General features: G+C 41.5%; 8 protein-coding genes across 8 annotated transcripts; 2 read left to right on the plus strand and 6 right to left on the minus strand.

Annotated features, from left to right (window-relative positions):
* Positions 1 to 44,751: 44,751 nt before the first annotated feature.
* LOC131293630 (lachesin-like) lies at positions 44,752 to 57,287 on the minus strand. Its single transcript, XM_058321707.1, has 11 exons — positions 57,167 to 57,287; positions 51,434 to 51,475; positions 49,036 to 49,133; positions 48,693 to 48,900; positions 48,386 to 48,532; positions 48,050 to 48,178; positions 46,708 to 46,842; positions 45,366 to 45,518; positions 45,194 to 45,280; positions 44,998 to 45,111; positions 44,752 to 44,930 (listed from the first exon to the last, which is right to left on the minus strand). The coding sequence occupies exons 1-11, from the start codon at positions 57,285 to 57,287 to the stop codon at positions 44,752 to 44,754; spliced, it is 1,413 nt and encodes a 470-aa protein (XP_058177690.1).
* A 20,800-nt stretch (positions 57,288 to 78,087) lies between these two features.
* Positions 78,088 to 81,232, minus strand: LOC131293531 (serine/threonine-protein kinase PLK4). Its single transcript, XM_058321610.1, has 5 exons — positions 81,203 to 81,232; positions 81,005 to 81,100; positions 79,718 to 80,938; positions 79,126 to 79,582; positions 78,088 to 79,055 (listed from the first exon to the last, which is right to left on the minus strand). The coding sequence occupies exons 1-5, from the start codon at positions 81,230 to 81,232 to the stop codon at positions 78,286 to 78,288; spliced, it is 2,574 nt and encodes an 857-aa protein (XP_058177593.1). The 3' UTR covers positions 78,088 to 78,285.
* Positions 81,233 to 87,440: 6,208 nt separating this feature from the next.
* Positions 87,441 to 108,480, minus strand: LOC131293631 (WD repeat and FYVE domain-containing protein 3). The gene is made up of 29 exons (XM_058321708.1): positions 108,098 to 108,480; positions 107,883 to 108,039; positions 107,650 to 107,802; positions 107,373 to 107,565; positions 107,119 to 107,305; positions 106,479 to 107,036; positions 106,267 to 106,412; positions 105,464 to 105,634; positions 105,110 to 105,288; positions 104,844 to 105,020; positions 99,908 to 100,104; positions 99,467 to 99,572; positions 98,251 to 99,310; positions 97,879 to 98,177; positions 97,147 to 97,800; positions 96,926 to 97,060; positions 94,682 to 94,834; positions 91,832 to 94,611; positions 91,648 to 91,753; positions 91,374 to 91,570; positions 90,910 to 91,213; positions 90,216 to 90,845; positions 90,042 to 90,145; positions 89,713 to 89,963; positions 89,160 to 89,644; positions 88,874 to 89,065; positions 88,661 to 88,802; positions 88,444 to 88,581; positions 87,441 to 88,279 (listed from the first exon to the last, which is right to left on the minus strand). The coding sequence occupies exons 1-29, from the start codon at positions 108,478 to 108,480 to the stop codon at positions 87,984 to 87,986; spliced, it is 10,533 nt and encodes a 3,510-aa protein (XP_058177691.1). The 3' UTR covers positions 87,441 to 87,983.
* A 930-nt stretch (positions 108,481 to 109,410) lies between these two features.
* On the minus strand, positions 109,411 to 110,833 carry LOC131290174 (DDB1- and CUL4-associated factor 13). Its single transcript, XM_058319481.1, has one exon. It carries the CDS (start codon positions 110,749 to 110,751, stop codon positions 109,411 to 109,413), a length of 1,341 nt encoding a protein of 446 aa, XP_058175464.1. The 5' UTR covers positions 110,752 to 110,833.
* Positions 110,834 to 111,867: 1,034 nt separating this feature from the next.
* Positions 111,868 to 115,560, minus strand: LOC131282640 (vacuole membrane protein 1-like). Its single transcript, XM_058312164.1, has 5 exons — positions 115,424 to 115,560; positions 113,993 to 114,249; positions 113,327 to 113,608; positions 112,938 to 113,253; positions 111,868 to 112,861 (listed from the first exon to the last, which is right to left on the minus strand). Exons 2-5 carry the CDS (start codon positions 114,214 to 114,216, stop codon positions 112,409 to 112,411), a joined length of 1,275 nt encoding a protein of 424 aa, XP_058168147.1. The 5' UTR covers positions 114,217 to 114,249; positions 115,424 to 115,560; the 3' UTR covers positions 111,868 to 112,408.
* A 421-nt stretch (positions 115,561 to 115,981) lies between these two features.
* LOC131293632 (ubiquitin-like modifier-activating enzyme ATG7) lies at positions 115,982 to 118,867 on the plus strand. Its single transcript, XM_058321709.1, has 11 exons — positions 115,982 to 116,184; positions 116,253 to 116,451; positions 116,518 to 116,861; positions 116,930 to 117,136; positions 117,201 to 117,345; positions 117,419 to 117,577; positions 117,647 to 117,838; positions 117,906 to 118,094; positions 118,172 to 118,287; positions 118,464 to 118,761; positions 118,826 to 118,867. The coding sequence occupies exons 1-11, from the start codon at positions 115,982 to 115,984 to the stop codon at positions 118,865 to 118,867; spliced, it is 2,094 nt and encodes a 697-aa protein (XP_058177692.1).
* Positions 118,868 to 121,457: 2,590 nt separating this feature from the next.
* Positions 121,458 to 132,163, plus strand: LOC131293633 (uncharacterized). Its single transcript, XM_058321710.1, has 3 exons — positions 121,458 to 121,527; positions 127,103 to 127,398; positions 128,558 to 132,163. Exons 1-3 carry the CDS (start codon positions 121,458 to 121,460, stop codon positions 132,161 to 132,163), a joined length of 3,972 nt encoding a protein of 1,323 aa, XP_058177693.1.
* Positions 132,164 to 133,419: 1,256 nt separating this feature from the next.
* Positions 133,420 to 140,903, minus strand: LOC131293634 (uncharacterized transmembrane protein DDB_G0289901-like). Its single transcript, XM_058321711.1, is given in 5 exon segments — positions 133,420 to 133,596; positions 134,727 to 135,907; positions 136,007 to 137,726; positions 139,807 to 140,353; positions 140,807 to 140,903. Coding segments are annotated over 5 exon segments (3,627 nt in total). The 3' UTR covers positions 133,420 to 133,514.
* Positions 140,904 to 144,179: the final 3,276 nt, after the last annotated feature.

The following is a 144,179-nucleotide window of genomic DNA, read 5'->3' on the forward strand; positions in this document are numbered from 1 at the left end:
TTTTCCCATTAATTTTACTATTTTATCGTCAAACAATTGTCCTTCTCATTGTTGATGCTCATCTGGCAGTTTTTTTTTGTTTTTAAATATTTGGATGCACCCTGTGCAATGTTTAATTTCCGCGATGTGTATTTAACGCTTCGTGGTTCATTGCGTGCCTCTTGTGTGTGCACTCAAACAATGCAAAAGGCGTGAGGTCTGCTTCCGGCCCAGCGTATAACCACGACCGTTTTTTCCCCAACGTACCCCCACCAAATGGGCCTGCAGGCCGCCTCCACGTTGGTGAAGCCCTCCGTTGGCAATAACGCTACCGAATTGGCTAACGGATGATTATGATGGTAGAATTCCATTAGAGTCGATGCATAAATAAGCATCAATATGCTACTGAATCTATTTACACGTGGTATCGTTTTGTGCCATTGAAATGTTGTGGTTGTCTTCCCAAGTGGATTTTAGGTGGTATTGTACTGTACCTGCTAGAGCTGGACATGGGCACGGTCCAACCGGGGCTCGGTGACAGATTCCAGCAGGTTTTACGGAATGTGGCACCGAGCCCGGCCAGGGACAGATTCGTCGAAGACATGCAGATTTTCATTTAATTTTACAGGATTACACGATTTGCTGGGTGCCAGGCGATGCTGTAGCTCTGATTAATCCTGGTCGTTCTTCGGAACGGCCCTGCCGAGTGGCCCAACGCGGGATGGAGCTCTGGACCTCTGTGGGCTCCGCTTCGTGGTGATGCGGTCAGAACATTGGCGACGTTCCTTTCCGCCACAAGTGGTACACCAGCGGAAGTGCTGAACGTGTAGTTGGGCAGTCAGTCGGAGTCATCGTCGCCGTCGACGCAGATTGGTTAGTTCATTAAACATGTACGATGCGTAGTTACACATGGTTGCCTTTTTCCCGAACATCGACCAAACAGACCCTCTACCTGTACCATGGAGCAAGGGCGTGGTGGAACTGTGATGATATTCTCGAAAGGGAAGGTAAAATTGAGCAGAAATGCTACTTGCTACTGCCAAGGGACTTTGCCAAGAGTTTTAACTGTGGTCATGTCTCTATAAGAGCCTCTCGAAATGTCAATTCTCTGGACTCGGACGGTTCTGTCCAGGTTCCGGCCTGCCCGAAGCAACGACGATTGGCATTGCATTTATGCATTCGAAAGTGAAGAAACGACACAGAAATGAATGACAAATTCAGCCTACACACATATGTATGCATGTTCAAGTCAATTCTAGACCCGTCTAGTTGACGACGAGGTAGCAAGCCTAACCGTCATGAAAATGACCTCTTAGAAGAACCTTTTACCATTCACCACTATCTCTCTCTGTATGACACTCTCTGTCTCGCTTTTTAGTTGAAGGCAGGAGTATAGTTGGAAACTTCACTAGCGAATGAATCGTTCATATTTACGCGTGTTCAAAACTTTGGTGATTAAAGTTGTTTGTTTTCAATGGTCGTGCGAGAAAGCATAGCTGCGCAGAAAGTGTATAAGTGAAAGTCGTTGAATGATGTTTAATTCAAATATTATGCGAGAACTTTACGAGTTCAAAATAGTACGACATATCTTTGAAGTAGTTTTGAAACATCAAGTTTACAATCAATTGTGATTACCTTTTGAAGCTATATTAACAATCGATTCGGAATTATGTTCTCATGTCTCAAGTTCTAAAATGGAAGAGAAGAAATTGTAATAATAATAGTTAGCAAATTCAGGAGCAAGATTGTTGCATTCTGCAGGGAATATAAACTAGTTTCAGTTGGAAATTTCATTTACATATCCTTGCAATACTCTCTCCATATTGGCACTGATTCATTCTTCCTTTTACAAAAGTCAACAGACACTCAACATGTTTGTCCTGTACCCCTCAAGGCAATACTCTAATGCCACAGAACATCGCACAGGCCAATCAAGTAAGAGTCGAATTATCCTACTTGGCAAGCTTTGCGTCAAAAGTTCAAGAGTAACCTTTTACTTCCCATCCTTCCCTCGAGAACAAGGACTCCGTGGTGGAACAATGTGGGAACTAGAAATGAAGCTCAGACCTAGAACCATGGTTGCTTCTTTTGACACCATTGTGACATGCAGCTAATTATTGGCTTTCGACCGTTGCGTTTTCCGTTTCCTTTCCCTGCCCATTTGGTACTTCTGCACTCCAGCTGGGCTCAACATAAGCCGTCCTTATGATCCGATATTCTTCCAATTTATTTTTTATTCACTTGGCATTGGCGGGATTTTCCAGCAAAATGTGGATAAGGGAAAGGGAACTCACTCATTCCCGGTGCCATGCTACAACAATGATGCAGAGGTATAGGAAAAAGTTGCAAATACGAATGGGAATGAGCGAAAGACAAACGGAATGGACGAGGATAACGAATCCTCGGTTCGAACCTTCGCATCGCTGGAATGTAGCGATAACTGCTAGGGTAAGTAATGAAAAATGAATCGAAAATTGTCAGAAATAATGACACGTTCTTCGCTCTTGTTCAGTTGTCAATTTGCTAGTGATTTCTCCGTTCTTTTGTTCGATTTCCTTCGTCGATTTCGCCGGTACCACCAACGACTGACAAGCATTTGGAGACCATATTCGGCCCGGAGTTCGGCTGGCGGCAAACTGAGAGGGAACAGTTTTCTTTTTTGTTGTGTTTGGCCCCGAGTACTTTGCACGTATTAGCTTTCCGTGCAGCACCTGCTGCCAGCTGTCTTCGTGTGGCGAGACCAAAAAATTCTGAATCGAAGATGCCGAAGGAACGTAATGGCTCGGGGCAATCAGGACGTGGTGGATAGCAACCGATGGCACCATCGTTGGGGTATCGAGAGTGTAAGTAATTTTATCAATTATTATTTCGCTTCAATGCATGAAAATAAAAGGGCAGTCGAATCTCGCATTCGAACCACCGGTAGTTCCACTGACACACGTTGAACACAGCCTCTGCGAGCAGACAGCGGCAAGACACTCATTGGTGCAAATAATAAAGACAGCGACACGTGATCAAACGAAGAGCTCCGATGGCCGTGTGCTGTTTTCCCACGTAGTACACCTTCGCCGGTGACGTCTGGAAACATGTTACACATAGATTCAACGGGACAGGCGATGTGTGAAACAGGACGAACGTTGGAATGTAGGAAAGACAGTGGTTGGTGTAGGGTTACCTTCGGCGAGAAAAAAACGTCCTTCTCACTTTTCTTTTCTGACAGGGGGACTTTTTAACCAACCTCGTCGAAGTTGCTAGCAGAATGTCACAAACATCGAAATTTTCATTTTAGTATTTAAAAAAACGTCTGAGGTATGGGTTTTCACTTGTGAGTGTTAATAATTTTAATTTGAATATAATATATTCAAATCAAATATAACCTGGCACCAACAAGTTTAATTGTGTATTTAAAAAAGGTGAACCGAACGCCAGATAATTTGCCTTTAATTACATTTCTGAGACATTTATTACTTTTATTAGGTCTTATGGTCTGCCTTAAGGATTTAACAATGGTAGATTATATACTAATTTTATATAACCAAATAAACGACATACCTTTTGTTTTTCACATTTTATTAGTTTTGGGTCAAGTAACACTTTTTGATGTGTCGTTTGTGGTACCACATACAGTTTATTGTACTGTGCTTTTGTGGTAGCACAGTAAACTGTCATACAACATTTGTGCAGTAACACCTTTCGATTTTAGGCGATTTTATTTCACGTGTGGTTGTATTGTATAACTTCAACTTAAAAATTCAGTGTTTGATGGTTATTAAAAATATTGTGCACAAAGTTTATGTGAATCTATTACACATTTTTTATGGTCCTCTCAAAACAAACATATAACTTATACTCAGTGTATTAAAATTCACTCGAATTCTTCATCTTACGTTAGTCAATTCTTATTTTTTGTTTCAACATCGCCGACTTTTTTAAATACTCGTTCCCAACATTAACCAGTCAATAAGAGTAATACATTTTATTTTTATGTCACTATGACACTTTGTTGCGTTTTAAATTTGTTTTTAAAGTGCGCGTGTAGTGTACACTTTAATGTGCTGTGTGTGTTGGGTACCATATATATAACACGACCCAACACTTGCATGCCTACAATCGTGTTTTTATTAGAACTGAATGAAGGGATCATAAAATGAAGTCTACATAAATCGAAAATACATTTTGCAACAGAAAAAGCACACATGTAACAGGTGCAAATTAACTTTTCTCTTGCTTATCATTTTTCGGTCGCGTTTTCATCTTTTTTGTAGAAATCATCGGTGCGGTCATCTTTGTTTGTTTTAAGATTTAAATTAAAAATGTATAAACAATTTATCTTTAAAATAGCAAATAAAGTAAGAAGGAAAAAGTTGAGAAATGTGTTTTACGATGACTAAAACTTAATCAATCATTTGTATTGAAAAAGTACATCATTGAAGATTCCATTATTGTGCCACCCCTATTTGATTTATAGAAAATTATCAACAAAAACACCCTTCTGTTTGTTACCGGTGTTCCACTGTGCAAACCGTACGCCGAGGGGCGTACCATTTACGAGGTGCCCAAAGAAAACAAGATGTTTATCGCACCTTGTTCAATTTTTCCTGATTGAAAAATCAAATTTGTTACTCGATTCTTCCACTAGAGCAGGCATGTACACACTTACGCATCGCTCGAACCGTCGTGTATCTCGGAAGGAGCAACTTTGCTTGGCATTGACATGGGTACTGAGGACAAGCGGAGGACCAACGATGTATCGCTTTGACAATGCGTTCACCTCAGAGAAGAAACTTTCGTAGTTGAAGTGGAAGGACAGCAAGGAAAAAGAGAACAATGTGTTGGAGTCGTTCAAGGAAATATACAAATTAGTGCATACCAACGAACCTGATTTGAAAAGAATGCGTAAACATGGAGTATAAAAGATAAAAGAGAGGTTTTAAAATAGACTTAAGTTCAAAATAACAATCGATAAAAATTCACACCACAAACATACTTTTAGCACGCGTTCGTGTTTTCGGTTAACACAACATTGAAAATGAAATGTAAAGATGAACAGATTTCCTCAAACAAGAAATGTACTCGTGTGTGCACTTATTTATCGACGATAGGAAATCACGATTTTCATCATATATATTGCCGTGCTGACAGTTGCTGTCAGTACGATGCAAGACGTACCCTTCGGCAGAGTTTGGAACAAAGTTTCGCACAGGGAATCGCTCAGTGGAGCGGAAAACCGTACCCAGAAGCATGATTATGCGTATGGGTGCGCTTGTTAAGTGCATTTACAGGATATCAAGGCCCGAACCAGCATTTCACCGCTATGCCACTTCCGTCGGGGCGAATTGTTCCTGCAAAAATGTTCTTGCTCTTATCACGGCGCGGTTGTCAAAAACTTCTTCCGCCCTGATTTCGCTAATTTCTTTAATTTTACGAGCCAAGAAAGCAATACCTATTTCAAACGGGACGATAAAAAGGATGGATTAAAAAATATTCATAGCTATAGGTTTTCATTTTTGCCGAACGGTGGAAGTGTGGAGTTTCATCCTTCAGCATTTTCCTCTCGTGGTTATGCCTTACTCGTTGCTCTAGTACAATTGTGCGGGAGTACCTTAAGCTTTCTTCTCTCTTTCTTTCCTGATTTTTTCTGCACAACGTAGGATGAAGTGATTTATCAGGTCAAGCGGAACAATTTAATGAGCTCTTTTCCGTTCGCCAGCCATATAAATATCTGCCGCACTACGTGTGATAAAGGTTGGAAAACATTGACTATCATGCGCTCTTTAGCTTGGGCAAAGGTGGCAAGACATTTTACTGGCGATTCGTGGGTAGGCAATTGATTTCTTTTACAAAAGTTATAGATTATTTACGTAACCAAGTGCTAGAACTGACTATAATGATTTATCACGCACTTTCACAGCCAAGCTTATCGGGGTTTACATGTTAATGGGCGATGGTTGATGTATTGCCCAACCCAAGTTATGACGATTTATTTATGCTCACTTTTAATTGGATGGAGGCTCGTTAGCGACTTTCATTGGATTTCAATTTATGTTAAAACGTTAACGCGTTGCGCTAGGAAGTCAAGTTTTTTTTCGGTCGAACGTAATTGGGATGAAAAAACACCCTAGAGAAAGCAATTGCACTCGGGAATGTGTGCATTCATGACAAAAAAGATGTCAAATACTCTTGCAAAGTTTTCGTGTTTCTACTTCACTAAGGTATTTCATCATACAGATAAAATTAATCACATGTGTTAGATTGACAGAGAAAATAACTGAACTGATGAGAAAAACAACTTTTTTTTACTAAATAAAAATTATGATAGCGCAAATATTTGACAATCATTAAACCCATGGAGAAACCAGATAATCGCCTGAAATGAATGAGACAATTTATTCCAAATTATACTGCAAGAATGAATCAAATTAGGATTGACATCTATTAAAGTGAATTTTAGGATGAAAAATTTACTCTAAATAAACATACTCAAATAGGCTTTAGCAAATAAATTGGCTGCTAACAAATGTAGCATGAATTTAACGCTGCGGGTTTCTCATTTTAGGCAAGCCATTTTGTAGACCCAACATATGATTCAGTTTATAATCCAGTGAATGAAATTTGAAAACTGTGGCATTGTTTTAATGTGGGTACAAATCAAAATTTAATTCATAATCATTGTCGAGTTTACTGAGCATAAAACATATAAGACGTGTACTTTTATTGATACAAATGTTACTACTTTCTAACCTAACACGCTCAAATCTACGACTATCACTTAAAGATAGTCGACTAACGGCTGTTTTGCTTTGGTTTGAACCTCATAAAATCGGTGCCTCGGTTAAACTATCCTTCTGAATAAAACCTTCAATTTACCTTCATAAAATATCCCGTTACATATTCATTTAGGTAATTCACTCCCGTCTCAAATCAGCTTGGGATCACCATAAAAGCAGGTGGGGTTTAACATATGAATGTGCATCCATTTACCGCGGATTAAGCTATAAAGCGGTTGAAATATTGATTCTGGCCAAACTTTTCAATTCACCTCGACCTGTTGACTTACAGAACGATTATAGTTTGCATCCGCTAATGTTTTGCTGAAACTGTTGATCCCATCACCCAGTGGGCCCACGACCCCAAAATCAATGCGCAAACATACGCCCAAGTAGCAAGCATGGTGCTGTCTATATAGAGCTCCAGAAGAGTGACCGATATAGAGCGTGTATAAACAACAGCCCCGGTAGATAAACATGGGATCAAAACATATGAAGGTGGGTTATGCTGAGCTTACGCCCTAGTCCGAGGATGGCATCGGAGCCCCAATCGGCCACCCCATCGGGAACGGCCTTTCAGACACCTTGACCGAGGCTTTGTATTTCATAATTTTTCTCGTTTAATAATTTTATGCTCAGCTTAGCATTGTTTACCCCTTTTGGGAACGGCCCATAGGGCATAAGTTTTCTTTGGCTTCGTCCGCCCGAGCCCTAACCCTTGAGTGGCTCCAAAACCCGGAAGCTAGTGGAGCTATAGCTTCTACTACTAAGAATCACATGCAACCGATTCTTACCGGTAGGTGGCGATGCTCTGGCCGGAGCGGACGGGTCGAAGAGGGTTCAACCAATGCAAACATGTTTATGATTATCCCTCGTTTCGTAGCGTATTATGGCGTAGGCGCAAAGGCGGAACTAAAAAGGTGTCATAACGAAGGCGGGAATTTGGTTAATACATATTTTTCCTACCGAGAGTATTCAAGGCAGACGAGCACACGCACATCCTGGTGAGCAAACAATGCTGGTAAGTAAACACAGGCGAGTCTATAAACAGTGGCGGTGTATAAAGCGAAGCGAGCTACCGTCGGACCGTTTTCTTTAAGACGGCTGTAGGGGGCGTCTAATGGCAACATTGAGGATTATGATATTTTCAATTTTAAGTACTTTATTAAGGTACTTTTCCTGGGCTGTTTGTGGCTCGGCCTTTTCAGGGTGTGTATGGTTGGGAAGGTTCGAACCTGCTCTCAGTTAAAGAATTTTCTCCGCTTTGCTAAGAATATAGCGCAACTTTTTAGTTGCATTCGGGAAATGTGAAACAGAAAAGAATCTGCATAGAGCGAGTTTGTAGTGAAAATTATCGTCCGCAACAGGGAACTGCTCGTTATTCGTTAGGATTTGCTTGAACTTAGTTTCAGGCAAAGCGGCTTGCGAATGTTAGTGGTCTTCACTCTTATGTCCAAGCCATGCCAAGCGTCCCTGGTTTCCGAGACGTTTTGGATGACCTTCTCCTCTCGGCACAAGCACCTCAACGGTCTCGAGGGAATGGTGACGACGCGAGAGTTCGTGAAAATAAGCTGACATTAATCAGCGCAAGTGTGCACCTGTCTTCACCGCATCCCTCCCGACACGTGGGTACGATGAAAATAGCGCCGGCTATGTTGAAAGACGCGTAAAAGCACGTCAGCTGGAATGTTCCTGCATTCGAGCCCCCTCGACGACTGCACACCCCTTCCGACGAGCCGTGGACGACCAAAAGTTCGCCAACGGGCTTATGCCGTTTTATAGTTGACGGGGAAAACTAGCCTTTCATCGTGCGAGGGAAGGACGGGAACGGATTTCGCGCCCTGGCGGCGATATTTATACTTTTCTTTCATGTCACTGGCTCATTCGGTGCAGACATTTTAGCGTTCCCCTAACGGCTAAACGATGGAAATGATGGTGTCGGGAAACTCGGAGTCCCCGGAGTGATGGTCTATCGTTTCGGTTCGGTTTCCCAGAACCAATGTGCCTCGGCCTTTCAAGGCGGACTTACGATAAACGGGAACTTCCCGGTCGGGGTCAGGCCTCTGTGCCTCTGTTGCGTTCATTTCTGCATGTTTTTATTTTAGGTAGGTAGTTTTTTTTTTTAGACCAATCTTGATGTCCTGCTAATAGGTGGACGGTCGGCGACAGGTTGACGAGTGTTTGGCGTTCCCGGTGCAAGAGCCAGACATTTTTGGCAAATTTGATTATGATACTGATAGCGCAGTCGACATCTTGAAAGGGGGAGTTTTCCTTGTTTTAGAGCCCAATGTTAGTGCGCCTGAAGGGTGCATCAAGGTTGGGCCTGACGATGTCAAGCAAAAACAAGTCAGTGAATGCCGTGCCGCTTTGTTCGGTGTCCGAGAGCGCAGGGGGAACCTTTTCCGAGCAATGCTAGTTCACACCTCACATGTTCAAACGAAATCTCTTCGATGTGTGATAGCATCGTTGAGGAAATGAAAGAACTGTTTTCCGGAGTTCGTGGAAACGTGAATGTATCAATGTTACATACTAGCAGAGAAGGGATATAACTAACGGCCGATTGTAAATGAATGAGTCGGCGTGATAAAAGCCATGCCCAAGAATATTCCCCTTTCGAGGTGTGATAGTAATGCTAAAATGACGTGTCGTTTGGATTTAGGAACTCTTTAGGAAGGTCTTATCCACACGACGGTTAGCAAACGAACGACGCGGAATAAGGAATCTTCCAAAAAATCACGATAAAGGATACCGTTTTCTAAACCAGTCACCATGGTACTTTTCAGAGAGCGTTAGCTTTGTAATTAATTACAGTTGTACGTCACCATGTCTGATGCATTGAGAGTAACACAGGGCGTGTAATGCATTTATTTAAAACAGCCTAAAACTACTAAAAACACACATTTGTTAAGGTATATTTTTTTGTATGAATACTCGTTAGTCGAAAATAGTTAGTAACACTCGGGAACAAAGCAATGGCTATCCATGTACACAAAAAGAAAAAGTCTGGTAAGCCCATAAAGTATGGCATGTCCGAAGATGGTCGTGCCACCAAAGAAGAAGTAGAACATGAAGTAAGCTGCAATTTTGAGGTTTTAAATATCCTCACAAAACCAATTAAATTAATACAACGTTTGCATTTAGAAAATAGACAAATTTTCATCGGTGATAAGAAAAAAGTTAACCAAGCTAATTGAATGAACTAAATTTTATTGAACTAAAGTTACATCTTTTAAATACTTTCAAAAAATATTCCAACGGCCAGTAAGCCTTACGGTCCTTGGCCGAAACTTAGCCATAGCCGACAAAACCAATCGTGTGAAAATGTTTTTCAGTTGTTGTGAGGCGTTCATTACCAAATGCGACTTCGTTTGAACTTCCAAATGTTGGAATAGGTCCAACCTTTAAGTGTAGCAAATATTTTTTTAAATTGGTTGCAGTTGAGAGGCTTAAGGAGGATTAGTAGTGTGGGGTATTTCAATTATATTTTACCCGTTCAATTCCACCGACGCTCTTTGGGAATGAGGAAATTATTTTGCTTTTAACAAAAAGTTGCTAGCGTTTTCCGTTTTTGCATGAAAAATCCTTGAAATTTGTCTATTTTTTTTCAATGCAAACGTTATCATTCATAGAGCGAACGCAGCTAGTAATGGAAATATTTCTTTTAACAACCGAGCAATACTATTTAGTTGTTATGGAACTAACATTAAAATGAAAATAGGCGTTTTCATGCATAATAATAAGATTTTTAACAGTTTACGTGTGTTACTATAAATGAAGTGTATATGTAAAATTCCGCATTTAATTCAGTTTAAACGATAAAAGCATAGTTTTGATAGCCCAGTGTATGGGTCTTCAATACACGTTCTAGAAGAGCGCATGCAATATACTATGCAACAATAAAAGTAAGATTTTTCCAACAATACAGCACATTACGTGTTCATGAGTATAACAAGCCATGTTTGTCAAACATTCTAACTAATGATGATGGTAATGCATCATCTTTGATCGATGGAGTCACTAACGCATTGAACATATCTTGATGCAGATGCAACAGCAGTACGGAGAGCAAACAGAAAGTTCACCATGCGGCCCTGCATGAAATATTTGAATCCATATTGAACGCAACATTTAATACCACAAAATTGATCAATCACTATCGCCGGCTGGTTCTGGGGGAAAACCGACACACTAGTACACTGTGACTGCACAACGAAAGTTTCGAGCCCTTACTGCATCGAAACGACGACACAATGTGAAGAGGCGCTAAGAGGTTGGAAGGCGCTGGCGGAAACTGCTCCGCCATATCCGGAGCGAAATGGGTAAAGAAAGAAGTCAGGTAGATAGACGTACCGGGGAAATCTATCACCGGCAAAGGATAAAGACAACGTGGCAGTCGCATTTGTTGTGTCTCGTTTAGGACGAGAGGACTCGTAGAGCCGATTCCAGGCCGCGGTACAAGTGTTCCGCAAATCGCCCATTCGTTCTTTGCGCTCGTTTCGATATCGTCTGATTCACGGGCTGTGGGTTTTCCATTAAAACGAAAGTCATTATTTCAATCAATCGAGTGTAGACGGGTACGAACAGGTGCAGCAGGCAGGCCGCAGCAGCAGTTGCAGCCGAGTGTTCGGAGTTGCATATCCCGAGTTTCCTCGACTGCATCGGCGAGCTCACCCCAAAGGGTTCCCGAAGGCTTTGGAAGGGAGTACAGTCGATTTTTGAACTCTGCAGCCATCCCAAGGGTTGGGACAACTTAAAGCCAACTTCGACGAACGCCACACAAGGGGGCCAGGCTCAGGTGTTTCCGGGGATCGCCCAAGAGTGGCGGACAGGGAAACCAGTCAACCAGCCAGCCAGCTGGTGAAATGATGATGGAGTTGATCGGTTTTATTGATATTCGATCGTGATTGCACCCGTAGCCATTGGGTTGATTGATGGTGACGGCAAAGCGAGTCCCCATATTGCGCCATGCAGCATTCCGTGGGCTCCCGTCAGGCATCGTTGGCAATGATGGATTCAGTTAAATTCACAACGAATCAATTCTCCGTAGGTTTTTGAGCTGCTGTTGTTGCTGCGGTGTTGGCCTTGGTTGCGGTTCTGATGGTCCCATCCTCTCGTCGTAAACAGACTCATAAGTCGAAGGAACCCTTCGTGAAATGGGTAAAATGTGTTTATTTCCGGTTTTGCAGCCCGTAGGGACATCTACTACGCAATCTTGTCGGGTTGGAAAATGTTAACCCTCAGTCCGAACCGTTTCGGTTGAACTTGTTCGGCGAAATGAGTTGGGGGACATTTTAATTAGCCATTGTTCAAAGATGGAGTCACACTTCCGTTACAAAAGCGAAAGTGGAATGAATGATTTCGGGTCATTTGAATTTAAGTCACCTATTTGGTCAGCCATTGCCGAGTTCTCGCTCGCGAGCAAACAACAGCGGGTAGCGTGTAGCGAACAATGGAACAGCACCATCAACAACCGAAACAGGAGCACCCGACCCGGCAACACTTGCACCTGGGAAGCACAGTTGATTAGATAGGTGAATTTAACATAAGACCACGGTTTGAGCACACCTATTTGCATATAGATGAAGATGGGCGCTTATCGAGTGACGTGAATAGTGTGATGTGTTCCGGTTCCGCCGGCGCGTTCTACTGTTCTACAGCACGCCTCGCTCCTCCCCCGCCGCAGGGAACAGACACAACAACGCACGCGGGTTGAAGGCATGCATAATTTACTCTCAAAGGGATCCCGCAGTGTTTTCTGTCAAACGGAGCCACCGGGTGGGACTTCGACGGCCCCGCGGAGGCACAGTTGGCTTTACTCCGACAACAATGCCGGCTTAGCGATACTCCGAAGATTCGTCGAAGATGGGTTGAGCTCGATCACCCGGGACCGACCGCGCGAATAGAGAACGGGTTAGTTCGACGTTTGGGGACGATCATTTGCCGGTTTTAAGGAAAATGCTGCCTGTCACTTGGTGGAGGTGATAAGAATGATGTTCGCCGAGCAAAGGTCGACTCCTGTCTTTGTCTTTTTGTGAAAATATTGGATAATTAATTTTTGATACCACTAAACAAAGCTCAGATGTGTTTAAAATACAGCACAGCATAAAATATACAAGGTGATTTAAAAATTACTTTCATTTGAAATGAAAGGCATACAAAAAGTCTTATGCGTGTTAAATTTTAGATTTCCGATTTCAACTCAGATCGTTAGAAAATTACATGTATTCTATAGATTAAATTACTAAATAAATTAATTCATTAAACAAACACGCTTTGATCCGCCTCCAAGCAATAATCCCAAAACTATATGTTTATTTCTGATAAATAAAAGTCTTTGGTGTTGTTATATTGTTACCAAATTTTGTATAACTAAGGTTTCAATGTAACGAAATAGGTTTATAAAAATTATCCGTTGTTTCAGTTTCTTTGCATTTTTTCACATAAACTAACAGGCTTTTAAATTCCTAATAATATAGTTATTGTAAATAGATTTATATTTTTTATTTTTTATATTTTAAGAATATCGTCATACAATAATTATAAGTTGCCGTGGTCCGCTTGACGACTACCCAGTTAAAATGTCAGAAAATGGAATGATTTGCCTGATCCTTTTTATGAAGTAATACTCATACAATTTTCTTACCTTGAAAATAAATGTATTAAATTGAATCAAATGAATGTATGTAGGCCCAAATATAAAAAAGTATGTCAATCCTTTAATAACCCAAGACTGGAAATTGAAAATAAAATAGTTAAATAGAGTGATAGTGTAAAATACTGGAAGAATGTTCTTTGTTTATTAAGTTAATTTAAATTATGTGTGAAACGTTTAAAAACTTTATGATATTTGCAATTTAGGAAACAGAAGTAAGTTTGAAATACTGAATTGAATATTGAAAGCAAAATGATGTACACTGCATTCTTAGCTTACTGACAAAAAATTAAACACTTGAAATCAACTTGCAGCACAATCTGCTATGTGTTTATAACAATCCTTACAATCCTTCAGGCATCAAAACATTAGGTTAATTTGAAATGGTTCAGTAGCAGGTTGCTAAAACTGTAAATATGTATAAAATTGTTCCTATTATTGCAGGAAGCAACCCTGTTTCGTTGCATTGATCCCATTTTGCTTGTGTTTGGAAGAATCAGGAAATTCTTAAGATGAATATGAATCCAATAGCAGAAAAACAGTAGGTTGGAAGTGAATAACGAACTTTCCAGGAGTGTTACCACCCCCGCCAGGGAGTAAAATTAAGAGCCCTAATGAATTAACCATCAGATTTATGGGTGTTTATATTTAACTAATTTTCGTTCCTATTTGGGAAATTGCTTTGAAAATTACGGTGCCCATAAAGAAGGATAATGAAATATTATCAAACTTATTCGCCTATCTTCACCTTTACCTTGCCTTTTCGAAATGATGGAGATGTCTCACTGGATGAAGCATTTGGCTAGATGATAAAAGTAAGATACCTTCCAATAAGCTCCGAGACAGAAGTTCGCCTTTGGCAAGCGTAGAGCGAATGGCAGAGGCAGACTCCTTCTCTTCCAACGCCACTGGATATCTTTTATGGTTAGTAACATTTTCTCACGGAAGAATGTTTTCGAGAGCTCTCTTACCTGCCAGTGGGTGGGAGGGGTGGGTGAAATTGGAGCTCCCTAATGTTTAGGTGGAATTTGTTGTAATTATAATAGGCTTATCCGGAAAGTTGCCCACATTGCCACATTGGATTAGATTGCAAGTTTAAGTATGTTGCCAGTACCTTCGGTCGATGGCACCTTAGAAGAATACCCCATCCGGACGGAGGTAAAAGAGGTTCTCCATATTGAGACTCACACTTTTTTCGGATAGGCATCATTCTCCTCATTTCCTGCTGAGATGACAGTATTCCGTTCCGGCACGAGGCAGACGACGTACGGTGTTGAAAAGTTACAGTACGGCTAAGAATACCTCAGAGACAGGAATGTTCCCATCGGCAGGGCAAAAGATGGGAAGTTTCGATAGCTATTTTTCTACCATTCGATGAAGGTATGCTGTGTCCGTTACCGGATAAAGTATGGATTGGTCCTCCACTTGGTCCACTTGTCCTTCCGCTGCATGCCGAGAGAAAACAGATTTTTGTTAATCTCCAAAAAAATGGCCCTGTCATCCTATCGCAACGCAGTCGGGCACAGAGCAGAAGAGCACTGAGGGAGTTGGTCAACGTTTTGTCACCTCCGTGAGGGAAGCAAAAGTTAAAGGAAAAGAAAAAAAACCGCTGCATCGACAAGGACACAGCTTCGTGGGAATCGATATTTATGGAAGAGTTGTAAACGGAACTCGCCAGCAGAGGGAAGCCTGTCGGCGGAGTCGAGCATTCGACCCTGAGCCGGGATTCGAGGACCATGCTGACCAGAGTGAGTATTTGGTTCCGCCCCACGTTGTTCGTTGTTGTTCGTGTGTGTATATGTGTGGTTCACCGTGTGTGCGCGTTCTATTTTTCCTCGATTATCCTATTCCCGTAGTTCGACGTTCAGTTTGTTCTGCCGGGCCGTGTGTACTTCAGGCAGATGCGGTCACTTTTACCTTTTTCGGTGCGAGCCTGGTATTGCTTTTGCATAATGTAGACTGGTTCCCGATCCGACGACGGATACAATCCGGATGCGAAACCCAAGCAGGATTCCATTGGGAATTAGCCATTTTCGCCATCGGTCTCGATGGATTACCCATCGTGTTACGTGGAACGGGCCAGCAGTGTTTGACACTTGTAGTGAAGATTGGCGCTTCCTACGCTTGGGACGTACGATGTGTTCAAAGGCTGACCAAATGGCCATGGGGGTGTATTTGTACCGAAGCATTCATTGCCTTTCTCTAATGGCTACCGATCGATTTCGGTGGCCTGTTCAAAGCTGTAAAAACTTTCGTATATAAACTGACAATTTGTAAGCTTCAGAAAATTTATGAATTTTGCAAATGTTTTGAGTAACGTATCAATTGGTAAGTAAAATCTTCGATTTAGAGTTCGAAATTCTATGTTGTGCTACATAATTGAATACTTTAATTGTACAAAAAGCATGATTAAACAACAGTTGGACGGTAAACTGAAAGATCTTGCCGGATCCTGGCAGCAAAGCCACATGCACACATCCAATGTTGCGTGTTCCGGGTTGCACATGAACCCTATGTTTCGTCAAAATCAACCACCAGAACCGGCGCAGTGAGGGAATGACGGAAACTAGATGAAACCCGGCAAAGAGCAATGTACCCCCGGATGGATGAACTCCGGAAAAGTGCGGGAATTGCACGGACACCCGAGGAGTGGCCATGGAGGCGGTTTCCGAAAAATTCAATCGATAAATCCACCCCGGGAGGGAATGTGTTTCCCCCTGTTTTGTTTTCGCCGGTCGTTGGAGCCAACCGATGCCAGGCGACAACAAACGAAGTCCCTGCCCGGAAGCCTGAAATCTGAGTAACACCCGTTCGGAAAACTATAAAAAAAACTGAGAACTTCCATCGGCCCAAAAAAGCACGTGCACGAAAGCGCGGCCAAGCGGGTGCGGGAAAGAAAGTATTTGCATCTCCACCCTCCGAAGCACCCAATAGACCCACCATTGGCAGGGCGAGGGCTAAGGTCCGCCGTATTTCTGGGTCGATTTAGCGTGCTCTGACCCTGCAAACGGGTTCTTGTTGACGTGTCGTTGTTTAGGTTGCCTTTTTCTATTTTTCCTGCAGCTGATTCCGAGCTCATTGGCTTTATGTTTTATTTTGCATCGCACCACTTTCAAGGCAAGTCATATTTTATGCTCCGTTCTGCCAGTTTCAATTCCCATCGGGTTGAAATAGAAATCAAACGTCGATCGATCACGACGCCGATGCGCGATTGCAATGTATGTATGTTGCTGGTAGTAAAAACCGACACCTTGGAGAGCCCACAAGACAGGTATACTTTCGGCGATAAACACCCGAAACAAACTAATTCCAACTATGGTTCGGGAATTGACAAGATAATCAGCCTTCTACATAAATCACCATATGACGAGAGGGGTGTCCGGAGGTGTTTTGGAAGTTACTCGTGGCTTCGAAGAGAAATAAAATATAAATAGAAACCTCTAACGAGCCTCGCATATTCGCAAGCATGCAGCCTCGCACTTTCAATTTGCTTTTGTTAATATTCAGGGGGTGGATAAATTTAATGAGTAGCAGCGCAGTTCCTATATGCCTCGCTTCACTTCGAATGTACCGCTTGTTATTCACCCTGGTACATTCGCCGGCCATGGTTACCCTCAGCCAAGATGCAAGAAACACTTCTTGCGCAAGAATCACCGTTCAGGGGATGTGGACCGGAAGAGAGCGAGATAAAAAAAGAAGAGTAAATATGTTAGAGGTTAACCACTTAACTAGGATTCGTATTCTTCGCCACTTTACTATGTCCGGAAAACATCGGGATTGATTATTTTTTAATTATTCATACCCACAGAACTACTTACAAACTATCGTAAGCATAGGCGGTATTGCTTCAATGGAGGTACAATATTCTATTTCAAAAACGCGAATTGTAATGAGTAATTTCTATTCTTTTCTATAAATATAAATAAAACATTCCTTAATAATATTTATTTATAGTTTAAAGTAAATTGTATTGTGGCATTGAATGCAACATAAAAAACATACATTTGTGCTTTTTATTTTTATTTTCCTTGAAACTTTGAGGGAAAACTCCAATCAGTATCTTTTGTTATATTGACAGATTTTTTGTTTATAATAAATTTAACATTTATCAATAAGTTACTTCTTTATTGAAAGATTTTTTGTTTAATAAGTTATCACTTATTATAAGCTTCCAAACTCAATCGTTCAATATCACCACAAAAGCTGCTTTAAAATGCCCCGAATCTGTGATGGCAATTCCTACACGTTCCATGACACAAGCCTATGAAATAAGGCTGGTCAATCCTTGGAAAGTAGTCGAATTTTAAGAATCTTTAATGAACACGTGGCGGTGCGAGTAAACGTAATTTAGAGTGCAACGGGCTTGAACTATCAAACATTCGGTGTTTGAGATCGAAATTTTGAGCAACTACGTATTGACTGAGGGTAATCAACCAATAGATAAATTTCTGTGAATCATATTTAATGAATGAAATACGTATACAATAGTAACATTCTTAAAACATCGAACGTCGTTCTGTTGGTTTTAGTTAAAATGGCCTTTATTTTATAAGTTTGTCGTGAGCTTGAAAGCTTACTAGAGTTAGAACTAACCCACATTTATTTTTTTTTACTGATTTTCACCATAGATTTTTTTTCAAAATCCTAGGCTACATAAAACAATGCGTTAGCTAGAACTAACCCACATTTATATTTTTTTTACTAATTTTCACCATAGATTTTTTTCAAAATCCTAGGCTACATAAAACAATGCTTATCATACATATCAAGAATACAACCTTTGCAACATTTATATAAAACGCGTGGTTTTTTGCAAAGAAGATTATTTGATAATCATAATTTTAAAATATTTAATTCCTAAGAATCGTGTTTTGATGTGAATGTCCCCAAAAAACGTCATTTTTCAAAATTTGATCCTTCTTATTTCGAAAGATATGTACATGGTTTTTTATTTAAGATAAAACTTTGTTGTACTCGTACGTTTTTTATATGCCAATCACATTAAGTTACAAATACAAATTTAAGCAAATCCAATTTCCTGCTGTTCCTTTTTCGTTATTTTCAAATTGTAGTTATTTTGTTGTTGTGCATATTTAAAATGTATAATGCTTCCAAATATTGAAAACGCTTTTACACAACATACATGTCGGGTTTTTTCGTGAAATAAAGAATTTAATAAAGCTAGCAAAGCACGTGAAATAAAGCTAGCAAACAACACCAAACCTTGCAGCAACACCAAAATATCTAACTTGACAACGAAACATTTGGCACACAAAAGCTTCTGACTTCCTGCATGCCAACGCCAGCAAGAATCAATCATCAAGATGCCTTCGTGCTTAATTAAATTAGCATTAAACTTTTGCATTTACACGATCAAAGAGCTTCACTGCAATGCATGTTGGGCCGTTGGCCGCAATCCCTGGCCGCACCGTGCTGGCATCAGAACACCGGCGACGACGATGCTCGGAGAACATGTTAGCTCATTTGGGCCGCTTCCATCAATCTTGTATTAATCACGGTCGGTGAATCTAATCGTGCTTCATTATTATCCCGGCCAACGGAATTCAGCGGCGGTCCGCGAAGTCATGCATATTAAGCACAGGACACTTACTGCAAGGCCACCGGCTGAATGTTCACAAGTGGTTCCCAGGGTGCAATTCTCACCGCTAACCTTTCACACCCACCACTTCGGGGCAGCACACACACCACGAAGCCGGCGCAGGAAGGCGGACGGAGAATCTGGATGGCATTCTATTCTCACGTCATATCAATCATATCAAATGCTCGGTGGTACACTGTTCAATTTGGGCTGCCGGTACTATGCGACCAGCTCGCGCCTTTTGTAATGGCTTTCCAAAGTTCACTTATTCCAAGGATTGACCCTACCATGCCCTTGCTTTGAACTTACCTTATGAGAATACCGCACACGATCCTCGATGGAACCAGCTGGCGAACAAACCCAACAGATCACGAAAGCCGTGGGCCTCGCCGGAATCCTTTTGAGAAACACTTTGCCCACGACCTTGTTTGCCCGGCGAAACGGCACTAACCGAAAACAGTCTAAAACATATCCTTTTTGTACCGCTTTAGATGAAACCCGTTCCGCCGTTTCGAAGTGCGCTCTTCGGGTTGTGTTCGTTGGACGTCGTTCGATTCCGACAGGTTTCGATTCGTCCTCGAGCTTCGGACGTTCGGACGGGCAGGAGAAGTTTACCACTGGCCATGCGCATAACCCGCTTGAACCTGGACTTGAACTTGTATTCACGTAAATGAACGCAATTCACTGTTGCTAGCGGATATTTTGTTTTTGCTCGCACCTTCAAAAAGTCGTTGCTTTGAGAGATGGAAATTATTAGCGATTGATGAACTCTGACACGATTTGCACAGCAAAATTGGGCCGTGGGTATAGGGTTGGAAATAATTGGTGTGCATTATTAGTTTCCGATCCACTTCTAATCGCAAGTCGAATGCTGAAATCGAGCGTCTTCGTGATTGGTTGTATTTCGCCTTCAAGTTACACTGAGATTACTCATTCGAAACTAAATGATTATAATTGGAAAAGCACTTCACAAAACAATCATTACAATACGGCAATGAAAATGGAAATCGATTGAAGTAACAATTGGAAGAATATTCTATTAAGATCTCTTAAGTAGATACAATATTGTGCCATACTGTGTACTTATTTCATAGGTCGTAAAAATGTTGTAAAAATAAATTAAGAAAGGAAAAATAATTAATACAGCCGGTTGTAATTTAAATATAAATTTCTCAAATTCGTGTGATTAATAATCGAGTAGGTAAATGAAACAGCAAGAAACGACACGATTCATGAAGGCGAATGTCAATTTCGTAACATGTGTGGCACGAGTTGAACATCAAGGGTGAAAAAGGCGACGCCAGTTTTTTTGTTTCGTGATTCATATTTCGAAACATGCGTAACTTTTATCATAGATTCACGCTTGGTTTTCCCTAGAAGTGCGAGCGATAATGAGCTTGCCAGAAAGATTATGTTGAATTGAATGGATTTACATTTTGGGAGGGGAAATTTCAATGACATCAAATGTGCTAATATTCTCCCATATTTAAATGCTAGTGTTTCGGGGGAGCACAATGGCTGTAAATGTAATTGAGAGCGCTTCTTCAAGTTCACTTAAATGGCTCACATCAAAGAGTTGCTTTCCAAAGTGGAATGCTTCAATTAACACATGCTTGAAAGCCGTGCGTCAAGTAAGATATTATTTATTCAATGTTTGAAACGCCTGGAAAGCACTCGAATATATTCGGCGTGTTTAATTAGCACTACTTTGTTAGTCTAAGTGACAGCAGGATATATGAATCACCAAACTGGTGTAAAATATCATAAATTTTGGAAATTAAATTAATTATAAATAAATGTTTCAGTACGGATTTAAAATATCACAAACATCTAAACGGTGTAAATGTGCATCCCGTTGTGCAATACAAATGAATAAATAATTTTGTTCTTTATGCCGCTTAGGTTTATACCTCCAGGTACAGTCAACATAAGTTTGGTGCATAAAGAACATGTTCAAAAGTGTTAAAAATGTGAAATTTTCATATTTTTTTGTTCAGGTTTTTGTTTAATTTGTCTTCTGCCTTTATGCTGTATCCAATCATTTATAATAAAACAGGCATAGCAACAATTGTAAATCTACAAACTACTACCACTCTTATTCGAATCCATTTAGATGAATTGACCCCGTTGACGCCGATTTCATAAAACCGCGCACCGTTCCGGCCGATCTTGCGATTCAGCAACCAGTCAAAGACCGGTGCGGAGTATCAAACACACTCGTGAATGTCAGTTAGGCATTTTTGCTACCGTGTCGTCCCAATGGACGATACAATATGCATGCATTTGGAAGGTTCGGTCAATTTCCGGTTCGAAAGCAATTGTACGTGCATCGGTGGTGTGAACTCGCAGTGCCGCGCTCGCTTTGGCCTCTACACTGGCCGTAGTGCATTGGCTCGCCGATCAACGTTGGACGAGTGAGTTAGGGAATTGAATAGGTATGAATTAAAAATGCAACCAAATTGCATAAACACCGTAACACTTTCAAATCTAGCGCGAAATGGCAGTACTGTTTTGTTTTCTCTGGTTTGTGAAGTGGTACACATTTTATTTATCTCTCCAATCTCTGTTGGGACGAACTGGCAGAACGTGAATGAAATTGCTAGAGGAATTGTCGAAAGCATCACTTATGGAGCTAGTTTGCTCCGTTTCGTAATTGTTACTATTATTCATCTTTATCGAAAAGTGCATTTCAAACCATCTTCCGTGATGAAAATGTATAACATGTCACTTTTCCTTAAATAGAATATTGTGACCACGTTTCTTCTGTTCTTCTTTATGTATGCGAGGACATACACCAGTATGGGTATCCAGCTACATGGGCCTTTGCAAGCTATCCTGGTGGTGTATGCCTCTATTTCCCCTTCATATTGATTTCTGTTTCCATAATATTATAAATAATAGATATAAATATAGCATTACTAGATATTTTCGATTGTTTTTTCGATAACCGTTATATTTGCGTTTATATTTCTCATAATATTTCACAATCATCAAGACTACACAACGCGGTTTTTTTAAGTTCTTTGAACGGTTAATTGCTTTGATTGCTTTGAAAACAAGTCGTCATTTTTTCCTCATTGGCCTCATTGGTGTGTTCCAATTTGGAATATTTTATTTTCTTCTTCGTCAGCATCTTCTTTTTCTATTTCTCTTACTAGGGAATGAGTTAGGGCCTTTCTATTAAGGAATATAAGCTCTCGTACAGCACAGGATGGGATTCGAACTCACGAGGTTCTCAAGTGCCTATGGACCATATTTTAACAGTTACTGCACGACTGTCCCGTCATGTTCAATCGTTCATTCATTTGTTCCTGATGTTGAACATATTTGTCCAGAAATGCTTGAACAAGGTTAAAATAACCCCCAGGATGATCGTTTTAATGCAATCACATATCGCAACAGTAAGAAATGAGAAGTATGAAATACGATCCAAGAAAAACAACAGGTGAGCTCCGCACTAATCGCTTCGTGTTCATTCGAGAAACCATAAAATTATTCCACTACAATCCTTCATTGCAGATAAAGCGATTCGTTGCAAATGCCTACGCTATTGTTCTGTACACATGTACCGTGGAATGAGGATTCCTATTGCAACCAACGATCTGGTCTGTAATCAAGCGCTAGTAATGGAGAAACTTTCGGAAGCATCTTTTTGCGAGTATCATGTTATGAGCGAATGATGAGTTTTTGCCAAACAAACTTAGAATTACGACGCAAGTTGACTACACGCGTCGGTCGTGTTGGGATTTAAATCATTTGCTTTCCGAGCTGCTTCTTATATTCATGCTGCCGGCACCAAAGTGCTTTTTGGGTAGCAAACTAGTCATGAAGACGTACACACTTGCACATTATACACACCGTGTACGCCATGCTGCCGGATACAAGCGGTCGATCGAAGCCAGTTCGAAACATCGACGCCACCGAAAGCATATTTTCGGGCAACCAAACGCATTCGCATCCTGCAGAGCGTCCACCGTTCGTTTCGTAACCAAACATTCGGCCTTTTATTTGTTTTAAATTTATTTCTGTGAATAATTTTATTATTGTTTAATTGAATTTAAATGGAATAAAATATTCCACCATGCCCTTGCTCGGCAAATATTTGCCGTGTGACGATACGCCTACGCTCATGCATGTATGCACTGCTGCTGTATGCGCTCACGCTGTTTTCCCGTGCCCCCTGTCTTGCATGTATGTACAAGAACAATTTAAATTTCTCTTACTGTGTTCCCTCTCTTTCGTCATGCGGTTGACACGTGGTGCAGTTCCAACGGCCCAGCGTCGGCCATCACGGCGGCCATCCGCTACTGCAGTGCCACCGGAGCACACCGGTTCTTGGTTTCTGCCCCCGAAAGTGCAGTGCGTGCCCCATTTCGACACACAATATGCACCGAAAGCGATGCATTCGGTGGGGAGCCGGAATGCCGGTCCAAGGACGGGAGCAGCCGTTCCCTTTTCCGGTTCGTCGATTTGTCGATACTCCTGCCCACGTCTGTCCCGTGTCCCCTCGCCTGGGACCGGGCACCGAGCGAACCGGTCGGGGAGTTACAGGCCGTGAAAAAGCCCATCATGCATTCCGAACCTCGGAAGGCCCCCGAAGGACGGTCTCCTTGCGTAGTGTTGGGTTTTATTGGCTATCGATTGCTCAAAAATTCGGGTTCGATTTTTGTCGCCGCCGCAAAACGGGCAGCAGTGGCGGCACGGGGCAGAAAAATAAACCAAACAATAACGATTTCATTCTCCCGACAGGAACCGCGCCTTGGCCGGAATTGCAGCCGGGTTAAATTTGTATAAACGGCGAAATGAAGTGTCGCCATCGCAATACGTTACCTTGCTCCCCGGATCGCTTGCCATCGCAAATGGTTTATTGACCGGGCGTAAGCTGTAGTTCTCCATTGATGCTATCTTTCTCTTCCCCGCTTTCCGGTACCGTTTCCTTCCTTGGTTAGTTTTGATTCTTTTCTTTATATTTATGTTTTTTCGCGAACATCGTACCCCTAAAAGATGTTCGCCTTTCAAAACCAGTTGTTTTAAACGGTGTATGTTTTCATGACCCCTCTTTTCAACAACTTTCAATTTTCCCAACTCTTTTTAACACATCCTGCCTGCTGGAGAAGCTTTAATTTCGTTAATTGACACAACATAAACATGCGATTGTGTTTATTGTCACTCATAAACATTGAATCAAATCCTCCCAGAAGCATCTGTGTATCGTGCAGATACAAGCAGCGCGTTGTGTTGATTGTTTATAAATGTAAAAAATGGCCCTGACTTCACCGAGCGGCTCTGCGATTGTGCATGCATATCTCAGCTACCGAAAGTGGCCCAGTCGATTGCCGAGGGATGCTTGATCAAACAAAATGCAAATGCGATGAAATCTCCCATCCCCATCCCATCAAACGATGTCTAGCCATATTTCGCGACGAACGCTTTTATGCTCTTCGGTAGCGGGAGTACATAAAACTGAACTTTTGCTTCTTTTCGTCACTCGCCACCAAGAAGCTTTTCCCGGAGGCAAGGTCATCCGATTCGTTGGGTGGGGAAGGGAGGACGAGAAAGAGGGTTTAGTAAATGAAAACAGTTTTTCATACGAATGTACGACCGTGGCGGGTCAGTACTTGCATTCTTCGCAATTCGCTCGTGCTCCAGTTTCCCCTCCCGTTCTGACATCTTCTGCGCTGGAATAAATTTAACCATACAGCAGTACACACTCGCAAGACATTTATCTGACGCAGCAAGACGCATTGGACGCACTCGAAGTGGAGCATCCGTAGGCCATAGGCGTCGGCCCAAGCCGGAAGCAAATGAAGTCACAATTCATGCAAAGAACCAACGACGCAAGCGAACCGCTTGAAGACGCCACCATGTCTGCGGTATACACCCTTATCTTGCGGCTCTAAAATCTCACAACATGTGCCTGCATGAGTGCATGCGTGGCAGTCGGAGTGTGATTGTTTTCCGACCGGGGGCAGATTATTTGCAATCGCCACCCAGGACCGGGGCGCTAGAGCTGGAAGAAGGTTATCCGAAAGCAACGGGAAAAAAATATAGGAGACCACATTCTTCGGCTCTTAGGCCGCTGGGCATTCTGCCCAAAAGGCTAGGCGTTTATATGTTCATAAATAACGCAAAAGGGTGTCGAAAATTTGGCTATCGTTACTGGCACGGCCAAGGTCCGGAAACGGTGGCAGCACCAGTTCGGTTCGGTTCCATTCGTTTGCTCGATTGCTCGATATTGATTTTGCCAGAAGCAGAGGCTGCTCTCGTCCCCAAAGCAAAAGTCCGGGCAAAGGAAAGCGAAAGACCAAAGAGCTCGTTCTTGGGGAAATAATTAACCGATCGGCAGCGGCATCCACGTTAGCGTTGCTTTATCGAGCTGCGCCATCTTAGCGCAAAGTAAAAAACGAAACGAAATTCGTTAAAGACTTCTCCTCCAATCTCAAGCCGTCTGCCGTGGGATGAGACTTAAGCGTCGCTAAAACCAAAACCGTTCCAAAGGCTCCACAGACACACATACATACACACACACACATAACGTGGTCGCGTATAGAAACCGGTTAAGGCGCTTCTCCGAGCAGGATCATCGTCGTAATCAGATAATCACTAAGCGATGGCCATCAAGCCATCATAGGCCCGGTCATGTCGGGTCTTCCACATCACGTACTATGGGGCGCTCGTGGCGATACTCTGCATATTTCCCTTGATGCAGCAGTTTTTCCATGGTTTTCGGTTCGCTCGGTTTGATGTTCTCCCGCTTTTCCGATGCTTTTCCGCCGGTCCGATGTGATGAGAATGATGGCGATACGAGCTCGAACTGTTTCAATACTTTCAATAGCCCGTCCATCACGCGGCCAGTGTTCACACTGTTCCGGGGAACCGGTGTTTGCTCGCCCCACTCCCGAGATCCCGCCGAGACCGGTTGAGTTCATGTTGTGTTTTCACCGTAGGGCACGGCGAGCATTAACTTCAAAATCATGCCGAATGGGGGAAATACGGGAACGATGGGTCTGCGTGTTGGTAGAAGGGATCGGAAGGAATTGATTTTAATCAATGATGCCAAGTGTTTAATGAGTGCGAACAATGAGGGTGCCCCAAGCTTTGGCGGCAGATTGAATTAAAGCAATCGATCCATTTTTTACGAAACCGCTTCACTCCAACATATCCCAACGCCATGTCTCGCATGGTATCTGATTCAGGTGAATTTGTTAGACGCGTGCACCCGCAGAAGTTTGTGCGTATTCTTTTTTCTAACCACTTTCTGGCTCGACTCGAAATAATTTAACGAAACGATTTTAACATTTAACGAATTCCTTCACGCAATTTTGTCCATCTTCAGTGGGCAAATAGTTTTGTGTGGCATCCTTTCAGGCGAGCACGTGATTCGTTTGAATAATTTTACTCAATGAAACCGTATTTTAGCGAAGTCTAAAACCACAATTACCGTATTTGTGTGGCTTGCACTTAAACGGGAGAAACCGCCCGGGTGTAAAGGAGGCAAACCTCGACTTTGCGGTCGATTCGGAAACGGAAACATTCAAATCGGAGTTGCACGTTTAATGAAGCTTGTCCAACGTTGGAATCGATGGGGGGGGGGGGGGGGTTCCATGATTTGAAAAGAATTATCCTGCATGCATTTTGCTTCGACAACATTTAAAGTAGTTTGAAATTAGTGATAGTTGGATTTGTTTTACATGCTTGATTTGATATTGATTGTTCGTTTGAGACATTTAAACAAGTTTGTCTAATTTTACCAGTTAACCAAAGAACATTTCATTTCCAACATAAGTTATATGTAATAGAAGTTGTATAATCGTGAATTGTCATCATCGCGCGCGACCTGCATGACCAAAATATGTTTCGGAAAATCATCCGAGTCCAAACGGCGTTACTGACTATAAAATTAGAAATCAATGCAATAATGCAGACAAATAATGATTGGTAGATGAAAGAATGGTACACAAATCGTGAATGGCTATGGCTTTCTTTGCATTAAATAAATTTTATTTGTATCACTCCATGAGTAAAACACCATTTATATTTGATAATTATATTCGAAAACAATGTCAATGTGTAATCGAATATAACCGAGCAGACCGCTGATTGGTAAACTGATGTGAGATGAGAAAGTAGAAATAAGTTTTGAATGGAAATTTGTAACTTTTATTTTACAAAGGAAAATGATTTGGTCCATGGTAAAACTACTGGATATCAAACATTGCATATCACAATAATGATAAATTCAACAAATATATTTTTGTGTGAGAAGTGTTGTGAACAAATATAAATGTAATGCTCATTTGAAATTCATATTTAAGAGGAGCCAATTGTTAAATCAAAGTCCTGAGAGCTATTTTACATTGAATTTTAGCTGGAGAGCATTTTTCCGATTAGTTTGATTTCCTCTAGACGGCGCACCTCTGTATGGACTCAATCCTTTACTTGTTCATTAAATAACTGTGGAAACTCATGGGGGGAAAGCCATTTCATTCTCATTTTGTCCTTCTCTCTCTATCTCTCTTTCTTGATTGATGCATGTTTTTTAACTGACATAAGGTAGCACAATTCTCTGTCGGTTGATTATGTTACCAATAATTATGAAAATAAAAAAAACTGACAACCCACCCGTTTGGGTGCGAATGATTCGATTTGATGCTTCGAAGCAGCACACCACAAACACATCAACAAACCTCACGGTCCGTTTTCCGAGGCTCGAATTTGATACTCACCGATCCCGGGATTCATTAATACGATTACGAATTAATTAAACTAATCATGTTTCTGCATTCTCTCCGGTGGCAACACACACGCCCGCATTTTCTGGTAGTGGAAAATTTGTTAGAAAGACGAACTAGACGGTTTCAAGCTGCCTCTAATTTCCAATCCCTTCCACCGCATCCGTAGTCCAGAACCATGATTTCCCTCCCACGCTGCATGTGCGGTGTGTGGGGTTTAGAAATAGCTGCCTCGTAAGGGTTTTTTTGTGTGTGTCGTTTGCTCTTCAACCACCCCTAACTAGGACGAGCTGGGTCGACGTGTCGTGTCCGTGGGGAATCGTTTCTGATCGAGAAGAAAGGCCAAAGAGCCGTTTTCCAACGAGCAGCAGCTTCTCGCCGTGGTGGTGAGCTTGTGTAAAGACGAGAAAATCGCTATGTTTATCCCACCCCGTGCACAAATCCTGACCGGTCCTTGTGAATAACCGCTTTGATCCATCCAAGCCGTTCGCTGTCGGGCACGATGTCGATGCTAAAAACCCCGGCACTACCTGCTCTCGTCATGGGGAAGAGCGACGGTAAGGGCAGATGGAGGAGCGCCCACTATCTGCCACCATGTTGATCCTCACGTAAAATCGTGCCCTGGCGACGTTTGGCCGCACGCAGGCAACCGGTACACCGTGATCGGATGGGTTCGAAAGAAATCGAATTAAAATTGTATCAACTTTAGTGGCGTTGGTTATTTTTGACGGTTCGTGATATGCTTGCCGAATGGCTTCGTTATCCGACGTAGGCGGTCAAGACGCCGGCAGCAAGGGGCTGGCCCGGGCTGTACGGAGGAGCCGAACCGGTTCCACACCGAGCCGAACCGAGAAACTTGCCGAAACCATCGTACCCATGGGTGAGCATCTTTTTCTAGGGCTGTCGGATGTCGGGATCTTTTTTCCCCTCCTGGCCACCAGCAGCTGAGGGTGAAGAGTGATAAAATAAGTAAACCTCACACAAGTGAGTTATGAATGTTTGATGATCGGTAGTTTACCTCCACAAGCCAATGGCCCGGCAGCGGTTGGCCACGGAGCAAGGTTGACTTTATTATTGGTCATCCCGTTTTGCGTTGTCGTTGATGTAGTTCCATTAAGTTCAGGTCAATAATTTGTACCGGACCGACCTTTAGATGCTACCCCTACCCCCCGATGCGACCCATCCTCTCAGGCATCGTTGCCGGCGAGGGGGAGGGTCGAAAGTATCAGATTCATAAATCTGCAAAACGTATGCGTTCGAATCGTGTCCCATTGCCACCGTAACGAGATCGCTGCTAAGTGTGATGATAATTTTACACTCACCTTAGCCACAAGGTCGTCATGAAGTAAAATTCATGGGGTCATTTTGCACGTGACTGAGCAGCACATCGTCTGTGAGGCGAAAGCAAATACCCAACCCTCGGTTTTGTTCACTGGCAGTCCAATGTGATGTGTCTTGAAGCCGCATTTTCCGACACGTATAAGCTAGAAAATTCATTATTTTCTTAAAGGCTGGGTACCTACTAAACCAAGGACTTTCAAAATAGCATCAATATTTTTGAACCGAATTAAACTAAATTCGCATTGCATATCGCTCAACGTTAATGAAAGACTTTATTTTTATTACGTATGATTATTAATTTCCTCAAAAATAATGATATATAAGTAAAATACATTGCCTTCTTTTTGCTTCCGGTTCAACAGCATCCTTTTGGTTCTCGCATGTCCTTTGTTTATAGTTTCAGTTAGAGTTTAGTTCTTAAGATCTTGTTTTTTGTAATCTAATTTTTAAGTTTTGTTAAGCCATTACGTGCAGACCAAATAATATAAATAAATAAAAATGAGGGGTTTACGACAACCAAGCGATAGAGCTGGTCACAAAAATCGACCCATTGCTGAGGCTCACTACCTTGACGGCGTGGCTTGGGTTCGAATCCCAACCGAGACCGGACCCACTCCTGTACGAGAGGACTGACTATCCACGTACACATAGAGTAAATTTAATTCGATTTAGTACAATCAGTTCCAAAACAAGGTTCAAGGAATTAAGTATATTTATTTTACAATACCAAATTAAAATTAAATTTGGATTTGAATAAGATATGTCAAAAGTACATTGTTTGTGAGTCATGGATGGAGAATCTGCACAATCTGAAGTACAGATCTGAAGACTGAAAAGTATTTTTTTTTTAATTCTATTTTAACTTCAGTTTTGATATGTCTTGCCAAACATTAATAGAGGTGCGTCACATTCCGCTACCTGCTATTACTAACATGCGTTTACTAGACAATTTCGCTTTGCATACGTAATAACCACTTCTATGTTACTGGCGTTGTTTTACACAATCAAATTATTGATGCTGTGAAACTTACATCGTATATCATTACCATAATGATTTGAATTTCGAATAAGGTAGTCACAAAAACAAAGATTTGGAAAAAAAAGTATGGGAAATCATGAAAATTATGAGAGTCCGTGGCTTAAACATTAGTTAACCCAAAACTGCCAATCCATTGATTAGTTATATGCTCTGATATAAACCATCATAATTATCATGCCACAAATTTATCCCCTTCTACCATATGCTAATCGGAGTCCGGTAGGCAAGTAAAACTTACCCGTGTGCCGCAAGTTCATCGTTAATCTTGCACTTTGCCATCGAGTGCACGAAGGATGCCATCCCTTGTTAAAAGCTAATTTATCATATTTACACTTTGGTGTCACCTGCTTGCATCGTTATGCATCAATGGTGGCCTCATGCGCCCTGAACTATCATTTTTTAAAAAGCTTGTTGACGGCTCCAAACTATACGATGAACTCTGCGCTACTATGCTCATTTTTATTCATCATCCTTCGTACTATCTTAGCAGTATGGTGCTACCAACGTGAGGTTGGATAGAGTCGTTTGGCTGTTTTTCTGAGATCATATTGACTCAGCAGTTCCTCCGTTTAATGAATGCTAAAACGGGAACAGCTCTTTGTAATTAAAAATTTCGATTTCGGAAAATACAAATGTTACTTCAGTTCTTGGAAGTATTTTGCTTACTAACCTATTTCGGTTTAATCTTTTCTCGTTGGTCTGGTGCATCGCCTCCACAATGGAGCAACCAGATGCACTCATAAATCTTGCAGAAAACTAAGCAAAAAGGTAAACTTTGCTTGATAGTAATTCAACAATTAGTGTCAGGGCAATGTGTTTCCCCTTCGGTACGGTCTTCTTGGCTTCTGCCGAAAACCGCTACTACGTCTAGTATGTCAGCCTCTAGCGCTAATAGTCTATCGATTGAGATTAGCTCTATAGACGGAATGTCGCTTCCGAACCACACCAGCCACTCTTTCGACAGCCATATATTACAGGAGCATCTACTTTTACGAAGTAGGAAGAACGTAAAACCAAATTACATCACCTTTTGCACAGCGCGTCGCGTTTTCCCAGCACAAATCCATGTCCATACTTACTCCTTTTTCATCCCTCCTGTCTGTGCTTATATTCTTGAACATTGATTGATAGCATACTTGAGTGTAAAGTTTTTTTTCTTCTATACTGCCAAGAGTCCTTCAGTTCATTGTTGACGCTCCCTACTCGATGAACTCCTCCAATGCCTGTTTGTTCCAGTATGGTAAGAAAAAATCGTTTCTTATAGGCTCACATACATTGCCTATTGAATGGAAAGGGGAGGTTAGCTACAAGATTAAGAAAGCAAAACGAAATAAATACACTGTGGGAATGGATCGTCCATATCGAGAGAGAGCGACAGTGCTTTACATAATTGAATTGCAATGCGACACGCTGGCGTCAAGTGCGGCAAATTCCTGTGGTGCGGTTGAACGGAGTACGGTGGCATCAACAACGTACGAAAAAATGAAAAATTGTACAAAACGGTAGCCAACCATCCGGTACTGGCGCAGAACGGGAACAATGTCAAGCAATGGGGCTCGGAGCATAAGAATCGCTTCAAAACGGGAAAATTGCAGGATAAAAAAAGGGCGCTGACAAATGGAACAAAATACATAAGTGGCTATTTGATTTGCCCAGAAGCGTAAAAGATTTATCACCCAAAACTTGCGACGCGGCTAAGGGGCGGTGCAGCGTCATAATAGAGGCTATAAAAATATAATCCCACTGCATTCGCCTCCCGGCGGGGCAAGTTTTTGAACGAAAGTATTATCGTACTTCAATCTACGCCACATTAGGTTGCCATTGTAAATTTTGCGAGAGGAAAATAAAACCTAGAATACTTACGCCCCGAAACCGGCTAAACGGAGGAAGTGAAGTTTCCAATCCGTGAAGTTACCTTCTGATGACATAATATGTCAGTCGTTATCCAATCCGAGCTTCCCAAATCTGTCGATTGCCGTGGGAATGATTTAACATTTAACCCCTCGTACAAAGACTGTCCTTACGACGACTCCATGCAGTGCAGCTCTGAACTCCATGCAAATATCATGTGGCGAAGTTGAAGGGAAGCTGGAAAAAATATCTGTGGTAAAAATCAACCTCTACTATTTCCTATCGAATACTTTGGGTAAAAAATAGTTTATTCTCTCAAAAAAAAGAAACGAAAGAAAATCGTACAGAAGGACTTCTTTCTTGACATCAGCATCTTCGGCGCTGGTAGAACTTCCTCCGACGTTGTAAGAAGGGCATAAGTATGAGAAAAATATTTTCATTGTAAATTTGAATTTTATTCAATTTTCCATTCATTTCCACCGAGCTGCCAAATAGTCGGTTGAAGTCCCCACTGGTGTTCAATGTGTGTGTGTGCGTGTGAGAGAGAGTGGGCCTAACGTGCCTTGGACCACTCGGCTCCGGATGCTGGCCCCGGAGACGATTTGTCGCTGGATGCTCGACTAAGGGGGCTCTCAGCGAGGTGTCGGGTATCCTTGTTTCCTTCCGGCGCTTTTCGTGACTCGTCGTCGTCGTCGTCACAACACACGAGGACAGCCGAAAATGGAGCATGTTTCTGACTTAAGCCATTCATTTCTGCTCCTTCCGCTTGCTCGTCCTGCGCTGGTGTGGATTTTTGCATACGCCAATCGGAGCAATATGCGGAATAATACGTAAATACGTCTGTGTATTGAATAGACAACGTGGCGTCCCATATGTTAAGATATTATTTTATATTTCCATCGCTTTAAAAGTGGACCCTATGTTTGGAAGCTGGAGCGGAAATGTGTTCACCATCGCACCATACCGGAGCGTTCCGACGATCGCCAAATGGAGGCCAGAAGGAATCTGGGCTGCGCGGTGCAGAGTTCAAAATGTGCAAAACTAAACTGCATCGCCCGGAAGGGGAGAGCTGGCGGTTGCGTTGGTGGTCGCGAAACTGCCATAAGGCTCACCGCCTTCCGGTGGAAGGTGGAAGCTCAAAATATGTGTTGTGGAAGGAAATTCAATTTCTTCGAAGGATTTCGAGGGATTCACGTTTCGACGTGAACGTGCATCGTGTTCCATTCCGTACACATCCATTAATGCGTGCGCCTTCCCGCCATCGGTCGGTTTTGGATGGTGAATTTTTATTGGCACAATTTGCCAGCCTTTCCGTGTTATGTTATTTTAGTTTGCCTTCGGTTTTTTTTTGCTCGTTGTTTTATTTCACTCTAGTAGAGCGCATTGAAGGGCAGGGGTAGGACATAAAACGATGGCCTGGTGGATCTTTTAGGGTACGGGGAATGTACCGCACCACGAATCGATTTGATCGGGGCGATTTTTGAAACAGTTTTGCGTTTCCGGAAACCCCGAACGCTTTATGGTGGTTGCGTTTGTTGATCTTACTCGCAAGGTTACCCGAGAACGATTTCCATTTATTCGCGAGATAACATAAACAAACTAACCGCATCATATCAAATACTGTGTGAGAAAAGCGTTCGTATTAATTCTATTTCCAGGATTCCTCGATACTGTGCAGAGCTTTGTTTAAGCTCTAACAGATTAAATTCTGCTAAAATAACATCGAAAATGCACTCTGAAAAATTATAATTCAACTATCGACATCCATCAATATTGAATGCATAAAATTGACAAATAAAAATAAAAATACAACAATAAAAAAAACATAATCCTCTTTCATGAGCTGAATATAAGATAATTATCTAACTCGCGAAGTTTGGAGTTCCTACCCTTTTAACCTTTTATAATAATGCTTTAAGATTGAATTTATAATGATTTACATGAAAGATTGCAGCACAGGTATTTGTCAGTATTTGGGACCAAAAATTATATATCAACAACATTCACTTCAAACATCTGAATTACAAATGAAAATTTTAAAACATATATTTTATCGAATCTTTAAAATACCTACCATTTACTGAGTTTCACAAAAAATCAGTTTGAAATATAGAAAATTTATACCACCTTTAGATCTTTGCAACACTTGTTTAATGAAGAAATTATTATTTTACCAAAAATAATCAGTTTATAAATTTAATATTTTACAATAGCTGCACAATATATGGAAAATGGCCGGGTTGGTCGGCTTCCCTCTAATATGAATAATTTAAAAAATATATGAAATCATAGATCAAAAAGGTTATTTTTTTCAATTTTGACATTTTTGCAAAACTTTGTATTAAATCATCAAATTATAGCCTATAGTTCAATACAAGGAAGAATGTAAATGATCGGATTCAATTTCAGGTTTTTTTTTCTACGTGTTCATGGTAGCTTCAGAAGCACTTTGCGTCAACATCGATATTACATGAGAGTTATTACAGTTGATGTACAGTATTTTAACGTCTTTATTTTACTGAACGGTTAAGTTTTAGACTAATTTGTATTGATTATGGAGTAACAAAAGCATGTTCTTAACATTTATTTATTTATAAGTTTTCTTATTTTATCTTTCCAAGAAATGTACTTGAAAACAAATCTAAAGTTTATTACATTAAAAATTACGTAGCGTGCTATAAAATTAATGGAATTCTCTGTAAAAAATGAAATAATGAAATGCAAACTTGAGAATGATTTCCTGCTGTTATTTGTTTTACTTTAAAATGCAATACTTGTTGTCTCGTTGCAAGGATACAATTTTCCCGAATGAAATTTGATTTACTCACTCATATTAGAATGCGGAGTAAACATTCTTCCGTCCAATTGACGAGAGTGAATTACTCGGTGTCTGCTACCCCGCGTGTCGCAACTCTTCGCAACATTTCCATGTCCGTTTCCCAATTTCCACGAGTTGCGTATCAAAACATTTCACCCCAGCTTTTGTGCATACAAAATTTACTCACGCAAAGTAAAGATGAGGTTTGGCTGTTATTTCTCTGCTCCCTTTCGTCGCCTCCGCCTTTTTTTGCCTTCGTTTCCAAATCTCCCACCCGTATCATCAACCGGATCCGGAGCATAACCGGATTAAATTTGAATCAACCGAAAATCGGGAAACGTGATATGCTTCGAAATCGGCCCGACCGTGGCTGGCAGTGGCTGTCTTTTCGCAGTGGTCTCCATGATTCATGATTCGCCTGTGCGCGGTGCCCGGGATATTATTCTACCTTATCGTTTTAATCGAATCAAAACATTATTTTTTTCGCCTCACCACCCACACGGTTGCATAGCAAAGTGCGATGGTGATAGCAAGCTTCAGTGCTGCGGCAACCACGTGGCCCATGCACATGCCTACGAAAGGTGGTTCTACACCCGGTCGACTTTCCACATTTTCCACGGGCTGCTGATTTTTTCCAATGCCCTTCCCAGAATAATATTCACCATTCCTTCATTGCCGGCCAGACCATTGTCGTTTGGTGCATGGTGAAGGTATATCCCACAAGCTTTCCACTTCCGCAATACAAATTTCTAACAGTTAATAACATCAAACCCGTAGTAACGCGTGGAGCTCCAAATGAGGGACGAGAAAATCCAACGACAAAACGACTTTTCTACTTTTGAAAACGATATTCAAACGACAGGGCGTATTTTTCTGCTCTCCGAAAACCCCTCAAACCTTAGCTAAGCTTTTCACAACACAACTGTTACGCTCATGGCGTTCTGGGCCGTTTGCACGAGGAAAAACTTTTCTTGAGCTAAATATTTTCCGGCATTTCTTTGCCAGCTTTTCCGTCGGTTGAAGTGAATTAGTTACTGTATAATCGCCACCTCAACGCTCTTGAGCCTATTCATTGCAATGAAGACGTTTCGGCCGACTTCGAGGGACGGTAAGATAAAGACCCTTTCGGCAGACAGATTCAATCGGTGAACGAGTGAGATGTTATAATGCATCAAGGGTGTGTTGGTGTGTTTGAGCATTCCTTTCAACCGATTCTCATCGACTTCCAACTTTTCCAATACCTTTCCGTCCTTGGTCACACCGGCAGACAAGCATACACGCTACTGACTGTCCCGCGATAAGTCAACAGGGAGAAGGGATGGAAAATGTCTTCCTCATTCCTTTCCATCCTGTGTCGGTTCTTTAGTTCAACCTTTCACCACCTTGGGTGCTTTATCTCTTTATTCATTAGCATGACGACTTTGTTCCTGTTTGTTTTTTGTTTTATCCTGAAATTTTTGATTGAAATACTTTTCCTCCGAAACGTTCCTGTACGTCTTTGGTCGAGAGGACGAGCGGACGGAAGGGAACACTCCGGCCACCAAAAAAAGGGTGATTTTCGAAGTGAAAGTGAAACTTTCGACTTTTTGGAGCAAAGACATTCATTCATTTCTAAAGTTTTCTTCATAAACGGGTAGGTATTTGTTTCCAATGAACTTCATGGAAGAAAACCGAGATGGCTACAACTTCCTATCAGGCAGTTAGCATTTTAACGAAGCTACTTCTTTTCATAAAAAAGACATTTTATTCTGTGAAAATGTATTTTTACTCATAGATTATGTAGAAAACATCACACTTTAATAAACTTTTATTGTAAGCTAGCATTCAAAACATTTTGATTTTTTTTTCATATCATGTTTCTAAGAAGGTTTTCAATGCATGCTCATAGCGCTAGAGAAAAACTAGTTCAGCTAACTACTCAATGATGGATATACTTTTTTACTTTTCAGGCAGCTATTCTTTTTGAATAACTTTATTACATTGCTAATCATGTTGATTATTCATTTAGGTTATTTTTGTTTTTACCTTTAGTACGTCCATCTTTGCACCGTGTTAAACTCCTATTTCCCATTTTATGGGAGTCTTTAATTGCAAAATGCGGTTTTGTAAATATTATTCTTTATTCATTTTGGTACGTTCACCATGTTGTATAACTTTTGTTGAATACATCTTAACATATGTCGTAGTTATTGGATTACAGTAATGGTCAGCGATGCATACATACGCGGATGCTGGGTTATTTTTATTGGAACCATGTATGAATCTAAATTTGAGTTAATATAAAAATCGTTATTACAGTAAATGCTACGAAGGCTTTTTATTTTACATATAAGCTTTTGTTTGTTTTTGTAAAACTGAGTTTCAATAGTAAAAGTTTGATGATTTTATCAAACAATAGTTATTAAACAAATCTTCAATATGATTTGAAAAAATTAAACTTAACGTGAAGAATGTTTCAGAATCGACGGATTGGTCGAGTTTTTAGTGCACACAAAACTCCATACAAAAAAAGCTTAAATTTATAATAGATCAGAAGTTGTTTAATTCATTTTCATTTGAATATGGTACCATCAAATAAGGAATTTATATGGAACATTTAAAAAAGTAATCTCATTGGATAAACTTCAAATAACTCTTAACAGAGGGAATTCTATGTCTCGGCAATAGTGAGAACAAATTCAACAATGTCAAAGTATGCTAAATAAAACCCACTATGAAACACAGCTGAAATATAATTATCCAAATGAAGATTCCTGAAAAGCAGTATGTCTGGTCTTTTCCACACTGGAGAAAGAATTTACAGATTTGACATAGTAAAATCCCGGCCTTACTTTACAAACTACCACAATACCGACCGATCAATCAGTTGAATCGAGGCACTGCAATTTGTCGATTGACAATGGCTTCCATTGCGATGACAATTGTGATTACAACCTGCAGCATCAACAACGTCATTGGAAAATCAATGGACGAGTTAGGCTCGAAAATCAATGGATAAGTTGGGTCCCCGTTTCACACCGTTTCGGGGGAAAACCTCCATTCTATTCTTCTGTTGCTTGACCTGCTTTTCCAATCGCTGTAAGAAATGTTGCTTTCATTGAACAATCAGCCTAACTGGATTGCATCGCCAACAGATAATCATCCAACGTTGGATGGAGCAGAGGTCAGACGAAAGCGAAGAATAGAAATCGTACACCATCATGGGGCCGTATGGTAGAAGAAGGCATCATAGAAGCATGCTGGGGAGTACTTTGAAACCGAAACACTTACACAATACACACAACTCGAGCGAGAACCATCGATAAAAGTTTGAAAGTATAGTTTCAAAGTTTTATTGATTGCGGAAACGAAACGTTCTCAACAAGCGTCGTTGTATTGTAATCCTGAAAGGCAGGTGCATGTTTCTAATCGAGGTCGTGAATCCGTTTGTAAACGGTATTATAGAACACAATAGGCAAAGCGGAAATAGAGTCCTGGAAAATGCAACGATAAAATTAAGCATGTCGCTGTTCTCGCGTGTCGTGTCTTTTAAGCCCCGTCGGCATTCTGTGTCGTGTTACATTCAAACAAAAGTTCGCTACAACATTCTAATGGAACATCACCTAGATAAATCTATATAAGGAATCTTTCGTGATGGTAACATGTTAACTACACATTAACTATGCTATTTTGAGATTCAATAGACACGTATTTCATATTATTGCTATTTTTATATTTATTTGCTAAAGGATTGTGTTTAACATAGATACTCCTTTTAGCCTTCCTCTTTACTTTCAATCGTTACGTTCACTTTAAACTTTACCATTCCTATGAATCGGCGGTTGTCCTTTACGATCTGTTTGGTGTTTTTTGTCAGACAATTTATACACTCAACCGTCCCACTGCGTCTGTCGAACAAAACTGTTGATTTGGTAAAGTCACGAAATCTTGCGAGGAAAGCGTATGAATGCGAAGTCGCTCGTGGTTGAACGTTTGCAGAGTTTTATGATCTGTGTTTTTATACGAACAAGAAACACCTTCTGGTAAAAGTCTCAGGTTACGTGTGAAGAGAGTAAGAGTCAAGATACAATTTTATAAACATCCCACCGCTGAGAATTGACTTTCGACGAAAAGGAAGGCAAGGTTCATCAACATAATCACAAAAGTTACAAAAAATCCTTTCTGCTTTTGCTGGTATGGAATTGATTTTACTTAAAACAATTCCAAATCCTTCAAATAAAAGTTAGCACTCATCAAAACATTACGCTTTCCTACTTCGACATCAAATGTAAATTGAAATTGAAAAACCCGTTGAATAAATCAGCTTATGCAACGAACCATTCAAACCACTTTGCCAACCTCTAATTATGTTCAACATTTCTTGTCAGGCGCTCTCAACCGAAGGTATTTATGTGTTTCATCCCGCTACACAAAAACGGTAATGTAAAATTTAACGCATCCCCTCGAAAGGGTGTCGAAGGAATGTGTGAGAATTCAGAGTCTCGTTAGATCGGTAGCAAGTATTTTTCAGGCGTGTCGGTAACCTGGCACCGGGCACCCGATTTTCCGGGTGGAAACAAGAGACACTGATTGTTTGCAACAAACTTTGCCCTCTACAAACTAACCGATCTTTTTCAGCTCAAGCGCTTGCGTTGCACTGGCTGCATTTGGTTGAGATATAAATTTGAGACATTTCCTCGACGGGAGGCGAGGAAGGAACTGTTTTGAGTAGGGTGAAACGGTTGGTGCAAAGCTCAGATTTCAAGGATGAATAACATGCGCACCCAAAAACATTCTTCCTCCCATACTTGTTTCGAGTCCCAATCCCCATGTTTTTACCGAACGGTGGTAGCTGTTAACGTTAGTTGGTGTGTTTGTTTATATTTTTGTTTGATAAATTGGTTGACAACAGTAAAAAGTGTTCATCCACATGGAATATGTATTTATATGCCGCTTGTAGACAATTGTGTAGTGGAACCTCAATCTAGCACACGGTCACTTAAACTACTAAGGCAACAAATGAAACTGGTTTATTGAACGAAGACTTTTATGTTCTAGCATTGACTAAAAGATGCTATCGTTGAATTCGGTTAAAAGATCGTTTAAAGACTTTATACGTAAGCAATGGGAAATTTTCAATCAGCATTTCTGTAGAATGGAAGCATTTAAGTTTAATATCTTGGTTTAAAGCAACGGCACTTTAATTAAAGCATATTACTTAATGGCTTTGAACAATCTATTAAAATATCATAAATTGCTCAGGACTTCGTGAGTTAATATTCTACAAAAAGTAAGCATAAACATAATTACTGGGCAGATATGTAATAACTTTGTGAAAAAATAAGTATTGACAAAAATCTTGATAAGTGCAATGCAATGACCTGTATGGGAGTGTTCCAATGATTTATTCTAATATTTTTCTATTTTTCTAGTATTTAAAACAAAACATGCCGCCCAAATACCATTACTCAGATTACCATCTTCCAATCGCTGTGAAACTTTTTCAACGAAACTATGGGTCCCCGACGAACGTAAGTGTTTCCCACCTTCTCTTTGGTTCTCGTTTCATATATAAAGTAACATTGGCCACCATAAGCCCCGCACTTGCTCAAGAGGAGAGTGTAGTTGAGGAATGTTTCTTAAACTTCACTGCTAGCAACAAAAAATCAACACGCCAAATTAAGTATACAGAAAGGAAATAAAATTTGATGCATAAATCAAAACTTTATCAGTATGAATTCTTAACTAAATACCAAATAAAAAGGCATTTTCCTTTTTTCTCGTACATTTCCTCGTTCATTCCACTTCCAGGTAACACTATCTCCCTCTTCATCCGGGCCATGTGCACTCCCCTTTCGCCGTCCAGATTGCACTTGCCGTTTTAGTAGCCCAAAAGTTGACCCTTGGGGTTGTTAGTGGTAAGGTGAAATAGTTTTCGTAAATTATGTGTGTAGCTCCACTTAAAGGGCGGGGAGCTGTTTTTTCTGCTCATTCTCTGCACCATGGTCCGAGAACGCTGGAAGGCAAAGTTTCCCACTCAAGGTGCGAGGATGGGGAGCCTGTTTCCCGCATCTACCTTTCGCTGGTCACCTACATTCATTGCGGGTTAGAAGCCCGGATTAGAAGCCCGGAAGGCTTCAGGTAACGGATTTGGGACTCGAACAGAGCCTGTTGGGTCTCATAAAATCATTAAAAGATCTTTTAAACATGAGAACCTCGCACTTTTCACTTTCAAACTTCTCCAGAAGAGCAAAGAAAACGTTCACTGCCCCGTTCTCGGATCGCCTTTGCGTGTGGTCATCTTTAATTAAAACTTGAACAAGAATCTCGCTCGGATCGACAACGGAGTAAAGTTGGCCTTATTCCGAGCAATAAAATCATTATCATTAGTGTCCGATTATTGGTGGTTCAGAAGTGGAATCACGTGTCTTTAGAAACGAGTTTAATGCACAGCCGACAGAATACTTTTATTTCCGGTTTGGGTCAATGATCTTTGATGGGATTTTAACCAGTCCTATCGATTTTGGTTCATGCGTAAGGTTTACCTACTGTTTGTGAAACCTATTAATAAATAAATAAATAAATAAAAAAATAAATAAGAGCATTTTTGTTGCATTTAAGAATTTGAGATAAATACTAACTTAAATCCTTACTGAATTAGTGTGGCGTAGATGGATAGGCCAATGATGGCGGCGCATTTTTATTTATGTCCAAAGTTCAATTCAAAACAAAAAAATATGAACGCCTTTAAAGAGCTTATGAATAGAGCGTTCCTAATTCGTACGCGAAAAGCGAACACGCTGCTAATGGGGATTCATCGTTAAATTGTTGAACTCTTAGCGATCCGTCGTCTTACACTTAGTGCCCTCGTGCTTCAAAAACCCGGGCCCGGAATCCCGGAGTTCCGCAATGAATAGGGGAGTCAAACATTTTTCCGTTTTCGGCGAGACTCCACTAGAATTTATGGTGATAGAAGCAATGGCTTCAATTACCACGACGACGAAAGCTGGCGAAACGCTCTCGCGCATCCGTGGAAGGTAATAATTTTCTTTTTTATTATGGTAATTACTTTTTCTTGATCTCCCGCGCTCGCTTTTCCCCGCGCGAGTCACAACCGGAAGGTCGGTGCGGAGCGGTTTAACGGGGCGGAAGTGATATTATTGTAGGTGTTGAAAAATGTCAGGATTTTCATTACACAGTCATCTAGCCATTTTGCGCGCCCGAGCCGGAGTGGAGGAGCCAAAGTGGAATGTAAACAAGATAACAACCACCGCGTGCGTTCCTGGGCACACCTGATTCTGGCCTGGCTTTCGATCGTCTCCTTCCTCCGCCAGAATTTTCCGCCGTAACCCCCGTCCGTCACAAATGCCAACGCGTTGAGGGCAGTGGGCTTGCAGGGAATCCGTATTTTTTATTTTACGTCGCGACAAAATGCTTGTTAATTAAAATTATGGTCTTCTTGCTCCGCTGCCTATACAACTAGTGCGGGCCGTGCCTGGAGGAGTGTCGCCACTAGTTCAGCATGGAATTGGCTTCACACGTTTTCCTACTGAGCGGCAACACAACAGTTGGAGCGATGCGTGTGAAGCTAGAGGAAGCCGGAAAATCGTAAACATCGCCGTTGAAAATCGTTTAATTTCACACTAAACGTCGCAAGCCACTTTCAGCGTGAAAGTGATTACAATTTTCTTCGTAGCAGCGTGCTAAAATATATTGGATTTTTCTCTTTTTACCAGAGATGGCCATATTTTACTGATATATTTCAATGGTATGTAAAGAAACATTGGTGGCAGTGAAAATACAGCCATTGCCGCTATTTTATTCTATCTAACCAAGCTATAACTGAAACAGTGTACAGAGCAGGCTGTTTTACCCCGTAGTGATCCGTTTTTAGCTTCGCATTTTTAATTGAAACAGGAAGACTGTTTTAATTAATATTTACACATAAAAAAATGTACAGAATTATTAACAAAATGAAAATGTACTGACTAGAAATACGCTATCAAAATACATTTACATCCCACGAGTTCATCTCTACTGTGTAGATCTCGAAATACTCAAACAAAAAGCCATAAGTTAGTTTTCAAGCATAAAATTATCTATAAATATTTGCGTTCAAATGTCTAGTCTAGTCTGCGTTTAAATGTTATTTCTTTTTCTTTTTTTCGGTTGAATTAAAAACTGAAGTCGAAGGACAAATATACGATTTCATTATTTACTTGCAATTGCTGTAAGCTTGAGAATATGTGCACATTTGCTTAGTTTATTGCTTAAAACTATTAAAATACACATACAAATGGGAACGAAACATTAGCAATTAATTTAAGGTTTTCGATATCGTTCTGTTCCAAGAAGCGCCCACTAAGCACGCACACCCTGGGCCGCCTTACCTATCAGAACTACGAAAATCCATTAGTGGCTAATATCAGGTGACCACGAACGCGTCACAATGGCGGAATTCATACATGTGCTCGGGTGTTATCAGAGCGCTCATTAAGCGTTTGTGTGTCGGAACGTTCCATACAATAAGTTCCAGGGTCCCATTCGTTTTTGAAGAATGGAGTAAACAAACGATTTCGCAAAACAATTACGCCAACCATGGCGTTTTGGAGAACCCAAACAGCCGAGACTGCGATGTAGTTTCTTCGGAAGATTGTATTACGTCTCGCTGTACAGTGTCAGTACGTACTTCTTGACGCGACGCTAACCTCGTCCAACCATATCAACAACCGAAAAGAACTCAATTATGAACGATTCATGAAATTAGGGTTTTCCCGTTTGATTCACGTCACCGGTGCTCACTTTTCACGGGTGTGTTCGTGCGAAGCGTTCATATTTCAAACTCCAAAAAGAAACAACAAAACAGCGCAGATTGGGTTTCAGAATCGTAAGTTACCCCGGCCTCGCTTCGCCTCCTGTCGTGAACAAATCGTATGGACGAATGTCTTCTGCGCGTCGGACGCTTAAAGGGCATGTATACATTTCACGCCCGGAGTAAAGGAAAAATTTGCCAGTTCTAATTCAATCAGTTAGCGGGTCGAGTATTTTTTAAATTTAAAGCGCTTTCCTTGCGCCACCCTACCGGAGGGCTTAGGTCGAAGCTGAAAGAAGGAAGTGTGCCCGAATTCGAAGGCTCATCCTTAAATTATCCTACTCCTATCGCAGCGTCTAACGGTTTGTACCACTTCCTTGAACGCTCGAGAGCCAAAGCCCTAAACTGCCCATGCCGGTGCCGGTCTAGCCATCATGAATAATTAAATCACTGAAGTGAAACAAATTGGCCGCAATTTGCGGCGAAAGAGCTGAAGGAACAATCCAACACCGACAACAGCAGCAGCAGAAGCAGCGGCCAATACCACAACAACACCACCGAGGGCCGCCACGAAAGGCGCACAGTGAAATTAGGAACGTTGCAGGAAGTGTCGTTGGTGTGCAGCGCGAACGTTGAATACGTGGCGCGAAAGTGAACGCGTAAACAAGCCATTTTCCAGATTAAATTTTCCATCCGCACAGATAACGTTACAAACGGCATGGTTGGAGATTTGAAAGTTCTTTCGTATAGCTCGTGGCTGCAACGCCGATTGCTTACCATCAGTTCTGAGGTGGCGGAGGACAAAATAAGGACTTCGACAAGCGCAACATACCGCAAACACGGGGAGCGAACCGCACAAACCATTGAGTAATTTCTGTAAAGGTACAAAATTGTTGAAGATTAATTTGATTTTATTACAAAAAAAACTTTATTACATTATTTGATTTCAACGTAACCTTCCAAGCTGCTTTACAATTTCGTACTTGGTATAGATTTATCATTCACACTTTTATATTTTTCCCCCGAACTGTAGTGCACAATCGTTTTGTTAAATCTTTTGGCCTAATTCCTCTGCCTTCTCGCATTGCGAATTGTCTAGAGTTAATCTTTGAATAATGATTTCGCGACTGCAGCCTTCCGCTTTAGAGCAGCTCATAACTAATACCTCTAATAATATTGCAATCACCTTCGAGTGATTGTACCAACTGCTAACGTATAACATATGACGATCAACAAAATGGCCCCTGCAGCGCCTGGAGGCTGGCCGGTCCCGGAGTTTGCTTCGTTATCGACGAATGCTTCCTTTTCACGCTGGTCCTCGCTGAAACTGGCCGCATTGTCCCTGTACCGATGATCGCGATCTACGCAAAAGAGAAGAGTGGTTAAGGTGCTACTACATTTACTTCGCTGCACACACTCGCGCCGTACCTTTCTCCATGGTTCCATCGATGTTCCACAGCTCGGAACTTTCTCCAGGGCCCAGAATCTTATTGGACGACGCTGACAAATCGTCCACCGACTGACGATAAATTTTATTTTTGTCTGCAAAAAGAAAGTAACACAAAAATTGTCGCCATTTAATTGCCATCACCGTGAACGCCACCTGCCGTGGGAGGAAACGTACAATTCTTCCTGTAGGCTGCCTCGGTCGTTGTTGCAACTGTTGTCGTGACCGGTGGACTGGTCGCTAGCGCCGTCGTCGAAGGAATGTCTGCCAACGGGAGAGAGCAGACCGAGAACCGATTAAAGTGTACACTTCCAATAATTTGTCTACCGAACTCGAAGGATATACTCACGGTACACTTTAATAGAGCCATCCGTTTCGCCGAGCGAGTTCTTTACGACACATTTGTACGTCCCGAAGTCACCGATGTCGATGTCCTTAATAGTGAGCTTCATCACCACCTTGTAGCTGTTGATTTCCTTGATCGACGGTTCGAAGTGTTTGCCTGTGAAAACAATTGATAATGTGTAAAGAATACTACAATAAAGCTGTACTACGCTTAGAAAAGAAAACTATGGTTTATAGCGATGCTTTGATGAAGTAAACAAAGACCTATTGTGTTTTACTGTAGCTTTTTATCAACTGAAGTTTATCTACTTAATTACAATGATAATTGTGGCCGTGAAATTAATTCGTTCTGAAATTATGAGGTGGTGAAATGGTGCATTTCTATAGATCGTTTTTTCAAAAGATAATTCGAATACTTTTTTCCAGAAAGCATCCTTTTCTGTAGTATTCCAAAAATTTATACCTCTCTTTTTTGTTTATTTTTTTTCCCATCTCTTGTTTATTTTTGCATTTTGCAACAAATCAAACAAAAAGATGTTTTTCAAGTAAAGATCATTCCCATAAATCTTGCCCCCGCGCTTCGAATTTCCCGAAACATCACGCCTGCGTTTCCTTCCGCAGGTACACCCAAAATATGGTGCAGGGTAATGAATTCGTTGACGTGGGCCCTTATCATTTCACCTGCCGTCGTTCAGATCGCCGAATAAAAGAACAGAACAAGCAGGACTATCTTTCACTGCTTCTCGGACGAGCAAGACTTTTCTTCTCCTATCTACCTTGTTTTTTTTTTTTTGCTACACGCTATACCCTCGGTGGATTCCTTTTTATTCATCGCTATTGTCCTGGGAGTTCCCGGAATGTCCTTACTTTGATTGAATAACAAGATGATGATTGTGACACAATTTTTCCTCGTTATCAGATTTTTCCTTGTTTATTATTTCCATCCGCTTGGTGATGTTTCGCTCCGGTTTGGCGAAACAAACCCCACAAAAAACACAGAACCATCCACGAGCGACACGCCGCCGAAAAACATGCATACAAACGGTCGGTAGCATCCCAGGACACGAATTGGTGTAGGATTGTTGGTGTAGCCGGTAAAATCCGCTGCCCGTCAACCAAAAGTCAGTCCGTTTCTATCGCAGTGAAGGGGAAAATATTAATGATGGGTTCTTCGCTGCTGGCAAACCAACTAGGTACTTCGGCCAGACGAAGGTCGAGAAATCTTCCTGGATCCGAAATATCCCAGATCGATATGCTTCGTTGGCATGTTTTTTATTCATCTTTTCCTCCCGGCCGGTTACTCCCGATGATAATAATGATGAAGGCAATCGTTGACGTTGTCTTACCTTGTGTTATGATGGTGTCGTTCTTCATCCAGTAATTGATTGACCGTGGGTAAGCTTCCGATTGGCATTCGAGAGTCAAACGCTGGCCGAGCGCTGCCCCGACCAGCTGATCCTGGATCCATATCATTGGTGGAACTAGGGAAGACACATAAATTGTACACATTAACCCCCTAAATAGCATTCAACGGTAATATTCGGTGGTTTAATTTGTGCGTCGTTAGCAGAGATGTCTTCATATATGAATGTAAATGCATTATCAGCTAATAAGAACTTAGTTCCTCAACGCACCGCAATGAAGATTTATAATGATTTCATTTAACAATATTACAATAAATTGCTACGGCTGAGGAAAAATTGAATGAATTAAAAGAACAGGAATGTTTTAAAATATGTGTGGTTTAAATTTCAAACTTTCACTTTTTATAATAAACATCACCTGGAAATGCTTTTTACTGCTTAATTAGGTTTTGTTGTTTTGTTATTTTGCATTGTATTTATGATGATCCGTTCAAAAAAAAATAGGCCTCGTATTAATGCATATTGGATGATTTTCGGTCAAATTTTAGCATAAAATGGCTTCATTGAACAACTTAAGCCGCCATAATCGCCTTATTTTTCAACATTTGTGAATATGTTGCCTGCTTCAACTACTCGCATCAAACTTCAAAGATTGTAAAATGAATGTATTTCGGGCAATAAAAGCACTGCATACTGTCACCCCGTAAATTTAACTGTAACATTTTTATTCTAACACAAAACGAGGATTTTGTTTTGCTCCATCAACTTTATTAATAAACTCTATACTAATTCTCTACTTGCTAATAAAATTTTGATTAAAAAAAAAATGTAGTGTCCTCGGATGGCCCAAGAAGTATTAATTGAATTCATGACCAATGTTTTGGGAACAACAGAGGGTATGATATTTTTAATAATCCAGTAATATCACAAACACCCACTGTTAACTACTTGAAGATAAACAACAGTGTGCTCCTCTACCCCACAGTGCTTTACAGTTTGGATCGACTTACTTATTATTCGACGATAATTTCCTTAAAGTTGCTAAACTTGGTTTAGTATATGTATTGCAAAGCTACGTTGCAAAAAAACATATTTCTTTGACATGTTATGAGGCTCGTTTCACAAAAGTTTATTTTTAATTCAAGCCAGCAAAGCGAAACTTCTTCAGAAATTTAATTTTACGAACATTGAGGGGTAATTCATATGACCGACAATTTCCAGACCAGATTGTTGGTTTATTTTGTTACGGTTTATTATGTTTACGCATATTATCACCACGGTCATTGCAACGAAGAGTGGAAAACAAACGAAGGGACGTACTTACAGTGAACAATCAACATGACGCGCTTGCTGACCGATGGAGGGATGCCGTTCGACGCGATGCACAAGTAGGCCCCCATATGCAGTCGATTAACCCGCGAAATGGAAAAGGTGGAGCTGTTCAGGCTGGTCGCTGCTTGGCGCAGAGTGGGCCGGCACGGTTGGATGGAATAATAATGAGACAATTTGGTTGTAGTTTTTCAACTCGATGCACTTTGTGCTTGTGTGATATGTAGTTTCATGGTGGGCGGAATCCAAATAAAATAGTTCAAGGTAATCGAGGAAAACAAAAAGTTTGGGCCACACACGCGCAAACATACAGAGAACCAAATCGTCCTACCTCCTGCGCTGATCGGCTCGTTGCCCTCGCGGCGCCACATAATGGAAGGTGTTGGGGAACCGGAAGCGGCACATTTTAATGTAACGTTGCTTCCCTCGCGCACTACCATGTCGGTGCTGGTGGGATAGTCCAATATGTTCGGTGGAACTGTTGGGATTATATTTTTAAAGTTTGTTTTATTTTTTAACGCGCAGCGAAAAAACATTCTCATTAGCATAAGCCAACAGAGGGTGCGTCAATTAAACCGTGTTGCGTTGCTAGCAACATTTTCCAATTTTACAAGTGAGATTGTTCAGCACATACTCACCGACAACATTCAGGTAACCGATTTGATTTCGCATCGGGTCCGTATTGACCTGGCACATGTACCAACCCTTGTCCGACTCCTTCACGTCGCGGATGCGCAGCACCCAAGCCCGTCCCTCCACGTGAGCGATGGTCATCCGATGGTTTTTGGTGATGACGTGCGTTTGGATTGTCAGGATCGTTTGAGTATCCACTCGGAGCCACGCGACCTAAGACGGCGAACAGACAAAGATTCCTGTAGTAATGATCCTCCTGCTAACGAGTCGTACGCTTCGCCTTTTGGGTTACCCTCTCGGGAAGTATAATTCCTTCTCCTCTCGGGAAGTATAATTCCGGGGTGTTACCTTGTACGTCTGCAGATTGTTGATGACACACGTGAGGACTGCTTCTCGGCCGACCGGCACGGTCAGATTTTGGATAGGCTCTCCAAACTTCGGCAAATCTGAAAATGGTCGCATCGACATGAGTATTACCTTGATTTATTGGGAACTGGGAAGCTACTTCAAAACACTTTGAATTATTATTATAAGTCTGTAGTTCAGTTGAATTATGTCAAGCATGGAATCTTTCACTACAAATAAATAATGTGACACTTCATTACAATGATCTTGTCTACTGGGGATGAACACAAGCAATAATTTAATTTCACTGGAACCTTTCACTTGTAAAAAAGGGGGGTTGGTGCATGAACAGCGATGAAATGTGTCTGTGAAGATGAGACGAACCTTGGAAATAATTGTTAAACTAATTTGTAGTAATTTACCTTTTTAAAATTGTTTTATATTTTATCAAAACTACTGATTGTACTTACGTTACAAATGTAGTAAGTTTCATTTAAACAATGATAACTATAAAGACGGAAATAAATCATAGCAACATTCATCAATTGGTAACTTCTGACATTCATGGTAGTTTTACTCGTGTTTTCAGTGTTATTAAAACTTTCTCTACACACGACACGTTCCGAACGCCTTGCTTTCTCAATTTAGTTTCTATTTAACTCAAACGTAACGCAACACAACAGCAACGAAATTTATTGTTACGAGATATACAAATGAATCACATCGTATACCACATTGGTAATAGTATTTACAAGTACTGGTTTGAGGTTCAGAAAACGGTTGAACACCCAGTTTAAGAATTTTTGTTTGTTCGACAAGAGGCACTGCCTTCATGCAATTTGCATTCACACATGACTGGATTGGTATCTTTTACCAGTTAAATTTAAACAAATTATTTTACGACAAGAATTGACATATTGTTGAAGGAAATTGAAATTTTCTTACAATAGAAAGTTGCATTCGTGTTTCAGCACCTTCAGGTAATAAACACCAAACACTAAATAAGCATAATAAGTAAAACATAAAAGATAACGGATGCCAAAAGGTTGGAAAAAGCCACATGACGCTGACCCTATTCCCACACTGTGCTCTTTATTCGTTTAGTCAGCTCAAGCTGAACCAATTAATTCCTGCTCAATCATAGCTTATCCCGCCTTGGCACTATCACACTGTCGATACTTCTCAGTTTATTCTACACGGTTTCGCTTTTACCAAACGGATGCGGACCCTTCCTTTCCTTCCTGCCCAAAAACGCTCATCCGTCTTCTCACCATCCGTTCCGAACATCTCACACTATCAGCTGACTCACAATATTTTCCAATTTTAATTACGATGAATATTTTACTCCACCCCGCACTGTCATAATGCCACTGAATAATGCATCACTACTGGTATATTATATTCATGAAGCACTTATTCCTAAAAATGAGTGCATTGGCGCTACTATGCAAGCCGTTGCTCGATGGCAATTAGTGCTGCGGGGTTGGTTTCTACTTTTTGCTACCATTAGTCTACACTTGGCCGGTATTTCAATGGATTCTTAGTGGCTTTTGATTGCTATCGATAACCTCAAAGTGCACCAGAAGATGGAAGCTCTCATAACCTGCTTCAAATGAAGTGTCTGTATGATAAAACACCGAAAAACGGATGATACTAAAAATAGAAAAAAATAACCTTGATTCAATGGTTTTATCCTCTGTTTTCCCTTCCTTCTCTTCCGTATTCAGTACATAGTTCAATAAACAATAGAACTCAGCCTTTTAATTTAACCTTAAGGTTAGCCTTCACAGTTTTCATCAGTTGGCAGGTGCAGTTTCTTAAAAAATACACTTTTTTCCGAAATATTGAAAGATGGTGCCATCTTTTTGTTTGTATAGGATCAGAATCGTAATTTAACCCGTTCTCAGATTTATCCGAGCCTAGCTCGGGCAAGCTGATGGAATTTGTACTGCTTTACCCGGACAGTTTTTTGACGCATGGTTTGTTTCTACTTTCGTTGCGAGTCGTTTATTTTAATTGCTAATATTATGTTATGAAATGTAGTCTTTTATTGCGTTATGATTGATTACTGTTGTGGATTTTTTTCTAACCCCTTCGCAAAGAAATGAACACTTACTTATAAGTGTACATTATAATGATATTTTATATATGTTTACACATAAGATTTTATCTTGGCTAATAGGTTTGGCTATTGAATCCAATCAATTGAAAATAATTTCCTCTTTAGTCTTAGTAATGTAACTATTTTTCCCCGTCTGTAGATAATTTTTTTCGTGTATGGTTTCGGTATCCTTTAATTGTCTAAACCGTGCAATCGAATTTTGTATGAAATATTTCTTAACGGTACTTGCTTGTGAACTCAATTTAAACTAAAAATGTCACAATTTATCTTGAAACTTACCTTTATCAAGTATGTACGAATTGCTTTCCTCCACATTGTCGTCTACTGGTGACAAGTTATGTAAAGAAATAGAAATAATGCAGGGGATAAGTTGGTAAACTGTTTTATTTGATCTGCTTAATTGAACACAGAACTAACGACAACAAAAAAGCGTTGCGACTCTTGCGTGGCAATAATTTATACATCCCATCTCATCATTATTCCTCCGGAATGTAAGAGAGATGATGGAGTGGATTTTAATTGTTTTACTCTTGTTTACAATGTTCTTACTTATGCATTCAATGTCTTTTTTTTCTCTTATTGCCAGCAGCAACGGCGAACGCCACTGCACCCCGCTGTCCCATCAAAGCCCTGAGCGATGGAGATTGAAATTGAATGAATATGGTAGCGATGCCGGGTTTATGTTTAACCCCCGCATATTTGGTTGTGGAACACCCCGTACCCCATAGTTCATAGTTTTAATATCTCCCATCCTGAAGAGGCTAGCGCACTAAACTTTATAACGCTACCAAATGGATGCAAAACGAAACGTCAACGAGGAGATAAATACTTCCATCCTATCGTGGCTCCGTTGCTAGCAGCCTCCGGCGCAGTTGCTCGCTGTTGGTGGCAAGCAGCAAATTTTCGCTCCATCTGAAACTTTATTTGCATTTTTATCGCGCTTGTTATATCGTCTCGCACGATTGCGAGCTGTCAATTTGTGCTGGGGCGGCCCGATGATCCACTCTTACGCCATGCGACACAATGTCTCGTCGACTCGGCTGCTAACCAAGAAGGTTTTGCACAAATACTTGCATTCAGTTCGCTTGGTTTCTCCACAAACTGCTCCTAGTATGCTAGAATCAGATCCGGTGGAAAGATTTTCAAAAGGACCAACACATTCAACCACCAGTTTGACACTGGTTTATGCCATTTTATTAGAATTAACAAGAAAAAAGTCCAGCAAAGTCAAAATTAACGGGCTACGGAGGCAACGCGCCGAACCATAAAAGTCACCAAGGCCAGCCAGGGAAAAAGGGGGAGGACAAACATAGTGCGAAAAGTAAAATGGCATCCCGAGCAGACTTTCCACGAAACTCACGTGGCAACTAGCATTTTCGCCCATTAGGCGTCACTTTTATCGAAATGTGCACCGTACCCTCACGCCATCATCGTTAACGATGGCAAAGCGAGCGAAGGGATTCTGTATCCACCACCAAGCAATTCCCCGCGCACACCCCCTCGGGACGACCCCTGTCCTCCTTCGTTGGAAAGGAAATCATAAAATTTACAAGCCTGTTGAAAAGGTAAACCAAAATCCCTTCATTCATTTAATTAGCAACTAAAGCAAAGTTGGTTCCCTTTCATGCTCATCGGCACCGACCGTCGGTTGGCCCTGTCCCTGCACACCTACCCCAGACCCTCTACCTCGTCGCGAATTAGCCATCATCTGGCATCCTTCGTGGGCTTTCTTCTTTTAACCGCGCCACGACTCACCGGGCGCTGCAGTGTCGCGAGCGTTCTTCGCCCCCTCCCTCAGCTCCTCTTCCTCTTCTCTCCTGACACCCGACACCCGACTGGAACCGCAAAAATGAAGCGACCGGCAGACGGCAGACGGAGGACCGAGCCGGGTGGAAAAACCGCCAACCCGTGGAGTGCTGGGAGGTTTACATACGTCGGGGTTTTATGTTATGTTCTGTGATGTGGAAAACCGTTGGCATTCTCTCTTTCTCAACCAATTTCAGCCAAAGTCTGCGGTTTTTCGAAGAGGAAAATTATAACCAAACAGCTAATCATTAATAATGAAACCATGGCGAGAGCAGCGGAGACCGCACGCATACAAGCGCCACACACAGCGCCGGTGTTCTCCTTCGTGAAAAACCTCCTAAACCCGTAACTAGGCCGTTTATCGTCAAGGACCGCGGCGTGGAGGCGCTTCCAGCGCGCTCTGCTGGATTGCTTCTGCAGAATCACCGGCTCTGACCTCCTCACTCCTTTCGGCATTGATTCTTCGAAGCCGAATCCCCCCGGTTCGCTTTTCTAACCCACGAGGACACGAGGGTAGGGCATCTCGACAAGAATGGTTGAGCCCTTGTTTGGCTACGAAGCTTAAACAAACTAGAAACGCTTTGGTTGAGTTACCAAATACTTGCATGTGGTGAAACACATGGGACGGGGTTCTGTCAAACGCGTTTGAACGCCCATTAACAATCGCGTGGCCTCGTCTTAATTATCGCCGGTGGCTCAAGGATTGTGCCTCAATTTCAATTGCCATAAGAGAGCTTTTAATTATTTTAAAACTACTTGTAGGATTGCCTCGCTTTGCAAATCTCATAAGTTAATTGTGTTATGTTCATTATGATTTATTTTTTTTTAGATTTTTAAGAACTTGGACATTTAAATGATAATTTGAGATATATCTAATGAAATCTATTGAATGCAATTATACTATGCCTCGTGTTATTGTGAATGTAATTAATCATTATTTGAGATCAGTTTGAACTTAGTTTAAAGAAATTAAACAAGTCTTGGCTGATTGAAGAAAACAATAAATCACAATCTATAAACTACTACATTCTATGTTACGGCTGATGACCGTCGGCACAATTATGAGACCAATCAGCATAAATTTGTCATCTAATTTTGAAGCAAAAAATTTATGTACTCTGTTTCTGAATATCTTGCGAACAATCCTAATGAACTCGAGATTTAATCTGTCAACATTATATTAAAATCAATATTCTCATGGGAAAATGAAAGTTTTTTCCTGTTCTAAAACACCGTGACTGTACTTAAACATGAATTACTTTTTCTTAAGAATAATTTTATTGTTTTTTTTTATCTTTTTGTACAGGAATTGGATGGAATTCAAACCCACACCACTGATGGTGTTAATCGGCTGTACGTTATGTATGCACATAGTTTTTTCGATAACCCCAAGTAAATTAGAGTCATGTTAGTTTAACTAATAAGCCAATAAATATACCAACATTGCTAAAATATACCTCAAGACATATGTAACAATGTCAGGAAAAAAAAATCAGTTGTATGTAACGGATGTTGAATTTTCTTTCCGTTTTACAATTTTTTTCACTTCGACGAAAATCTTAAATATTCTGATGTAAGAAGTGTCCTGATTAACTTTTCAACAACGCTGGCGAATACTTTGCAAATGCAAAAACTTTCAAATCACCAATCTAGTTTGTAAAACCTTTCAAAAATCCACAACTTTTAACTTTTTGTTCTCATTGAGCTGTGTGCACTCTTTTCTGCACCAAACTGCACTGAGCTCGTTCGTTTATCCTTAAGTCAGAGTGCTTTTTGTACAAGTCATCGTCCGAAATTCGCCAGGCGCCCGATCAGGTAAAGCAGCGGAATTTTTCCATGCCATTCCCCTCCTCAACCCGAGGTTGAATATTTTCTTATTCACTTTTCCAGATTGGCGTCCATTCTGCGATGGTGTTGTTCCGCCGATGGAAAGTGTACGTGTGCTCGTGTAAGTGGCTGGAAGACACATAAAAGTTACCATGTTTTCACTTTTCCTTCCGTCTTCATTTTCTTACATCATTGATTCATTCTGCCACCCCCGGGCTGGTGGATGTAGTGTTCGAGAAGTAAATTTCGCTCCATCAACGCACTCGCTCTAGTCGGCCCGGGGCACCCTGCCCGCCCACATCGGCCTACCGTCTGCAGTGCCGTCCGCAAACCATTAGAGAAACGTGGACCGTAATTTGAGTTCAACCATTCTAACCATCCTTTCCCGGCCGGGCCGAGTGAACCACAATGAGGGTTGGAAATAATAAATTTTCATCTTCGAAACAATAGGGAATCATCGCATAATGTACCTGCCGGCAGCCTACCTATGGATCTGGAAAGTTTGTTTTAGAACTTGGTTATAGCGCAAAATGTGTATAAAGTATATGAGGATCGGTCCCGCTGGCTGCTGGCCTAACGCGGCCAACGCCGAGCGGTCCCGGCGAAATTTATAGCGTGTCGTTCTGGCACTATCTGGCAGCCAGTTTCCGTTTCTTCCTGGTAATGTGGGCAGGCGAATGCAAACCCGAAACTGCACCCCGTTGGTGTACGAAAATGTGAGGCGCCGCAAAAACTGGGAGAACATTCCTGGACCAGACAACCGACCAGCAGGCACGGATTCGCTTCATTACGACCATGCCCCAAAATGTGCATTGAAGACGTCCTGCACCGAATGCGTCGTATTTTCAAAAATCACTTCATTCATTCGAACACAACGCGTTTGCTAGAAACGCTTGCCTGAATGTAATGTTCATGATAATGCCTCAAGATGAGTGAATGATCGTGAGCATCGAACACATTAGAAGGATTTGCAATAAACGCATGGTACTACTATTGCTTGGTACATTCCAACGCGAGATGTTATAATAAATATTGGAAAATAACCGAAACAACATAAAAGTAAAGGAGAGAATTAACAGCATATGTTGGGAAACATTTAAAAAAAGACCATATGTGTTGATTAACGGGTTTATTGTAGTGGCCATGGTTTGGATAATATGGTTTGCCGGAAACTCAAATTAATGGGATTAAAAGAGTAGATTTTCTTAAACAAAAACGTCCGTACATGCAATATGGCTGCATATAGCATATATCTATTTTATGTTGCGGAACACTGTGACAAACCGTTACTGGCAATATATGAAATTCAAAGCTAAACAGTAGAGGAATAACATTTTTAATTTTCGATGGGCGTTAAAGAAAGATTTAGGGTGAAATTCTGATCAACCTCTCAATTAAAACTTATCAATTAAATTGACTGGTATGCTTTTTTTTTGCAAATCTCTCAAAATATTCGAGTTCAGTTAACTTGAGACATGATAACAAATTTAAAAAAAAGTTTATAAAGCTATAATGGGAATGAAAGTATTTTTGATGGTACAAACCGCGTAAAATCTATATGTTAAAGATAATCTTCAAAATACATGGCATGTTTGCTGGAGATTATGGTACTGGGCTAATTTACAAATACAAATATTCAAATTTACAATGAAATTTTCAAGTAAAAGTTTTGAAAGATCCAAGTTTTAGTGAGTATCAATGTTGAAATAAGGTTTGAACAAATTTGATTTTAAGTCTCAATCTGTAGCACAAGCCCAGTTTGGAATTAAAGACCAAACTGGAACAAAATTTACATATTTTGCTTACCGTATGTTTTACAAACAACTTTTATTTTTCTATGTTTTCGTCTCTATAATCTCATGTTTGTCATTTTTACAATTTTTTAAAATTAACAAAGGCTTACTGGAATAATTTGAAAAATACCAGATCAATCAACATAATTTTGTTTGTGTATCTTATAATTTTCACAATTTTCTACTATGTTGATTGGATTAATTTTTCACATGTCATTCTTACTTTGAACACTATTCGCAATCGGTTCACATTTTCACATGCATATAACATATGGTATTCCAGACATCTGAGTAGCAAGGCACCAACAATTCAAGCATCTCTACTGTCTCATTTCCTCATCGAGCATTGTTTGCCAACACAGAAGCGTCAACTGTTGTTTAGTCAGAACTGGGCAAACGGCCGCACGGGTCGGCACCTCCTATCATCGGTTTGAACTTTTGCAAATTAACTTTCGATGCACTGGTCGCAAGCAGCTAACAGAACTGTCCGGCTGCGTCATGCACAATGGGCTAGCAAAGTTGTTATGTCAAAGTCGGCAAACATGACATTGAGCCATTGCCATTGCGTACCGTGCACTGCACTTACCCTCATCTCCTTGGGCCGCTGCGGAGACATGCAGGACATTCAGCAACAGCGCAACAAAGACCAGTGCCATCGTGGACCGCTGGAAGAAGACCGTGTTCGCTCGTATCAGCATCCGGGCCATCGTGATCGTCGTCTCTTTTCCACCGACTGGTGTGGCTACGTAGCTGAGCCCAGATCCCGGCAGGAGCAGTCCTTATATGCGGAGAGTTCAGGCTAGAAGCGAGCGACCTGGCAAACCAAAACACACACCCACTCACCGAGGCCAGGCTCCTTGTAATGCCAGCAGCCTCCTACTTCCGCCCGGATCCAGATGGCAGGTGCACTAACCGAATTCAACTGACTCGGTGTGGTTTTGGACGCGTTGCACCCGGTCCGGGTTAGTTGTCTTTAGAACAAGGGTGCACTCGGTCGCCCACTACCGCCTCAGGAGATACCACCTCACCGAGACCGTTTATGTACGGCTTACGGGCGCAACGTGTGAATGTTTCGGTCGTTGCCGGTTGCAAACGAAGAAGCCTGGCTGCAAGTCTTCAGTCTCCAGCCCATTGCGAGCATTGCAGCATTTTGCGAACAGCACCCCTTGCGATATCCTTACGACGTTGAACTCATGCCCGACTCGTGCAGCCGGCAGGAACCTTTCGCACGTACTACGCCTTTCTCCCGTGTTGTCATATGCCGTTCGATGCCTTACCACCACCCCCAAACAGAGTGTCGGTGCTCGCCGGCCAAATAAAACACTCGGAATTTTCTCACTTCACTCTATCCGTGCATAGTAAATATTTCCCCCTTCGCACCGGAAAAACCCTCTCCGCGTGGGGTTTTCGCGATGGGTTCGCGATTAGGTTCGGTTCCTCGCGCGCGCCCCAGATGCTTTTCCAACCGTCCAACTGATAGCGAGGCACACAGTGGCATTCCAGACGTTCGCCACACCGTCACCCTCAGACCGTCACCCGCCGATGCCGCATCGCATGCCGACGCACCGTTCGCCGGGGTTTGTTGTGGCTTAGTTCCACCACTTTCACGTTCACCTTCGCGCCGTGTTCTTTCCGTGCGTTTTCGGGTTCCGTCTTTTTACACTCTCCGGTTTCCTTTGTTTGACGGGTTTTTATTGCCGATTGTCACGAAATTGTACTTTCCTTAGAAATTTATTACATTATTACCCTCTTCACTAAATCTTTCGGACTTTAGCGGGCTGGCGGGCTCCCCGGAAGATGGCCGCCGGCTAGGGCCTTGGGGACGCTTAGGTACAGCACAGCTGTTGCTAGGACGCCTACTGCTCATCGCCCCGCACTCACCAACGCGCATCGCCGACGCCAGCAACAACGTCTTACGCACTTACTTAAAACTAAAAATGGCGCCAACTATTTCACGGCTTGGTATTTACTCGACTGTCACTTAACGAATACATCGCAACCAAAAAATGCCACCCAGGACTCGGACTTTCGGAAACACCCGCAACGGTGTTGTGGTATGTTTCCTTTTCTCTATTGTTTTCTTTCTTTCCTCCCACTTTTGCCTTCAGTTGCCAACTTTACACCACGCGAGGCGAGGAATATTTTCCGATGTGCGATAATTTGATTCTATCCCCGTGGGTCACCCCCGCGGTCCCGACCCCTTTTTCCCATTCCCCCGTTCGGCTAATTAAGTCCAGGAAGTGGGAAGAAAGCACGGCTTCATAATAGTGATTGTGAACTAATTAATTTCTTCCTCCTTTTATATAGGGCCATATCGGTCCGATTGAGTTGGTAAGGAGGTGTGTCTGTGTGTGCGGGTCGGTAGGTTTTTGTCCCCGTGCGTGTCGTAGAGAAGCTAGAAAAAAGGACGCTGTCCCGTAGCTGAATTGACAGAAATGGAAAAAAGACGCGGGAAATAGGCAGATCAACCGAGGGTTTTCAAAATGCTCGTTCCGATGAACGGAACAAATTTGTATGCAACCACCACCACCAGATAATGTGCGGGTCGTGGTTTCTTTTCATTAGGTTAAAAAACATTTAACGGCGAGTAGAATAAAGGCAGCGAAAATAAACTTGTGTTGTCTGATAATGAATGAAAATGTAAACACTTCTTGCACCACAAGAAGACACTATTGCATTGTTTCTTCTTATTTATATTGTAAAAGCGTGACACAATCAACAAATACGATTCAATAAACAATTTATAATCTTCGACACAGTTTTTCACACCGGAAGACTGTCAATATAGCAGACAGCGACGATACGACCACGAGTTATATTCTAGTATTCACGAAATGTTCTAAATACACTTCTGTCACCGGTTACCGGATCTCACCAGCCAAGATCAATTCTCCTTGATCTTGATCCTGGTTGCGCCATAGTCACAAGTTCCAACTCCAAGTCCCGGGTATCCAACCTAGGCAATGCCGTTTTCAGTACTGGCCGAAAGTACTCTAATACCTTCGCTTTTGTAACGATAAAACACATGATCTGGCGAAGCGAAGTTTCGATCGCACTGCACGAACAGGGCCCGAGTCCAGCTTCGTCCTTTCGTCGTCATGCCGGTTTTCACAACAAACAAAACGAACCCAAAGGACAACAGCGCTTCGTCCCGACAGAGTGGTTCCAACGAGCAGGCGCTACAAAGTTCGTAACTACCCAAAACAAATCATTCTCCTTACGGAGGGGAAAACTCGCAGTTCCCAGAAGTGTTTTCCCCTGGAGCAGAATGAATATCTGATGCTGTTTTGTGGCTCAAGCCAACAAACGACTGATGAACCAATGAATAGAGAAACCAGAAGGAAACAAAACTTATGAAAACATAGTTCAAACACTATTTAAAAATGAAATTGACGTCGATAAAGAATAGAAATTAAAATTATGAGCGCTTTATGGCAGGTAAGATTGGAAATGTACTTGTAAAACTAGCGGGTGCTAATAAATTTAGTGCAATGCTTACGAAAAATAACACGAAAGGCAACTAGTCTTTCTTATGGTATTTGGAAACTAGTTTGCATTTCGCTGTACAGTTGCATCTGCAACCCTCTGTCTACCTCTTTTGCTACCTTTTCAACCAACTAACCGAAACGGTACGATATCTGTGATGTCTGTGCACATGTGCAGAAATTACTTGCGCGCATAATTAGTGCATCGATTAAACAAGAGGGTTTGAAGTTGAACAAAAAACAACAGTGTGTCAGACCCACGCTTAGCAACGTTGAAAAGTTCATATCTATTTCCATTCTGCAAGAAAAAATGTTACAGAGATCGTGCGAATTTAAATGGAGTTGCGAAAGAACAATTTTACGTTACGTTAAAGTTTCCTTGTTTTCCACTGTGCAGTATTCTTAAAAGGCAGATAAGGATGAATTTTTGAATGATTTGATAAAATCATGGGCAGTGTGGTCTTTTCAAACATCTGGACGCATATGCTAGACGCCAGAAAATGCGATCGAAGTCACTGTTTTAACCACGCTCCTCCTTCGTTTGTTTAGCGAGGTATACAATTATTTGCAACTCAAGCAAAAATTTGCATTTATATGACATCATCTGTGATGTTGATTTTTTTTTTTTGTTTGTTTTTTACTCAAACACACGCTCCTATATTCTTTGCAAAGCCGGCACATTTCACATTTCAACATTTTTCGTTCTACAATCCTTATCTCTCTCACGCTCTATCTTCGCTTTGGAGTGACTGTTCGGGCGGGCGAGAATGTAAGATATGTGTACCATCAGCAAAGGTGAAACGAAAAGCATTAATAATAATAAATCTAAATGAGCAACATAGCCAAACTTCCGAAATTCTCGCACCCACATTCGCTGATGGGACCTAGTTTGGGTAACCAGGGTGGCGAGCCTTGAATCATCATGTACCATCTTGTTTATTTTATTTTTCTTTTTGAGGCCAAACTGTGGCCATCTTTGCCATTTGCACGAATTTTATCTTGGCCCCCGGTGCCCTCGATGCATATGGGAGTTAAAACTTTTTAGTCAGCAAACTTACAACTTTTTACGCAATGAAATAGAACATTTACAAGGTAAGATATCCTTAAACTGGGCTTTGGATTTCAAAAAGATGAGAAAAGTATTTTACGTTTGACTTCAGCTGATCAATTAAAGAAATTATGTTATCAACAGGAAATTTATCAAATTTTAGTGTACTGGATTCCAGCAGCCCATATGATCGGAGGAATATATTTTTCTTCCTTAAAAACCAGAACCAACACTCATCGATAGCTCCGAGCAGCACCAAAAGCAGGCAAAGAACAGTCGTTGCATTTTTTATGCCACCATGCCACTTCAGACTGCATAGGTTAGCAAATACCGACCAGCGCGCATCCTTTATTCATTAGCAAAACAGTAGACAATTTATCATATAATCCGGCTCAAAAGCGAACCAAAAAACATGGAATCACGCAACGAACCCCGTTGCGTGCGCGTGTTGCTTTCTGGAATCTCTTGGAATGTATATGCCTATCCTGCCACGGGCCACGGGGATCCCTAGCCCCGTTCCGTTCGTGCCAAGCTGCTGAAACTTGTAGCACGCTCGACAAACTAAGAAACTGACAACTGTAGTGCAAAAACACACGGAAGGTGTTGGAAAAGTCTCCGTGTTCGTAAATTATGTACGCTCTTGCCATATGATTTCGTAACACACCGGCAACACTCCAGTGACTCACTAGCCGCGTGCTAAATCACGGTTTCGCAAAGAAAGTTTGCAGCTCCCCGGTCTCATCTGTGGGCCTTCCGGTGGGAATAGGAAAAAGCACACACATTCACAGGACAACGAGCTGGGAGCTTCGCCAAAACGCTGTGCGCTGGCCAACAGCAAAACAGTGGAAAATTGCGTAAAAAAATCATAAATTGCTTGGTGGAAAATTAAATTTTAAATAATTTTGTTTGTGTGGCTCGAAAAACGGCCAAAAGCCGAAAGCAAACAATTGACAATGTAACGCTCTGTCGTGCAGCTGTGAAAGACTGTTTTCTTTCAATTGGGTCTAACATCCCCGTTGCCGCGACGTGGATGTCGATGGCCTTTTTTGACGCTCTTCACAACTATGTGGACTGGCACACGAGTTTCCGTTTTCTGTTCGCTGGGAAGCTTTCAGGGGCACTCCTCTAAACTGTCGATAATGTCACAGTGACTCCTGGCTTGGGTGTGCACTTTTCCGTTTTCAGCAGTTACCCAGTTAGTTCACATACCTTAAACTCATGTTAGTTACTCAAATCCGTGAAAATTACAGCCTATTGTATTTGTTAGTTTGATTTCCTTACTAATATATCTAATGACCATACGTAAACTATATATAAATCATATTTCGAGTTTCGTTCGAATACTATGCATTAGAGTTAAGCATAAATTAAAAGAACTTTACAATAACGTAGCATAAATACTAAGCCAATAGATGTTCAAAAATGTTGAGATATCGCATACTATTTCATAGCCATGCATTTTATAAAGCCATGAGTTTATTATGAAAGTTCACATTCTGGTCCACTGTTATTTACTGAACTTGCCTCTAGATCCTCCATTCCATCTCCTTGTACCTATCTAATGTTTACGGTATCTAAATCTTGCTCATATTCCAGGTAACAAAGGACATGAAAAATAGTTTTACTACGAATTTTCAGTTTTGGAAAATGTATGACCCTCTCTTATGTTAGCCTTAATTTATTCAATTGAAGATTCTTAAAAACCGATAATAATTCCGTTTCGAAACATGCCACCTGCGAAAGGTTCTACTGTAGTTTCAAGCAGCATCGAACCAGTTGCTCCATCTCGGATGCATGCGCGTGTGTGTATGGCAAGTTTTACGGAAGTGCCATTGTTCCACAAAAACACCCTTTCTGATGTTTATACCCTAGACCTACACCGAATATCCCGTTTAGCCGTGTGTGCAAGTGTTTTCTTGCCTCTCGACCTACACTCGTCTTTCGGAGCATTTTTGACGAGCTATCTGGAACTCGCACCACCCTGATCGCGATGGTGATGTTGTGCGAACGAGTTTTGACTGGCACTGTTCTGCATTCTGGCAACGTTCAGGTGCAGCCCATATGCTCACGAAGCACACAACAAAGCTTTATCGAATCATGGCACCCACCATTACTGGTTAGCTCGCTGACCCACAGAATGTAGGTTGTTGTGGAAGAATTTTGCTTGCTTTTATGTTGCATCTACAACACCAGGGCGGTGCTTTAGCTCCAGTTATCCTTGATAATGTTTGCACCTGCCCGCGCTGCTCACCCTTGAAGCCACCCGTTTCATAAGAGGGCTTGATGTAGTGTAGTGGCTGGAAGTAAGTATAAATCCAGGGCGAAATCCCTTTACGTAGAAAAGCACCGTTCTTTTCGTTTAACCCTGCAAGAATCATCCGAAAAGCAACAAAGTATGTGTAACAAATCGTTTATTATCACTATTCCTGGAAATAACTTTTATCATAATTTTCGTTCCTTATTTTGCTGGAAAGATTCCACTATGTTTGATAAAACTTTCCCGGCCAAAACGCTTAGCATAGTGATATAGCAACTCAAAACTATAGCATGATAATTTTTAAAAGAATTTCAAATTTATCGATGCCTTAATTCATTCAAAGTTACTTAATTTTCTTCATAATAATTTTGTGTTTAGAGCAGCTCTCCTCATGGTTTTTCCGCAAGTTTCTTTATCAGACCGTCCTGGACATTGTGAAGGGCGAAGGAAATCTACACTAGAAGGAAAACAAAACCGAGTAAATGCACTGAAAGCCACTGTTGCGGTGATACTCTGCTTATGAAGGCATGCAACACGTTTGATCTTTTACTACTCGGAAAATTCCTTTTTTTCTTGAGTTTAGCTGATGAAAGAAAAAATGTTAATTCCATCAGTTTTTTCGCAGTTTGTAAAAGAAATATGCGGCAAAATCGTATGTCATTGACATATACTATATAGATGGTTTCGCTTGAAACGTTGTTGGTTCCTCTTCGTACCTCAAGCATGTTTCGAACTATGATCATTTAATTTGGTCTTGTGTCGTTTAGTCCTTTGATAAGCTATTTATTGCTATACACCTTTTTAATGTGAATGGCGTCTATCACATTCCGTGTGCAAAAAATCGAGTATTTATTATTTTTTATTACTTACATTCTAAATCAATATAAATACTAGCACTTGTTTCGCATACGTTAAAATACTTCATATTGATCACCTATCGGAATCGTTCTATATTGTAACAACATTCTCTCCCTGGAGTGGAGTAGTGTTTGTGGAATTGGAAACTCGATTAAGCATCGAGCCAATGGATCAATGAAACAAAAAAAGGGATTCAAACCGCTACTACCACAAAACAAGGAACTTCCAGTATCTCAACCGTATCACTTAGGACGGAAGGAAAGAAACAAATCTCACCAACTGAGAAAAAAACCCAACAGAAACGTGCTCGCGAGTAACCGTCTCGCCCTTGCACGGAACGAACATTCTCGCGGAAAAGCTCAGCCGGGAATGGATTCACGAGCCCGAATTCAACAGCGAAACCTTTCAAATTGAAAATAATGCAGTTTAACTTAGGGCGAGGGCTTTTAGCCCCTACGCCGATCGATGTCTTGTATCCCGAACCACACACTGGGTTTTTACTACAGAAGGGCCTTAGACATGCCAGCGGCGCACGCTGAATTGAAACCCATAATTGGATAAAAGCATCACCATTTGCAAACCGATCTGCGGCCTATGAAGAGGAAAAGATGACACTGGATTGGTAGTGCCGGGAAAATCCTTCCGATACCAAGTGCCAAATGGATTTGTTATTTATGATTGGCCCGCGTGTGCTACACCGGAACGGAAGAAAGCTGCTACACGTATCAGCTTGGCAGGATCCTTTATCATCTGAGTTATTTTTTATCTTTTTCTGTTTTGTTCCGGTTTTTTGCTCTCGAAGGAACTACGAACTGAGCCTATAAAATGCGTTGACCCACAAAAAATAAAAGAATTCAAAGAGAATGGTAAACTTAAAGAAATCCTTGCTCTACATATATCGTAACAGATAAAAAGCAACTAAGTTGATTAAGTGGATAAACTATCTCCAACTACTACTGTACTGTTCTGATTGTTGACAACAGTATCCTTAAAACCAAAAACATATTTTTTTTTTCTTTTGAAAAATTTCCGAATCATTTTAGCGTCAGACGGCGTCGCTCTTACATGATACATGGTTTGCATGATACAACCTGTTACAAACATTCGCACATCATAAAACTTTAGACTTGTGCTGTCACCATGGTGTCCACCGTTGAAATTGAACTCCTTCAGCATATTTCAGTTTGTACTTAATTAAGGCAATTATTTTTTCCACTCTGTTAAGCACGAAAACAGATTTGCACCCGCCGTGACAGGAACGGCGTTCCAGAAGTGGCGTTACGAGATGCCGATTCTCCTCCGTTGCCGGCGCCCTGGTTTCGGTCGGTTAGCTGGGTGACTGGTTGGCTACAGCTTTGGTTGTCTTTTTCACTTTCTTTCATCTTCTTGCCAAACGGCACCGCGGTCGTCCGCCCCGGAGCGGCAGAACAAGAATATACCGCCACTTGGGACCTTCTTCGGAAGCGACCGTTTCTGACCTCGTGTTGGATGATACTTGAACCAGCGAGAAGCAAACTTCTACCATACTAACCAGCGTGTGCAGCGGCTTCCTCATCGGTGCCGACAGACTCCCTAGTTTAACTAAACATAAACCCCCGCCCTTATCGGAATGTCTTACGCATGACAAATTTTTGTCGGCAAATTTGTTTGCCGGTACTTCTCGGAAGCGACAGATGGCAAGATGCTTGGTATATTGCAGAACGAAGCGGTTGTCTCCGTACTTGTCTCTGATTGAGATGGTAAAAATACATAAACTATGCGATCAGCAACAAACATTACAAACATCAATACTATGATAATAATGACTTAACACTGAAAATTTTCTAAACATAAAAAATGTTTAAATTTAAAGAAATTTATCAGAAGATACCGAAATGCTATATCCCCGATATTACTATGCTTTACCAGAACAGATTAGGTATTCTAAAACGGAAAAAACGCAGAAGTTCAGGGGAATTAAGTGAATATGGAAATGACAAACATTGTTTACCATAGAAATGAACATATAAAAAACGTTTGAAACGAACTATTTTATTTTACCATTCCAATTTGAGTACTTACTTTTCATCAATTGTTTCAAGACTCCCTTCTTAAGAGCTCTACTGACGTATCAAATGGAGTCAATTTATAAATTAGTTTCCGCTTTATTCATGTTTAAAGTAGTGCTATAAAAATAAAAAAAAAAACAATGCCTCACTCGCCGCATCCAATGCTAGGAAAAAATTGTATTTTACCACCCACTTCCATTCTGTAGTTACAAAGGAACAACCAATTAAAGAGCCAATGTGGAAACATTGGAGCATGATTTTTGATACTTATAATTGAAATTGCACCATCATTTGTGATCGATATCACAACTATGTAGTATAGTGTCAAGTAGTTCTTTGTAGTGACAGCAGTGACACTGAGTTTACTAAACTACCAGTTAAACTTAGTTTCCTGACCCCCCTGAGCCTTTGTGAGCCACCTGAGTATATGTTGCGCTTGAGCATTAGGTGAGCCACCAGAGTAGCTGAGCTACCTAAGTAAGTGAGCCATGTTGCAGAGCTACCAAAGTTTTTATTTCAAACAGGCTGCTCATTGCTCAGTGAGGTCGCTACCCGCTACTTATTTGCGTGATCTACGATAGTAACATGTTCTTTTATCAGTTTAGTATAAGCTTTCGGTCTTTATCTCCATGCTCCGTTATATGGATTTGAATGTGTTCACTTAAAGTAACATGTGCAGAAATACTATGCCACATGTCTGGTAAACTCGGCTTTGAAAAACTGTTTGTGTAAAATGGTTTACCGATCAAAAAACCGAAAATGACTTAATTTCCGTGACACACTAGCTTAGCTAATTTCTGTTAGTTAATTACAACGTCGACGAAAAAGTAATTGCATGGAGGAATCGTTCGTAAAATAGTTGAGCGATGAAACTTGAGTTTGCCACATCCAAGCTAAAGGTTACCAGCCAATTCAAGTCAAACGCGTAAAAATGCACGATACATCGTCCAGCGCGTAGGCCAACGTGTTTTCCAATGCAAAAGTAAATGCACTACATTTGGAAAACTATAAGAATACTCTGATCAACTATGACGAAGTACTGACAACCAAAGGGCTCCCCGTAGTGGCGGATCAAGCTCTTTGGAGGCCCTGAGCGGAATTTTAGTAGAGGCCCTTCAAATAATAACTCATTGTAACTATCCAGCCCGGTGGGGGTGGGGTGGGAGGTGGGGGGGGGGGGGGGGGGGGTTGGTTAGGGGGGTATGGGAGAGGAAGGTAACTTTCACATAAACATTTCATCGATAACAAATTAAGAATTAAATTTTATTTCATTTTTTAAGAAAATGTATAAATTGATTTGGTTCATGTTGCAGTTTCATATTCTTTCTATCATCACATATTCCATATTATATTTTAAAAGGTTTATAACTGACTCGTATCCCTTAGCCCTTTGTAATGTTTTTGTTTGAAATGAATGTAATGAAAATTTGTGCTCCCTACAACTATAGCAACAACACTGAAGCAGCGTGTTCCAAATTACGGTCATTAAAACAACCTCATATTTACTCATTTGTTGGATAAGCGCGTTTGTTTCATCTATTGTTATTGCTTTTCCAGCTTTATCGTTACAAATTTCTTGCAATGCATTTTTGATTTCTAAAAACCCGGTTTTTAAGTCTAAGACCGCGTCAACTCTAGCTGAACACCGAGTCAGAGAGCACCTTTTCAAAAACTGTTATTGAATGATTGTTTTCCTTTTTCAATTTTTTTTTACTTTCCAACGATGGGTTGAAGAAAAAACACTTCGTTTTTAGCTGAAAAAATTACCAAATGAATTTTATGAGTGATTTGCATATGGTATATTCCACCGACATAGCACCTGCACTATTCCGCTTAATGCTTGCGTGTAGACTCAAGTATTTACCAGACATGTTTGAAGCAACGTCAAATGACTGTCCTCTACAGTTTGCAATATCCATAACTATTGTTTTTTTATTTAACACTTCTTGTTCTAAGTAAGACGAATTATGTTTATCGGTCGGAATAAATCTCTAAATAACTTAAAAATTTAATAATACTTAATAACATATTTGCTTTAGCACTTCTCTCGAATAATTGTGTTCCTTTCCCCTTTTTTTATTAACTTTGTGTCATTTGTTTGGGTTATACTAAACCTTTTGTACAAAGTACAAATAGATGTGATGTGTTCTTTTGATGCGTGGATACTAATTAACACATTTGGTAGTTTCCGAAAATAATAGACAAGTGCTTTCTTCTGATGCTCCATTGTTTTTTTCGGTAAAAATGTCCTGCATTGAACTTTCTACAGTAAACGTCATCCTCATCTTTATAAAGCGGTTTTTGAACTTTCGATAATGCCATAATTTGCAGTTGTGGTCAGTATTCCAGGCGTTCACGCCGTCAACTGTTAACGGCCGGTTGACCCCTTCCACGACAAAGGACTGCAGTCTGCTAAAAATGTGGATCTCGTTCCTGATACCGAAGATCGAGGATGACAATAACTTCGTTGTGGCGCTCCAGAAGGACACGCTAGTGGAAATACAATCGGTGTGATCTTCTTCAATGAAGTGTGCCTAGACCTATGGCTTAAAAATTCGCACACAGAGTGATGGTACGGAGTAAACGCAAAGTACACTGTGCCCTTTAAGTCAGTACACAGCAGACTAAAACAGAAGCAAAGGCCATTTATTTTGTAAGGAACCAATGTTTTAAAAAAGTAAAAATGGGGGATTGTTTCTGGCACTATCCTCGTTATTCGTATGTAATTTGGCCACGATACGAGTTTGGGCTCCCGAGATATGGTCAAAATTGTGCCGTCGCACCCTAAACACGCACCAAAAAAGTGAATACACGGCAGAATGTCTCATCATGGTTTGAATTGTATTATGCTTTTTCTTGGCTTTTTGGTGGTTGTTAGGGGTTTTATGACATAATCTGTGACCGATTGAATCAGTTAAACAGTGATTGATAACACATTTACCTTTTTTTTTCGCCGAAAATGGCCAAAAAAGGAACTCCTATGCAGAAGATGTCCGATATCATCCGATTGCATAAAAATGAAGGAAAAAGTTACACTAAGATTGTTATTTGATTGAACGTGAACATAAATACAGTTGCTAGAGTGGCAAAATCAAAAAAAGTTTAAACTGAATGTATGCAATAGGTGGTACATAAATTCGTTAATTTCGATTAACGAGTATTTAAACCGTTGTGTGTACCGTTCATTTCGGCTACGCAATCAACATAGGGGGCGCGGTATGAGGGGGGCCCACGGGCACTTAAAACCATTTCACTTTCATCGTTACCGTTTAGTTGGTAGTATCGAAAGCAATCAGAATGATGTTGGTCATACATTGGAGTTCCAAAATGCAGTACTGTTCATCCTTTGAGAAACTGCACACAAAACAATCAACTTTGGTAGAGGTCATTACGAAAGTTTTTGGTTTTTGCACGCCTATGCGAAGATCACAGAGATCTTGCAATCCGAACCATTGCCACAACCATCAGATAGCCCAAGATTCTCCATTGGCACTAAACTTCACTCCAGGAAACATAAGTACAAATCTGCCTGAACACACAAACAACTGCAAGACTGGAAGCAGAATCAAAAGCCCAAACCAGGCGGTGGAAGGCAGGCAACATTGCCTGGCATCGCATTGTTCGTGTGGAAAATTCATTAACGAAAAATATAATCTTCCCTTTCCATCAAATCAATTTCCGCTGCTTTCCACCATTTATGATGGGCATTCACGCGAGTGCCGAGCGGTGCCATTGCTGCTTGCTAAACGTAAACGCACTTTCAACTGCTTCCGGAAGCGCCGGCACGACACCGTCGGCAACGGGTGCTGGTCGGTCGTTGTTTGAATGGTCTACGGTTTGTCTTTTGGTTGTAGGGAGGGATAGTCAAGGATCGTGAAGGTGGAAGCGATTTAGGAAGCTCGTTGCTTTTGCACCGGTACACTGCATTCCTTCGGACCTTTACTCTTCCCCTAGCACAACTCCCTACTGCAAGTCGAACTAGGAAACCGAACCAGTCGAACCAGGGGTTACACCATGATGTTGCACATTCCGCAACAACAGTCGACAGCTTCTTGGGAAAACGATGGAGAGTAAACTGTTGTTCAATAGTTAATGAACGGCTTTGCTCTTTGCTTTTCTTCCTTCCGGCTGAGGAAAACTACTCTAAGGCTCCTCCGTTCACCTTGCAAGGCGCACAACAAATCAACGAATAGATTTTGTCCTCAAGAAGATACTTTCAACGTGTTTCCCAGGGCGGACCGGTAGAGACATTGCTCAGGCAACCGGATGCAAACTGTTACACAATTCTACTGACCAACTTGCCTGAACTGCCCACTTTCTCTTGGGGCGAATCGGAAGCTAAATTGAGACGCAAATTGTGGCGCAACCGTGTACAAATTTGTTTGTATCAAACAACGAACTCAAATGAAATTTCTTTACACAAGTTACCAGTTTTGTTTTAATTTTAGAGAAAAACGAACTGTCTCTGTACATTTCTCGGTATAACAACTTATTGGGTCTTTATCCACAATATCAGTTTGACTGAATAATATTTAAATTAAGATTGAAACAAATTCAAGGCATATTCAATATAAAAAAAGGAATCAAATTAAAAAATTACACAGTACAACAAATAATCTTAAAAGCTATTGATACACTCAAAAGATGTCATGTTGGAGAGTAAATTGTGGAAATTTTACTATTGGTTAGAATTGATTGACCTACTACAAAAACTATATACAGACAACATAAATTTATTTTGTTCTCTTGCCACTTTAGTGGAAAGGTTGTCCGTAGAAAAAAAGCTCAAAGAATTGAGCATTTCTAACTACCCAAAGCACCCAAAATGCCTCTTTAAGAGATCCTTACCATCTGGTGAGATGACTCAGTCCGCAATCTTGTTGAAAAGTTAATTTCACACTAATTAGAGGTTTATTAAATCCTTTTAATTTTGACAAGCCAAACATTACAACGAGCCTCCGTGATAGGACAGTGGTGCGATGATTTAATTAAATTTCTTCGCCGATTATATCACGCCCATTCATCAACGCTTCTTCGGTGGCCCGTGCCAGGAAATTTAATTCATTGGAACAGAACGAATTTATTTCGTAAACTTTATGGTGACCTTTACAATGCGGAAAAAATTTGACCATCAAAAGAGGAACCACTCAAGAGATTTTCTGTACCACTTTTAACGTATGTATTTCTATTTTACTAAGTGAAACACCATTCCTAAAAACTACAAACTACTACCAAAAATTATTAGCAATGGTTAAAAGATATAATGTTTTCTAGTTTAACATTGAAACAATAGCAATTTATATCACCCTATTCGGAGTCACTACCAACATAATTAATTCATTATTTTTTATTTTCAAAAACTAATGTGTAGTTAATAATAATGTCAATCTTTTTCATCATCTTCAGTTCGCATTATTGAAGGACGAGCAAAACTAAAACATATTTGATTTACAACGTAAACATAAATTATAATCGAAAGGCACGGAACCAATTGCCACATGATTTGCAGAATCATTTGGCGATAATGGGTAGAACTTTCTTTTGAGCAATGTAAGTGTGATGATGGTTTTTCTTTCATCGATCTCACATGCATGAAAAACGATTCAATCAGTAAAATTGTTGAACTTAGCGAAATGGTATCTACACAAAACAAAACTCATCCCAAACGGAATCATGGAACGGTCGGAGACATGATAGGGCGTGAGGGCAGTTATGGAGGTAAGTTGGAAATTAATTTCTCTTGCTTACCCTTCGACGCAAACGAATTTCGGCAAACGTTATTATTACTTAGGAAGAAAACCTGTTCCGCCGAAGGCTTGAGGTGATTGCATGTCAAGACTCACTTCTCGTAATGTATCCTTCCTACGTTCCAAGCGGCTCTTTGGTGGTGTTTTCTGTACGCTAGCACGCTTCCGTGTTTATTTTTTATTCTTATCTATGACCCCACCCTTTTCTGTCAGTTCATCATCTTTACCACTGAAAACGGTGGAACTTGTAGGAAAATCACGGGATTCTTGAACAATGCCAGACAGCTGTTACTCTAGCAGGAATCATTCACGGCATTATCATTACGGCATGTCGAGCATATTTTGTACTATCATGAAATCGTCGAATCATCACCTTTATGATGCTACTGTCGAAGCCAGAAGAAGACGGTGAACGTCCTTCATTGCAAAAATAACGGCATGATTTCTTACACTATCCTTTTGGACAACAGTGGAGTGGCTCGTTTCCTTCAGATTTATGTACGAAACATTAACCCATCCGAACAACAAATGTCTTGACCAGTTGAAGGAATCATGTCAGCATTAAACGAAACGAAAATGTTCTATACAACGAAATACTACTCTTAACACTATTATGGCAAATATCAGCATCAAACATGATTGAGCTTTAGAAAAATTAAAACATCTGTTGTTTTTTACCATATGACCCCTTTCGATAAACGTATGCTGACCCCGTATGTTTTAATGGATAATAATTCACATTTCAACGATTGTTTTGTTAAATTGCTTCATTAAACCATCTAAATCAACAATTAGAAAACAAAAAAACTTAAATACGTAAAATTATTTAAATTAAAGGAATGAATGAATGTACCTTAATTCGGGTTAGCATGTGCAAAATAGCAAAAAAATATTTGTAAAGGAGTAACTGACTCCACAACAAATAACGGTAACAGGAGTCTGTTCTTTGGACTATATAGAAAAATAACTTTCTTTAATTTTCTTCTTGCTCTGGAGAAATTCGACCTTTGAAAAAAATATTAACATTCTTATTATAACACATATCAAACGAAATCCTTTAATCGAAATTGGTTACACTGGAAAACTTTAATCTGTATATTACAATTACATTGCAATTTCATAAGAGGCTGACAAATCGCATTACAACATTTCCCATGTGGTGGGGTATTCAACCAAAGCCACACGTTTTCCCAATTTTTAAACTTGTGTAATAAACTACAGACAGAGGATTAGTAGTAAAAGCAATTAAATCTGCATTTTCACTATCCTCACATCTATCGGACAATTTTTCGGTATCCTGTTTACGAAGCAAAACTTTGCCATTTTGCCAACGATTGCAGTCATCCAGCTTGCAAACATGTTCCACGAGCCCGGCTTAATTGGGTGTGAATACAAGTCATAAACAAAGAGAGGATGTTTTTTTCCTTTTTGCTGTAAGCCACGGTCAACCGTACTCTGTGTGGCAATTACGAATGGCTTAGCGAACTTTTGCCACAAGAACCTCTCTTAATTACCACATTTTGTACATTGACGTCTAACGTACACTGTTATCGAATCTATTTTTTTGACTCCTGCCCATTCTATAAATAACGTGGAGGAAAGATGCTATACATTAGTTAGTACTTAAATCAATTAGAGTAGGCCAGCGTTGCAGTAAGAAATTTATTATTGCCGAAACCTATTTCGAGACAATCACTAGTGATTAAAAAAAACTCAAAATAATTATAACCTGTGTTATAAATTCAGTAATGCATTTTGAGCAGCTGTGTGTATGCTCTGTCAGAATTCATTCTTAAAAACTTCTTAAAACTACTCATTTTAGTTATTCTTTGTCATAAGAGAACTTTCTTCTAGATCTTTTTTTCTTTATTAATGAGGAAACATAACTGGTATCCACCGTAAAGTCCACCGAGTAGCCACTAGACACCAAACTACAAGCGAATAACCTGTACACTGCGCAGAGCTGCAGAGCGTAAAAGGTAAAATTGTTGCAATCCATCATTTCATATCAATCAGTACCATAAATCATGCGTCCGCTTGATGGATAATATGCGACTTGACAGCGTACAGAAACAATTTCACTTACAAGGACCGAATGCTTGGTACGCCAGGCTTTCACTAGTGCCTTGTTCCAAATGCTTTATCCAGCAATAAATGCATGTGAACGGATTTCGTCGATAAGCCGATCTTATTACCTACAGCATACCGTTGACAGGTTTTACCATGAACATGTCCTAACTTTCAACAACATTTTTTTATACTGAAATAATTGTATCGCATCCTAGAATACCAACTGTAAATTAACCAAATCCTTTAAGAATAACAAATGATTACTGAAAAAAGTGACAGTTTTTCCATCCAGTACATTTCCTTAAGATTCTATGGAAAATAAAATCATTTAAAATTTTCAACAATATTGTCTATGTAATTTGTTCATCACAAAAGCAATTAAGAAGAAACTAAATATAAAAGAAGTTGGGAAATAAAAAGAAATAGTTTCAATTTCGTACAAGTATTATTTTCGGTGCAATCAATATTTCCACATAAGTTTGAACATGGCTAAATCAATTCAAAATACATTTAAATAGCCCGATATACCAAACCGAAAAAACGAGAATTAATTTAAAGCTTCCTTTTTTCGGTTCAAAAGTAGCTTGTTTTTTTCTACCTTGCTTCTGCCGAGCATGGAAATTAAAAAAGAACTTACAGTATAGTTTCTGCAGATAATTAACTATAAAGTCAAAGACGAACGGGCAAGAATAGTGAAACAACACTTAATAATTAAACATTTAAATTTAACACTTAATAATTTTAACACCTAAAGATCCTCAGAAATCCGAAGTATGATGCGATGCCCACTCAATTTACTATTCAAATAATAACATCAATGCAAGCAAGGATACTATTTCATTTGTCTGAAAGATAACAAAGATAGTTATAGGAAAAGAGAAGAAGAAGATAGAGGTACAGAGTGCATTGAACGAAACGACAAAACAAAAATTCTTTAATAAAAAACGCAACCGCAGTGGTAGAACATCAATTCGTAGAAGGTGGTACCCACAAACTATTCGAAGGAGCCACCAATATGGAAGAAATAGAATCGAAGAGGTATACAATTGAAAGTATTCAATAGAGATCGCTGATCAGCTGTTTATAATAGCGGAAGGACGTCAAAGACAAGACTCGAACCTACGACTTCTAGCGACAGTGGTATGTCCGACCACTGCACCATGAGCACTCCAAGTTGGCCGAACGCAGTTTGGGAAGTTGTGATGTCCAATTTGCTACCTTTAAAGTCCTCCAAATAGTCGACCATTCGATTCTTATTCCAAATATGCCCCGTTGGATGGCTACGTCAAACTCAATCTGGTTCTTATATTTATATCCGACTTCTGGCAGTCCAATATGACGTCATCCGTCACCCGCAAACTCATATCAACTTTGCTAATATTCTCTTTAATTTTTACTGTTGAAAATATCCGCAGTGTTGTCATCTTGTGGCCCATGGTATGGTTTAACAACACACTCACATTTTTGCCAAATGATTAAAAAAGCCGATAGAAACAATTAAAGAAGATTATTCTTACGAAACATGTAGTATTTCATAGCTCAAAATGGAGGAAAACAATGTTTCAACAGCTTAAAACCCCCATGTGTGTTTTATAATCAAAATTAAGCAGATAAAGTGGATTTGCAAGCTATGCAATATTTGTAATTAACCTTTACACCAACTTTAGAGGTACTAGGGGTCTCTTTCACTGCCCAAATCAAATGTGTTTTCATGTTATTCGTATTATTTTCGATTCATTTTTCAATTTTGTACCTCCAATTCGACACTTGGTGAAGAAAGAAGTGAAGTTGAAGGTGAATTCAATATTCATACGTGGAATTGAAAAAGGTTTTTACAGTTGAAATTTGATAAATAAGTTCCAAACGATACGTAAAAAATCGAAAATTTGTTTGAACCCATGGGAACCGTCTTCGGCCATACTAAAATTCTGTTTTATAGGATATAATGTAAAATATTCAGAGTCAACGTACCGTGAAGAAGAAGCAATATTTAAGTTCACTATCATAAAGTGAATCTTTGCTCTTCAAAATGATAACAACTGTAGAAATTTGTACAGCTAATACCCCCTCCTCCATCAACACATCTTAAAAGAAGCTTTTTAAAGTTGTCTTACGATTATGAGAAACACACCAATAAAAAAATTAACTAGAAAAAACTACAGCATGTTGTAGAACAGCCGCCTTAAAAACATAAAATGATTTTAAAAAACAATCAAGGCAAATGTAAGGAATGTATATAATGGAGGCGCCTAGTAGGTGACTAGTAATAAGTTAACAGAAAATAATCTTCAACAAATTTTATGTTTGGGCCCGTCTCCTACAGCAAGAAACTGTAAAATAATTGTGTTGGATTAATACATCCACAATTTTTACCAAATATCTTGATTCTTCAAGTGGAATCTTTAATTGATCTAGCCTCTAAATGCACATTCTTGAAATTTAACTCTTATATCTGCGATAACAAACTACTGATCTAGTGTCTCCGATTTCCAGTGCAGTGCAAATTACATCGTCCAAATCATTGATTATTATAAGATATTTTGTTTGTAAAACCATCACTATTTATAAAATAAATAGTTTATATTTTATAAAAAAAAGTCACACATTTTTAGGCGACTGATTTTTATGTATAAAATCACTCTCACTTTTGCTTTACATAAAAGGATTGTGCAAACTGAACACCAAATGCGTAAATAAAACAATTGAAAAATCTTTTTTTTTGTTTAATTTCACCCAAATTACCCCTCCTAAGGCTTTAAACTTGTTCGATTATGTTTGACTTTGAAAGAATGCATAATTCTGTGGTATTATTTGTGTCTACAGGAATTAATCCGGCTGAGTCAGCAGATGTTTATATTATGTCAAGGGAGTACGTACGCAATAGCAAAATTTCTCGGGGTAATGGAAAAAGCACATTACTATTGCATGTGACGTTTATTTCGGTTTTCTATAGTTCCAAATTATTTAGCTTTCCTCAAGAACACCTTTACGTTTCTAGCGACGAGTAATTACTGTTGGCTTGAATATTTAATGTCAATGATACAACCGCATCCGATCTGTTATTTAAGGTAACGTCTTTCAGCTCTTTGTTGGACAAAACAGCCTAATTGGCAGACTAATTTTGGAGAAATGTTAGAGCGGTCTCACACGTATCTAGTGTGATGTCGTTTAATGCAAAGAATTACCATTAAACTGAAACATGTATTGTTGTTCTGTGTAAGTTTTATTTATGAAATGTCGTTTATTGTCCGTGTTGTATAAATATAGTTACATTTCTATTTGTACAAATTTTTACTTTACAACAATCAAGGACGTTTACGTCAATCACAGCATCATTGTTTCCAGTGATGTGGATTACATTATTAGACGATAAAAAAATTTTTTATTTAACTGTTCTACAGCTTATGGAATCAACAAAAAAAATTAATTTCTTTTTTACTAATATATTTTGCTGGTATTTCCATGAGGTTCAAGCAAATTATATTATGCAAAATCGAAACTAATTGACAAGTTGTGATAATTCTATTCAATTATGATTATAAATAATCACTTATTCCTAGGTAAGGTATTAGACAAGCTGTAACCGTGACATAAAATATTGCTTTCAACCAACTAGAAGTCAATTAGGTAATTAGCCAATTTGTATACGTTGTCTATGCTCACCAACGATGAGAAATGGCTGATTACAACTTTCTAGAGAGCAAAACTTTGATCGATAACATGAAATAGTAGCATTTTGGTATCTTAAGTTTTCTGAAAACAAATTTAGGCGTAGTTTAATTGAGTGTGCGTTGGAAAGAAATCGCATATAAGGAAATAATTTAATTTGTTCGCAAACATCAGTATGGTATGTTTCCTCGAAATAGCGTTTTCTCCATACTGTGCAATATACTGGTGCTCGGATATTCCCCTCAAATATAAATACACAGTAGAATGTGATGAAAAAATGAAAAAAGAAATCGGGTATAGTGCAAACATTCGAATAATCTATTATCTAAACTGCTGATTTTTTTAAATCTCTAAGGTACTTCTGCTTTCGTTGCGTAAATCATTGATTTGCTAAAACATAGTAACTATTAAATATAATTTGCACAATCTTAGAACAACTTCTGTTAGCGTATTCTAGACTACTTTTCTCTACGATAATGATATCAATACAACAAGGTACCTGGTTTTTATTTGTAACTGTCTCTCAGTGGAATCGCGACACTGGTGTCGATGATAAACTCCCGGTACTATAAGGTATTCTAACTTCTGCCGCAACATTGAGTTCCTGTATGATTTTTGGCATTTGTTTGATTTTCTCTCTTAAATCCGCTGGTAACCGTTGCTGAGTGATATCATCGTTGTCGAGTTGTAGGGTCGAAAAATGATATTGTTTGGTGTTAAGACCTACCCCATTACCTGATCCTGGAGGCGCAGTGTAAGTTATACCGGCGCCGGTCATATTTTTAGGCACCAGTGTCAGTCGGCTTCCGTCGAAAAAGTTTACTTCTACAATGCCTTGAGCGTGCAGCATGGCTGTACCAATTCCGGCAATGGTGCAGCTTTTCGTATTTGCAGACAAGTTTGAATGCCGCATTCGAGAAGTGCTGTAGTTATTCGTAGGTGTTTCAGAGTTGTAGGAATTGGCGAATGAACCCAGCACCAGATTCTGATGAGGTGTCCTCGGAGTCGCTGGTGACGAGGAGAATGCGAAACTGTGCTTAGCATTACTGCCAGTGATAGTTCCAGTCCCGGCGGTTGCCGGCCGTCTACCAATAATGATGGGAAACGTCTTGCCACCTAGTGATAAACACGACAACGTACGCTCGATAGTCCGACAATGTTCTAATGTTTGCTGAAAGTGCTCATATTTTATAAACGCTTCTGATTGTATAGCTCCCGAGCCTCGGTGTACCTTTCCCGTCTTATCAAACATTTTCAACTCTTGGTCATTTGAATTAAGCACAATTTTACTTCCTACAATGGAAAGAAAGTTAACTGTAGTATCGTCAAACAATAATAAAGAAAGCACAACTGTTCAACTTACCATCGTAAAAAACGACCTCATAATCCAGTAGAGTTTCCATCAACTGACATTTTGCCATTTCGCTGTAAAGCGTAATTTTTGGTGTTTTAGCCTTTACCATATTCACAAACCGTGCCGCATACACGTATTTTTTCCAGTGCCTTTCGGGAATATTTTCGTAGCTGTAAATTGAATCAACTCCAGCGAGCGGTAAATCGGGAGGTTCATTTTTGATCGGAACACCTCGACTACCGCCGGGGTGATACAACACGAATCGTAACCCGTCGCTCGATATCCGACACACATCTACGACGCGATCTTCACGCAATCGTCCTTTCGGCTTCACAAACTCTAGCACCACTTCGCCGCTGTCTGCCAATATCGTGAGAATGACGTGCTTTGTACGGTGTCGCGTGGGCATTAGACGGGATGTGTTTAATTGTGATGGCATTTGTAGTTCTTTTCGTGCCGCCGCTTCCTGCACAAACGCAATCGGTTTCGAAACACAACTGGCTGGGGCAGTGCCTTGACAAATGTTGTTCAGAAAATCCTGCAAGAATAGTTGTGACATTAAAAAAAACTATACATGTGGCCTCGGAGTTAGAAAACTTACGTATTGCACAGGAATCTTGTTTTGTTTCGGTTGGAGGTGAACTGGATCATGTGACAAATTTTCGCCTAGTCGATGGGATGGAATACACCCACTATTAGTAGCTGACTCAGTTTTTCTCATTGCATTTAAGGCTGAGGTCGAATTCGAGGGCTGCTGCTGCTGCAGAATACTGGAACCAAATCCAGTCAGTTCCGCTTTGTCAATATTGTACTTTTCCATAAGTTCCAAACTGTTAAACTTCTGAAGCAAAGATATGTGTGATGCCGCAGGATGTCGTTGTAAACCCAACACTATACTGTCCTTTACTTCCATCGATTTTTGCAGATGGTGCTGATTCTGATAGTGATTTTGGTGATCGTTGACACCGTGGGTATTCACATGATTGATGCCACTGTCGCTGTTGCTACGATCGATCGTGCCACGTGTACGAGAATAGAACAGATCCGAACGGCCACCACTGGAAAGGGTGTCTACACCACTATCTGCACCGTGAACCGGTGCATGACGATATATGCCGGATGTGGAAGTTTTCAACCCAAGATCGTACCGGCATAAGAACGGATGCGATAGCACATCCTCCAGTTTGATGCGTGCGTTCGGGTTTTTCTGCAGCAACCGGTCGATAAGATCCCGTGCATTGGATGAGATGTGCGCCGGCATGCTGTAGCTGGACATAACTACCTTCGTCAGTGTCGATTTCACTCCGTTCGTATCGAATGGCGGTTTTCCAACCAAAAGTGTATAAAGCATACAGCCCAAACCCCACACATCTGCCGGTAGGCCGTGCGATGCACGGGAAGCGACTTCCGGTGAGATGTAGTTCGGTGTACCACAAAGGGTAAGATGTTTTTCGTCGGGTTTACTCAGTTCCGTAGCAAGTCCGAAATCGGCAATTTTGATGTTCATATCCTTTGTGAGCAGCAGATTCGAAAGGGACATGTCACGATGTAGGATATGGTGCGAATGTAAGTACAGCAGGCCATCGACCACTTGCCGCAGCACCAGCGCTGCTTCATACTCATCGAAAGGTGTTTGCCGCTTTCGTAAATATTCCTGAAGTTCGCCATTCTCCGACAATTCCAACACCAGATAGACATAATTTAAATCCTCGAAAAACGTATATAGCTCCAGTATGGATGGATGCTTCAGTTTCGAATGAATGGTTACCTCTTGTCGTACCCGGTTGGCCATTCCCGAAGAATGCATTGCTTGCTTGTTGATCTACGGAGAGGTAAAAACCGGTTTTAAACCCAGACCAGGACCGCACAAAATCAGATTTCCTCTTACCATTTTGATCGCAACGAAAACGCCAGTACGTAGACATTTTCCTCGATAAACGCTAGCGAACCCGCCCTTGCCAAGTATTTCATACACTTCGTAGTCCTACAATTTGGAAAAATATAAGTTAAAGTCATACAATCTCATGGCGTCTCAATCAAAACACAAACAATGAAGCTGTTGCAGCACGGCACCAAAATACTGTACCTCGATCTTTTCTCCGAAGCTAGTTATCATTGTGTAGGGGAATGTGTGTAACGCACTACAAATAAATTGCTTTCATATCAAACATATACGCAACAATTCGGTAATTATCTCAATTCAGGACAAAGGATCACAACACACAAGTGCCACCGATAATTTGACTTCCGTTGCAACAACAGCTTGGTTTTGGCTTTTCAAACGACTTTTCTGACAGCTCGTAGTTCAGCTCACGAACACATTCGTATGCTGTGCACTAACCCATCCAATACCGTGTATGGACACGTATCCGATACGTATGAATTAGTGATGTGCCATAAGAATCTTTAGGCCAGACTGCATGACTCATATGAATCCTTCTCCTAATCACGTGACTACATTATGGCCTTATCACACTGGTCACCAATGGTGGCTTTGCAAAGCCACCGAACTGTCAAAATTTTTTTTTGGCATCCAGTTTGACATAATGGTGCCTCTTGGTAGTGTGATAAGGCAGGTCACCTGGGAGTGGGAGTTTATTTAATTCACTTTCGGTTCATGCGGTTTTCGGCAGTTTAAGATTAAAATACCAAAATTTTATAATCTTATTATGCTTATAATTGATTATTAATAAAATTAAAAAACATGAATCACTTTCAAATCAAGCTTAACATGCCCGATACAGCAAACTCCACACAATGACAGCTCGGTGATACGGGTAAGCTCATTCACCAACGGACCCCCAGCCACTCCAATGTCATTCGTTTTCGATGGTCGTTTGACAATCCAGTGCTTTTTCCATGCCACCATTGGTGACCAGTGTGATAAGGCCATTAGGCGTACCATACCAAAAACTTGGTACGGTCTAGCTCCAGCGTACCATACCAAATGCAACCCAGCACTTCTGGATTGGCTGACGATGGTGTGCTCGAAAGAGCTCGATGAAGTGCTCGACTTTTCATATTGGTAAGAATTTGTCAAGCAGTTATCAGTTAATTTGTGAAGAGCATGTCCAAAAAGTTAATTGATAGAAAAAAATAGTATATTTTAGAATCATGATGGAATTTAAAACTGTTATTACTATTTTTCCATGCCATAAAATTGATGAAACATGGCAACTTTACTCCATGGATGAAAATAATGCGCTGCAACTGTCGTTCCAAGCAGGCGTTAACAAACAAACATACTCGTTCTCTTTTCATCATTTTTCTTCTTTTATAATAATTAATACGATGAATTTGCTTAACATTTCTACCCGCTCTGTTGGTCATAGTTCTTGATCCAACAACTATTTCGTTTTGAAAGAAGTTATCTCTGCGTTCCACGCGCTAGCGCGTCCGTTGACGTTTCAATATAAATGTTCACGGATAATCGAACACATACTAAAATACGTTTATAATACCTGGTTTGAGTCTTGGCTAGTTCACTTTTGACCAGTTCCAGTTAGTTGATTCATCATAAAAAATGTTTGAATTATTTTTTGAAGGAAATTTTTATTGCTAATTTCGATCCGACAAATTTTATTTGACACTATTCCTAAAAAAATGTTGTGAACCAACCTGATATTCATGGAAACAATTCAACCCGGTTGTGCAGTTGTCAGTTGCAAGACACCCGGATAATCCGCCCCCCGGTTAATCCGGCCCCGGATAATCGACGTCCAACTGTAATTAATTCGTTGAGAGGATGTTGTATAAAAACACACATCACACCTGCCACGCTAAGAAAGAATGAGTTTTTCTTCTTAAATACTTAAAATAAAATTTGTTTGAGCTGGCGACGCGCGTTCAAAATGGCGGGTGGTTACCTAGACGATGCGCATCTCACGTGCTTAAATGACGATTCGTTAAACGTCAATTATATCCCATTTTGACTGATGTTCGGTTACATTCGGGACGCAGACGCGTCGGACGCACGCCGTCTAATATGGGCCTTACACGCTTTCCAGACTGCACTGTCGCGTAACGCGACGTCGCCTGACAGGCGCTGAACTACATGCAAAAAAAACATAGCGCGATTCGCGCGACATCGCGCAAGGTTTTTTTATATGCCCGGTTTACAAAAATTCAAATTTTTTGCAGCTGTCATCTAGTACCAGCGAGTTTTTCCATGGCAGATTGCTGGGACTCTTGCTGGAACTACATAGTACCAGCAACAATGTCAATTTCTGTCAACCGGGTGGAGTTCAGCTCCTGTCAGGCGACGTCGCGCTGCAGTGTGGACCCCGTGCTACATTAGTGAATCTTTGGGATTCATGCATCTCCAAGACGATGCAAAGAATCATTCAGATTTATGAGACTGCATCCGAATTACCCAACTCTAGTATGAATGCATTCACATCAATTAATTGATGGCGGCCATGCCCAAGTGACAGAAAACACGATTTAGATAATTTTCGCCAGGCTTAGAAAGGGGCTGCATAGAAGATTAATAGCAGACTTATTAAGCCAAAATTGCAAGTGTGTGCGTGAAAAATGAACCCACCGTGGGTGCACTGATCCGATCCTTACTATTATAAATTGAACCCTTCCAACCCAACTCCGGAACTGACAGCTCAAAGCCATCAAATCAAAACAAAATATAAATTCGAATTCAAACAGAGGATTTATTTTAACAATCTCAGCAGTCTAGAGATGAATGACCGAATAGGTCAAAATCTCTAAAATAAAAAAAAAAAAAAAAAAAAAAAAACAATCTCAGCAGTTTTTCTGGAATAGTTTCTTTGCGTGTTCCAAAAACCGTCTAGTTGCAATTCGTAGTCATGAAACGAAAAATACGAAAAGGTAAATATAGAAAAGTACAAATATACAAAAAATTACCTGTTTACATTTACCTTGCTTGCAAACAGGATAATCTTCCCCGATGAACTCGAATGCAACAAAATCGCAAACACTGCATTTATCGAGCTACCATGGAGTAAACCTGCTTCCTAGCTTGCTGCTCGTCCTGTATCATAGGGTTAGCTGCATCTTGCGGCGAACAGAGCGTCTGCATCATCATTGCATAAAGTTCATCCCTCGTCGATACAGTCACTGGAAATATTGGCCTACCCTGGCTTTCCAGCATTATTTTGGCTTGTATGTCCTGTCTCGTTTCCGAAATCATAGCCTCTACAAGCAGCAAACGCTTCCGAAATCATAGCCTCTACAAGCAGCAAACGGTCAATACGAGCAATGCAGAAACCTTCCGGCATTTGTTGTTGAAACCTGCTGGACGGTTGCAAATAACACTTTCCAAATAAAAATTATCGAGTGCTGAAGCGATAACGCAAATAAATCAGTAAACTTACCATAATCGATAAACTGCCTCATCACAATCTTGCTTGGCCCTGGGTAAACGTGTTGTTGGCTTTCATACTGCTGATCCATATGTTGTTTAATCCGCCTTCTGATCGAGAAAATTAGAGTCGCATCTCTGTTTATCTTCGAACCACAATGTTGTTTTTGGTACAGTGCAAACGGCTGAATCGAGAGAGATGTGGAAATATGTTATTCGCAGACCGAGACGCAGGTGGGACATTTCAGTCCAGTCATTGCTGATGCTCTGCAGGACTACCATGACAGTGCAGCGAAATTACTCCGTCGTGTAGCTTCATAGAACACTTTTTCCACTGGATCGTATGCCAGAGGGCAATTGGGCTACGTTCTATCGGTGCCGCAGGACAAGTAAGATCGATCAGTTCAGCCTGAATACCCATCTCGAGAATGCAAGCGCAAACTACGATGCGAGCATGGTTAAGCTAATGCAGTCTGACCTAGCCACAGACTGCTCGTTACAAGGCACAAGAGATTATCTGCGTCATTTTCTTCAGCGTACTTCACACCCGGCGACTCGACACTGTTTCCAGTGCTGCTATCCAACTTTTCACTACGCTTTGTGAAAGTAACATCTTTTATCACCGACCTACCCGATTATTGAGAGGAAACATTCTCCTCGCTGCTGCTGTTGAGCGACGAGTTTTTCTTACGACTTAGCGAACGTTAGCGAACCGATCGCGTCCTGTTTGTCACCAAGTAGACGGAAGTGATCGAAGAGGTGATATTCTTCACCGCCCGTTCACACGGCATCGTAGCGTAGCGATTTTGACACTCCATCGTAGTGTCAACTATTTTTTATGGCCGTGGCTAAGGCCTCTCGACCAACATTTACACTACGATGGAGTGTCAAAATCGCTACGCTACGATGCCGTGTGGACGCTGCCTCACCACCGCATCTTACACCGTATCCTCCTGCTCCTTGATCACCATTGCCTCCTCAGACATGAACGATTTCGGTCCATGCTTACCGCCACCGTCGTGTACGTGTACGCATCAGATCGTCGCCAGCACCATTGATCACCGACGATTCACCTTCACGTTTGACCACCTCATCCATGTCGATCAAAATATTCCCCTACTTTTGCTCCCTCGCGCCTCCGTGGACGCGGTTTTCCATCCGATTTTTGTTCAACAATCGAGCAATCGACTCCTGCCAGCCAATCTGTTTCGCGATCATCTGCGGAGCTTTCGGTTTGGTAAAAGTGTTGATCATCAACCGTCGCGCATTTTCAAGCTTCAGTGACAGTTTGGCCAGATTGGTGTGATAAATCAAACAGAGTGCCCCGGCGTATCCCATCTCGGTGTCGGACCCAAGGACGAGATCCCGCAAACCCAAAAGAACGTGCGGCTCCAGCTCGAACGGCAGCGTGAAGGAAAACAACCCCGATTAAAGGTTGTGGCACTCAAGTGATGGATCGTAGAATCGCAGGACAGCATTTTTTTGTTCGAATTTCGCTTCGTGTTTAGCATCGGTAATGAACTTGATCAGCTTCCTCGGCGCCAAAGTGTCATCAACCTCGTGCTTCGTTGTGGTGGTAAGGGTGAGCTCAAATGAAATCCAAAACGAGAAAAATAGGAAAATGAATAAGCTTGTCCCCTAAATCTTACGAACCTTTTCAATGTTAAACTCTTTTCGGATGTAACACTTCACGTTTGTCAACAGTGACTCCAGTACCATTTTGGTATCCTGCGGCGGAAGTGTCGTACCTATCGCGAAATTCTCCTGTACCACGTCCAACATCTACTGACGTGACGCCGACAATACTTCCGACCGTCCTTGATAATCGTACTGATGTATTGTATGTGCCCAGAATTTCACCCAGATATGCACCGAACTAACGATGGCGATCACATCGTTCATCAGCACATTCTCCTTGTTTGTTGCGAGTTTGTAGAGAATTCCCGAAGCCACCAAGTTCGTTGTGCGAAGTTCTACTTCTCAAAAAACCCTATATCGAATATGAAGTTCAAGAGATGGAACATTTTAAACAAAACTTCCTTCAACGGTTGTGATTTATTCACTCCCGCCGTGTCAACAAGTTTTGATACAAACCTCTGGTTTGTTGACGTTTTTTCATTCAACACCTACATTCGACCGACGTTGATGATGATGCTAAATATGTTTCCGGAAAAAGGCTTCTCTTACCTCTTTTCTTGTTATTCCGTGAAAACATGTGTGATTAATAAAGATTATCATCTTTTATTTACGCTGAACAAGTCCGCACGATGCACAGTCACATTACCAAATGAAAACACCAATGACAGCTCAAAACTGATGCACAGCAAGCTTAGAAAAATGTTCAAGAAGAAAACATTCATCAGTCCGTGTATGTACACGGCGATACGAAATTCCGCACCCATACATTCAAACATCGGTGGGATTTAGGGCAATTTCACTGCATTTTTCAAAAATAACCGTCAATTTTGTCACCTGGGTGACACGTACGTGTCATTTGTGGCCGTTAGATCTCTTTTCGGAATTGAAAACAATCTAAAGTTAACGTTTAGATAACGGAAACAAAAAGATTCAACAAAATCAAATTTAAAACAATACTAGACAAATTACGATCAAAGTTTTCACGACATCTAACATACCAAGATCTTGTTTCTTTCGCATAGCAAAAATGCAAAACAAGGATCATGAAAACATCGTTGTTCTAATACATTTATATAAAACATCGATGAACATTTCGGTATATACACAAAACTTGGGACGCATACAGAAAACAATTACTACATAATAGAATCGATATGCATGTGCATTGTGAACTAGTTAATGTTGACGTTCGATATAATTATACAATGTCTATCTTTCGATTTTCGAGCTGACCGGGTTTTAGCCGCATGTGACTTTTAGTTATTTTATATAATTTGAAAACCAACAATGCACGCAATGAGCTACTCGACTGCCCGAGGAAACCAGTTCCACAGGCGACCTTCCCGCAAATCAGAAGAAAAACTGGTCCTAATCTATTGCCTTGCGGTACAGATTGAGCGTAGCATCCACCTTTCACGATATTTTTTTAAAATTTGTGTCATTTAGAATATATTGCTCCTAAACGAATATACAATCTGATTACATGAGATACGTGTCCGTTAGTTAGTCAACCAGCTCGACTATTATCCACTAAATAAATAAACTTTAAAAGATCAAACAAGTTGATTAGCAGTTACCATGAATACCAGTTAATTGTTAAAGCAAATGATAAAAGACGAACTGGCTGCAACATGAATATATGAGACTTGTTAAACCACCTTAATTTATCCTATGCACGTATAGTGTAAATTGAATAATAACAACATTGGGTTTCCCCTAGCAATACTTCACGATGTTTCTTCTAGAAATAATACTTTTTCACTAATTGTGTGAATAAATCAAATCTTTAAACTTTGCTCCGGATTCCTACACAATAAATAAAATAGTTTCTATGCATCGCTGTAACAATTATGCTAAAGTATATATGTATCTACTATTCCGCAGTCTAGGCAATCTATTGATTCCAGCAATGTTTGCATAGTGTCGGATGAGTTGAAACCTTTTTCTGCTTCAGATTTAAGATTCCATTGTCCTGTGCTTGGCGACCACACTTGAAACAATATACTCTCCCACATTGCCGGCAGGTATTCATTTTGTCGGGAGTTGTGAGCAAACCCTGACATACAGCACAGAACCGATCCATGCTAGAATCATCGTTTGATGTGCCAAGAAAACCACCGACTATGCGAACACTGTTTGAGAATGACGGTTCAGCTACGGACCACGTGAATATGCGACCCCTGGCATCACCTATTGTAGAGTTAAATACAAAATTGAAATATAATCGCAGAAAACATCATTTTTATACTCAGAAAGAACAGCAAAGAATACGAAAGACCCTAGACATTAGCCGTGGGCATTATAAGAGCATTATATATTGTCGATACTTATAATAAGTAGAACTTTATACTTACCGACATATAAACTACGGTGATCTTTGGATATGGCTAGCGCCGTAATACTTGCTGGTTCACTATTATCTTTCCGATCGTACGCCGTATGCATTGTCAATTCTACTCTAAAGATCAGTTTTCGAACCCATTGAACTTCAACTATAAAAAGAAAAAAGCAAAAGTAAGTAACGAACCATGAAAAGTTATGTAATGTAAGAGACGTAATAATTTGACCTACGTTTTGCCGATTGTAGATTATTGTCTTTGGTGTCGTCGCTGGGTCTTAAAACACCGGTCTCCTGTGCCGTAGCACCTTCCGCGGGCACATTTCCTTTACTTTCCTCGGCACCTGTGCCTTTAACAAATTCCATAGACCACATCTGAACAATAAAACATTCAACCGTTATATCAACAGTTAAATACCAAAAAGTAATGTTGTAAAATACCGTACCCTTACTACACCATCAGTAGACCCGGTTATAATCACGTTATTTGTGTCCCATTCCCGAATGCTCGAGAAAGTAGCACAAAGGATTTGCTGCATTCGATCTGAGCTACCCATGCTGGTGTTGACGACAGCCATTTGAAGTCCATTGATAGACCATATGTGCAGCCAGGTGCCCGAGCACGTTGCGATGTCTCCCTAAAAAGCATGGCAAATAAAAAAAAAGTTAATAAATACAAATTTTGATGAGTTAAAATGTGAAAAATTAACGTTTGAAACAACGAAATATTACCGTTAGCTCATTGATGCTAACCGCAGCTACTGCACCTGCATGACCAACCAGCTTACGAACGTACGTTAGGCGTGATAGATCCCAAATGATTGCGCTTCGATCTCGGGAACCACTCAGGATTATATTATATGCGCTACTTGACGTCAGCGCTGTGACGGTGTCGGTATGACCGAACAGGGTCTGTTTGAGCATAATCTTCTTTGCCTTCGTGTCGACACTGTGCACCGATAGCACAGAGCTGGTGCCTGCGAGGATCAACAGCTTTGCACTAGGACAGGTACAGGATAGGATCTCACCACAATGATCGATGTTTTCACAGACGTAATTTGCCCGATCAGAATCGTAGGTACCGACTCGTATCGAGTGGTCGGCGTAACCCCATGCGATGTAGCGATTGTACGCATTCGGAACAAGAATTTTGTTCTGCTCCACGGCCAGTATGTTTTTTTCGTGCTGTATTATTTGTCCTACCGGCCCTTTTACTTCTGGAAATGGAAAATGTCTGGTAAATAAGAGTTGTTCAGTGTGCAAGTAGTGCAAACATCACCCTAACCTTTCACGGGTTGCGGACTGGGTTTAAGGTTGTTAAGATGGTAAAAGAAAAACTTTTCGCTACTTATCGTTGGAGCATTTCCAAGCGGTGATAGTGGTGGAATCAGTGGGCTTACATCGACCAGTTTACTGAACTGCTTTGTTGATACCATACGCTTTGCAGGGTGTGCTTTGCGGAACAATTGCTTTGGAATCTGACCAAAGTTGTTGATAAACCCGATGGCAGCACTTTTCTGTAGAGGATCTTGAATACTGAAAAGAAACGAAACAATTGTCAGACATGAAAATGAAACCCCAAGTCAAACTAATTAATTGATTAAAGTTACTTACTTGTAGATGTCCACATTGCCTTCGTAGAAAAGATGATGGAAAACATTCACAGCTTCAATAGCGGCTTGTCCTTGTTGTTTATAACCGAAAATAAGGTCGATCCACTGCATGCATAAAGTTAAATTATTTTAAAAAATACCACACTAAGTGAAGAACATAAGGATATTTTCTTACCAAATGCAAATTACGGCTCACAAAGTCACATTCCAGTGCTTCTCGATGCATGCGGATAAATTCCCGCGGATCATTTTTCGCCCACGGTGGCAGTACTACATCATTCAGTACTTCCCCATTCTGCTTTGTGCCCAAATCGAAGCGATTCGAATTTTCCAAAAATTCCGGAAGATAGAAAAACTCCGGTATGAGCTCCTTCACATCGGCCATGTTCTGTCGCGATGCCGAATACCATGCTTCCTTTACACTGTGAAAAAGCCGATCGGCCAAGTCAAAGTGACCGCCCTGTAGGCGAAGAAAGTTCTGCGTGAACGGTTCCAACCGCACCAAGTACGAGCAGACAATCATGGCCGAGCTGTAGTGCGTGCCGTAGTGATACGGCGGTGTGTCCCCTTGGGGATCGTCCCAGTCTTCATAGCGCTTCTGAAACTGCTTCAGACGCTCCTGCGTCTGTGCACCCATCGGTTTGGAGAGGTCTCGAAAGTTTCCCGGATCGTTCAGATCCAACGTGTCGCAGTCATAGTTTGCCAAAATCCACGGAAATACGGGGTACTGCATGAGATCGTTGTACGAGCGACCGGCCAGCGAGTTTAGGTGCATCAGATATTGAAAATTGGATATTTCCCCGCGCTGTACAGACAACATTCCGCATTAAATATTGAATGCTACATTTGATAAGCTAATGCTTACTTACCACCCAACGCTGTGTAACCGATGTTTCGCCGATCAGATTACTCAAGAGGCCAGCGTTTTGTTCCACACTGGCGGCCCTTTTTTGTCCTGCCACCGATTGCTGTGCATTATCGGCTATGTGCGTTGCAATGGATATTAGTTTTTGGAATACTTTATTTCGCACTTTCTGCGGGAAGCTCAGCAGGTAGTTCTGACCGTTGCCGCAAAATACCTCTAACGCGATCGGTTGCAGTAGATAACGTCGCTTGTGTATTTCACGAATATCGTCATAAAATATCTTCGAACATTGTCGTATGCTACGAGACCTGAAAAACACATTGCACAATATCTCTGAATAAGTATACTTATAAGAAACTCTTGATTAAAAATATACGTAAATGTACTACAATGAATAAAATGCCAGTTCAAATAAAGGAGTCGGTAGGTAGCATGAACATTTGTGAATAAAATTTAAAAATACATTACATTTGGCTGTTTCCAGTAGTTGTGCTCGGTATAATTGGTTCAAAGTTTTCCGCCGGCAACGAGTCAATGTCGTGAATTTCTCGATTACGCAGCAACGTAAATCCATCGACAATGTAGCAACATTCCCTACCAAATAGGAGAAGACCCTCGAACGTGTCCAATCCTTGTATACGTGCGGAACGAAATATATGCGATACCTATTGATGAAAGAAAAGATAAAAAAAGATAGAATAAATAACACCTTCTCCAATGTATATGAAGAGTGTACGCTTACCTTTTCTTTTTCCTCGAGTAAACGTAACAACACCTGATTATCCGGCAAAGAAGAAGATAAATCTTCCTCGTTTTCCAAGCAGTCACCTTGCATTCCGTTCTCAGCGCTGGAATTTCATTATTTTAAATTATAGGTTAACGATTAAGTGTATCCATACAACATTCAAACTACATTGCCGTCTTACCGATGCGATTTGGAAAAGTTCGACTTTTTGGTGGCCGCATCCGTTTTCGTTTGCCCCGCCGTAATGAAGGCCGCCAGTTCCTGTTCAAATTGCTCCGGAAACATATTGCGATACTGTTGAACGAACTTGCTGTTTTTGCCACTGTCGTGGCTGATGGCCACACGACATTTCAGCTGTCGCTGGCTTTGATGATCGCAACCGGCAGCCACGTCCAGCTCCGGCCGTGGTGGATAGTGCACGTAGAACAGCTCATTCTTAAGCATCTTCTTACGCATACGGTAAGGACCTTCCGTGCTGTCCAGCGTCCACTTGGTAAAGTCTGCACAGCACTCCGGACCCCAGATGGCCCGTTCACGTATCAGTTCCGCCTCGGACTGGAGCCAATCTTGATAGACGTAGCGTTTCGTGTGCGCACTGCTGTTACCATGCTGTTCCAGTCGAAATTCCCAATAATCCCGAACGAGGGTCAGTTTAGCGGTAGTTATTTGGCGGATGTCGGCCCCCCGGAATTCCTCCGCATGCACGCGCCGTTTTCCGGACTCTTTTTTCAACTTTGAACGACTGGTTAAACGTGTTAAGCCACCGGTAACCTTTTGTATTTTAGATTGAATATTATTATGTACCTCCCAGGGCGTACGGTTGGCTGACCGACGTTCCGCATCTAGAAATGCTAGCCAATGCTTTAGTGATATCTCGGCTACCTGTGCTTGGGTTCGATCCATATCGGGTGCACGAGCGTTTCTTACGGGCTGTGAGAGCGTTACTTTGAATATTTCTTCAATGACCGGCTTCTTGCACACATACAGCTCTTCCCAAACTCTAAACGAAGCCATTACCAATTCCGACGACAGGGACAATGATGAGGTAGACGCGTCATGGGCCACCTTATGTGTGGCGATTTGTTTTTCACTATCATTGCCCAGAAAGGAATCAACATGCCAAGTCGTGGTTCGGGCAGCAGCCTGGGCCGATGGTGAATGCAACACGATGCGATCACCACCGCTTTCGGGCCCATCGGAACTGTGCAACTGAAGTAAGCAGTACGTGAGACACCCAATAAAGTCGGGATCATGATTACCGGCACCGAACACGAGCAGTCGATTAGTCATCAGCTTCTGCAGCACCTCCACCAACATTGCATCCCCACCGGGACGTGGTGGATGGGCCAACAGATACAGTATACACCGATTCAGCGAACGGTACAACGGTTCTAAGGAGCTAGCACAGGTAATACTACCCCCACTGCTACCAATTCCTCCACCGGATCCTAACTGGCCAGCACGACGTTTAGCCTGTTGTATCAAGTGTATACAGTAATCAAACACTTCCCGTCCATCTAGGTACAACATCTTTTGCCAGAGTTTGTCGACAATTCGCGCCGTTACATAGAACACGTTCGAGGCAAGGTGCTGTTGTCCACCCGGTGCGGCGTTGTTAACGCTGGAATTAGCAGCCGAAGAAGGTGACCTCAGCATTATGTTAATCGACACGAGGTGTGCCATTAACAGGGAAACAAAATCGGTTAGAAAATGCTTCCGTTGGCGATCGTCTACAATGCTTCCAATTAAAAAGAACTCTAAAACGGCATCAATCACTGGCGCCGTTTTGCCGGTGTAGCAAAGCGACAGTGAGTCCACCACCAGCTTCAATAGGAAGTCCAGAATTTGTGCCGTAATTGGGTAGGGGAAATTTTTTTCACATATTTCATCGTTGCCAAATCGGTTCGCTAGCGTGATAAGGTGCTGCTGATCATCTTCTGTCACTGGAGAGCCCAGGGGAGGTGTTACATCAAAGCTATCCAATTCTTTTAACACCGGAGAAACTGACTGGCCGGTTGCGGCTAACGGTGTCGATGCAGCTGATAAAGATCCGGCTGAATCTTTTACAAATGACGCCGCAGGAGGAAAGAGAACTGATATGAGCGCTACAATCACCTCGCCGCTCATCGCTATAGGGGCGAAATCGGGCAAATGTTTATAAAATGCCACAAGCAACCGCACAACGTCGGATGGACGGGAGTGTAACCACTGATCTGATCCAACGGCCAAAGTCCCATCGTCGGTTGCCTTTTGGCTATGTACAATCTTTCTCACCAAGCTTAAAATTATACAAACCGCTTCGGTGCAGAAGGTTATTTTTTCTGAACCTTGCTTTGTTGGTAGCACACTCGAACCGGGTGATGTCCACAAGAATCCCCAGATGTCTTCGAGACTTTTATTCTCCGAGGGAATTATCGACGACTTCACCGGATACCCTATGATTAGGGCAACGAGTAGGGGATACACTTCAGGCACCTCGATTCGATGCAATAAAAGCCATTCCAGGTAAGGAAATCCCATCAGCACCTGATGCTTGTTTGAGGTACTGCCATCTGAGCTGCCCATCGGATTGCTACCACCCGAACCACCGCCACTAGCGATTTGTGGCAGTGCTGATGACAATAAAATTGCATTACGCGATTGCATAACCACTTCGGTGTTTTTTAAATAGCCTTCTTCAGCCGACCCACCGCTTCCCTCGCGGAAACGAGGAAGAATGCTCTCCCGGGCCAACATTATCACAAGCAGCCGCATAGCCCAAAGCATTGTCGAGTGATTCAGATGCGGTTGCATGAACATCAGTATCCAATCTAGCCCTAGGATTCGCGATATATCATCGCACAGGCGCCAGTTAATGGCATTGTTAGCGCCAAAGTGTAAATGGTGGAGAATGCTGAGGCATCGGTTGCGTAACTGCACCTGTCGATCTTGAACGTTTTCTTCCGAAGCCGACTGGTCAACCTGACAAAAATAAAAATAAGAGAGATTGAGCAAATTGAATAGTATAATCACAAAAACACTAGCTACCGACCGTTGGTGTAAGACTTGTGATGTATTGTCCGAAAAGGAGAACATCGTTTGATCGCGGCTGGTATCCGAGTAAAGTATGCGCCAGAGCAAATAACGCTTTCCGAGCGCTATCGTCAGTAATTTCATCAATGATAAATAACAATTTTGCCAAGCACTGTAAGAAAGTAAATAACGCCATGATTAGTTTTAAGTTAAGATGATAAAAATAATTGTACAAAGGGTATGTTAACGCAAAATATTCTTGCTTGTTATAGCCTCTTTTGAACGGTAGCAACTATCATGCTGCGTGTGGATATATTTAGAAAAAAATAGGCTTAGATAGATTATTTTCCTTGATATCAACAAAAAATAAAAACGGGTTAGAAATCGTCAAGATGTCGATAAAAGATCACGATCGGTTAGCAGTCTTAATGAATCTTTTGGCGAGATTCATTCATATGAATCTTTCACCTAAGATTCATTCAGATGGATTCATGAATCTTTGCGGATTCGAATCTTCAAAGCATAATGAATCTTTCGAAACCCTAATGAATCTTTCATGGATCTGTCATGAATCTCCTTGATTCTTTCATTGGCCTGGGTCATGCGACCAAAAGAAAGGAAGTCCCTCTACCCAATTTTTCAGCAATTGATGATTTTTTGGGATTCATGAATCTACAAAACAAAAAGAACTATTCCGATTCATGAATCTGAATCTGAATTATAAAACTCTACTAAAAACCTTAGCTTTAAATTATTTTATGAACTCCATGACCAACTTACGGCTAATGAATAAAGCTGAAAACTTCGGCGTCAATTGAAGCATCCTTGTCCGATTGTCTTTTTCTCTAATGAAAAACCATTATTCAAGATGAAAAAGTGAATCGAAGAAATGATAGATGACTCGCACCAAATTGTAGCCAAGTTCCTATTGTCATCTCTACCATGGTTCCGATCCATGAGATGGTGCAACAGGTAGTCTCCAGTGAGGCCGATTCCCCCTCATTTCTTTGAACAGGTACTAAAAGTAACAGCCGATGTTTACTTGAAGTTTCAGCAAGATATTGTTGTTCCATGGGAGAAAAAGGATGCTTCTGGCCATCATTTTAACTTCCAACAAGAAAACTCAAAATTAGCAAGAGAAAACTTAGCTTGCGAAACATCGTCATGCGCCCTATAATTAACGCTTACTGTTGAACAATTCTTGAGATTAAAATAGCAGTTTAAAACTCTCATTAGCTTGGAAACGAATGGAACATTTCCAATTTCCATGATAATTAAAAATTACAAGTGTTGCTGCACCAACGATGTGTTCGAGGATAAAACACAACAAAACGGCCAATTTGAACTCAAACGGCTCAGAACCATAAAACTTAAGAAACGCTGCACCAAAAGGAAGACGAAAAGGTCGATAGGCAAAGTCCCACCTTAAATTGTAACATTTCGGTATCCAGTACGATCGTTTGTCCAAATAAAGAACTTTCCGAGAAGGACACGACGTACCGGAATCGAGATGCCCAAATCAACATACACCAAGCGCATGGGTCGATCGCGCATTTGTTTAGGACAAACCGAACGCGTGGCATAGGGAACAGCGATTACGCAATGTACCAACGGAATAAATATGTAGATCGGCGCTGTAAACAAACCCACATGTAAACTCCCGTTACCGATCGCGATCCTGATCCCCAATAAACATAGAAAACGGACAAGGGACATGACGCAACGATAACGGGATGTTCAGGCAATGCGTTGCATCATAAAGTGGATAGGAAGAAAAACCCAACATAAGGATCACCAATCCTTCTCGCCACCTGCCACACATATACATTTAAAACCTTGTATTGTATAAGCACAAATACCATGAAGAAATTCTGGTATATAAACGGAATCAATTTTGAAATAAATTTAGTGTTAAATCAAACTCCGACTAGAGTAACCTCGTTGGTTTTTTATCGCACTTACTGCCATATCCGAAAGCTTGAAGCACCCAGTCTCCCTTTCCAAAGCATAGGCCTCCACCACACGCAGAGGCAACTAGCTAGAAAGTAATAGAGTCCAGGGACTTTGACAATTAGCCGGCAGAAATATAACTTCCCGTTACACACCGCTAACCAAGCTAGGAGGTCTTCCTTCGCGGGACCTACTTGGTTAGAAGTGAGTTAACAACAAGAGATACAAGGCGCCTAGCAGTTTGCGTGAAAAACCCTATCATTTCAAAGGGGCTTTAGTATACATGGCATTAAAACCAAACAAGATTACTTACCTGCAGATCCTGCATGATTCGAATATTGGCGAACTTTTCGTTCGACTCGGTGCCCAGCTCCAAAAGATGCTCTAACAAAGAGCGGATTAAATCATTCGAACCGTCCAGCCAGATGTCGAAATCACATAGTAAATCCTTTTGATAAAAGAAACCAGCATTCATTAGTATTTCTTTTCCAGTATAGCATATTAAATGCTATATATTAAAGATTTTCAAAATACCTGGAACGCTGTTATATTCGGTATCGTAGAGGTCTCATAGCCACTGTGCACTGTACCAACCAAATTGAACGTTAGATGCAATATGTGAGAATTGAGAAGTGCCTTTTTCCGTTTGTACAACATCCCCAGCGTCTGATAGTACCGACGACGGTTCATTTCTCGACGTGCCGATTTATTGGTGCGCAGGATGCAGGTCAGCGCTTTGACAGCCGCGTAAAGACTCTCGATATCATGCGACATGGCAACCAGCCCGAGCAGCACGCTGCAACCACCGACCGTGTTCATCGTCATCGATACGGGGAAGGGATTAAAGTGCCGTATGCCTAGGTAACCGACCAGTACGCCACCAAGGGTGCGTGACGGTCCGGTCAAATGACCGGAAGAATTGTGCAGCAACACGATGGGTGTTGCGTTTTCGTGCGAGCTCATACCGAGCTGCTTTCCGATTGCCTTTGCGTCTGTGCGATTGTAAACTTTGCGAATCTTCGATAGGGTCATATGCGAGAAGGCCTTTGGGTTAACACCGAACATTAGCCGCTCCTCTTGGACCAGTGGGCTAATTTCTTCGTTGTCCTCCAAACGTACATCCTGATATGAGCCAACATAGTGTGGACCAAGAACGTATACACGAGCAACTGAAGCGGCATCAAAAGTCTAAAAATAGGTAACAGTTAAAGGAGGTAGAGTTAATACAAGTACGCTCCCTTTGCCAATGGCATACGAAAACCCTACATCGTCGATAAGATGACAAGCTCCTTGCTTCCAGTTGAGTTTGGAATATATTCTCCATATAGGTGGGGTCCCGATAAATGCATGCACGCAGCTAGACATTGTGCGAGTTGTAGATGCCGTGCTGATAGGTTGTATTTTTTGGGTATGGACATGGCGCCCATCTAGATAGATTGACAGTAGACACGATTTCAGGGTAACTTTTGCGATTGTTACTGCCACATGATGCCACTGACTCTCCTGCAGGAACGTTGGACACCATACACGCGACAGATATTCGTCTTTGTACACATTGCAGAACGCTAAAAAGAAAAAAGAACAAAACATTAAAATTAATTAATAACAATTACAAAATATCCTCATATTATTCCATACCTTGAGTGAACGGAAATTCTTGCGTTGCTACCGATAAGGTTTTATCACTAGGTAGAATGAGTACGCTAAACACCACCGACGCATCTTCAATCGTTCCGTCATCCGAGCGGACAATGTGCAACAGCCTGATGGGATGGCTATCTAGTTGCGGAGGGTGCGGGAACCTGTCCACACAAAACCACGTGCTAAACGTTAGCCCACTATTGGAGGGAAATACTCTATCGCCCGTTCCTATTCCACCACCAGTGGCTACATCTTGTTGGTGGCCACTAGTATTACCGCTTGAACTACTTCCACCACCGCCACCATGCTGTCCCGAGCCGTATCCGACCCCGAAACCGAGTGCAGCCCCTGCTCCGCCAGCGCCAGCTCCACCGTCCATGCTCGCTAGCCCCATGCCGACTGATCCATGCAGATGGTGATGAGCGGTAGAATTGTGTAGATGTGGATTCGATTGGTTGGGTGCGATGTTTGGAAAGAAAAGACACGCAAACCCTTCTGTCGACATGTCCATTTCGATAAACGGTGGCTGCGTGAAAGAACCGTGTGCTCGGAAGTCACGTGGAGTGGTGATTGATACCAACGTTTTCACGCGAGTCAACGGTACTGTGGGTGATTGCATCGATTCGCTGGTCTTTTCATCGTCCTTTGTGCACATGTCGATGTTTAGGTTCAATCGAAGAAACGTGCGCAATTCCTTCGGCATCAGCGCTTGTACCGCGAGACGCTCGAAGATGTACTGCAACGACGTGTGCAGCGGATGACGTTCGTCCACCAGAGCTACCTTGCAGATGCGCAAGAGACACTCATTTAATCCGCCATCGCACATGATTTGTTGATTGCGCTCGCTACGAACAAATGACTTAATAACCTCGGAGAGAAAATATTGCAGCGCGATCGCCCTAGTAGTTGACGATTTCCAGATGGTCGTGTCAGCCTCTGACGAAAGTTGCTCCTCCTTGACGGAAGGGAGCAATTTTAGCATGCAAACAATCACGCTTGGATGTACTATGACGTTATCGATTACGTTCAACGCTGTTGGTGTCAGCACGGAAGAAGACTGTTAGGAAAAAAAAACAATTTTATTTATTACGACTCGTTTTTAACAAAACTGTGTACAACATGGAACAGAAATTATCCCTTTAAACAACGATTGAACATTCGCTTAAACCATTATGAGATTTTAATTTTATATTATACACTTTAAAAATCTTACATGTGTCTCATTGATGATTGCGGCAGAAGAGGCAGTTGAAGAATCAGAGTTATTGTCTGCGTTTGTTTTGTTGTGCGTATAGTGCAAGGTGTCGACCATCTGAGGTCTATCAAATCCATCCAGAACTATATCATACAACGATCGATATATTATGCAGATAGCAACCAATGAACGGGGCATATCAACAATTAAGTGATGTTTGTCACTGTGATTATACGATAAGAATTAGAAAAACATATCAATCAGTTATGAGCACATATTCCAATTTCGTTGATTTACAGTACACATGTTCGGACTATTTTTTTACAACATTTCAATTACATTAATCGCATTTGGCGTTGGTAGGAAAAATTATAACATAAAACACTCCTTGTTATCCGTACATGCGATAAGATTTGAAAGATGCAACTGGTTGATGAATGTAGAAAACTACAATCTTACCTGAAGAGATCATTCCTAATATCTGCTTTAAACACTTTCGAATACGTTTCTACCAAATTATGATCAACCGCCCAGGTATCGGGCCCATCGCCAGTGGTAACTGTATTCCCAGTACCCCGTTCGTAGGAATTAATGTACTCATTTTTAGAGAAGCATCCCAAATCCTGTATGGCCTGGTAGAAGAGTGTATTCGCTATCTGTAAATATATGTCCATAAAAGAGAATATCTGTTTTAAAACTATATTTTAAGAGACAATTTTGCTCAATGACATTGAGAGGGCCCGTGGATCCTACGCTCAAGCGCTACAAGCGGCCCCTGACGCCATATCAGAGACCCTGCTAAACCAATTTAGCATCTTAGAACAGGATCTAGAGAACGACGTCCCTACCTCGCTCCCCCGGGCAGGTAATAACAGGAAACATTTAAGCTTTGCGGTACGATACAAGCTAGCGAAAAAAAAAGTAATTTCAAAGAAGAAGGTAGCACAGAAGAAGCAAAACAAACCCCCAAAGCCAGTAGCTTCCAGACCTGCGCCAGCTCAATAGGCAGAAACTCGCACTCCCCGATCCACACCTAGTCAGACCACCCCACCGGCTGCACCTAGCACCTCAGCGTATACCGGCAAACCTGGCTCCTCTGCTAGAGAGCCTAACTCGTGCGCCAATATCCCTCCCCCATCCCTTTCTGACATCCTTCAGTCGTTGCTGGACCCTCTCAACCTCCCTCCTCCCCTGTCGAGTCTGGTAGCCTGCGCGTTGCCCTTCATACGAGGTGTGTTACATCGATGGCCGACACAATGGCCATGCATTAGCAAGATTGTTCGGACCGATGTTTGATACGTCAAACATTGTCCAATGGAATTGCAGGAGCCTTCTGGGGAAGATAGACCTCTTCAAGGCCCTGCTGAATGAACACCAGGTTGATGCATTCGCACTTTGCGAGACATGGCTAACCCCGGAGACTACACTCAGATTCCCAGGATACAACATTATTAGTCAGGACCGAGACTCACGGGGAGGAGGAGTACTGATAGGAATAAAATCAAACCAGTCTTTTTCCCGAATCCACTTTACAAACAGTGGAACAATAGAGGCAGTAGCCGTTAGAACTAGGATAGGAGAGCAAGACATTGTTATTGCCTCGGTCTATGTCCCGCCGTTTTCTACAGTTAGCCGAACCAGACTGGAATTAATAGGAAGGGAGCTACTTAATCTGTCAAGACTCCTCCCCCCACCGTTTCTCATATTAGGGGATTTCAACTCACATAGCTATGATTGGGGGGGAAATAGGGATGACGCCCTGTCTCACATCATTAGAGACTTTGTAGATAACATGGGATTGACAATTCTAAACACTGGAGAAGCGACTAAAATTCAAACACCCATGTTTAGTCCAAGCGCTCTAGACCTCTCGTTGTGCACGTCAACTTTGCAGCAAAACATCAAATGGAAGGTAATAGCCGACCCACTGGACAGCGATCATCTGCCTATCCTTGTTACACTCTCGAAACAAAGTGGAACCACGGCAAGAGGTGTTTTTAAAGGTGACCTTACCCTAAATATTGACTGGGGAAAATATGCAGAGCTTGTTACCGCTTGGCTCACCCGAGAATCTGATCATACGTCGTCTTTGGAGGAATTCTCAAACTTTGCGGTAGGTGTATACGAGTGTGCCCTTAAGGCACAAAAAGGTCACACACATATCCCGAAAGCCTTCAAGAGGACGCCTAATCCCTGGTGGGATAGGGACTGCCAAGCGGCTAGCATAGCAAAACGCAAAGCCTACAAATACTACTGCAACACTGGCTCCAGATCTCTATATGAGAACTATAAAGGTCTGGAGAAAAAGTGTAAAAATCTGAGTAAGGCTAAAAAAAAGGGACACTGGCGAAGCTACGTGAATTCCCTTAATCCTGCAACAGCTCTCCGCTCGCTATGGAGGAAGGCTAAAAGGATGAGGGGGCACTGCCCGGGCAACGAAAGTGAACGCTTCACTGCGGACTGGCTGAAACCGTTTGCTCACCGGATTTGTCCAGACTTCGTCCCTGAGCAGTGCTTCAAACAGTTGGAGACTGAAGGAGACCCATCACTGGATAAATCATTCACAATGGTGGAGTTCTCCTTAGCCCTGCTCTCGAGCAAAGATTCCGCCCCAGGATTAGACAATATAAAAATAAAGCTTATCCAACAGCTCCCGGCCCTAGCCAAGAAACGGTTACTATGCATATTAAATAATCTTTTCACGCTAAACATCGTTCCCCCCTCCTGGCGCGAAGTGAGAGTAGTGGCCAGTTTGAAAAATGGTAAACCTCCCTCAGAGCATACTTCGTATCGGCCCATTGCAATGCTGTCATGCTTACGCAAATTATTAGAACGAATGATTCTATTCCGCCTGGAGGGATGGCTGGAAGCAAATAACCTTCTATCCAACACCCAGTTCGGCTTCCGGAAAGGCAAAAGCCCCCAAGACTGTCTGGCTCTTCTCACCACAGAGATCGAGATAGCCCACTGCAAGAAGAAGAACATGACGTCAGTTTTTTTAGACATTCAAGGAGCATTCGATTCAGTATCGCCACATAAGCTCTGCAAGAAGTTGCAACTCGCAGGAATTGGTCCCAGAATGAACAACTTTCTGTTCAACCTGCTCGCTGAGAAAACGATGCTGTTCGACAATGGGCATCATCGGGAGAGAAGGGTAAGCTTCTTCGGTCTACCACAAGGCTCATGCCTAAGTCCTATCCTTTATAACTTCTATGTGAACGGCATTGACGCCTGCCTTGAACCGAGTTGTACCCTGAGGCAGTTCGCAGACGATGTAGTACTCTCAGTTGCTTGTAGGGACCCCGCCGAAGCAAAAACATTCCTACAAGCTACGATCAATAAGCTGGAAAATTGGTCTAACGACATGGGAATAAGGTTCTCCCTAGAAAAAACTGAACAAATAACTTTCTGTTTCTTCAGCAACACGGCGGGAAATAAACAAAAAGGCCTATACGAACCTGAAATTAATTTGTTTCTCCAGGGGAAACAGATTAAAAAAGTTGACACAGTGAAATATCTGGGAATTTGGTTCGACAGAAAACTCAAGTGGAGCAAACATGTGGCAGAACAATCACGAAAATGCTCTCGCCGTATTAACTTCCTCCGCACAATAACAGGCTTCTGGTGGGGGTCTCACCCTACGGACGTACTGCGACTCTATAAGACTACGGTTCTCTCGGTATTGGAGTACGGCAGCTTTTGTTTCCACTGGGCAGCAAAGGCTCCTTTGCTGGTACTAGAGCGAATCCAATATCGATGCCTGCGAATTGCCTTAGGGTGCATGAAGTCAACGCACAACATGTCACTAGAAGTTATGGCCGGTGTAATGCCTCTTAGACTGCGCCTGAAACAACTAGCACTACGGTACATCATTCGGGCCTCAAACTCGAATCCGCAAGTGATAAAGAATTTTGAAATGCTGCAAGCATTAGGGTGCAGCAGCAGAATTATGCAAATTTATCAGGACTACTTGTCTTTACATATTATTGCTGACAAAGTCCCGAGATTTAACCTTGCTGCGCTTCCAGGCAAGTTGGATAAAATTCTAAAGATTGACACATCCTTCAAAAAGGAGCTAAACTCCATCTCCAAGGAAGGGCGAGAGACGACAGTCCCTGCCATCTTTAGGAAAAAGTTTGGCCATATAAAGCCGGAGAAACAGTTTTATACGGACGGATCTGCTTCCGCCGAGGGCACAGGTTTCGGTTGCTTTAACACCATCGCGGAAACGTTCCATAAGTTAGAACAACCATGTAGTATCTACGTTGCAGAACTTACAGCTATCTTTTGTGCGCTAGCTTTGATAGACACCCGGCCCCCAGGGGAGTTCTTTATATTTACGGACAGCTTGAGCGCTGTTCAAGCCCTCCAAAATGTGAATGTGGTTAATAGCAAAGATTTTTTTGTTATTAAAATATTAGAACTGCTATGTGCTCTTTTTGATAAAGCCTTCCGAATCTCGCTCGTGTGGGTTCCCGCTCACTGCGGAATCCCTGGGAATGAAAAGGCTGATGCCTTGGCAAAAAAAGGGGTGTCTTCGGGCGCCTTATATGACCGTATTATTCCTCCACACGAATTCCTCCGATACCCAGAGCAGCTCTGCCTGTCCCACTGGCAGAAGTTATGGGAGGCGGATGAATTTGGCCGCTTCCTCTTCTCGATCACTCCTCAAGTATCACTACGACCCTGGTTTAATGGACTGACGGTGAACCGTGCGTTCATCCGAATGATGTGCAGGTTGCGCTCGAACCACTTTGCGTTAGGGGCGCACCTACATCGGATAGATCTGGCTCAGACGAAGTTATGTAGCTGTGGCTCTGGATTCCACGACGCGGATCACCTTCTGTGGTCCTGTGTGGATTACGGAGCCGCACGACCGGCTTTGATCGACGCAGTAGAGGCGTTGGGCAAAACACCGGCCGTCCCGATACGTGACATCCTAGCGGAGAACGATATGCAGTACCTCAAAGTAATTTTCCATTTTGCTCGGAACAACGGACTCACACTTTAATTCCCACTCCCTCTCCCTTTCCATCCCCCTCTCTTTTCAGTTCACGTTTCCCCTTTCCCCATTCTGTCCCTTCCATCTTTACGTACCCTCTCCCACTCCTATGAACCTCCTGATGCGTCCTTGTTAAAGCACCTAGCTCGTCCGACCAAAATAGACCCAAATCACATCAACAAGCAAGAGTTGGAAGCAGAAGATCCCTGTCAAGGACGGTTCCGGACAGCGTGATTTCCCACATCGAGCGCCCTGATAGCCTCGACGTGACCCAAATAGGATAAGGAGATATCAGTTCTCTAGGATATAGTATATAATTTAATATGTACAATACGGCCCGCACCGTGAAAATAGAAATAAAAAAAAAAAAAAATTTTGCTCAATGACAATTACCTCGTTTTGAAAATATTTAGCATTTGCTGGTTCGAATCGCATAGCCGCATTTAGCGTTTGACATACAACACGAAACAATCTTATGTGATCTTTGCTTGATGGGTAGTTAGATTGTCGATCGTTAAATTGGCCTCTCAGCATGTCTAGCACATTCACAACGTACACAAATCCTCCGACCTGCCGATAAAACAAAAAATTTGTAATACTAAACGATGTGTTTTAAACATAGCAAACGCATTCACGGTAAAATTGATTGACAACAGTACCTTCCGAAAAAACGATCTCGTACGGTGACTTTCTTTAAGACAATCAATCAATGCGTATAAAACATGAATACGCATGGAAATGCTGGTTGTCAGTGGCTCTGTGGTTGTGTTGATAGATTTAAGTAAGTGTAGCATATCATCTTCTCCTCCAGCAGTTGAAACGAGCTCCTTTACAATTTCTAAAAACGAAAAAGTTTTAATTCATGGTATACAAAAATGGCAGTGTAAAGAGGAGAAATTGGACTACATTATTCCGGAAAAGTGGTATAAAGCCAGCTTTTCGAAATATACAAAATTGAATCAGCTTTTGTGTGTGACATTTAGAATGACTGTTAAAATAAGATAGAAACTTACTTAAAACAACGCTGTTGCAATGGTCGAACTTGATCATTTCATATATGCACTTGCTTCCACCGCTGTTTTTGAAAACGGATGTATTATTGCTATTGCCACTGAGCAAAAGCACAATCGCTTCCATTACGAGACGCCCCAGCATTTCTTGTGGATCGGTTTCCGGTGGATTATCTACACATAAACAAAAATAAACATTTGTAAACTCTAAGCTGTGCTGGAAATCCAATATTTCATATCGTTCGAACGAATGAAGAAGGTGTGGTATCTTAGGTTGCTAATTCTGTAATATTCTGAGAATCAGCACAAAGGTAAGCACTAGAAGAAAAGTAAGAATTGTGATATCCTGTAACATTTTTTTAATGAGACGTGTACATTTGAATCTACATTTTAAATAGAATTTATTTTTTATAACATTAAAAAATGAAACCCTCAACCTTGTTTAACCAGTTTCATCAACGTGTAAAACAAAAATAATGTTTGTTAATTTGTAATCTATCATTAGTACAAATTGCACTATATTAAGCAATTATTTTTTTAAATTTTAATCAAACATCAAGGATAATAATTGCTAAATTATCACTATTGCGATAATCAAATTATTGTTGAAATATGAGGGACATAAATTTCAAAGATCACCTACGATCTCCATGGAGTCCACGAGGTAGATATTGGATTCAAGCGTCACATCTTTATTATTACGATAGCGCTAGATGACTTAAATCGTTTCAATGAGTTTTACATTACGCTATTCAACGTAAGATTTTTTTTATTACCTCGAATGAATTACGAAAACAACCACATACCTTTAACAATATCTCGGGCGACATCTGCATTTATCGATTCTCGTGTCGTATTTTTTTCCAAAAACTCTTTGTAACGCTTCATGCAGGTGGTGAAAACTTCCAAGATTCCGACTTCTCTGTACACATCGTTAAAAATATTGTTGTGACTAAATAAAAAATTAAATACTGTTAGTTTGGTTGAACTGTTGATTTGCTCGATTTGCTAACCTTACCTTAAAAGATGCAAAAAAGTCCGAGTGCACGTAATGCTGGTATCTATTGCTTGATTCGTTTTCAACAGTACCGAAAGCGCTATCAACTCCTTGCGGGGTATGAAATTGAGTTGAAAAACTATGAATTCAATCAGTTCGAAAAATTTTAATTGCACCGTTGACTGCTTTTGGTGTATCTTTTCTGCAAACAGGCACAGCGTATTTTGGGACTCCAAAATAAAGTAATTGGCATCGTCATTACGGTAGACCACCATGATTGCGTCCAAGATCGTGCAGCAGAGCGATGCATTTGTCGAGCGAAGAAATACTGTTTGCAAGACTTGGAAGGCGTATATATTACGCACACACGTGCCTTTCGATGTTACGTGAGGCATTCTGAATCCTTGTAACTGCAATTGTGCTTTCTTATTGTCCGGAAGGGGATGTAACGGAGGTGCCTGCGAGTAGCCACAGCTGCACCAAGAAACGATCATGGGTATGAGCTTACGGAAAGATTCCTCAGCCACGGATCCCCCGTGTTCCGCGTCAGGGGTGAGAAGCTTCTTATCTTGATCTATCCTGCAAAGCAAAAGAAAAGATGAATTAATATCATCTACATAATTTTTACACGTACACACACACACTTTCATCAAAAACGTACTTGAGAAAGAAGTCTACTAGAAACAAGTATCCCTGACACTGCTTGAAGTCGTCTAATAAAACTTGAGACAGGCGCGATGATTGACGGAGGAATCCAAAAATCGCCAATAACATTTCAACCGTATCTAGCGGTTTGAAACTGATTGTTCGCTGCATATTGTCCAAGCACAATGCCATGCATCCTTTTGCTGTGGGCAAAACGACAATAATGGGCGATATTACATTCTAGAAAATAGTCTTACTTCAAAATATTACCATGCACATATTCTATCACATTTTCGTTTAAGCCATGACGAGCTATGGTGCATAGAACCTCGCGAGCTAGTGAACGCCACTGGGTGTTGCATGGAGCGTATTGCGCCGTCACGGTAGAGAACAATAAGGTTAAGTCGTCCATTCTTATCAACTCTTCCGCTGCTAGAGGGTGTGCGCAAAGTTTCAACAAAATCTATGAATAAGAAAGAATGAAACGTACCATAAAACGTTACCTGAGGGAATCGGTTATCAGTCCCTTTTTTTGCGTTACACTAACCTGGGAAAATGCATTATATAATAATACCCGCCGATCCAAACCAATACTGTTCGAAATATTGTCTGATAAAATGTCTTTGTTTGCCTCTGGAAGATCGAGAAACAAATAAATGCAACGGATCAACGTGGAAGGAAGCGTTGCGTTAATCATTATCTGAAACGAATTGGGACGCATCGTTTGTAAATTTGAAAATTTTAAGTCCATCCAACAATCGTCAAATACTGGCTACATACCTCATGCAATGAACTGTCGTGATTCGTGGTAGCCATTAAGCTGATAGCCGTTAGAAGAATCCAACCGTTCCCTGGCTCGTCATTACCATGCACATCGTGGAGTTCCAAAAAACATGCTATAGTCTTTGAGGCGGTTTCTGTGCTTTGGTTAGATGCTCTGTAAAACATTCGTTTTAACAACTAAATACACGCATTATGTGCTATCCATAACTAACCTGCGCTTTATTTCTCTGGCTAGCAGACGACTAACGTGATAACAGAAGGCAGATTGACTATCCCAGGACACTAGGGGTGCGGTATGTCCTCCACTTGGGCTTACCTCGTCGTACCGTTGCAAGTGGCTAAATACGTTACAGTATAGTGGTAACATTTGATACAATCTTCTATCCCTATCTGTATCTCCCATAGTTGGTTTGAGATTGATAAACTCGTCAAACAATTTGCATAAGTGCAACAGTGTTAAATTGGTTTCATCGTTGATCTCCCCATCGCTTGGACTCCCACTCAGGTTGGAATGTTTTTCGCCACAACTTGAATTTTGTAATGTTTGATACGCCTGGGATGGGGCTTTTTTAGCTATTTGCCGCTGATTACTCATTTTTCTAGAATGTTGTTACGACTTTCAGTAGACCAGAGCAATTATATGTTAGTTTCTCAGCGATCATCGGACATTAGACTAAGGAATGTATGTGCTATTCCAACAACTTTCCATAATGTACAATAGTGATACTAATAAGAATAGTATATTTCACCAAGAATATTGCTAAACACTCGTTATTACATTTCACTAACACGTCAATACACTTTAAGTGGTATCAAAACGAAGAGCTACATAGAACACTAGAACTTTAATTTGTGTCATTTATGATTATAATTACTCTTAATACATGACCGATTAGCACTTTAGATGCAGAGAAAAGAAAATGTTCGTTATATTCATCACTTGAGCTTATATAAACAATTTAACTAATCACCAGAAGCAGGTCACCAATAACCCTAAACTAGAGTGAATTTTGTAAACCAGTATCGATTTTTCTCTGTTTACAAGATCTTTCGTGTACTCTTTGATTTTTGTCAATTCGATTGTTTTTCTTGTTTCTCTTTTCTCCAAGTTCCCCTACTTTATCCATTTCTTCTGACATGTTTTGACATTTGGATATTTCCCGGCTGACAGAAATTCAAATTGTTTGCTGCTGTTATGTAGTTCCAGCAAGAGTTCCAGCAATCTACCAGCAAGTCAATACTCGACGTGCACAGATTTTCAGAACCTCTGTGAAACTCATTATGAAAGTTTCAATATGAACTAATGGTTGTTATCACCTTGATATGAAAGTAAAAGACCAACATGTTTTCATCTTTAAATCAAATAAAACGTGATACGACCAGATGGTTGCTTTTGAGTTAAACCAGCAAATAAAAACCGAATAGGTATATTTGTTGAAAGAACATAAGTTTTATTGAATCGATCAGAACGTACAAAGTATGAAAGCTTGGTGCCAGAATCAGTGGCTCAAACTACCTGCATTTATTAGTGGTCTTTCTTGACCACCTTTTTAACAACTTCCGATACATACGGCACGGTACCGGGTTTTGAGTTTTGGCGAACATTTTCTTCCTTTCGCTTCTCCTTCAGATGCACGGTACGCAATTTAGCCTGTTCATGATAAACTGACTTAGGGACCTGCCGATGCTGAGCAATGCGTCGCACAGCGGGATGAGCTGCATATTTCTCTTTCAGGGCAGCATTGTAGTTAAAAGCATTCTTCTCGCGCATCTTCAACGACCCCAGCTTCTCTGCCGCATTCGCCTTCCAAATACGTACATTCATTTCATCGGAACCGTTGAAAACATACTTATTGTCCATACTCCAATTGACGCAGGTAACATGCTGCATTCGCTTGGTATGGTATATCTCCCGGCTGTTCAATTTGAGCGCATCAAAAATGCGAATGGTTTTATCGTAGCTTCCAGATACAAATTCATTACCTGTCGGGGAATAGTCCACTGAAGTGACGGAACTGACGTGGCCTTTGTGTATTTTTAACGGATGCTCTAGGTTTCTTGTATCGTAGGTGTACAGATTATTATCCTCATTGGCAACCGTAAAAAAGAAAGCTTGCATCGGATTCCACGCTAGTTGGTTTGACCGCAAAGTCATTACAACTTTACGCAGCGGTTTCTCCTCTCGCTGGTCATATAGAATGATGCCTCTGTCCGAGGCACACGCAGCTAGCAAGGATGTTTCAACGGGGTTGTACTTTATGTCCTGTAACATATCCACACCCCATTTTAGCTCCTTCAGGGGTTCGTTACGACTTTCATCCCATATGTGGCAGGTGTCTCCGCTGGTGGCAAAGTTTGGACCATAGTAGCAGTGGGAAAGGGACACCAGCATTCCCTTTGTAGGAATCATATTCACTGGTTTGATTTGCTCACCCTCTTCGTAGTCTTGCTCGTAAGCCCATGTTTTGATTGTTTTATCGTCACCAATTGTTATTGCATGCATCCCATCGCTACTGAACGCAATGCCACGACAGTAGCCACTGTGTGCATCTAAGCTTCTTATGCAATTCCTGCTAGCGACGCTCCAAATTTTTACTTCGCCATCGTAAGCTCCACTGGCCAACATCGAAAGTTTCTTAGGATGTTTTGCCAAAACGGCCACACCATCCTTGTGTCCGTTCAGGTTGCCGACAAACGGTTTGGCAAACACTCGCTCCAGTTTGGTGGCATTGAGAGCTCGTACATATTCTCTGGCACTTTGAAATGGATGAAGCGTAGGGTCGTAATTACGAAACGTTTTCCGCAAATCTTTCTTCGTGTCACGGATGTACTTGTCCGGATCTCTGGAGATAACTTTTACCTTCATTTTGTTTTAAAAAACAATTCCCTTTCGGAAACTCTCGAAGTAAGTTGTTTTGGTTTACCAACTGATTAAATGACGTCGCGAACCATGTGTGATGCAGCTGTCAAGCCAAAAATGCGAAGTCGGAGCTAGATCAAGGTTGGGTCGAATAGAGCGATTTGACAGATAGCTCCTGAAATTCAAAATACCAAAACAACCATTCCTATTCAAAGTTCTCAATTCACTTAAATTTATCTTTGAAACGCCAAAGTCGAACGCAGCCAATTTAACACCACCGGACCCATAATCATTTTGATCTGCATGCATCAATCAAGTAAACTATTTAATTAACAGGCCGTTACCACGTTTTTTTACATTTCCGCCCTTCCGACATTTTCTGATTCAGCATCTTCGACCGACCAATAATTAATATTATGATATCGAACGCCTAGTGTTGTGCTAGGAAGTCTATCCATGCGATGATTTGGTATACATATTATTTTTAGTTTGAGCAATATGAGGATCAGAATTGTATCAATTTGTTACAATGCTCATAGATTAAAAATATCCATCGTCCTGCATATTTGTAAATGAACTTTTTATCTGTGAACAATTTTATAACGAATTTTTCTGCTTAAGCAATAACGCTTTCTACATTTCCCTGTTTTTTATCATAAAACCGCGCAAATAAGATGATTTTAAAATCGAGGAACAAAACATAATTTGAAAGTGTGGTTCATATTCCAGCGAATAGATTTATTTTAAGTTTGTTGCTGAATGCCAAATTTGGAATGATAAGAAATAATTTCTGTATCCACTTAGTTTTTGCGAGGTTGTTGAACGACGCACCCACGGTCATTCTGTCCTATAATTTTCTAAAATCCACCGAACAGAGCTGATATGGTGGTAGGTCATATATGGAGGACGTAGACCTTGCTGCTTATAGTGTCCTAAATTAAATGTTATATATAACGTGTTTGTTTATACAGCATTTTTATATGAAGATTGAATAATTATTTCATGTCAATATTATCAAATGAGGCTTGAGGTAGATGATTTAAAAAAAACTTTATTAACGAAACCATTTACTAGTAGAACTGAAACAATAGAAATGTGTGCAACCATATTAAACAATCAAAATCACTTTTTAAAATTATATTTTTACATTATGGTGTTCTCTCGTATCTCTCGCAAGAGGAAAAATGAATAACAATACAATTGAAAAAAAGGCTTGAGAGATGTGACGAAAATTCAATTTTAGATCACCAAATCATCAACTTCTAGTCTTGCCTTCGTCCAAAAATAAATCATCATCTAATCGTGATACGAAGCTCGACGAACAACCAAGCAGCTATAGTGGACTGATGGAAACCTAAGAAGAATAATTCGGGAGCTACTAAATCTTGTTGTTTTGCTTTCCTATATTTTTTGTCACCATTTCCTATTGACTGCAAAACAACATTTGACTAGAAATAAACGAATGCACTAACAATGATATTGTTGTTATTTATACTACCACTATTAGCCTTCTTATTTGCGTGTATATTAATGCAGTTTCCACGATTGCAGGTTCTTTGTCTTTACTTGGGTTTTAATGATGGACGAGAAACGATAGCAAACTATGCTACTTATTGATTCACTTAAAAGCAACCGTTAACACTCCTAGAAGCATTGGAAATATTTAGGAAAGTTTTTTAGCAGATCCAACGTCAGACGAAGTGGCGCCATGTTGTTTTCGCATACGTTTGCAGCAACTTTGAGCAAAAGTGTTCACAATTGAGATAATGAAGTAGCAAATCATGGCGAACACAAAATATTCAAACACACTTGCCAGCAGGTTCCCTTTGGAGGACGATGGCGACGATTTCTGAGTGTTTCTGTGTAGTCGCTGCTTTTGTCCCTCAAAGAACGCCTTAAAAGGAGTCTGCAATTTCACACCGATGAATGGAATGAATGCGAGCAATTCTATGAATTTATCAACCAGATTTTCGTTAAATGATATGATGACAAAAATTTTTTGTATATGCATCTTAATGATTGCTTTTCCAATTAGAGTCGCACCGAAAAATTTCCAAAATGGAACTAGAAAATGTCCGCACGTGATGCCTGCTAAGTCGAACAGTGGATTGGGTATCTGGGAATAAATTTATAGAAAAATTGTCAACATAAATAAATCATGTAAAACGATAAAGAAGGAAAAAAATACTCACACTAGCACACAGCAAAATTCCAAAAAATCCAACGCGTTCAACTATGTCTTCCATCATAAGCTTTCCTTTGTCAAACAGATTTAGCTTTTCTCCTTTTTGTTTTCGCTTCTGAAGTTTTTCCAGCTCCAAAATATTTTCAGGTTCATCTGTGGTGTTTCCGGAGAGACGGGCCGCTTTTGCCATGAAGTACGGCGGAAGTTCACCCAAGGCTGTACCGGCACCCCACAGGAATGCTTCGAATCGAACCTTTGCCATAATGGACCAGAGCGACGGAACAATGTAACCAACGTTGTCCTTGTCTTCTGGACAAAGTATTCTATGGATTAGAAATATGAAATTAGTATTCACCATACTCGATGTAATCATACAGTGTTGTTACACAAACATACTCGTTGGGATAAGGTGGTTCCGGGAAATTTAAGGATCCACATTCGTATGCCGCTAGGGTGACGCTGGCTATGTGCGGGCCAAGGTACAAGATGAAAGTATGCAGTCCTGTGCCGAGTCCTACCGAAGACAAAATACCCAACCCTAGCCAGTAACATATGAAAAATCCTTTGCTTTTGAAAACATCAATCACTTGTTGATGCTGGCCAGGTGTATAAATTAGTACTAGCACTGTAAATAGCAGACTGATGATGGCTAGCAACAATGCACGTTGGTGTAATAACCTGTAGAAATAAAAAGAACAATTTATTAAATTATCACCTTTGTTTACCTATATTCGGGTATTGCTAATATCACATGTATTTTGAGACAATCATTTCAGGGGGTATTTCACTAAGGAATTCGCCCAATACAATATTTGTAATTTTATATTCAGGAGTTCTTCACAGACACTATCAATCAGACATATTAAGTAATATTTTAGGGTTAAGAAGTAGGGTAAGCAAACGCATGAAATGAAAAAAATAGTCGAAAGAGTATCTGTACCAACTACTATAAGTCTAAAGCTAACACAAACTAAATAAAAAGGCATTAAAAACATTCGCTACGTTAGTGCTATTAACAGTAAATGTACAAACATAAATAAAATATTTTAAAAAAGATCTTACCTATCAACATTAGTTTTTATTAGAAACAATACTTCAAGACTAGCGTACTTGAGAGTTTTCAGTGGTGATTTCCAAAGCACTAGTGATTTAATTTCTTTGGCCAATTTTTTGTTCTCACTCTTCATTGAAAGCACAGCGCTTTTGTTATTATTGCTGCCATTGCTGCTGCCGTTACGGGTCGCAGTTTTGTTAATGTTCGAGTTACTGGTGCTAGATTTTTTCATGATGCTGCCGATTCTCTCCCCCAAGCGTTGCAACTGCAATGAATGTGAAAGAGATGTGCAATGCTAATAGATATCATTTGTACGGTTTATCAACAAAACACACTTAAAACTGAAACTGTTTTGTGGCGAACACAAATAACGTGGCATGATTTCAAGAAAGGTATAGGAAATCGAAGTGTTCAAAGGGTTTACAATTTTACACAGTTGGTTATTAGGGCTTCATAGTGTAGGACTAGTGCGTTAAAGGGTCTGATAAAACACAGGAAAAGCAGATATGTTTCTTACTCTCCGAGATACTTTCATAGTCTGCAGAAATTCGATTGGTTGTACCAAGAATATTTGTTTATTAAAGACAAATTTATCTTATCTCATCCATTGCAGACAAAGAAATTTATGAACTAATATTTCGAAAGGTTATTTCTCTTTTGCTAAACAGGAATAAAGGATATTGATAATAAAGCACATGCAGTGTTACAACTCCCACTCAAAAACTTTACATTATATGCAAAACTTATGGACACATTTAATTCAAAACTTTTCCAATCTCTGTAGTAACTGTTCAAGATGCTTCATTTTCGCTCGAGGCGAACTATGAACTTTGCTCGTAGTTATAGATCGAAGTACGAAAAATCAGTTACTGTCTTATGCTGTAACAGCAACCCAAACAAAACAGTACCGCCTCGAACAGTTTACTGTAATGACCCACGACAGTCTCAGACATAATGATCTGACCGACAGCTAATGGGCATTAGGAGTTCAATAAAGCATATGAACACCACAGCTCAAGTCAAGGATATAACAAGAACAAGGGTATTGGAGCACCGCCACAAAAGAATCAATTACAAATTTCCTCTTCGTAGACCAGATTGTTCAAGTCAGCATTTTTTTTCATTTCCTCTGTGCAGAACTGCAAAAAAGGGCTGGATTTTGCAATGCGTGTTAAATGATTGCCTGGCAGGTAAAGTGAAGAGGGCGAGCAGGAGAGATAATAAAGAAAGGCAGACAGAAAGAATTATCGTATGATCATCTACTTTGTAGCATGTTTTCATTGTAGCACTTCTCGCGACTCTGCTAGCGCCCCATCCACAACATACAACAGGCACGAGACCGCACATGCAATTTTCAACGCCTGTTATCTACCCTAGAAGACCATTGGGAGGCTATTCCGATTCACATGGTAAGAAACTTGCAACAACCGAGTTATTACTTTATCTATCAAATCGGCACAACCTGCACACGATGCACTGCACGAGTTTTGCCCAACGCGATCAATCTTTAACTAAATTATCGTACGCGACTCTGTTCTTTTCAACATGAAAGGTGTACGTGTGTTTAATCGACCGACCACACGACATGTGTCACATGAGCGCAAGGTTGCTAGATGCTCAGATATGAGGCTTACATTTACATGCTTAGTTTGGAAGTTCAAACAGAGTTAATTTTTGAAAAGTTCGCTTTATCTTCAAAGCTTCCAAAACAGATCTAAATTGGGAAATATTGGGCATCAAAGACTCTGGTATAATGTAAAAATGTGTACAATTTCTATCGGGCCTTAATAACATTGAAAACTGCGTTATTTCATTACATCATGGATTGCAAACATTCGTCAAGCAATACGGGGTGTTGCTGTCAAGGTTGCTTGCAGCAAGTGTTGCTTCGTTCTAGCAACCTTGCTTGAAAAGAAATTGACAATCGTCAGTTGTTTCAACGCCGAGAAATCAAAACATTAAAAGCATTCAGTGTAGCGTGTACACAACAAAAGACGATGGCACAAGTAGAAAATAATAAAACTATCCTCAAATTTGTTCCACCGCGGTCAATAGTTCACTACGATTTCTGGCACAAATATGCCGAAATCAAAATCGATATTGATCGTTTGGACGAATCTGGAAGGTCGATTTTCGCGACCTTATCAATGCAGACGGGAAAAGCAGTTTTAGTGGAGATTGCCTGCAATTCGTTCAATGAGTAATTTATTCGTATATTCACATTGCTTTTCTTATGCATACTTAGTTTACGTTTATCGTATATTTCAGACAATACGCTGACGTTTCCAATGGCAATTTTTGCTGTAAAGGAACGCTGCTAAACAGCAATACAATGGAGTCATTCAAAGAGAGCGATAAGAATGTACTCCTGAAAACGCAAGCTGTACAGTTTTATCGCGACCTCATGAAGGCAGAAACTTTGCAAAGCAGTACAGATTTGTTTACCTTTTTTGTGATATCGTTCGCCGTAAGTATTCTGCTGCACAACCCTGGTGAATTAGTTATAATTTAACTGTTTATTTTCCTCATCTAGGATCTAAAAACATATAAATTCTACTATTGGTTTGCCTTTCCCGCTCCTACAGACCTTCTGTTTACATATGAGCAAGCGAAACCGCTCCCAATAGCGATTTCAGAGCATTTTCGTTCCTGTATTGAGCAGCAGGCAACTTTAAATGATTTATTTTTCATCTACCACAGTATGACTGGTATAAAAACAATTTCCGAACAAATTCAGCACCAAAATAGAGAGGCAAATTTTAGTGAAACGAATTTGCAGGATGTTTATTTTTGTGTTTTCGATATGACGGAAAATAGTGACTCGGAATTAGCTGGCTGGCATGTGAGGCAAATTTTAGCGTATCTCATGATGGCATGGTAAGATCCAGTTGCCTTCATAGAATAAAATAAATGAATAATAATTTCTTTCTTTCAATCTTCAATAGCCCCCGACTAGCTGGAAAAAGCACTCAATGGATACGAGTACACCGTGATGCCACCAACAAACTTCAGTTTTCATCTATGAATATTATTTTACCCGAGGAAAGGGTAGATCCAGAAAACCTTTGCAATTGGGTGGGATGGCAAGCTAACGAAAATGGAAGGTACATCCCTCGTGTTGCATTATTGGCCGATACTATGTCTCCCAAACGGTATGCTCTGATCATTACCCCGGCATCATTTTTCTATCATACGTCTCACAACAATATTGTACAGTCTTGCAGAGAATGCCATCAATCTCAACTTAAAGCTAATGAAATGGCGGCTTGTTCCTTCGCTGGATCTCGAAGCAATAGTCCGCACAAAATGTCTACTCTTCGGTGCCGGAACTCTTGGATGCAACGTTGCTAGATCACTGATGGTAAATTGTATTTTACCCTCATACTACCACTAAATTCAGTTTTGTGGTATTAACGATTTATTTACTTTTTAAGGCATGGGGTATAACTACAATCACATTCGTAGATTGCGGCAAGGTCTCACTGTCAAACCCTGTTCGACAAAGTTTATACCGCTACGAAGATGCAGTGAACGGTGGTAAACCAAAGGCTTCAACAGCTGCAGATCGATTACGCGAAATCAATCCTTCAATTGTAAAACTAGCTCATAAACTTACTTAGTATCCGACCATTACTAAAGATGAACCTTTTTTTTTTCCTCAGAACGCGATTGGGTTTGATATGAAGGTGCCTATGCCTGGTCATCCAATCGGAACTGGTGATGATGCAAACGAAAGCAAAGCTGCACTAGTGAAGCTTATCAAACTTATCCAAGAGCACGACGTTTTATATTTGTTAACAGATTCACGAGAAAGCAGATGGCTTCCATCTATGCTAGCAGCGTTTTATGGGAAGGTAAGTAACGTAATATATCATCTTTGGAGGGCTACTTGAAAATTTATCTTATTCTTTGCACAAAAAGCTTGTCGTAAATGCAGCGCTTGGCTTCGACTCATACCTAGTAATGCGTCATGGATATCGCGATTCCACCAATTTGGACGACAGAGTCGAAAAGGATGCTTACGAAGAGCATTGTCCGGCAGGATTTAAGATGATTAAAGGATTTGACCTAGGCTGTTACTTTTGCAACGACATCGTTGCACCAGGAAATGTCAGTATACAAAAGATGTTTGTAGGATATCTTAGGTTGGCTAGACTTTAAACGTATTTTTTTCGATTCCATACCAGTCAATGAAAGATCGCACCCTGGACCAACAGTGTACTGTAACGCGACCAGCTGTTTCGAACATGGCGGCTGGATTGGCAGTGGAATTAATGGTGTCATTGATCCATCATCCTAAAAGGTACAGTTTTATTCAACTGGCAGACTTCCTTTTGGTTGGAAAGCAAGTTCATGTCCCCATGCTTGTACCACTACCAGATTATTTTTACACTTGGCAGACACACTTATTAGAACCAGAAGGTAAATGCATAACAAAGATGTAAATATTAATGTTTTTTCAATCGTTCCTAGATTCAGTGCACCAGCATTTTACCGGATGCCTAAAAATGATACTCTCGGAATAGCGGAAGAACCAGAAGGCATTCTCGGTACACTGCCGCATTCGATACGCGGTAACATAAATACTTTTCAGTCAATGATAACCGCTACAGAACGATACCGTCATTGCGTTGCATGTTCGGATCCTGTTCTTTCGCGCTATTCTTCTGAGAAAGATGATTTTATTATAGACGTTTTAAATATAGCAAAACATCTTGAAGAAACTGTGGGATTGAATCAACTAATGTCTTCCGTTGACGATGATTTGGAGTTAAAGGTAATTATTACTTCATGACTATCCATTGAATGTTTTCTAACTGTTTTTTTTTCGATCGACACAGATGACAATAGACTTTGAAGACGATTCGTCTGATGAATCATGAGAGCGTAGAGGCGCTTAAACAAAGATGATATTTATTGTTCTTAATGATTGCTCTCAAGTAAACTAGTTTTGGCAATATTTTTTTTAAATTGTGTCTGTATGTTATACGTTTATTAAATATGTATTCTATAAATATACCAAGATACTTTTCATAGCTACAAAACTATCTAATACATGTTGTGTGATTGAAGAAGTGAAAATATTTAACTACTCTTTGAAATGATATTATATAACGATAACCAATATATGATAGCACCTCGCTAATAGCTAAAATGTCGACTTTTTTATTCAATTGACATGATATTTTTGCAAATGTATCTTTCTGTTCCACCATAACAACAATAATAAAAACAATTACTTAACACTTATACAAGTTTCAGTTTGCCTAAGGGCATAACGAAAGACGATCGATATATTAAGAATGGCGAAAACATGGAAGAATAAACGATTTTGTAAGAGTTTCCAGTTTTTATCACCGTTTATTTAACAGAGACAAAGTAGTTACGATAACTATTTTTAAGCTTATATTTCTATTTATTACATTATACTTTTTACAAACAAAACATTTCAGCTATAATTGCAATATAATAAACTAGCTGATTAACCCGATTTCATCCGGGTAGAAAAACAATTCCAAACGAAAGAGTGTTTTCATTCAGTGTCTTGAGTTTTACAATGTTAAGAATGTTGGACGTTTCACACTTGAAAATTGGCTTTCTTATTAGTATGTTGGGTGTAAATCGAATCGATTTTGTGTGATTGAGAATATTTGTAGCAGAAGATAAAAGAAGTCTGAGATGAGATTGAACACTCAAATTCGATTCCATTCGATTTAGTGACCCCAAAAAAACTACGAAAATGATACCCATATTGCTTTTAAACCATTGTTGAGATATAGAGGTAAGATGGTAGCCCCTCTTATCCTTTCCTGTACATGGATGAAATTTTATTAGATGATGGCTACATATTTAAGAAGTACGTGTACCAAATTTTGTAAAACTCCCATCCCATAATTGTTGAATTATTATTATTTTTCTTCATTTTAGGTGTTCGGTGTTCGGGGATAGGGAAAAGTTTTCGGTTCGGGAAAGGGACGGAGGATATTCGAAATCATAAAAAATTAGCTACACTCCAGCCTAGTTTGGTTAAGGTAGACTTATTAGATTTTGCGTTGAATACATGTGATCAGAATTGACGTTTTTTGTTCTAAGAATTGCTATTGTTTTGCTGGAGAGGAGGACGGTAGTGGGAGTCTTAGCTAAGATTGAACATTAAGAGTGAGGCCATTCGATTTAGAGACCACAAATACTGCGAAATTGGTACCCATATTGCATTTTTACTATTTTTAGGGTAGGGGGTAATTTGAGAGCCCCCTTTTTCCCTTGCCTTAGGAGGTTGAAATTTTAATCAAAGCTATGTCTCTTTGTAAGCAGTATGTGTACCAAGTTTGTGACAATCTGTTCAATAATCGTAGATCTTTAATTGGTTTTCTTTATTTTTGAACGGTTGCTATCCGGGAGGGGTAGGGAGGTATGGGGATATCAACAAACGAAGTCCAAACAATTCATCCTTGTAAAATTAGCTAATCCAGTCAAGTTTGGCACAAATCGGTCTGTTAGAGTTTGCGTAATGCTGTTGAATACATGATAAGAAATAACGCTCTTCGTTTTGAGAATTGCTATTGTTATGCTGAAGAAGAGGAGGATAGAGGGAGTCTGAGCTAAGATTGAACATTAAGAGTAAGGCCATTAGATTTAGAGATCCTAAATCTTGCGAAATTGATATCCATATTGCATTTTTACCATTTTTGAGGTAGGGGGTAATATGAGAGCCCCCCTTTCCCCTTCCCCTAGATCGATGAAATTTTAAACCATGCTATGTCCTTACGAAAGCAGCATGTGTATCAATTTTTATGTAAATCCAATCAGTAATGGTTGAGCTATAATTGTTTTTCTTTAATTTTCGAGGGTAGGTGCTCGGGAGGGGTAGGGAGGATTGAAGATATCAACAAACGTAGTTCAGATCATTCAATCCTGGAAAATCAGCTACCTTCCTGCCAAGTTTGGTGTAAATCGGCCCGGTAGATTTTGCGTGATGCGAGTGCATACATATATATATACAGACAACGGTGACTTTTATATATTAGAAGAAGATAATAATGAGGAAGGTCATACTATTGCTCGATGTCTTGTAGCAAATGTATGGCTGCTAAAACTACCTCTAAGAACAAAAGATACAATTATGACACAAAAGCCCGAACCTTCGCAATAAACGTGGCCGAACGGTTTGGATCGACAGTAAGTTATATTTTTAATTATGCCATTTGATCACCTAGTGCGTGACTCAAATAGCCTTCGGGAACATTTGAAACGACATACAGCTTTGATAAGGTTTTAGGTATCACCAATAGTGCCTCCTTCAGTCACTATGCAATACTACCACCAAAATTGGCGAACTCCCAAGTAGACGAGTGGTTTCAAAGAGATTGCTCTGTTTGATCGGGCACGAACCCGATTCCGTTTGGAAGGGATGAATGAATTTCGTTGCAGAGGTAACAGCAACTGCAGCATGTCCGTGTTGATGGAAGAGTGATGTGGCTGTGCCTATGCTGTCCACCGTTCGTTGAGAGGACCGTAGCTCTCGAGCATCGCAAGGTGAGAGGTAACTTGAGCAATGGCTCCAAACAAACGCACGATGGAGGGAGGACTTCGTTCGCTCCCTAACCGTAAGTACAATCGTGCAGCATAGCGATGCGCAAGATGATGCGCGATGTTGGTGCTGCGCGTGGGGGAAGAGCCATCTCGCTTAGAAAGATATTGGATGCAATTTTTCAGTGCTCAGAAACATTCTTTTGCTGGTTGCAACAGTGTTAAGACGCAGTCAACAGCAGCCATAGCCTCGCAGTAGTAGTCTAGAGCGCACTCGGAGTGGTTGTGTGAGCAATGGTACCATTTTTTTGACTGTTAAAATTTGTCCTACTCCACTGCCTTTGCACGACAAGGGTCGTTCGTAGTTTCAAAGTGATACCAATTTATTTTGAATTGTAACAGTTTACGATTGGCGTTCAGCAAAGATCAACTGGGAGGATCCGTGTTTGAACATGTGCATACACCACGTTGTTGATTTGATAAAAAAAAAGTTAAGGAAATGCAGCAAGAAGCATAGTGAAAAGTGATAGTCTGTAAAGTTTGTGGTGTTAGAAAAAAGAACTGGAAAGAGAACCATCAAAAGCAAGACTGTGTGTGTATTTTCTACAAGGACGATTTCTTACAACAGTAGTATACAACACAAGGAGAAAGGTATTTATGGTTTGTTTTAAGTGTTTTATCTAAAATGTTTCTTACTTTTTACACAACTGTTTGGTAATAAGTTCTGTATATTCAAAGTAAACATTCTACAATGCTAACAAATATGTCAAACACACATCTACATCAACTCATTTAAAATAATTAAGATTCAAGCATGTTGAGGATTCCCAACTTCTCCAAACTTTCTGCCAAATCTTAAATTGTCGTTCGCTGGTTATCAAACATCAAATACCATCGATTTCCCTGACGTTAGTGCGTAGTCCATTCAAACATATTCCATACATACTCCAAGATCGTGACGACCCTCTTTATCACCGTTTCGATCGTAGCAGGGAAGTGCATGGATTAACCAGTTTTTCTAACCACTTTCCTTTTCTCGAACGGGCGCATCATGTGAACGGAGAAGTTCTTTCCACTTTCCACACAACGAGCTCCAAAACGAGCCACGCTGTCGGAAAGGGGTAAATGTCAATGTTACTGTTTTCCTTTTCGCATACTGCCTCGAATTGGACGGCCGCTTACCAGCGTAGTCTGGCGCACGACCCTGGCACTCGCACTGGCTCACGTTTGGGCTGGTAAGAAACGCGAAGCATTGCTATTTTAGACGGTCTGGAGAAGATGCTGATGGCAAACGGCGATGGCCATCTTATTTGGATTTGACATTTTTTTCTTCGAAAGGTCACAATCACATACCTTTCTATCACGCTTCTTTTTCCCCATATGGTACAGAGTCCCTGCGGGTGTGTGACTATAATTGTAGTTATTTGAAATTCCCCCCTTTTTTCTTGTATTAGCTGATTTTGCGATAGAGCTGTAAGGCATGGAAATTTACGATGTATAGTGCAAAGTTTGTCGTTTCTTTCATTTTAGTTTAATCGGGCTGTCCATATTTATTTTCAAGATACAATTAATTTTAAAAAGAAAAGTATTCAAATTCCATGCCGACGTGCTATCATGATTCTTAGCGTATATCCACCACGGTCAATCAATGATCTTAACATAAAAAAAACAATGATAATGAAGTGCACCGCGTAGAGCGTCTCCAAAGACGAAGTCATGAAAATAATACTATTTGGTAACAATTATCATACAAACGGAGTATCAGATACATCGTTACACCCCCATTCCCACCGTTTCTGTCTTTCCGTCGTATTTGCTCACCGTACAAACTTTGGCCGAGTCAAAAACCAGCTCCTCCAGCTCATTCCACATGCCATGACCATGTACAGATTGTGTCTGGGAGATGGGGCTTTGATGCAACTTCTCCTGGGCCCGGGTTTCGATAGTACCACCTCGCATTATGATTCGATCTCATTGCACGCCACATCAGCCGCCACAGTCCCACCGCTTCAACTACTGCTCCACCTACCACCTCCCGCAGCTGCCAGCATCTACGGTTACCTGCTTCGTCTTCAATTGTGACCATTGCGAACTAGCCAGCTGTGCACTCTCCCTGCTGCTTACAGCATACTTAATCTCCTTCGTTTGAATCTCTGGGAGTAAATCACGTGAAATAGCGAAAACAATGCACAATCCAGAGACTTCTGCAATCCACGGCGCGCTTCCCACTGTCCTCCCGCGCCATTCTTCTACTCTCTGGCAGACATTGTCCGACAACCCACTGATACCCGTACCTTTTGGCTGTTGGCTAACTTGTTCACTATGTTTTGCGCCGTACTAAATGTATACCTGATTGGCATATCGTTGGATTTGGGAAGAACCAAATTCAGTCGTTACGTTTTCAAATTCTTATTCATGATGCCTAACACACTTCTAGCATAAGGAGGTGGCGTCCTTAAGATGGAGGAGAACAAAGTACAAACAATGTGGAGCTTTTCTAAAGATCTTTCTAAAGAACTTGCCTTTGCCATTCAAAAAACCACACGCAAATCGAATGGTCATGTAAAAACACATCAATTGAACAATACTGACTATGAAACATAACGAGGTAAAGTAAAACAAAAATAACACCAAAAATTCCCCACAAAAGCTGCACGAAGAGGGCAATCCGGAGACCCCTTAGCCCTGTGCACTAATCTATAATTGCAAATGCAACAGAGTCAAGGATAGATGGGTAATTTATATATCCAGCCGGGTATTTAAGTTCGGGTATGCATCTTTCTTTTCCTTGTATTTTCCGTATCGCGCTGTCGGCTAATTGCACGTGTTCTCAGGCCCGAATACCGCGGTCTCGGGCTGCAACGTGCCGCAGCATGTTCGATGCTCGCTGCTGTTGCAACTATCTATGTTACGAAAGATTAGGTAGAAACGTTTATTGTCCGTATCCATTGCATCTTGCGGTGCCTTCGAGCGATGCAGCCACAAATTGAATAATTGCAACCAGATTTGACCTTATCTTTATTTCTTAGCGAAGAGTGATAGGAAAAGTTGGATGCTATAAAAATTCACAGCGTTTGTATTGACTTTAGTATTAGTAAATATGCACGTTAAGCCTTTTGTGAGGGGAGCTCAGTATATGATTGCTCAAAAATTCGAATTCACTTCAATTAAATGTCCCTTTCTTACAGTTAGATTACTTCGGTACGGTCACAGTTGACAGGCATCTTTATGAACATTACTCTTCTTTGCTAATGGTTAAGCAAGATAAAAAAGCTTTATTATTTAAAACTGATGCAATGGACATGGACTTTTTAAGTCCAAAGGAAGGGTGGGAAATTTTATTTTACAATGGACAAATTTGCTTCACTCGGACTTGTTATTTAAATGTATGAAACTATAAAAACAAAGATACTACGGTAAAGAACCATCCTTAGTTAAACCGATTTATTGTAATGCTTGATTAACTAATTGCATGGATTGCGCTGGATTGGAATTCACCAGCAAATGCAGTAGATTGAGAAATCATTTTCCTATTAATTGATGTCTTCTATCTTTGCTCAGCTAGTCGCAGGCATGAGCTTTTGGAGCTGATTGCACGGTAGCGCAACAAAACAGAAATCAGAATAATTAAATGCATCATATTTTTCTGTACATTGTGTTATAGCAGATGGCCTCTAGTGTTGGTACCAATTGGGAGAAAATCTCGCCGGTTTACATAAGATATAACAAAACTAACCCGTTCCCAGAGCTCTACCCATTGCTGATGAGCCGCTGACAATGGCTCGGAAGGCCTTGGAGGTGGAAGCTATTCGGCCGCACTTCTTCTCATTTCTGGATCTCGTGTAATAATTGGTCTGTGTAGCTCGGCTGGGCTGTGAGAGAGGTCAGATCTATGCAGACATTGCCACGTCTCTTTCCACAAACCGGAGGAGGCAGTAAAGCGAGGGGGGATTGCATCGCGTAACCATCGCAATGGTTGGAGTTGATGGGGAGCATCATAGATCTTTGTAGGTAACAATCATGAAAATCTACGAAATTGTATGGAAAATCGTGAACGAGTGAACGAGGAGTTTGCGGCGCGAATGTAGAGCGAAAAGTGGGTGAAAAAAGACTCGTTATAAGCGAAATACCTACCTCAAGTAGGGTTAAGTTGAAAACAGCAAAAAACAGAAAGATTAATTTAGACCTTAGTTTTCGATCGCTTCGGTATAGTTACCGGCGGCAACAACGATAGCATTCGTGATCATGATAAACATGCAATTGCATCATCAGAATATTCATCATCCTCCGGATAAACAAACATTGCTTTGGGGAGCAACACTCTTTTCCGGATACAGTATTTGCCAACGATATTGCGTGATTTCCTGTTGCAAAACGTGAGCAATTAATTGCCGAAGCCGTATCCAGAAACTTATTATTAGTAACAAGCCTGTTACTTCTCGAAAGCAGGCTCACCCAAATGTCTTGTGTTTGATTTGGTTTAATATAATTTCTTTTTATTGTTGCATAACAATGGTTTTCGACCTATTCCAAAAGTTTTATATTATCTATGTTTGCATCTTCATATTTTCTACTGGATTCACTTCGACTTCTTGGTCGTGTGTCTTAGACATGAGTTTCTTAAAACGAAGATTTCTTTTCAATGTTTTCTTACCTCTTGTCGCCTTTACAGGAGTCGATCTAACAACTTTTGCGGAATGTACATTGTTGCATGAAAGTCTAATGAAAATCTTTGATTTTTCAAAAATGTTTTAAACTTCCAATGAAATCTTTCAAAATTATCTACTACTACATCAACAACCGTAGGTCTAGAGCGCGCACGTCGAAAAGTAATAAATCAACTTAAAAGGTATTTCCATGTTTTTATTGTTCATATTTTTATTTTTCACCATATAAATTTAATTTTTTTTTCATTTCGTTTAAAGGATAAAATCAAGCATCTTTCATCATGTTTTGGAAAAATTTGGTTCTCCAGTTCGGTATGTATTTGCAGTCAGTGTTACTTCTTATTTAGATAATATGTATTAAGCCAAAAGGAACAAATATTCATGATATTTTTTGTTTAATATATTCAATACTAATTTTGGGACGAAATTGCCCTTCTCCTTCCTTCTCAGTCCTTCGGAACTGCATAAACATGGTTTTTTAGGATTAATGTCACGTGGTATTCACGTTGGACAGCCAATCGGAGCTCGGCGATTCTTTCTCAATATACACGTTAAGATCGCTGTATACCTTTTGGATATCGTCATAACAGTGTCTGTTCCATCGATTCTTTCTTTAGATAATTACTCCTTTAGATAAATCTAAAGGATCTAAAATAAAACCTATCGTGAATACGTCACGACATTATTTATTTTTCAATAAGACCCATACCCCTATGGATTACATGGCATCGTGTTAGCAAAATGAAACTCTCCCATCAGAACTAGGACTACCTTTCATTTTTGGTTAAAATTTAAAATCTCTAATGGGCTTCAAGCAATACTTGAAAGTAGGGAGTTTATTTAACATGTTAAGAAGCAAATTTGACTGAATATATCTCTTCTTATTGTTATAATATCCTTATCATCTACTTTCGATTCCAGTCTGGATATCTGCTGTGCTTCTTTTTGTGCCCATTTCACCGGTGCAAAGCGCCGATCTGATAGAACAGGGATCTCGAAAGACACGATCCCGACTAAGCACCCGGAGCGTGGTACTGAACGAAGAAGCTGCTGCTGCCCTTTACGCTGTTGGTGCGAGCACCGAAGCAGATAGCTATCAAGGCTTGGTCGGACGGCCTGGTATTGATTTCCCAGTACTTACGCAGATTCCTCGTACAATTTTCGACTGCAAAAACCACGGAAATGGTTATTTCGCCGACCTAGAAACACGCTGCCAGGTGAGTTCATTGGGTATAATTGTGGGCAATATTTCTACTGTGTGTTTTGCATACCTTAATTTATTATACAGCATTTCAATTGAACCATTTAGCATATGGTGTATTAAACAGTCGAGACATTGATCAGCACCAAAGTCATGCTTGAAAATATTCCAAACTTAATGGATTAACAAATATTCACAGTATAAAAACCAAGCTAAATTGTTTTTACGTAAACCATTTTTAGTATACTTTATTATTTTTAGATTGCTTTGAAATTAACGCTCAATAACCGAGTGGTTTAATGATATTTCTACCTAGTAAAATCTCGTACCACATATTTATACACACTTTCAAAAAGTGCATTATCGACGTTATTTGATTTCGTTACCAAATGTTTTATCGGTATAGTTAATCTTTTATATTATCTTTTATGAATGTTTAGTTATAGCTTATTATTTATGTTTCTAAACTTATGAACCAATTAAACACGCACGTTGTATCTCGATCAATTTCAAATTTCTTTGAGGTTTTTGCTTCGAGAATAATGAGGGAAGAGAACAATGTTTTTACAAAATTTTTATTGCATTTAAAAAACAAGAAAATTCAATGAAAATTAATGCAGAAAAGAGAGCAACTTCGGTTCAACGAATAATTAAACCTTAAATTTGTAAAAATAAAAATTATATGCAGCAGACAAGAGAGCAATGTGGTTTTTAATAATTTAAATTTCACTGTTTTTTTACTTGACTTTCATGAAGTGATCATGGAAATGGAATGTTTTATAATCTACTTTCATGAAATGGTTATTGAATGTGCAAGACAAGAGTATTCTAGCATGCTGCTCACAAAAAATACAAATTTTACTTTAAAAAAGGAATCACTTCAAGCGTTAGTTTTTTATTGAAGCGCCGTTGCTCAAACCAAATCAAAGGAAAAAAATTGTATAGACTGACAGGCAATTTGATGGAATAATATAATTTTATAATTTTTACACCACGCACAAATAAGGCAAACTAAAAAAATATTGTGCCTTTGAGGGTCAAGTAGAAACATGCACAAAAACTGATTACAGAAATGTACAAACCAAAAATTGATGCATTTCAGCTGTCTGTTGGAAAGGCGACACATTTTGTGAGCCAGCATTAATCGCTACTTTTAAATTTGCTTCCCGTTCAAGGTGTTTCACATATGTGACGAAGGCAAGAAGATCTCGTTCCTCTGCCCGAACGGTACGATTTTTCGCCAGCTCGATCTCATCTGCGACTGGTGGTTTAAAGTGGACTGCGCTGCAACGCCAAACCACTATGCCGAGAGTACTGAAATGTTGACGCAGGCTAAGCGGGCCCGACTGCAGAGCAAACACCCAGTTCCGCAACCGATTAATCCCAACGACGAGCGACTGACGACCACTATCCAGGATAAGCGGCTGTTGCTAGAGCAAGTTCCGAATGGACACCGCCAGAAGCCGGCTTTTCCGCTGGAACCGATTGGAAATGTTCTGGAGTTTAACCGGCGCATGGACTTGATCAGCTCGGCCGAGTTTTCAGATGGAGCCGGTGAACGAAGCGATGTTGGAAGACGCAATCGTGTCGATCGCAAGGGCTCTAGGAAAATATCATTCACTAGCGCAGATGAGATACAGGACACCGCGCAGAGTGCTTCGTTTGCTTCGGTGGCACAGAAAATGTTCAACTCATACTACGCGCACGACAAACCATCCAAGGACGCGGCGGCCGGTAAGCTGCGTTCCGAGAACCAGGTAGAAGATGGTAGTGCGCTGCATGATCGCTCGACATTGCCCGATCCGAGAGATGCGTCCGCGAAAGGTTACAGTAACAATCACGCAGTGAACTATATACCTTACACAACGGCGCGGAAACTTAATTTGAGTGGCAAAGTGACGCAATTCTACACACCGACGGTGCCCACGTTCACCACAAGCGCCAAAACGACGGTGGTGGAATCGACCACGGCCACTGCAAAGGCCACCCTCGGGAGTGGGGATGGCGATCAAGAATCGCACATTCACACCGGTCAGCCTGTGCCGGTACGACGTGATGGTACCATCGATGAGTCCGTAATGGATCACGCAATTGAAATTATGCAAACGATCAAGAGCCTTAAAATAGATGATCGGAGCAATAGCGAGAATGATGCTGACGGTTCCAGCGATGCCCTGGGTGTTCGCGTTGCGGCCAGTCCTCGTGCCGATTATCAAATCAGTCCATCGTCCTCACCGGCATCGCAGTCCACATCCATACCGATGACCGACTCAATCGAATTCGTGCTACAGTCGGCAGGAAGTGAACCGAACGCAGATCGCTTCCGTCGAATGCGTCTGGGTGAACGCAAAGCGGACGTTCCAACTGGCCACCGATCGCTGCTAACGCGTACCACGCTGAACGAGTATGATCGATTGTTTCGTTCGAAGGATGCGGACGACGGAAACCGTCTCGATAATGGAAACCAAAACAATCTGACCGATAGCGACGCGTACTACATGGATTCGATGCTAGAGCACGACCTGGAGGGTCAGTCTTCCCGGTATCCGGTGTTTGGCATGTCTAACTCCACACAGATACGAGAGCTTGCACAGATTTTTACCCATGCGCTCTCAGCCTACCTGCAGGATCCTGTTACCTTCCGTCGCATACTAACAGAAATTCGACCGAAAGCTCCGGCCTCAGATAGTACGAGCTATCTGCCAACGAAATCGAACGAGCTAGAAGGACTGGATCGCATTCGAGTCGGTAAGTACACTACGGATGAAACAGTTACTTTCCGTCCTCCGGCCGAGCAAGCCTACTACGCTCCTTTGAAGGTTGCGGAGAATAACAATGGTGAGGTGCTTGACTTTTCCGATGTCACAACCACTACAACGGCTCAGAATCCCACTGAGACGAGCGCAACGGAAACGACCGCTGCAATCACGTCCACAATACCCACGACTACGACTGACTACGAACCAGTGTTTAATACACCCAGAGCCAACAGCGGTGCTAAGCAGGGCAAAAGCCTATCTATTCAGTTCATCACAGGCAGCCGCAATGAATTGGCAGATGAGGTGAACGGCGAGTTGGGATCACCGGCACTGGCGAACAATAACCATGGCTACACGGATCATGGTAGCTTTGAGGTGAAATCGAATATACCGCAAACCGTGGCAACGATAGCGCCGCTTTACAGTCAACAGACCAGCCCAAGCACGTTACCTGTGAGTAGTACCACTGTTGGTACTACCAATGAACCGATTCCCTCTCCACATTCGGAGCTCAAACCCCCAATTATGCCAGCTGCCCAGTACAACGTGGTGAGAACGCCGAAAACCACGCAACCGCTTGACGACGACGAACAGCTGCAGCGCGCCCATAGTGAATCCATAGTCGGCTCCCATAACCAGCGACCCATCTACGAGCGCAACCAGTACAGCATTATACAGTTGAATAACTTAAAGTCGGGCAACAATTACGCCGGAGACACTTCTGCCACGTCCTCCACCCTAACGACGACGAACGCCAACGAGATCAAATCGGTCGAAAGTGAAAAGCAAACGTCTAACACGGGTCCTCCATCGCGAACGACAATGTCGTACACAGTTTTCTTCGACCCGCTCACGATCAACGATGAGTTAATGGAATTGGACAAACCGAAACCGACTGCTTCGCACGCCGCAGCGATCCATCAACCGCGCCTGTATGGATGGAATGGGACTCTATTGAACGTCCCGGATGCCATCGCCTCGCCGGGAAATGGGCAATCATCGGCCCGGCTGGTGATGCGTCAACCGGAAAATGCTGCTGATATGCAGCAGAAGGCAAATGAAATGTTCGGTGACCTGAACGACGCCCAGGCGGACAAACTGATGAACGTCATGAAGATGGCTGATAAGGATAAGTCGATGCGCCGATTGATACTACTGTTGATACGTACCTGCGACGATGATCCTTCGACGGCCAACGAAGAATCCCGCAAAGCGCTACTGGATGCCCTCATCAACATTGATGGCGTGACGAGCCCTCACGGAACAAATGAGCTGTCTGGCGGAGGTTCCCAGATCCGAGACCAGGGTCAACGTCGAGGTAAAACAATCGCTACAAACGCTGCACGAATACTGTACGATGGTCCAGTGGTACAGGGCACGCATAATTTCACCGCCACAACGGAGAACTACGCTACCGTGGCAGAATCGAACGAGGATGCCAGCGGCAGCGAGGCGGTAAGCAAGGAAGACGATATTGACAGTGATGAGTTGCCCAGGGAAAGCGGTTTGCAAACCACTGTGGCCACCACTCGCATGTATTCGAGCTCCGAGGCTCGTCAGAACTACCACTCGTCGAATGGCGGTAAAGAGCTTCGCGGTAGATGGGCTAAGGAGTACGACGAGACACGAGCGCAAACCACGACACCGCTGCCAACTACCTACTTCCAAACAACCACCAATACCGGATCTACCATCTATACCACCACTGAACCTACGACCATTCCTACCACGCCGGTCTTTACAACGAGTGGATTGGAATATGGCAGTTCTACCGTCGCAACAAGTACCGTGTCCACAACGAACCGAGCCGATGGTGGTCGGTCGCTGGAATCGTTTGAAGCGGACCCGGATTTGCAGCCACCGATCATCGTTTCCCAGCGCCTGCCGAAGGACCTATCAAGCTCACTGGATTATCCTGGTTCCAGTGGGTCAAGCAAAAAGCACTCATCTCCTCATTATTCCGATACCCGCGCGTTGGAGCTGTTGAAATCGCTCTATTCCTTGGCCGCCCGTTGGGGTTAAAAAGTAGTTCATCGATAGCTAACGTAAGTGCATGGTGAGCAATTTTCCAACGGATGATCAACGATCATCCACTGGACTGAAAACCCAAGTGCATACTAGGGGGAACATACGGTGAACTGTGGCATCCAAAATCGGTATCAAATTGGACAGAATGAAGTTACAATCATTGTTTCTCGTGGAAAATCAAATGACCCACCCATTAGTACCATAACACTCTTATAAATAATGTGTAGAGCAGCAGCGCGGCCAAGTCACAGAAACGCTAGTGAAAAAGGGGATAGAAAACACTCAAATCATACCATGAATGCATATAATCTTGAATTACTAATTAATCAAGCCATATTTATCATATATTGTAAAAAAACGAGAAACTCACAATACACAAAGTTAGTCGGTAAAAAATCTTCAAATAACATTCAAGTGGTGTTATATTTATATAATTGATCAACCCGTATCTAGAAGTGTATAAATTATTCAAATTAATCATATAAGAAAAACATTTTACACATTTTTCTTTTAAGGGGGTTCTCAGCCACACACATTCGCAAACATAGTATTCACAAACATAAACACAGGATACATAGTGGTATCATATAATTTATAATTGTGCAGGCTATTGTTATGACAATGTTATAACTTATCAATATAATTATTAATTTATATTTATTGTAACTGTTACGTATATTGCTACAATTACTGTAATAATTACTGATGTTGTCATAACTATTAAAGATTGTTAATTATTGAACATGGCAGTGTTTTCTTATTTTTGTTTTGTGACCATTCTGCGCGAGTTTAGTTAGCCATAGGCCATTGTTTCACCCAATGTAGCCGCTGTTCGTAAGAGCTTAAAAGACATCCTGAACCAGTCATCGGTTTGCCGAGTAAGTAATTAATACATTGATTGCATTCGTTTTGAGTGATCAAACACCAGAACTAGTTTCATTTATATTCGAATTCATATTTATTTACCTTTTTCCTGTTAGAATTTTGACAAAAATAGACACGTACCAACTTGGCAGGTTACAATTAAACATTTTAAATATTGTTTGGATTTAAGAGAATAAAACTTTTGCTAAAAATTAATACTGATTGATTCGTGTGTGCGTGTCTGTGCCGTTTCTTTTTTTTTTTTTTTGTTAGTTTTTCTATTTAGTCTCGAATCTTCTATCGGATAATTAGCTCTATTCCGACGGATCGCGCACACATAACTAGATTGTAACCTCGATTTCTCTCAATAAAGAAGTTGTGTTGCCATTATTGGTTGGTTGGTCATTGTCAGAATCGGCGTCGTTGAGAAAGGGACCAAATTTGCCAGCATTTAAATATTTTACTCGTTTTTTACCAAGCTTTACTCGCAGGTCTCTTCGTCGTCGGAAGAGGAGCTGGCCGGTATGGTAGAGAACCAAGCAACGCGATCCTTATTGGCAACCCTGGAAAAAGAAAATACTTTATTGGAATGAACTCATATAAAGTTTTTTCATTTGACTCAGTACTAATGCACTGAATGTGTGTATGTACTATGATAATTCATTTTTTTTGCGATAAGGTTCGCATTGATCTACGATAAATTGGGTAACACGATAAACAGTCGTGTAGTATGTTAATCATGCCAGCATTAATATTTCTAGTTCGAAAAATGTAAAAAAATTAAAAAAAAAATATTTTTTTGATTCATATAACAAAATAGGATGTTTATCATCTTTTAAATTATGAAAAGCTTCCACGGATTCAGCTGCCAATGAGTTAAAGTATTCAGAAAACGTGGGTTCGAATGCCGAACCTAACACATTCCAGATTGCAAAGCTCACGTATCCAATTCTTATTAGTATTCATTAAGTAACATATTCCAATACTTGTTTAATGTCTTCTTGATTGCAGAATATCATTTCAAAACTTGATATAGCTTAAACTAAAGTAGCGATACCTTACATAAATTCAGACATAATTTGTTTTATTCTGATTGTTCTGTTATATGTTGTATTAGACACGCTAATGAATATTTTCCATGAAATCACATAATTTAGATAGAACCACGCACCCCCGACAATTCCCCGTGCATCGTCGTGTAAACAGTTTCGCTTATGTGGCTCCGAAACCAGCTTTTCGTCTGACAAAGTCAACCGTATAAACCAGGGGTCGGCAAAGCCCAACCTGCCAACTGATTTTATCCGGCCCGTAAGAAAACTAAAATGCGATTCTTCCAAAAAGCATTTAGTTTCTTTCCTTGCCAAAAATGAGGATTAAAATTCTTGTCCGAGGTGTTCCTTATGACATCTTAAAAAATGCAAAAATAAGTATGCAAATGTTTAAACAAGTTTTACGATAAAATTTCAAATATTTTATCTTTTACCACTTTTTATGTAGCTTTAATAGTTAGAAAGCTGATACTCCATTTAACAGAGTGTTACTTTGAAAACATTAAATCATCGTTTAAGGTATCCGGCCCGTGCTTTCGGTTTCCTTTTAATCACCTGGGTCTTTTTAGTAATTGTTTGCCGAGACCCGAAGCTTTACTTTAATATATCCTACTTACGCACGAGATAGTTGGCAAAATACTTACGGCGCATTGCGTTTGCTCGTGTTGGTTGGCAAAGTCGACGACACCCGGTAGTAGTTCTGCTGTTCCTCTTCCGCGTTATCCGGTATCTTTCGCTGCAGTGTCATCGTTTCCTGCACCGGTGCGCTCACTTTGCTGTTGTCCTGCAAATCCAGGTAGTATCGTGCGTTACTGGAAGATTTGCAATTCTCACACTCGCTCAAGTAGTCCTCGTCGAGACTGTTGTCGTTGGGTAGCACGTGTTCCCGTGGATTGGCACAATTTGTGATCGTCGTCATGAGTACCGGCAGTGGTAGTAGTATCGGTTGCTTAGTGGTGTTGCTGCAGCCCGCAACAGTGTCGCCTTTCAGGGTTCCCCCACCTGCTCCTCCTGTTCCTCCTGCACTTCCCGCTACTGGTGCGGATCCTTTCGCCCCAGAGCCACCGTCACCTCCATCTCCTGCTGTTCCACCGGATCCTCCTCGTCCTCCAGCACCCTTTCGTTTGTTGCTTCCTCCGTTTTCCGCCATAGTGTACGTCAACGTCGAGCTATGCTTTGAGCTTCCGGTGGACGAAGGTCCACCACCGTCATTACAGCCTTGCTGTTTGATGATGCCGCTTTCGCTGGACAATCCGATCGACGACGGAGAGTTGGTTCTCAACCCGAACACGTTTGCTGGCGGTGGTGGAACTGGAATGTTGATTACCGAGGGTATATGGTTGACCGCTTCGGTCACGAGACTAGTCTTGCGCCCGACGCTTGCGCTTGAACCGTTCTTGGGCAGCGTATTGCTATCGTACGGAGATTTCTCATGCAGCGGTAAACCATCGCCGGAACGGACATGCCTTGGGTTTGACTTAGAGATGCCTACACGATCTCCGTACGTTGCCGCCGATGCCATACTACGTTGTTTGCGTTGCTCGTAGCTCCTAGCGGTGGTGAAGGAATGTCTCGGCAAAGAGTTGGAGTAACCGTTCCCCGGGGTGGCGGCTCCGCTAGCGAGCTTCAGTGCACCCCCGCCAGTACCCACAACGCCATCGTGGCTTGGCGGTACGGGTGATCTACGGTGCTCGCTCAGTTTCGCACCTCCACCATTACTGACCGATCCGGGGCCGCCGGTGCTGGGACTTTCAAGAAAAGATATCCTTTTCTGGTGCATAGAACCGCTGCGCTGCGATAACTGTCCTCCCGCCGAATGGCCATGCTGGGGTACCGTGGGTTGATCTTGTGGTTGCTGCTGGTGCTGGTGTTGTTGATGCTGCTGTTGCTGATGCTGCTGATGTGGATGCTGATGTTTTTTCACCTTCGGTGGAAGGATCGGATTTATCGGTCCTCCACCTCCACCAGAACCCACGGCTAATGAAGACTTCTTGTGTAGCACCGAACGATCGTCGCCATCGGTCGACGAAAGACCATGCTGGCGGGAATTCATCAGTTCGTCCATTCCCACGCCGGAAGCCTTCGATTCGGTGGCACCGATATGAGCATTGTGGTGCAGATAGTGATTTTGCTGGTGGTTGTGCGTTGCTTTGAGGCTTTTTCCACTGTGTACACCACCGACGGCACCGGCAAACGACAAGCTGTTGCTCTGATAGTCCTTCTCATGCTGGTAACGCTGGGTACCGAGTGCCGGAACAGAGATGCTCTTCGCCGATGAGCTACCCCCATCACCTCCGCCAGCGTTTCTTTCAACTGCCAGATGCGCTCCACGGTCGCCATTGACGGAAGACGGTTGCTTGCTGCGTGACTGGTCATTTCCCTGGCTTCGGTATCCCGCCTCGACTACGGACAACGAACCGGTGGGCGGTTGCCCAGAACCGACGGGCTGGTAGGCCGTCAAGATCGCCTTATGCTGCACCGGACAGTGGCACTGCTTGCCGCCACGGTTCATTTCCGTTGTCGATGTAGCCGTACTGACACTGCCGGTCGGTGTAACACTTCCTCCCGTACCGTTCACTCGATGCGAACCGAGCTTTCCCGACTCCCGACTAGTGGCGTGCTGCGTCATTGGTGTCGACGATGAAGCTGAAGAAGAAGTGGCTGCTGCCGCCGCCGCCACTACGAACGTGTTCGTCTTGATCGGGTTGATGATCGGATCGACGATTGAAAACTGTCGCGGTATCGTACGATGATACTTTTTCCCCGTCATGCGGTTCTTTGCCATGAACATGCCGTCGTCGGAACTGGTAGTGACGGCACTGACGGTACCACCGGGAGAATTGTTATCGGTAAACATCATCGGCACTGGGACGGATTGCATGAATGACTGGGAAGGAGCCAGTGGCGACGAGCTGGATTGCTGGTGCATGTTGCCTCCATTGCCGCCGCCGGCAGAAATCATCTGACGATGACGATGGTTGTGGACGTTGTCATTGATCTTATCCTCAGCCATCGACTGACGGTTCGACTGCCGCATCATTCCGATCGGCGGGCAGTGGTCGTCTTTTGGCAGCATTCCGAACACTCCCGGCCCATGGGAAGAGCCCCCGACGGAGCCAGCGGCCGTGTCATGCTGGATGAAATTGCAGCGTGCATTCATGTTCAGCTCGCAGCTGGAGCTCATACACAGTTCACTGCCATCGCCGTACGGAGCCGTCGAAGAATTAGCTCCACCGCAGTGCTGTATGCCAACAACGGCTACCGGGTGATCACCGGAAGCTCGGTCTTCGTTGCCGTTGTCCGTTCCGCAGTGCTCGGTGGCGGATGTACCCTGGTGGTGGTGGTGGTGGTTGTACATGGCCATAATAGAACCACCGTTAGTGTCGTTGTTATCACCGCCACCGACCGAACGGCTGTTGCCTCCGGTGGATGTCAAGAACGGCGGATCGTCACTGGTGATGGTAGCAACACTGCGCCCAATGCTGCTTCCGATGCTTCCAATTTCGGCGTTCCCAATGCCGGCGTTGGAGTTACCGTTTATATTTATATTGATCAGATTGGTTGTATTTGCTGTAATGTTGGATACGCTGTCCGCGTCCTGTACGATACCGAGCGGAAAATTGCGGGCAGTAGACGTAGCCACACTGCGAATTTGAAGAATGATATTGGAAATATATCGCATAAGTTATAAGTTAAGTCGTTATGTTTATAATTTCGAATATAATATGAACGTAAAATAACTCTTGGTGGAACAATGTAATGTTAAGTATAGTGCAATTTATTTAATGTTAAGTATAGTGACATAGGTTCGAATTGCAACTGAAACCGAACCCTCCCCGGTAAGAGCTCTTTAGAAAGAGAGAGCTCGTAAGAAATTTTTTGAAACTAAATTCGAAAAGAACATATAAAAGAACAATTCTTATCAGATTTGTTTACGATACCAAACATTTCTTCATAAAAGGGTACGTTGAAACTATTGTATTAGGTGTTCAATACCAGGCTACATTTTCATGGACTGTTATTTGAATTTTGCTATCGCATTTTACTCTTGATTGTTTTAAAATTTCAACGAGTCGTGAAACTCGTCCAAATTCTGGTGGCAAAAGAATGTATTCAAAGAATACAATTGTCGATAGCATTGCGGAACAAAAAATGTTTCATAATATTCATATTTCGATAAGATCAGCTTTTTAAAAAACTGGGAGAACCCTAGTAAAACCATGATATAGTAAAATAATACGAGTGTGCCGTCCCCTGCTCTAGAGGATTGACCCACATGAGGTATCCACATACACAAAGGGAAAAAATCTAGTAAATAAATGCCTCGATGGAAACGTGTTTTTTAAATAAAGCCTTAACCCTAATGTCTTTGCTAAAAAACTATGCAGCCATATCGGTGCAATAGATTAGGTATGAGTATCGATCGATTTATATATTTACGAATCGGTAACTAATGTTAAAATTACTTTAGAAAATTCAAAACTTAAACAAAGCTGCATTAAATATTTTTTAGACCCATAAAAAATTCACAATGTTCAAAAATGTATGTGTAAATACACGCATTTTCTATGTTTTCCCTGGATATGTCGTATATTTTAAATCGAACAAGATTAAATTTGGTGTTCAAAGCTCTACCATTTTGGTTGGGTATTCATACATGGTTTACCCGTTAGGTAAGATAATTATCAGTAATGAATGAATTCAAAAGTGTGTTCATATTGTTTTAAGTCTTATCTAATTTATTGTCAAACGGACTTCTACCATGGTTGATGGTGCTGATAATGAGTAACAGTCAATTTTCAAAACTTATGGTGGGATGGGATCGGTTCTTACGCTTCTACAATCCATAAAAAAACTTTGGATATGAATATGACTGCGGATTCGGTCAACCGTCTTTTACGTTATGTTCGCGTTAAATTGTTAAGTCTAGTTATAAGATTAATGTAGGCCATAAGACCAGATAAATTAATAAACTGAAATGACATGAAATAAAACATAAATTTGTCCCTGATTAAATATAATAAAGATGCTCAATAACTCTGGCTGTGTAGATGCTTTCATTAAAATTTAATTGCTTTGAAGAGATGTGACATATCTAGATTTTTTTGTTGGAGAAAGTCTCATAAAAAACCAGCATTTTGATCAACCAAAGCGAGTTCGATGCCAAGACTATCGAATCGATTGAAACTCTACCTGAGTCACGGACCGGAATAGATTTTTGCCAATACAATGACAATGGAATACAAAAATGGTCTAATGTTTTCAGATGTAAGTAAATTTGAATAATAGAAGTTTGTTTTGTCCTTCTTATACAACACTCACTCTGTCCCATTGTGTTTTTTTTTTAACTGAATCCAGTGCTCCGAAATCTTCCCATAATGAACCATACCTTTATAAATTTAACTTGAGGCTTTATCTCAATGTTACTGACTAATGTTCTTTGCAATATTAATGCATTCAAGGGTATTGGTAGCCAATGCCATTGCATTAGGCTAATTCAAAAGTGACGAATAACATAAAGCTTCCTCCATCCTATAAAGATCCATCGGAATGAGATCAAATTAAAACTTGTTGAAAAGATCCGTTGAGTAACTGGTAAACAAGAGCAAAAGTTAGATGAACTTCTTCACAATATTGCGCTCAACCAGTTTCGACCATACAAAGTCATAGAAACACTTTTCCCATGTAGTCTTATTAGATAAATAAACTTTGATTAAAGCTTACCTTACAGTGCAAGAGCTTAGTGACTCGGCGTGAGCTATCGCTATGGCCTCCTCGTACGGCGGTGGAGCTTCTCCTCGCGTATAGTACGCACCGGGCGGCTTCCATAGCTGATAGTGTGGCGCGACGGCGTGGTCAACGTAGGAGTAGTCCATGTTCATCGTGCCCCCACCAAGATAGCCAATGTTGCCACCGATGTAACCGACGTTGCTCACCAAATTGCGCTGCGATGGGTCATCGATCACCTCGCGACCCTCCTGGGCGCGGGTTTTGCGATGCCGCAATCGGCTGATGACGAAGAATAGCAGCGTTAGCGAAAACGTGACAATTGCTCCACTGGCCACTAGTCACATGCCAAGATCGTAGTTTTTGTCTGGCGTACTGCCAAGCGTATCGTCCAGACAGATGAATTCGCAACAGGAACTGCCTATCTGGAAGGACTTGCAGTCGTGCGGCGGCGAACATAGGACCGCCTTGCACGCCTTCGGGTGACCATTATCGCATAAACACAATCGACAAGTATCCGAACCGGGCGGGACGTAGTGGGCATCTGTGCGTGAACATGTAACACGTGTCGGTCGAGCAGAAAATAAAATTAGAAAAGTGATTTTAACTAGATGAGCAGAGGAAATTGCGGGTCGTTTTTCACCTTGTTCCACTTTTTTCCCGTTCACATCTCTACACTCTCCAGGTAGCGATACCACGTTTCCATATGCTCCTAAAGGGAAGGGAAGGGAATAATAAAATTAGTAGCTCAGCTAAGTCAGCACTTTGTGTATTGGAAATATATATAACTAGCATTTGCACCTCAGATTCGTTTTTGTTAATAGAAAGAACTTCCAATTTGGCACTGCATGCGACCAGATAACGAACCAGTGAAACAAGAAGCAATCATTATTTTTGCCAAACCGAGAGACCCTCTTGCCTAACTTACTCCGAAAAGGAACAATTCCTCTTATTGCTGTGACGTGTTTTATGTTATTTAAACACAACAGGTACCTACCAAATGTAGAGGGAACTTGAAGCAACAGTACAGCACCATACCAAAGCCACCGTCCGTACGGGTCCGCACCGTTTCTTGCACGAACGCCTTTCACCATGGCCCACTAAGTAAGTTTGTCAAAACTTTCCCGAAGTCAACGACAACTACGTCGAAAGCCTCACTACACTTTTTCGCGTGAACTCGGTACCACCCCAAAAGGGCAGGAACCACCACCGATTTGCAACCAACGTCTTTTCACAACTTGCTTTCAGCGCTACACAAGTCCCGGGACCTGACCCTCAGATGTGAACACATTCAACACAAATTGGATCACACCACAATTCACACAGGTAGGCTGAAAAGCGGAAGCACATCACATTGCTGGAAATCTTTTCAATCTTTTCATGCAAACCACTTTGGAAAAGCGCTCTCCTTTGGAGTACAGCTAGGCATTTGCTACTGTTGGTGCGAATTTCGAAACCCTCTTCGTAAATGTACAAACGGATCGAGCGCGCAAACGCATTGAGTCGTCTCTCCCGCTCCTCGGTGGGGGGTTGCTCAGAAAAAGTTGGATGATGATACGAGAAATTACACAAATCCTGCGAGTTCAAAGACTGATTAGGAGTAGCTGAGACAAGATTGCAGTCATTTCGAACACCAGATAGTGGTGCAAATGTAAGGCATTGCGTTCAGCATGGAAATCATCACGTCCTTGATGCATGTCAAAACTGGCTTGCGAATGTTATCAAATAACTAGCCCTTAAATTTTGAATCGCGGGAAGACGATCAACCTTTATCAGCCAATACGTCACTGGTTTTTGAAATCCTTAAATATGAGATCTATTACATGCCTGGAACTCGGCATATTGTAGCAAATTCTCTCAATGCTCAATGTTCTCTTTGATTGTTGGATACTATTTAATTTGTTTATTAATGATGGAAAATCTATCACAACACGAACTGCCTTCAACATTTGTATAGGATATGATTTGGTTCTAGAGCTTCGAGTTTATGCGAAACCTTTCGTTGGTATGTTTGGGAATTTTTATTACCAAAATTAACTAATTTATTCTACTTCTAATCCAAAAACAGGTTCGCTAAAGGTCAGTCCTAAACTACTTTGTTTGAACTTTAGAAGCAAAGAAGATAGATTGAAAAATTAATATGACATTATTATTGAAGAGGATTGGGTAAAATCCCAAATGAAGCCCTTCCAGCCGTAATCGCTGTCGTGGCTACACTATTTGTGAGCGGAGCATAACTAAAAGGTATGCAATTGGTGATACAAATAGTCCTGCTGCCCAAGGCGGGAAACCACCGGGCCAAGCGTCATCCTTTAGGCCCCTATGCATGGTCGACACTGTCGGTAAAGTGTTCGAACGCATAGTCAGGGATCGCCTGAACGACCATCTGGAGGCCCCACTGCCATACGGTAGACGCCTTTCTCCTCGGCAATACGGTTTCCGTAAGGAGAGATCAACGGTGGAAGCGATCCAGGAGGTGGTGAAGGCCTGGAGGCGCGAGATGACCTTCAAACGCACCAACAAGCGCGACCGACGTTGCTGCATGGTGGTCGCGTTGGACGTGCGCAACGCCTTTAACCCGGCCAGCTGGACCAGGATAGGAAAGGCGCTTCGGGAGAAGGATGTTCCGGACTCGCTCCTGAACATCATTGGGAGCTACTTCCGCGGCAGGGTACTTCACTACACAACGAGCGTCGGGACGGTGACCCGACACATCACGGCAGGCGTTCCACTGGGCTCCATTCTGGGGCCTTCTCTGTGGAATGCCATGTATGACGGTGTCCTGTCTTTGCAGCTACCCCCCGGGGTGGAGATCGTGGGATTCGCCGACGATATAGTACTCACGGTTCCCGGCCGGATGCCGCGGGAAGCATCATCGCTGACCACCCAATCCGTCATTCTCGTACAGCGGTGGATGGCCGAACATCAGCTGTCTCTGGCGCTGCAAAAGACGGAGATAGTGATGATCAGCAGCCTGCGGCGGGGCCACCTGACGGTGCCGGTACGCGTCGGGGGTACAATACTTCATTCGCGGCGCCACATACGGTACCTCGGCGTCCAAGTGTAGGACCACCTGTCGTGGAATTTCCACGAGCAGATCGTCACCGAGAAGGCTACCAAGATCAACAGGGCGATGGGATACCTCCTGAAGAACCACGGTGGGCCGTCTAGCGTTCGACGCCGCACCATGGCCAGTGTCGCAACATCCATCATGCGATACGCTGCCCCGGTGTGGTGGAAGGCAACGGAGCTGCAGACTAATCGACGCAAGTTAAATAAGGTCCACAACCGGTCAGCGAAGATGGTGGCTAGTACTTTCCGTACTGTTAAGTACGACGTCGCCACCGTCGTAGCTGGTTTGCCGCCTATCGTGGAACTTATCCAAGAGGACCATCGCTGCCATGAGCGGAGACGAACGACAGGCGGCAGCGATCCGAAAGGAGGAGCGAGCGGAAACGTTCCTCAGGTGGCAGCGGGACTGGGACGCGCTGGCACGAGACTCAGTCCGCTCGAGCAGATTCGTTCGTTGGAGCCATTAGATGATCCCGGACGTAAAGCGGTGGGTAGCCCGGAAGCAAGGACGGGTGAACTTCCACTTGTCCCATGTGCTGACGAGGCATGGATTTTTCCGTCAGTACTTATGCTCCAGGAAGTTCACCCGATCCCCGGGTTGCCCGGCTTGCCCAGGCACCGACGAGACGCCAGAGCATGTCCTCATTCAGTGCCCCCGGTTCGCGGAGGTGCGGGAGCGACTGCTGTCCGGCCACAAGCTGCAGGCCGTGACGGCAGAGAATATCAACGAGCACCTGCTTCACAGCCAGGAGTCGTGGGACCGCATAGATGAGGCGGCTAGGCTGATCATGTCCGAGCTCCAGCGGATTTGGAACGCCGAGCGCGGTGCAGCAGCAGAACGCGCTAGGCCGCCGCTAGGCGTAATGCGACGGCGCGGGCAGTGGCCTAGGATCGCACCAGGACGAGCCGGTTTGGCGACCCGACGCTGCGGGCCAGAATCCAGGCCATGGACGAGAACACCACGTGAGACTTCCGGCGGAGAGCGGGGCAGCTCCTCGCCAAAATCAGGCGGCTCCGAAGACGCCAGCGTCGCCACCCGTGATCTACGCGGCGACGATGGCGCGTAACGTGGCGCTACTTCGGTATCACGACGCAGCGCCGGATCGGCAGGGTGCAACAGCAGCACAGCAGGACGCTGAGATAGGACTCAACAACGCCCAACGAAACCAGCGAAATGCCCGCCAGCGGGCTTATCGGAGGCAAAGACGTGAAGACGGCCAAGCCCAGCGTGGGCGAGCACTCGCAAATGCGGCCCAATAAGGGCAACATCTAGTTAGGGGAAAAAATGCTCGATAGCC

This window comes from Anopheles ziemanni, chromosome 2 (assembly GCF_943734765.1).
Source record: "Anopheles ziemanni chromosome 2, idAnoZiCoDA_A2_x.2, whole genome shotgun sequence".
NCBI lineage: Eukaryota > Metazoa > Arthropoda > Insecta > Diptera > Culicidae > Anopheles > Anopheles ziemanni.

Coding starts and splice junctions, on each gene's coding strand:
- LOC131293630 (XM_058321707.1), bottom strand. CDS start 57,287: ATGGCCCGGATGCTGATACGAGCGAACACGGTCTTCTTCCAGCGGTCC. Junction 49,134..51,433: donor TTCGTACATACTTGATAAAG/GTAAGTTTCAAG, acceptor GACCATTTTCAG/ATTTGCCGAAGTTTGGAGAG. Junction 46,843..48,049: donor CGTCATGTTGATTGTTCACT/GTAAGTACGTCC, acceptor TGTCTTCCCTAG/TTCCACCAATGATATGGATC.
- LOC131293531 (XM_058321610.1), bottom strand. CDS start 81,232: ATGATAACTAGCTTCGGAGAAAAGATCGAG. Junction 81,101..81,202: donor GCTTCGGAGAAAAGATCGAG/GTACAGTATTTT, acceptor TCCAAATTGTAG/GACTACGAAGTGTATGAAAT. Junction 80,939..81,004: donor TTTTCGTTGCGATCAAAATG/GTAAGAGGAAAT, acceptor ACCTCTCCGTAG/ATCAACAAGCAAGCAATGCA.
- LOC131293631 (XM_058321708.1), bottom strand. CDS start 108,480: ATGAGTAATCAGCGGCAAATAGCTAAAAAAGCCCCATCCCAGGCGTAT. Junction 97,801..97,878: donor CTTGTCATCTTATCGACGAT/GTAGGGTTTTCG, acceptor ACCTATTTTTAG/ACTTTTGATGCCGCTTCAGT. Junction 88,582..88,660: donor TAATCTACAATCGGCAAAAC/GTAGGTCAAATT, acceptor TTCTTTTTATAG/TTGAAGTTCAATGGGTTCGA.
- LOC131290174 (XM_058319481.1), bottom strand. CDS start 110,751: ATGAAGGTAAAAGTTATCTCCAGAGATCCGGACAAGTACATCCGTGAC.
- LOC131282640 (XM_058312164.1), bottom strand. CDS start 114,216: ATGAAAAAATCTAGCACCAGTAACTCGAACATTAACAAAACTGCGACC. Junction 113,609..113,992: donor ATAAAAACTAATGTTGATAG/GTAAGATCTTTT, acceptor TTATTTCTACAG/GTTATTACACCAACGTGCAT. Junction 113,254..113,326: donor GAACCACCTTATCCCAACGA/GTATGTTTGTGT, acceptor TCTAATCCATAG/AATACTTTGTCCAGAAGACA.
- LOC131293632 (XM_058321709.1), top strand. CDS start 115,982: ATGGCACAAGTAGAAAATAATAAAACTATCCTCAAATTTGTTCCACCG. Junction 116,452..116,517: donor TTTTTGTGATATCGTTCGCC/GTAAGTATTCTG, acceptor TTCCTCATCTAG/GATCTAAAAACATATAAATT. Junction 117,137..117,200: donor GATACTATGTCTCCCAAACG/GTATGCTCTGAT, acceptor AATATTGTACAG/TCTTGCAGAGAATGCCATCA.
- LOC131293633 (XM_058321710.1), top strand. CDS start 121,458: ATGTGGCTGTGCCTATGCTGTCCACCGTTCGTTGAGAGGACCGTAGCT. Junction 121,528..127,102: donor CGAGCATCGCAAGGTGAGAG/GTAACTTGAGCA, acceptor TTTCGATTCCAG/TCTGGATATCTGCTGTGCTT. Junction 127,399..128,557: donor ACCTAGAAACACGCTGCCAG/GTGAGTTCATTG, acceptor TTCCCGTTCAAG/GTGTTTCACATATGTGACGA.